This window comes from Leopardus geoffroyi, chromosome E2 (assembly GCF_018350155.1).
Source record: "Leopardus geoffroyi isolate Oge1 chromosome E2, O.geoffroyi_Oge1_pat1.0, whole genome shotgun sequence".
In the NCBI taxonomy this organism is placed as follows: Eukaryota; Metazoa; Chordata; class Mammalia; order Carnivora; family Felidae; genus Leopardus; species Leopardus geoffroyi.
Genome location: NC_059335.1, coordinates 7,141,694 through 7,263,021, shown reverse-complemented (window position 1 = coordinate 7,263,021; position 121,328 = coordinate 7,141,694). Strand labels below are relative to the sequence as shown.

At 48.0% G+C, this 121,328-nt stretch overlaps 7 protein-coding genes, 2 long non-coding RNA genes, 1 other non-coding gene and 1 pseudogene across 18 annotated transcripts in view; 8 read left to right on the top strand and 3 right to left on the bottom strand.

The window, feature by feature from the left end:
* LOC123578665 (cytoplasmic tRNA 2-thiolation protein 1) overlaps positions 1–4,358 on the bottom strand; it is a 5,822-nt gene extending 1,464 nt beyond the window's left edge. The window contains exons 1-2 of the mRNA XM_045441672.1: positions 4,192–4,358; positions 707–1,255 (exon numbers count right to left, since the gene is read on the bottom strand). Coding sequence (XP_045297628.1) covers positions 707–1,214 — 508 coding nt within the window. The 5' untranslated portion in view covers positions 1,215–1,255; positions 4,192–4,358. The remainder of the gene's footprint in view (positions 1–706; positions 1,256–4,191) is intronic.
* Positions 4,359–12,454: 8,096 nt separating this feature from the next.
* LOC123578662 (sialic acid-binding Ig-like lectin 12) lies at positions 12,455–23,632 on the top strand. Of its 2 annotated transcripts, none has more exons than XM_045441668.1 (6): positions 12,455–14,659; positions 14,885–14,932; positions 15,787–16,035; positions 16,872–16,968; positions 17,525–17,621; positions 22,650–23,632. In XM_045441668.1, exons 1-6 carry the CDS (start codon positions 13,756–13,758, stop codon positions 22,824–22,826), a joined length of 1,572 nt encoding a protein of 523 aa, XP_045297624.1. In that variant the 5' UTR covers positions 12,455–13,755; the 3' UTR covers positions 22,827–23,632. The 2 variants fall into 2 exon arrangements, with proteins under 2 accessions (XP_045297624.1, XP_045297625.1); XM_045441669.1 differs by having other exon boundaries at positions 17,525–17,608; positions 22,650–22,767.
* On the bottom strand, positions 21,590–33,448 carry CEACAM18 (CEA cell adhesion molecule 18). Of its 2 annotated transcripts, XM_045441670.1 has the most exons (6): positions 33,276–33,448; positions 31,326–31,682; positions 29,900–30,172; positions 27,625–27,906; positions 26,199–26,334; positions 21,590–21,827 (listed from the first exon to the last, which is right to left on the bottom strand). In XM_045441670.1, exons 1-6 carry the CDS (start codon positions 33,325–33,327, stop codon positions 21,809–21,811), a joined length of 1,119 nt encoding a protein of 372 aa, XP_045297626.1. In that variant the 5' UTR covers positions 33,328–33,448; the 3' UTR covers positions 21,590–21,808. The 2 variants fall into 2 exon arrangements, with proteins under 2 accessions (XP_045297626.1, XP_045297627.1); XM_045441671.1 differs by lacking the exon at positions 31,326–31,682.
* A 12,942-nt stretch (positions 33,449–46,390) lies between these two features.
* On the top strand, positions 46,391–47,844 carry LOC123578498 (annotated as a pseudogene).
* Positions 47,845–50,681: 2,837 nt separating this feature from the next.
* LOC123578661 lies at positions 50,682–53,121 on the top strand. Its single transcript, XR_006702448.1, has 2 exons — positions 50,682–51,232; positions 51,551–53,121. It is a non-coding gene; the product is annotated as an uncharacterized LOC123578661 (long non-coding RNA).
* Positions 53,122–57,935: 4,814 nt separating this feature from the next.
* Positions 57,936–67,666, top strand: LOC123578659 (myeloid cell surface antigen CD33-like). The gene is given in 5 exon segments (XM_045441667.1): positions 57,936–59,634; positions 59,773–60,051; positions 61,564–61,660; positions 61,949–62,030; positions 67,185–67,666. Coding segments are annotated over 5 exon segments (1,101 nt in total). The 5' UTR covers positions 57,936–59,156; the 3' UTR covers positions 67,350–67,666.
* A 9,988-nt stretch (positions 67,667–77,654) lies between these two features.
* Positions 77,655–85,863, top strand: LOC123578658 (sialic acid-binding Ig-like lectin 13). Of its 3 annotated transcripts, none has more exons than XM_045441665.1 (9): positions 77,655–77,774; positions 77,860–78,264; positions 78,438–78,716; positions 78,911–78,958; positions 82,464–82,685; positions 82,766–83,050; positions 83,356–83,455; positions 83,747–83,828; positions 85,528–85,863. In XM_045441665.1, the coding sequence occupies exons 1-9, from the start codon at positions 77,711–77,713 to the stop codon at positions 85,699–85,701; spliced, it is 1,659 nt and encodes a 552-aa protein (XP_045297621.1). In that variant the 5' UTR covers positions 77,655–77,710; the 3' UTR covers positions 85,702–85,863. The 3 variants fall into 3 exon arrangements, with proteins under 3 accessions (XP_045297621.1, XP_045297620.1, XP_045297622.1); XM_045441664.1 differs by having other exon boundaries at positions 82,428–82,685; XM_045441666.1 differs by lacking the exon at positions 78,438–78,716 and having other exon boundaries at positions 82,428–82,685.
* Positions 81,370–81,822, bottom strand: LOC123578660. Its single transcript, XR_006702447.1, has 2 exons — positions 81,694–81,822; positions 81,370–81,450 (listed from the first exon to the last, which is right to left on the bottom strand). It is a non-coding gene; the product is annotated as an uncharacterized LOC123578660 (long non-coding RNA).
* A 1,747-nt stretch (positions 85,864–87,610) lies between the features above and the next one.
* On the top strand, positions 87,611–87,717 carry LOC123579529. Its single transcript, XR_006702830.1, has one exon. It is a non-coding gene; the product is annotated as a U6 spliceosomal RNA (small nuclear RNA).
* Positions 87,718–94,978: 7,261 nt separating this feature from the next.
* On the top strand, positions 94,979–111,657 carry SIGLECL1 (SIGLEC family like 1). Of its 4 annotated transcripts, XM_045441660.1 has the most exons (8): positions 94,981–95,383; positions 95,687–95,856; positions 99,329–99,447; positions 106,481–106,589; positions 108,039–108,320; positions 108,440–108,545; positions 109,676–109,826; positions 110,892–111,657. In XM_045441660.1, exons 4-8 carry the CDS (start codon positions 106,586–106,588, stop codon positions 110,904–110,906), a joined length of 558 nt encoding a protein of 185 aa, XP_045297616.1. In that variant the 5' UTR covers positions 94,981–95,383; positions 95,687–95,856; positions 99,329–99,447; positions 106,481–106,585; the 3' UTR covers positions 110,907–111,657. The 4 variants fall into 4 exon arrangements, with proteins under 4 accessions (XP_045297618.1, XP_045297616.1, XP_045297617.1 ...); XM_045441662.1 differs by lacking the exon at positions 99,329–99,447 and having other exon boundaries at positions 94,979–95,383; positions 109,676–109,832; XM_045441661.1 differs by lacking the exon at positions 99,329–99,447 and having other exon boundaries at positions 94,981–95,371.
* Positions 111,658–113,132: 1,475 nt separating this feature from the next.
* LOC123578655 (SIGLEC family-like protein 1) overlaps positions 113,133–121,328 on the top strand; it is a 14,525-nt gene continuing 6,329 nt past the window's right edge. For both annotated transcript variants that reach the window (XM_045441657.1, XM_045441658.1), the window contains exons 1-4: positions 113,133–113,265; positions 119,369–119,654; positions 120,003–120,284; positions 120,431–120,533. In XM_045441657.1, the coding sequence (XP_045297613.1) occupies positions 119,633–119,654; positions 120,003–120,284; positions 120,431–120,533 (407 nt within the window). In that variant the 5' untranslated portion in view covers positions 113,133–113,265; positions 119,369–119,632. The remainder of the gene's footprint in view (positions 113,266–119,368; positions 119,655–120,002; positions 120,285–120,430; positions 120,534–121,328) is intronic.

The following is a 121,328-nucleotide window of genomic DNA, read 5'->3' as shown; positions in this document are numbered from 1 at the left end:
CTTAGCAGCACTTACCGGGTTATAATTATGGACATGTCGGGAGGGCAGGGGCAGAGGCTGTCTTGGGCAGCATCAGGACGCAAACATCTCTGTAAGGTCTGCTGTCTGCCAGTCTCTGCTCTAAGTGCCTCACACAGAACTCACTTTATTCCCAACGACCCTGGGACCTCGATATTATTAATAACCCCGTTTTACAGATGAGGTAAGCGAGGTTAGGTATTGCTCGAGGCTACAAAGCGTCTGGCACAGAGGAGATGGTCAACAATCACGTGTTGAAGCAATGGTTGGGAGAGAGGAAGTTCTCAAGTTCTCAGAGAGAAGAGGCCGACAGAGAAGGGGGGTCTAAAGAGTTGCGTTTCAGACTACAGATGGCTTCTGATGGGTGGTGTCACTTCACTCGCCTCCTTTTGTGAAAGGTCACAGAGAATGTCATTTTGAAAACTGCAGGGAACACAGCCCCAGCCCCCGGAGAGCACCCCTGCACCCCTCCACGGCCGAAGCGAAGGCAGTGACTCAAGGCTTGCCGCGCCCAGCCCCGGCGCGCACACACTCTGCCCACGCACCCTCAGCGGGCGTGCGCACCCCCTTCTCGTGGAGATCCCCCACTTCGGGCACCCCCGGCGTCTCCTTCACCCCTTGCTGGGCACGCGTCCAGCCCCCTTGCAGCGCCCGCCCCGCGCCCCTCGGCTGCGGCGCCCGCGCTCACCCGTCACGATGTGCGTGGCTCCCACGAGGCGCGCCCCTTCCTCCAGCGCGCGGCGCCGCAGGACCCCGCAGAAGGTGCAGCAGGCGCGGCTGCGGCCGGAGCCGGCCGTGCTGCGGGCCACGGCGTCCATCGTCCAGCCCCCGAAGAGGTCGGCGTAGGCCACGACGGTGAGCGGGAGGTCCCAGCGCGCCGCCTGGCGCCGCACGGCCGCCAGCGCCGCGTCCCGGTAGCCGCCGATGCCCTCGTCCACGGCCACCAGGCGCAGCGAGACGCCCAGGCGCGGCGCCAGCTCGCGCAGCACGTGCGCCAGCACCGTGGAGTCCTTGCCGCCGGAGGCGCCCACGGCCACCACGGCGCCGGGCGGCAGCAGGCGGCCCGCCAGCACCGTGTGCAGCACCTCGGCCTCGAAGGCGGCGCAGAAGCAGGCGCCGCACAGCGCTTGGCCGGAGCGCGGGCGGCGGAGGGCGGCGCGCGCCGCGTGGCAGGAGGCGCACTGCGGCGCGGGCATCGCGGGTTCCGGGCGGGCGGGCGGGGAGGAGTCGGCTGCCCCTGGACAGGGAGAGAGGGGAGGCAGGTTACGTGCGGATTCCGGATTGCGGGGTCGATGCCTCCGGGAAGGCTGCTGGATCACATCTCCAAGGAGACTATCTGGGGTTGCTTTTGTTTTCCAGGTGGGGTGTTTGGGCCTCCAGGGCTGGGCTCAACTCTGCCCTGGTGTCAGAATCTCCCACAAGCTTCTACGGATGTATCAAAACATGGATAAGCCCATCCCTGACCCCTTTCCGTCCCTCTCCTCCAACCTCCTCCATCCCCAGCCAAAACCAATCCTCTAGCTACACCCTCCTTGGTCCCACACGCCTGGTAAACCCAGTATCCCCTCCCCAAGCTACCATCGCCTCCAGTCTGGCCTAGTGCAGGAGCCTCCCAGCAGCTTATCTGCTTCTAGGATTTGCCACCATATGTGGAATGACCTCATGTGACCTATTGTTTACCGTCTGTGACTTTCTGAGGCAAGGGACCAGTGCCACTCAAGATGTCTAACAGGCATCTCAAAACCCAGATTCCCGAGTCTTCTTCCCACGCCTGCTTCTCCTGCAGTAAAGAGCACTTCCATCCTTTCAGCTGCCCAGGCAAGATGCCTTGGGCTCCGGGACGCTGACCTGCTCTCGCCACTCTTCTTCCTCTCCCTGCCGGTGACTCCAAATTGCAATGTCGAGTCCTGACCATTTCTCCACATCCTCAGACCTCAAACCCCAAATGCCCAAATGGCATACAGCAAGTCCTGTTTGACGGCAGCTTTAACCCAGAAGGCGATGCGTCTCCCCGTCTCCACGGCTGCCACCCCCATGTGAGCAATACTGCAGGAGGCTCCTCACCAGAGTCCCTGCCTCCACCCTGCCCACCCTCCTCTCCTCTCCACAGGACAGCCAGCGGACCCTGCCCGGTATGTTCTATACATCGTCCCATGCAACCCTTCTCACTTTAGGAAAAGCCAGTGGCTCCGAGGCTCTCTGTGATCTGGCTCCCTTTTTCTCTGACCTCATGTCCCACTGTCCTTAGTCATGCTGGTCTCTACTCTCAAACACTCCATGATGCACCTCACCTACTGGAAGGTGTTTGCACCAGCTCTTGCCTCTGCTCAGAGAACTCCTCCCTGTCACGGGGCCAGCAAGTAACGCTTAGGAGCCATCAATGGTGGCCATCAGGCGCATCTGTCAGCGCTGAGCAACAGCCCTTTGAAACTTTTTTCTCCTTTGACTTTTGACTTGATCCTCTCTCTGCTGCCCTGGTTTCTCTTCTGCTGAATCTCAGTCTCTTTTGGAGAGTCCTCATCATGGTCCTCAGGTCCCACCCAGCCCATTCTCCTTGTAGGTGACTCTGAATTGTGATGTCCATCCAGCTGGTCCTCCAAATGCCCCACTGAGGATTCTGGCTAGGCCTTCTCCCAGATCCCAAGTGCCCACACTGGCCAGGCTCCATTCCACGAGGCAGAAACCTGCTCCAGCCCAGCTGTTTCCTGTCTCCTGAGAGCATCACCACCTTCCACCTAGCCCCTTCGCAGGACAGGACATAAAGTCGCCTTGGACTCATCCCTCCTCTTGCCCTAAATCTACAGTCACCCAGTTTTGAGGTCTGCCTCCTGAAGGAGGAAGACCCTGGCAGGTGTTGAGTCTGTGCAGATTGTCAGAGGCTCATAGGCCATGATATGGAGTTTGAATTTTATTCATAGGGAGATATGAGCCACAGGAGGATTCTGAGCAGGAAAGGGATATGAACTGACATGGGTTTTGTTTGGGAGAGAGAGAGAGAGAGAGAGAGAGAGAGAGAGAGAGAGAGAGAGAAGGGGAGGGACAAATGGAGAGGGAGAGAGAATCCCAAGCAGGCACCATGCCCAGCATGGAGCCCAACACAGGGCTCGCTCGACATCACTAATCAACCCTGAGATCAGGACCCGAGCGGAAATCAAAATCAAGAGTCAGATGTTTAACTGACTGGACCAGCCAGGTGCCCCTGATTTATATTTTAAAACGATCCCATTCCATTGACTGCTGTGTGAGGAACATCCTTTAGGGGGCAAGAGCAAAGGCAGGGAGGCCAGTGAGGAGGCTATGGCAATAGCCAGTGACAGATGCAAGTGGCCTGGGTGGGGGTGGTGGCAGTGGAGGTGGGAAGGGTGGGATTCTAGATCTGTTCCGAAGGCAGAGTCCATAGGACTTGCACAAGACTTGGATTGTGGTGGAGGCGGGGCTGATGAGAAAAGGTGAATGCAAAGTGACTTGGAGGTTTTGGCCAGAGCACCGGGGAGGAAGATGGGGCCATTTTGTCAGGAGGGTCCCCAGGAATTCCATTTGGACACATCAGGTTTGAAATGCCTGTTAAGTGTCTTCCCCTTGAAGACTATGAATCCAGCCTGGGTCAGGCACCCCCTCTAGGCTCACAGAGCCGCCAAGATGCCTCCATCCCAGCCTGACCAAGGCTCTACCTGTCATGGTGGCCGACCTGTCTCCTTCGGGGTACTAATGTCAGGGACTGGGTCTGCCTGGTCCACCAGCCTCACATTGGGCTTGGAACAGTGTCGGCGCTCGGTAAAGAACTGTAGAATGAGGTAATAACAGATGCCCCCAGAAGAGACGCGGACCCCGGGGATGCCTCCGGATTACAGCCTTGGCAGGATGATAGTGTGTGAACCCTCTTTCAGAACAGAAGCTCGAGGACACACTAGGGGCCTCTTTGATGTGCCTAATGGCATGGGGGTTGGGGAGGGAGATCGTGGAATCCCCACCTGGCGGAAGGGGTGGACGGGCAAGAGACAGGATGGACCACAATGCCCAGAGTGGGGATCCTGGCCAGAAGGCCTCTGGGACACAGGCGTTAGGGAATCACAGGGGCTAGTGTCACCACTCCCCGAGGCTCTCGACCTCACATGGCACCGCAATAACGAGCGGGGGCCCATGGGCCCACACGCTCCAGGAGCAACCACTCACCTGGACAGAACGCGGTACTAGGACGTCCCAACAGCCCCACACGCGGAAGTCTGGCACGGAAGTGGCTCCGGAGACTACAACTCCCACAAGGCTTTGGGGCTGTCTTGCCTACTGCTCCTAGAACCCCATGCGGCAACTCCAAAATTCCTGCGGCTACTAGGCCTCCCAGTCCTACAACTCCCAGCAACCCTTGCGGCCCCTTCTACCGATTGCTAAAGTGTACTGCCCGATTTCCTTTATGCGCCTGCGCCCGGTCTTAGGACGCGGCAGAGCTGAGAGAGAGAGAGAGAGAGAGAGAGAGAGAGAGAGGGTTTCTATGACGGTGAGAGAAAGAGAGAGAAAGAATTTCTGTCGCAGTGCGTTGTCACCGTCACCGTGCCGGACACTTAAAAGGCGAAGTAGATGTATTCGGATTATCTGTTTTCGTGGGATTATTACTGGCTTTTAAAGACACTGTAGAGCATTGATTTCTACCCTTTGAGGGTGGCGTTGCAGCTGGGAATTGAGGATGGGAGTGCTGCGGCGGCTCAAGAGTGCGAAAGGTGGAGGTGACGCATGCGCAGGGCAGGAAGTCCGAGGGTCGGGGCTGGGAGTGGACCCATGCGTGCACGTGCGGGTGGTATTGGTGCGCATAAGCGTGTCGGATAGGGAGAGGTAGCAGTATGTGTGAGCTGAGGTCTCTGCGCGTGCCTCAGCTGTTAGTGGTTAGGGGGGTGGGGGGTGGTTTCTGGACGTGTGCCTGGCTCTGGGTAGTGGGTGAGATTGAGGTCCCAGCCAGCGAACCGGGTAGTACACACTTCCCTTCACCAGGAGGTGGAGCTCCGGGATGGCAAGCCGGTGAGAGAGGGCTTGACCCCTCCAGACCCCGACTTCTGAGACTGAGGGATCCAAAGGCCCAGACCCCTGAGACTCAGTAGTCTTTAGGCTCGGGGTCCTGGAGCTTCAGAGGTCCAGTAACCCAGGGGCCTGGGGACCCAGACCCTCTCGATTATTACTGAGAAATCCCACTCTAAAAAATACACCAAACATGGGGCGTCTGGGTGGCGCAGTCGGTTAAGCGTCCGACTTCAGCCAGGTCACGATCTCGCGGTCCGTGAGTTCGAGCCCCGCGTCAGGCTCTGGGCTGATGGCTCAGAGCCTGGAGCCTGTTTCCGATTCTGTGTCTCCCTCTCTCTCTGCCCCTCCCCCGTTCATGCTCTGTCTCTCTCTGTCCCAAAAATAAATAAACGTTGAAAAAAAAAATTAAAAAAAAAATACACCAAACAAAAGTGCATATTCACATCAAAGCCATGTCTGTATGAGCACTCTTCCTAATTGTTCCAGACTAGAAACAACCCAAATATCCTATTGTATAGTGTATGGCATATGCACACAATGAAACTCTTTCAGCAGTGAGAATGAATGGATAGCTGTTGTGTGGGTAACTCTCACAATAAAATATTAAGCACAAGAAGCCAGACACTAAGATCCCAACTACATCGAAGTCAAAAACAGAGAAAACTAATCAATGATGATAGAAGTTATTTATAGTGGTTACTTTTTTAGAGGGGAGTAACTGAGAACGAGTGCTGGTGGGGTTTCTTGATCTAGGTGGTTATTCCAGGAATGTCATCATCGTACGAAAATTGATCAAGCTTATCTTTATAAACTGAACTGTTTTCTCCGTGTATGTTTTGCTTCAATGTCTTTTGCTTTAAGAACAATATAAGGGGATGTTTCACTCAAATATATGCTATTTCATTTTAAAATTCAGATGACGTGTAAAAATTATAAGAAAAATTTCATTTACCGAAACGGTCTCAAGAAGAAACAAAACCCCCAAATAGCCATGTGTCCATAAAGGAATTGATTCAGTAGGAAACATCTTTGTCCAGGGGATAAAAATTCACTGGCAAGTTCTGAATGGCAGAAATCATACCGATTTTCTATGAAGCTTTCCAAGTATGAAAGATACATCAGCCAGTATGACTTTTGGAGGTCTTTTGCTTTCTCCAGACTTCATTGAGTCCTGCAGAGTAGGACCAAGAACCTCTTCATCTCTGGCGACTGGGGGTGTGAAGTTGCACTAATGCATACAATGACTATCCTTTTCCTATCCACTGGCTTCCTCTTGTGTTTTTTTTTTTTTTTTTTTTTTTTTTTTTTTTTAACCACTTTTCCCATACTGAGACCGTGGTGACCAGACTGTCCCAAGACAGTGCCTGGCATTTATGGTTCAAGAGATGTTTCTGCTGCTGGTAGTGCTGCTATAATCCATGCTGTAGGAAGGTGAGTGGGCCAGGAGCAGAATAGTCTAGGGTGCGAAATGAGGGTGGAGTCTGGGTCTCTAACAGCTTTGGTGCAGGGTCCAAATATGACTTTGAAGTGCAGAAACTGGGGACACGGGTCTCCATCCCCCCAGTTACTTGGGTCAGGACTCCTGACTAACTCCACATGCCTCCTTTTCTCTCCCACCCCCATGAATCAATGGGTCCTGTAAGCTTTATCTCCAGAAAATGTCCCAAATTGCTCCCTTCCTCATCCCCTCTTTGTCCTGCCTCCTCCCCTTCACCCATATGGCCTTGACCATTGCTCCTTCCTCCTGCCCAGCCTCCTGGTCTCTGGTGTCTCCCGTCAAGTCTGTGTCCCACATAGAACAGGCCCAGAAAGGTTTCCCTACCCCCATAGCCTACCCTGCCCCTTCCCCGCTCAGAGCCCTCTGGTGGCTCCCCTGCACCCCAGGGTGACTTCCTCAGCTTATCAGGTGCAGAAACTTCCCTGTCCTCTCTAGTAGGTCCCAGAGATATTTGCATTTCCTTTCATCTATCAGGCTCATAGCCTCGTGTCCATAAAGGAATTGATTCAGTAGGAAACGTCTTTTTCCAGGGGATAAAAGGCTCAGTGCCTTTGCTTGTCACTCCTCTACCTGAGGTGCCTTCCTCCATATGTTAATATGAGCAGTTCCTCTCCTCCTTCTAGTCTCAGCGAAGCCTCTCTCCCTCCAGGATCTTTCAGCCACTCTAGACTCCTGGAGTCTATACATGGGCTTGGGTCAAATAGTTGTGCACCCTCTGTGTCTGTTTGGGAAGTGGGAGAGGCACACCTCTCAGCTCCACCATCCCTGTACACCCCCCACTGGATCCTGGCCCAATAGCACCCCCCTGCCATGCTGAGCTGATCCCAGGAAGGAAAAGCCCTAACAAGCCGCCCCCCGCCCCCAACCCTAAGCACCTGATTTCCTGGAGCTGCCCCACGTAGGGGCTGGAGATGAAGGAGAATTCGCCTGCCAGGCTTAGCACCCGCTGGGCTCCCAAAACATTTCCTTCAGCCTCTCTGTGCAAAGTGAGTTGCAACACAGATTCCGGGGGTGGACAGCCTGGCCAGGTGTTTAGGATGTGGAAGGGCCTAGGGCCAGAACTTCATCCCCTGCCCACCCCCCCCCCCCACTTCCCCAGAAAGCCCCTCTTCCGGCAACTGTGTGACTGAGGAGTAGGAGGGCTCATGCCCCTGGTCCTCACCCTGCTCAGAGGGGCCCTCATGGGGTCTGGCTTCCTCCTCACCTATGGCCTCACCTGGATCTACTACACAAGGTGAGCGGGCCTATCCCTCTCCAGGGAAGTCTCCAGGAAGTCCCTGAGTTCCAGGTGGGGCTGAGCTGTCCCACCCCACCTGTAGTTAGAATTAAAGGGGTGACCCTCTAATCTGAGAGCTATGTTGTCCCTGCAGGTGTGGGGGCCCCCAGGGAGCAGAGCTGAGAGGCCTGACCGAGTTTCCACCCTTCTTGAGATGGGACTAAGGTGTGGATCTGGAGTCCAGAGGGACAGATACGGGGACATCATGGTCAGCTTCTTCCTGGAAACACCTGGCCCACACACTCTGTGACTGCTCCTTTGTGTTCTACCTGCCCCTACCCCCATCTATGCACCTCCTCTCCCCTCCCTGTTCCCTCCTGTCCCACCCAGTCTCAGCCCTCTGATGCAGGGACTAGCCTTTGTCATCTTGTTAACACTATACAGTTTTTAACTCAAAATTTGGTTCCTATTGTATACCACATTTGTCACCTTTCCCCCCTAAATTTGTACTTTTAATGGTCTGCATTCCGCAAGCATTTACTTATCACACACTATGGGCAGAGTAAAGCCCAGCATTCTTAGGGGTCACAACTGTGCAAGAGGGCCATGCTGCATTTAGTGACAGGAGTCTTTGTCAATAGAAATACTGGATGGTCAGTGGCCCCAGACTGTTGACTCCACTCCAGATGCCCCTCCAGCCCGCCCCCTCCTCCAGGGCAGCTGGAGAGAACACCTGAAAACACAAATCTGGACGTTTCACTCTCTGGTTCTCTAGCTTTCCACTTTCAGTGGCTTCTATTTCTCATGGAAATAATGAGAAGGTAGGAAATATGGCCCATGAGGTCTTGCTTTCATCTGTTTGTCCCCCTTTTGACTGTACTAGACAGGGTTCCCCAAAGGAACAGAACCAAACAGAGATTTACTATGAAGAACTGGTTCAATAATGGAGGCTGAGGGGACCCACAACCTGCCACCTGAAAGCTGGGGACCCAGGAAAGCCAGAGGTGTAATTCCAGTCTGAGTCCCAAAGCCTGAGAACCAGGGGGAACTGATGCTGCAGATCCCAGTGCACGGGCAGGAAAACACCCATGCCACAACTCAGGAAGGGAATGAGTCTGCTCTTACCCTGCTTTTTGTTCTTTTCAGACCTTGGATGATGCCCACTGGCACCCGGAAGGGGTTATCTACTTTGCTGAGTCAACCAAGTCAACCGATTCAAATGCTAATCTCATCTGGAAACACCCCCACAGTCACACCCGGAAATAATGTTTAATTTGGGCATTTAATCAGCATAGACAGACACACACACACACACACACACACACACACACACACACACACAAAACTGGGCATTGGTCATTCTGACTACTGAGACCGTTGGCCATATCCTGTCCTTTGCTCAGGGAAGATGGGGCTCCTGTGAAGAGGCAAATGGCCCTAGTTGTCAGGTTAAAGAGATCCTGGGACAATGTCTTAGAAGGAGAGAAACAGGCACACTGTTTTCCTGGGTCCTTTGCATGTCACTGTGAACTTCTCTCTGGGCCACCTGTGTCCCCCTGGATTGGTGGACCCATCAATGTACCAGGGCTCAATGGCTCTTGCTCCCGGAAATTCAGCCACTTTCCCCCAACACCTTCTTCGTTCCCAGCAATTGAGCAGCTGGAATGTCAAGCCAACAAAGGTAAGCCACCAGAGCAGCCACAGGGTGTGAGAGCTGCAGTAGTTCCTGCTCCTCCACTGACCCTCGGAGACCCATGGCTGCTGCTTCAACTTCTCCCTTCTCCTGTAGCCAACTTTAACCTGGATGCACACGTGGAAGGGGATTCTGGGAAATGTAGTCCCAGCCTGGCAAAGCTCCACAGGCATCTTCACTGAAGGCTTTAGATCCCCATTTAAGAGCCATCCTTTAAATACAGTACGTACAAGGGGTGCCTGGGTGGCTCAGTTGGTTAAGTCTCTGACTCATGATGTTGGCTCAGGCCATGATCTCACAGTCCATGGGTTTGAGCCCTGTATTGGGCTCTGCTCTGACAGCACAGACCCTGCTTGGGATTCTCTCCACCACCGCCGCTTCCCACTCCTCCTCCACTTGCTCTCTCTTGCTCTCTCAAAATAAGTAAAGAAACAGTTTTTAAAAATTTTTAAAGAAATACAGTATGTAGAAAAATTCATCAGGCCTGTAAACCTCCAGAACGTTACCTTTTACCTACTAGCTATGATTTGTGCAAGCTAGTGTTTCAGTTACCTGTTGCTGCACATCAAGCCACCCTACAAATCAGGAGCCTGAACAATCATTGTATTTTGTCTCACAGTGCTGTAAATTGGTCAGAGCCCAGCTGGACAGTTTCACTCTTTGTCTTGCTCTGGGCTCTTCTGGGCAGTTATGTTGTGATGGTGGCCGGGGCTGGGCCTGGATGTCTGAGGCTCAGGGTTCCTCTATGTAGCCTCTCTCTCCATCAGAGTCCCCTGGGTTGCTTACACAGACGCCCAGGACTCTACGAGGCAGGAGCGGAAGCTACCAAGCCTTCTTAATATCTGAGCTGTATGAGTCTTAGAACATCTTGTCCTCCACATTCTATTAATCAAAGTACTCATGGACCCGACCTTGATTCAAGCGGAGGAGATAATAATAACAACTTTATCTCATAATGAGAGGAGCTCCATGTTTGCATAAGGAAGGGCAGGGTTGTTTGGGGTGGTCTTTGGAAGCTAGTTCCTACAGCTGCCCATTTGTCTTGAGTTTTGGCTGCCTGCTCTTTGTGATGAGGGGATTACCCCTCTCTGTCAGAGATGTTCAGAAAATGAAATGGAACCGGATATGTAAAAGGGCAACACAGAACCTTCACTTTCCCTGCTCTTGAACTAGTGGCAACAGCCTGGCATTGTCCATGGGACATTTCTGAGGGTGGATAGAAGGATAAGGAGGAGAGACTGACACATTCCCTTCCCCTGAGGGAGTTCCCTTCCCCTGGAGTTTCCCTTCCAGGTAGACCTAAGCCCTCTCCAGCACATCTGACATGCTGATTATACTGACTCCAGACCTAGGATCCCTGTTCTGTGTGATCAGGCCCCTCCACAGAGCTGTGGACATGCCCAAAGCCAGCACCCCCCTCTGATTCAGAACCACGGACAGCACCACCACCCTTTCCCAGGGCCCACCCCCCACCCCCAGCCAGGTAAGTCCTGTTTGGAGATAGCGCCCCCCTGTGGGTGGTGGCCCTCCTCTGCTGGGGCAGAGGTGATGTTGGTCACAAACAGAGCACAAAACTTGGTAGCTGGAGGAGGATTTCCAGCACATTAGGAGACTGAGTAGGATTGAGAACACAATACCTGAGAGTCCAGGAATTCTCAGGGTACCAAGATCACCTGTGGAATTCACATCCCTTGAGATTGCCTGAGAGTCCCTACCATGTCAACTTGTCTCTGAGGACCCACTTTGCAGTTCAGAAGGGCAAGAGCCCCCGCCGTCCCCCCCACCCATCCCCCTCAGCCATCCCTAGACTTCACCTCCCCCATCCCAGCCACCTACCCTGTGACATTGGAATTGTCAGGAATCTGTCTCCCAGCCAGATGCTACTCCCCTCAAAGACAAGAGCTACATCTCTCATATTCACCCCTTTACTGGAAACCTGAAGGCATAAGGTAAATGGTTGTTGAATGAATGAGTGAATGAATGAATGAAATTTTCTCTCCATCTCGTGGGAAAAGTTGATAATTCTTCCCTCTCAGATTAACGTAAACTACCCATCTCCCAGCTCAATGAATTCTGTTCTGACAAAGATTGGTTAAGTAGTTCCCTGTGTAGACAGTGGTGTATGGGACAGGGCACCCATATATGAGTTGTGCAATTCATTAGCCCACTCTGGACCTCAGTGTCTTCTTCTGAAAATCAGAGAAGTGGGGCTAGAAGGCCTCCTAGCTCTGATGGCCTGTGGGTTATAAGTTCCTCCTTTGCACACAGCTAGATTCTCTGTGGTTTCCCCGTATCTCTCCTTCTCATTCTTCTGCTTTTCTTTCTTTTTTAAAAAATTTTTTAATGTTTATTTATTTTTGACAGAGTGAGAGAGACAGAGCATGAACGGGGGAGGGGCAGAGAAAGAGGGAGACAAAGAATCCAAAGCAGGCTCCAGGCTCTGAGCTGTCAGCACAGAGCCCGACGCGGGGCTCGAACTCACAAAACGTGAGATCATGACCCGAGCCGAAGTTGGACACTTAACCGACTGAGCCACCCAGGCGCCCCTCATTCTTCTGCTTTTCTTTGCAAACTGGGGACCATGGGAAACAGATTGGACATGGCCCAACCCTTCTGACTATAGAGATGCTGCAATTGACCCTGCTGTGTGTAGTCCAGCACAGGGGGATGGGGCTGCAGGGTGACACGTGGCAGCATTGCAGGAATTATGATGGTGCAGGAGTGCCTATGCATGCCGAAATCCTGCCCCTTCCCTTCTCAGTGACCCCAGTGCTGACTGTGCCCCTGGTTATGGGTAAGGATTCAGGGCAGGGGTAACGTGGGAGGGGCAGATTCATGAAGTTGCATGGAAGAAAACAGACTAATGTTCTCTGTGCATACACAGTCTTAAGAAAAACATGAGCATAGTACTACATAGTACAAGCAGCATGCTCGGGTGATGAAACCATGAAGAAAAAAGCAAGGGAACAATCAGCATTAAAGTGAGTCTAGGGACTCCTTTGGGAGGAGTGGGGTGTGCAATAGGGATGGGGATCGAAGGGATGGTCCTGGGTGCCTGCAATGCCCTGTTTCTATTTTGTGATGAATCACTGAGTTGTTCTTGTTGGAGCCTATTCTTTGTATCTTATGTTCCCCCCACCCAAATGTGTTAAGAGAACCAACATAGGTGGAAGGAGGCACCAGAACCTCCCAGAACCTCCTCCCAGCCCCCAGGCACACAGTTAAACATAACCTTCTGTGAATTCGGGTGCACGTCTCTTCTCTCACCAAATCATCCCCACCTGGAGAGTGGATGACACCCAGCTGGCATTCCTCACTCCCTGTCTCCTGCACACCTGACTCCTGGGACCAGAGCCGTCACGGGCAAAGCTCCAGAGGTTGGCAGACCCCACCACCCTCTGGAGCAATGGAAAAAAGGGTGAGATACCAGCGGTGAAGAAATCGTCCTGGCACCCAGACAGCTGCAACGAAGGGGAAGTTTCTACCCCTTTCAAAATTGGTCCCTTTTCCTCTGCCCTTCCCCCCATACCAACCCTGTGTACAGCCACAGCTTCAGTTTCCCATGTGTCCTTTGTGACAGTCTCCCCTCAATGTCCTTGGAATCTTCGTCTCCCCTGCTTGAGTGTCCCCTGTGCCCAGTCTTCCTAGGACACAACCTCCAACCTCCAACCTTCCTATGAACAGCACCTCCCTCTGCCTGTGTGTCCCCTGTCACAGGGAGCTCTGGGTACCGACACCTACTGTTTCCTTGCTGGACAGTGACTCCAGGGGCCGTGCCTGGGGCTAGTGTGTGGTCTCATGAGCAGGGAGGGGAGGCCTACCATGTGGATTCCAAGGGAGGGAGGACAGTTGACCTCCTCACACCTCCACCCCTGGCCTCCCCCATCTCTCAGGTCCCTATGTCCCCACATGAGTTCCACAGACATGTACAGCCTGTGATTCAGGTGGTCTGGCCCAAAGGAACCCTTTTTCACTTTGCAAAAAAAATGACCCCAGAAGGGGAGGGGCATTGGCAGGAAGGAAGGAGATGGGGCTCGAGCCCTGCACAGGGTGTGAATTTGGGCGAGGCTCTCACCCTCTCTGGCCTCTAGGCCCAGGGTCCCCAGCAGTGGAGATGCGGTGGTGGATGGCTGATTCCCAAGGGCTGCCCCGGCCCTGACAGCGTCTGCGTGCGAGGTTCCTTCTCTGACGAGGGCCACTGTTCTGACATCACTGTCACCTTCCTGTCGGGGCCTCCTCTCAGTCTTGCAGCTCTTAGCTTCTGAGAGACAAACCCGGAGAAACAGGCTCCCCGGGGACCCGGCACCTCCAAGCCCAGACATGCTTCTGCTGCTGTTGGCCCTGCTCTGGGGGAGGGAGGGGGCCGAGGGCCAGAGGGGGGCCGAGAGGGGCCCACAGGGGGATTACAGGCTGCAAGTGCAGGACGCAAAGGGGCAGGAGGGCCTGTGTGTGCGAGTTCCCTGCAAATGCTTGTATCCCCGGAAAGGCTGGTCTGAGTCTACCCCAGCTCTCGGCTACTGGTTCCGGAAAGGGGCCGGTGTACAACAGGATGTTCTAGTGGCCACAAACAACCCAGATGGAAAAGTGTGGCAGGAGTCCCAGGGCCGATTCCGCCTCTTCGGAAACCCCCAGGACTACGACTGCTCCCTGGACATCAGAGATGTACGGAGAGGGGACTCGGGGACATACGTCTTCAGGGTGGAGAGAGGGCCTTCTGTGAGATATACTTACACACATGACCAGCTCTCCGTGCGTGTGACAGGTAAGGAGCAGATTGTGGGAGAAGCCACAGGGGAAGGTTGGGGGTCCCAGGACAACCCGGGAGGGGCTGGGGGTGATGCATGTTGGGGCTCAGAGGCAGGGGCTGGACCAAAGCTTGAGGCTTCTCTCAAGGCTGCACCTCGGACCCTCCTCCTGATCCCCGTGTCTCCCCATCTCCCCCCAGCCCTGACCCAGACACCTGACATCCTTATCTCGGGGACCCTGGAGTCTGGACGCCCCAGTAACCTGACCTGCTCTGTGCCCTGGGCCTGTGTGTGGGGCACGCCCCCCATCTTCTCCTGGACATCAGCAGCCCTCACCGCCCTGGGCCCCAAGACCCACTTCTCCTCTGTGCTCACCCTCACCCCACGGCTGCAAGACCATGGCACCGACCTCACCTGTCAGGTGACCTTGCCTGGGACCGGAGTGACCACAATGAGGACCATTCACCTCAACGTGTCCTGTGAGAACTGGGCCAGGGCCACCCGGATCCCTGATGGGGTCCTGAGGGCAGTTGGCTGGGGGGTCAGGGCCTGGGACCTTGGGTGTCGGGTCCTGGAATGTGGGCTGGGAGGGGGTCAGGAGGATCTCCACCCTCTTCCCATTTCGGCAGCTCCCTTGGGGACTGAGGGCCAATGTCCACCAGCCCTCTCCGTTGACGCCAATCTGCCATGTCTTTCTGTCCCAGATTCTCCGTGGAACTTGACCGTCACTGTCTTCCAAGAAAATGGCACAGGTAGGATAGGGGCTCCTCCTAGGGTGCAGGGAGCAAGGGCAGGGCCGGGTCCCTCTTGTGGGTCCCCCAGGGGCCCTCCCCCTCCCCGGCCCCCATGGCCCTCTGAGCAGCTGTCCCCTTCGGCCCCTCCCTCCCCCACTTCTGCCCTCCCCCCTGTTATCAGGAGAGCAAGAACAGGGCGACACTCGCCCGGCAGAACTGCCCCTTATCATGCACCTCCGGACGCCCTCACCTTTCATTTTCCTGCCAACCGTTTCTCTGAGTACTTTTGAACAGCTCATCTATTCACACGGACACGCATTCATAACGCACAGCAAGGTCGGCCTCAGATGTCCAGTTCCCTCCCGGAAAGTGTCTCGTGTCCAGAGGCTGCTCTGAGCCTCAGTGTGTTTGCTAAGGATCTGAGGGGCCCTTTGCCGTCAGTAGCACAGACTGTCCTCCTTCTGCTCTGTGACTGCGCAGTGTTCCTTCACGTGGGCGGGTTCCGCTTCTGCGTGCGCCTTCCACTAACGGAACATCACGGCGTTCGTTTTACTGTATTAACCAAAATGCTATGATGAGTAAGTAACCTTGTGTCACCTTTCACAGCAAAGTGTATGTATGTATGTCTGTGGGGGTAAGTTCCTAAAAGCAAAATGTAGCTTTTATGTTCTTTCCAAGTTGAGAAATGCGGCCAAGTTATCCTGCATGGAGGGCGGACAGGTGCACATTCCCACCGTCAAGGGGAGAAAGTGTGCCTTTTCCTGCACTTCAATTGACCTCTGTTCCCCGTCCCCTCCTCTGGTCTCTTTTCATATCCTTCTGCTTTCTCTCTATCTTTTTGTCTCTCTGACCCTCAGTCTCTTTTTCTCCAGCACCCACAGCCCTGGAGAATGGCTCATCTCTTTCAGTCCTGGAGAGCCAGTCCTTGCGCCTGGTCTGTGTCGTCAACAGCAACCCCCCCGCCAGGCTGAGCTGGGCCCGGGGGCACCTGACCCTGTGCAGCCCGAACCCAGGGGTGCTGGAGCTGCCTCGGGTACAGGAGAGAGATGAAGGGGAATATACATGCCGAGCTCAGAACGCGGTGGGCTCCCAGCACATCTCCCTGAGCCTCTTGCTGCAGAGTGAGTGCATCTGTGGGGGTGGCTGGAGGAGAGCAACAGCACCTGCCCCCCCCCCCACCCCGGGGCTCCCCAGCTGAGCCCCCTGGCCCTTAAAGGGGATCTCAGCTCTGGTCTGTGCTCCCCTGTGAGGCCTGGATTTTCCCTGCTCCCTCCAGTATCACTGTCCTCTTCCAGCCAGACCCCAGCTGTAGGGTGGGGTGAAGGCTGAGAGGGGAAGCCAGGGGAAAGGGGTGGGTCTTGGAGGAGAGGGGCTGGGGCCTGCACAGGTGTGTCTGAGAACACAAGATCCTCGATTTGTGGGGCAGGGAGGAGGTCACCATGTGCCCAAACTTTAAGAAGAAGCCAGGGTGCCTGCGTGGCTCAGTCAGTTAAGTGTCTGACTTGGGCTCAGGTCATAATCTCATGGTCCCTGGGTTTGAGCCCTGTGTCAGACTCTGTGCTGACACCTCAGAGCCTGGAGCCCACTTCGAACTCTGTGTCTCCCTCTCTCTTTGCCCCTCCCCACCTCGAAAATAAACATTAATTTTTTTAATTTAAGGAGAAGCCAAAAAAACCTCAGTAATAGAAGTAATACTGCAACGCAGTATTTTTTAAAAAAATATACATGAACATAAAATAAATATCTCGATGAACAAAGTAACTGCATTTTAAATAAAGACAGGCTGCAATCCAGCCCCTGTATGCCTCACTCACCTGGCCCTAATCCCCTCCCCCAGCCCCAGGTCCCTGTGTTTTGAGGCTGGCAGGGGGGCTGGAAAAATCTAGGGTCCCACAGGGAGTGGGAGAAGATACCGAGTCCTTGGAGAGGAATCACCAATAATTCAATCTGTGTGCAGGAAAAGCGTGGCCTTTATCAGAAAGGCTGCTGGGGGCAGTCGGGGGAGCAGGTGTAACGGCTCTGATCCTCCTGGTTCTCTGCATCATCATCATCCTGTGAGCATTGACCCTGGGGAGGGAGGGATAACCCTGGGCGGGAAGGGCAGGCGAGCACAGGATGGAGGGACCTGGGTGGGTGAAGAAGCTGAAGCAAGGGCAGGAAGGAGGTCAATGGCACCTGGGTGAGTCTGTCACGGAACTCTTGGGGCACCCGGGTGGCTCAGTCGGTTAAGCGTCCGACTTCGGCTCAGGTCACGATCTCATGGTCCGTGGGTTTGAGCCCCGTGTCGGGCTCTGTGCTGACAGCTGGGAGCCTGGAGCCTGCTTCCGATTCTGTGTCTCCCTCTCTCTCTGCTCCTCCCCTGCTCACACTCTGTCTCTCTCTCAAAAATAAATAAAGATTAAGAAAAAAATTAAAAAAAAAAGAGCTCTGTCCCCATTGGCCAAGATAGGAAGGCCTGCATTCTCAACACTAGGGTCTCTAAAATGGGATCACCACTCTCCCACCTCCATCACCCTCCCAGCCCCTTAAGAGAGAGTGGAGGAGGGGGTCAGTCTGCTCACCGCATGCTGAGCTGGCCAGACTGAAAGGCTTTCTGGTCTCTTCTTTCAGAGTGAGATCCCACAGGAAAAAAGTGACAAAGCCTTCAGTGGGCACCAAGAATACAGGCATGGAGAGTGCAAACGTTGTCACGAGGTCAGGGTCTCAGGTGAGTGACCTGGGCATCTTGCCATCAAGCATCCTGCCTGGATACTTATCCCAGGATGGCATTTAGAATTTCTCTACTGAGCATGGCCAAAGTTCCTCTCCTTATCTCCTCCTCCTCCTCCTTGGGGATTCCCCATCTTTGGGACAGCACAACCACTCCCTCCTCTTTCTTTCCTGTCAGGCATGCAGGAGTCACCTTCTGTCTCTCCTCCTTGTCTTTCCTACAGCCCCAAATTCACCACATCTTGTCCATTTTTCCTCTTAAGGACAGCTAGCTTCGCCCCCTCTCTCTATCTTGACCCCCATCATTGCCAAGGATTCAGAATCTTTTTTCCTGGACCTCCTCATCTCCTTGCCTCTCACCTTCCTTGTCCTACACCAAGCAGTCATCTAAAAGCCATCATTATCCAGTTTCTCTGCATTTAAACACCTGTTTGCCCCCATTGTCTAAAGCAGAGGCTGGCAACTTTTTCTATCAAGGGCCAGATAGATACTTTTGGCTTTGCACACTTTACAGTCTGTTGTAAGCACTCATCTCTGCTGTTGTAGAGTGAGAACAGCCATAGACCATATGCAGATGAATGAGCACAGCTGCGTTCCAATAAAACTTTATTTACGAGATTGAGCCCCATGTTGGACTCTGTACTGGTTTCATGGGCCTGCTTGGGATTCTCTCTTTCTCCCTCTGCCCCTCTCCCCTGCTCATGCACTCTCTCTCTTCAAAAGAAAAATTAAAAAATTATCTAAGATCATAACTGAACCCAGAGAAATTGTCAAACATGGCAGTATTCTCAATTGAAAATGAAAGGAGCGGAGACGTTGATTTTGAAAATGTCCTCTCTGCGTTTGCTTGCAGTAAAACCAGGAAAGCAAAATTATCATAAATTCTGGTTCGGGTATAAATAAAATCTTTAAACTGAAAGTAATGTTTTATTACATGCGTTCTTCAAGTTTGCAATAATATTTTAATTATTTTAATGTGGGTGAAAAACTGTTAGAAACACAAAAACATATATATATATATATATATATATATATGTATGCTTGTGCTTATATATATATATATATATATATACATATATACGTGTGCTTATATATATATAAGCACACGTGTTTTCTTCTGCCTTAGGCTCTAGTTGGCTCAGAAAGTCACTCTTACTTTCCACTCCATCCACACTGGACTCCTCTGAACAAGGTTATTTGTGCCTCTGGTGTTTACATGGACTGTTATTCTCTCCTCAAATGCTCTTCCTTCCCATTTCCACTTCTTCATTCCTGTTCAGCCTTCAGGCTCTGATGTAAATGTCATGCTTTTCATTCATTTGTATTCAGACTGGAAGTCTTTGGAGGGTTTTGAGCAGAGTACCATGTATCTTTTATTTACTAATTCATTTGGGAAGTGCTACTGAGCCCCTCCCAAGTGACAGGGGAGGGGTTGCAGGTGCCGGGGATTCATCTCTGAAAAAAAATTGCTCATCTTGGGCTCCGTGAAGTATTAGTCTAGACAGAGGGATACAACCAAACCAAATAAGCAACCAATCATACAACAAATAAGTGACTACAATGTGAAAGGCAGACGTGTACTTGGGGGAAAGTGGAGGGCACAGAGACCAGGGGTGCTGGGGAGATGGCTTGTGTTTTTTCTGTGTTTTATTTTTTTGTGGTAACTTTACCATCTTAGCCATTTTTTTAAATTTTTTTTAACGTTTTATTTATTTTTGGGAAGAGAGAGACAGAGCATGAATGGGGGAGGGGCAGAGAGAGAGGGAGACACAGAATCGGAAACAGGCTCCAGGCTCTGAGCCATCAGCCCAGAGCCCGACGCGGGGCTCGAACTCACGGACCACGAGATCGTGACCTGGCTGAAGTCGGATGCTCAACCTATTGAGCCACCCAGGCGCCCCCCATCTTAGCCATTTTTAAGTGAATAGTTGTGCAACAGATTTCTAGAACATTTTCGTCTTGCAAAACAAACTCTGTATGTGTCCATCGGACAGCGAGTACCCACTTCCCCTGACACTCCTGCCCTTGAAACCACCATTCTGCTTTCTGCTTCTGTAGGTTTGATGGCTTTCGTAGATACATCACAGAAGTGGAATCATGCAGTTTTTGTATTTTTGTGACTGGCTTATTTCACTTAGCATAATGTGCTCAAGGTTTATCCATGTTGTAGCCTGTAACAGGATGCCCTTCTTTCCAAGGACTGAATAATATCCTGTTGTATATAATAATGTATATAGCACATTTTCTTTATCCATTCTTCTGCAGATGGATACTGAGTTTGCTTCCACCCCCAGCTATTGTGAATAATGCTGCAATGTACATGGGCATGCAAATATCTTTTTGAGATCCTGCTTTCAATTTGGGGGGGATAAACACTCACAAGTGGAATTGCTGGGTCATGGGCGTTTCCATTTTAAATTTTGAGAAACTGCCATACTGTCTTCCACAGTGGCTGCACCATCTTTCTTTCCCACCAACAGTGGACAAGGGCTCATTTTTTCCATATTCTTGCCAACACTTGCTATTTTTTATTTTTCATGTTTTTTTTTTTGCTTGTTATAGTGGGCATCACCTCACTCCTCATGGATGTGAGATGATAGCTCACTGTACTTTTGATTTGCATCTCTCTAATGATTAGTAGTGGTGAGTGTCTTTGCATAGGCTTGTTAGCCATTGTATATCTTCTTTGGAGAAATGTCTAATTCAAGGTGGGTTTTTTTTTCCCATTTAAAAAACTGAATTATTTGGGGTTTTTTGTTATTGAATTGTAGGAGTTCTTTATATATCCTGGATATTATCCTGGGTATTTTCAGATATATGATTTGCAAATATTCTCTCCCATTCCATAGGTTTGGCCTGTGGTTTGTGTTAGAGATGATTAAGCAAAGATATGAAGGAGGTTCAAGAGTTTGCGATCTATTGTGATCAAAGAGCATGCTGGGCAGAAGAAACAGCAGGTGCAAATGCTCAGAAATGGGAGGCAGACCAGTGAATGGAGGACCAGCAGGAAGTCTGTGTAATTAGACAGAGAGAGGCAAGTGCCAAGAAATGGGACATGAGTTTGAAGAAGTCAGGGTGTTTGTAAATCATGTCTGCACACATAGTCCACTGTGGGCGTCTGAAGGCGTTGAAGCAGAAGAAGGACACAATCCAGCTTTCATGTTCACAGATCCCTCTGGCCACTAAGTGCAAAAGAGACTGTGTGTGGCAGGGAAGTTAAAAAGGAGGCTAGAGGAACATTCCCGGCTGGAAATGATGGTGGCTGGAACCAAGAGGTCATGAGGGTGGGGCTTGATTGCATTCCGGATGAAGTCTGAGGTTAAGGCTAAATGGAGTTTGCTAATGGACTGAGGGTGGGATATGAGTGACAGAGGGGGGGTCCGGGATGACTCCTAGATTTTTCCTGTGGGCAGCCAGAAGAACAGAGGCACCAATCATCGTGCTTGAGAAGGTTGTAGGAGGAAGAGATTTGGGGGAGTAAAGGAGAAGTTCCGTTTGAATATGTTCTGTGTGAATTTTGGACGAGGGAATGGGGATTTCAAGTACACCACTGGATCAAAGTCTACAGTTCAAGGGAGAGAATGGGCTGGAGGTATCCGGGGCCCCTCTAATACTTAGGGGTCAGGGAAATGCAAAGCAAGCAGCAAAGAGACTGCTGATGGACACCTTGCAGTCCAGAAAAGAAGCACTTTTGTTTAGGGAAGACAAGCAGTTGGATGACCTTTCTGTTGTTGCAAAGTCCAGAAAGGCAGGGACTGAAAGGGGCCCATGTGGCTTTCACGAAGCAGAGGCCTTGGTAACGGTGTCAGGAAGTGGTTGTGTGTGTGTGTGTGTGTGTGTGTGTGTGTGTGTGTGTGTGTAACTCTTACTCTGAACAATCAACAAAAACAGGAATCGTTCCGTTGAAGTGTTCTCTCATCAAGGGCGGGGACAGCATGCTGCTGTCATGAACCAGCACACATTTAGTGGCTTCCAACAGCATACATTTATCATCTTACAGTTCCAGAGGTCACAATCCAAGTCCACAAGTTTTCACTGGGTTAAAACCAAGGCGTTGGCAGGCAGGACTGAGTTCCTTCTGGAGGCTCCAGGGGAGAAAGGCATTTTCTTGCTTTTTCCAGGAGCATCTGTATCCCTTCGTTCGTGACCCAGGTCTCTGTCTTCAAGGCCATGAGTATAACATCTTCAAGTCCCTCTCTGCCTCCTTTTAATTGTAAAGATAAAGACCCCTGTGATTACATTGGTCACACCCCAATAATCCAGGGCAAACTCCCCATCTCAATATCCCTAATCTAACTTCATCCTTAAAATCCCTTTTTCCATGTAAGGTAACACATTCATAGGTCCTAGGGGATTAGGGTGTGGGCATCTTTGGGGGGCTATTTTTCTGCCTATGTCGTAGGGACATAATTTCTTTGACTGATTGTCCGTCCACGAAACTGTGAGCTCCCTAAGAACAGGTGCTGCGCTCAAATTGAGGCTTTGTAATTCTCTCTCTCTTATCCAGTTGCTGTCCATTATATCATAATTCACCATTAGATACTTACTTGTTTAACTCGCTTCTTGCCTCCTCCCTCGATTAAAGAGTCAGCTGCAAGAGGTCAGTGCCTACATCTCTTGTACTCATTACAGTATATGCAGCACCCAGCTCAGGGCCTCATACGCAGTGGGCCTCAGTAGGACACCAGGCTTTGGGGTCAGAAAGGACTTGGGCTGGATCCTGGTTTCACCGGGGACTTTGAGCACGCTGTTTTCTTGGTTCACCCTCAGTTTTCGTATTGATAAAATGAGGACAATAATAATAGCTTCCTTATGGGGTTGTTGTGGCAAATTAATGAGATTCACAAGCATCAAATAAAGTGCTATGTATTAAATATTTGAGGAAGGTATGAATGGAGGGAATTCCACAAAAATGTATGTGAGATGAATGGATGAGGGAATTTATGGACCTCTCTCCTGGGTATTCTCTGCCTCACTCTATCCCCCACTGTTTGGTTCTGACTCCCTTTTCTCTTCCTTCACGCAGGGTCTCCTGATTGAAGCCTGGGCAGGCAGCCTTCCCCCAGATGCCGCCACCCCCTCCTTACGGGAGGAAGAAGAGCTCCATTACGCAACACTCAACTTTCACCAGACAGAGCCTTGCTGCCCACAGGAACAGGTGGCCCCTAGTATTGAGTACTCAGAGATCAGGATTCACAAATGAGAGACGGCTGAGACCCCGCCCTGGCTTGAGAGATCTTGGCCCCTGAAGGGCAAAGAAAAAGTCAGGGGCCAATTCCTGTAGACTTAGAAGCCCTCCAGTTGATGAGCTGTGAGTACGACAGAAAGAACACAAGCTTTGTAAACAGAGTATTTCAAGTGCAAAGTCATATGCTGTGCCTTTACCAAGTAAGCGACAGACCAATCCCTGCCTTTCTGTGCCTCAGTTTCCTACTCTGTGAAATAGGGATGAGAAGCCTACCTGTAAGCTCATGGTGAGAAATTTATATAGAAATGCAAGGGACCTAGAATAGCAAAACAATCTAGTGAAGGAAGAACACGGTTGGAGAAATCCGACTTTACTATAAAGCTAGAGTAATCAAGACACTGTGGTGTAGAACGGAATCAAGTCCGTAAACAGAGTGTGTGTATATGGTCACTTGAACAGCACCAAGTCAATTCAGTTGGGAGAGGAGGGACTTTTCAACAAGTAGTGGGAGAACAAGTAGGTCAAGGTTTAGAAACAATGAAACTTGACCCCTTTTTCACATCACATGCAAAAAATTAGTTTGAAATGAATCGTAAACCTAAAAGTAAAAGGGAAAACTATAAATATTTTATTATTGTGCTGCCCAATATGGTAACCACCAGCCACACATGGCCCTGGAGAGGTGCTACACATAGTATGCAAAAAAAAAAAAAAGATAAAAGATCCCATTAACAATTTTTTGTATTGATTACCTGTTGGAATGATAATACTTTGGATATACTGGTTCTTTTAGACTATTATTAAAAGTAATTTCATTTGTATTTCTCTGATGATGAGTGATGTTGAGCATTTTTTCATGGCAGTTTCTTTTTAGTTTTTTTTATTATAGCTACTAGAATTTTGAAATTACGTGTTTGCTTTGCATTATATTTCTATTGGACAGCATTGCTCCAGAAGAAAATTTAGGAGTATATTTATGCATGTGCATAGATTTCTTATAGGACATCCAAAATAGTAAGCATTGTGTGTGTGTGTGTGTGTGTGTGTGTGTATAATAGTAAGCATTATATATATGCTAATAGTAAGTAATATATATATAATAGTAAGTAATAGTAAGTAGTAAGTAATAGTAAGTAATATATATACATAATAGTAAGCATTATGTGTGTGTGTATATATATATATATATATATATATAAAATAGTAAGCATTGTATATATGCTAATAGTAAGTAAGTAATATATATATATATATAATAGTAAGTAATAGTAATATATATACATAATAGTAAGCATTAAGTGTGTGTGTATATATATATATATATATATAAAATAGTAAGCATTATATATGCTAATAGTAATAGTAAGTAATATATATACATAATAGTAAGCATATATATATGTAAATATACACATAATGCTTACTATTTTGAATGTCCTATAAGAAATCTATGCATAGGGGTGCCTGGGTGGCGCAGTCGGTTAAGCGTCCGACTTCAGCCAGGTCACGATCTCGCGGTCTGTGAGTTCGAGCCCCGCATCAGGCTCTGGGCTGATGGCTCAGAGCCTGGAGCCTGTTTCCGATTCTGTGTCTCCCTCTCTCTCTGCCCCTCCCCCGTTCATGCTCTGTCTCTCTCTGTCCCAAAAATAAATAAACGTTGAAAAAAAAAATTAAAAAAAAAGAAATCTATGCATATGCATAAATATTCTCCTAAATTTTCTTCTGGAGCAATGCTGTCCGACAGAAATATAATATATATATATATATTATTAAACACTTCTGTTCATCAAAAGGCATGATTAAGAAAATGAAAAGACAAGCCATATATTTCACAAGAGATCCAAATGGCCAGCAAGTACAGGAAAGCTGGTCAACGCTACTGGACATCAGGGAGACGAAAATCCATCACAATGAGGTGCCCTATCACATCGGCTAGAATAGCTAAAATCAAAAAGCCTGAGCACAGATATCCCTATGGGGTCAATGCCAGTATTACACCCATTTTACACATGGCCAACTAAAGCACAAATGGGCTGTCACACTGATGGCCGATACTGCAAGCTTCGTGATACAGAGACCACGTAATGATCACAGAGAGGTTCCATATCGAAAAAGTAAATGATTTGAAAAAAGAATGTGTCTTCTAAAATCTTCATCATCACCTCGGTCGATACCACCACAGTCATCTTCACTGTGGTCACGGCCACCACTGCCACCATCATTACCATCAAAACCATTGTCACCGTGGCATTAACATCACCATCATCTCCATCATGCCTCAATGGTTCTCAATCAAGATAATTTTGCTCTCCTTAAGACCTTTTCTTTTTTAAAGGTTTTTCTTTTCTTTTTTTTTTATTTAAAAATTTTTTTAATGTTTATTCATTTTAGAGACAGAGAGAGACAGAACATGAATGGGGGAAGGTCAGAGAGAGAGGGAGACACAGAATCTGAAACAGGCTCCAGGCTCTGAGCTGTCAGCACAGAGCCCGACGTGGGGCTCAAACCCACGGACCACAAGATCATGACCTGAGCCAAAGTCGGATGCTTAGCCTACTGAGCCACCCAGGCACCTCCTTGGGGCTTTTCTAATGCCTAGAGTCATTTTTGGTTGTCTACGCTTAGAGTGATGGAGGTAATTGCTACAGATACCAAGTGGGTAGAGGCCAGCGATGTTGCTAAACATGGTACAGTGTGCAGGATAGCCATATACCCCATCCCCACCTGAAATAATTATCTGGCTCCAAATATTGATAGTGCTGAGGTTGACAAATTCTGGTCTACTCTGTACTGAGAATGCTGCTGACTGCTTCATCCTCCCAGGTAAGTTCTAGCCCCCACATTACCCTTCAGGGCAGGCGTTCCCCTTCACATGCTCCAGGTGGGCTAAGAGGACCTGAGGGGAATGTGATCTACTCATGGCCACCCAGCAGGCTAGAGGCAGAGCTGGGATTTGAACCCAGATCATAACCTCCCCTCTGCCCAGTCTCCTCCTCTGCATAGTTTACTATCTGTTTCCCCAGCTTCACTTGCTAACTAGTGACTACCATGTACCAGACTCATGCTGGATGCTCGGCACCCACCCCGCTCGTTCTCACAGCTGCCCCTCTAGGTGGGCCTCCATATCCACATCGTAAACACAAAGGAAATGGGCTGAAGTCATTGGGTGAAACCCCATTGGTCTTTGGAGGCATGGCCACCTCTACGCTCTCCCTCTTTGCTACTGGCTTCTGGTCCTCGACCTCTCTGTCTGCCCCAGATGATTCCTGACAACCAGTTCCTGGCCTGTCCCTTCTCCCTTCTGGCTCTGCCTCCCCCACTTAGGGCAGTGCTCTTGAGACCCAGTCCCCAGCCAGCACCCCACCCTTGACCCAGGGCAACAGGCACCTGGTGGAGAAATGGCTGATCAAGATGTAGATGAGGATTCCGCAGAGGTAGACGCTGCTAAGGACTGTTATCACGATGAGCCACACCACTTTGGCTCCTGAGATGTAGAAGCCTCTGTCCACAACATGACTGTGCTCTGGAGGAGAGGATACATGGGGGTTAGGAACACCATCACTCAACCCTTCGCTCACTCACACATTCGTTCTTCAGAAATTTATCAACATTTGTTGTGTACAAGGCACTGTTCTAGGTGCTAGGGATTCAGCAGTGCACAACAACAACAACAACAAAAACCCTTCCTGCCCTCATGGGGCTAACATTCCAGCTGGCAAGTGGACAGTTGACAATTAAGCAAAGAGATGTCTAATATCATCGCAGGTGGCAGGAAGTGCTGTGGAAAAGAATAAACCCACTCAACGTGGTAGAGAGTGACAGGGTCAGAGGTGCTGGTTACACAGGGTCATTAACTCATTGCACAGATATTCACTGAACACCAACTACGTGCCAGGCACCATGTTAAGCAATGGAGGCAAATGGTGAGCAAAGAGTTCTCCCAGGCTCTGTCCTCCTAAAGCTCATGGTCCAGCGGAGTAGAAAGCTATGAATCAGTGCATAATTGTGCACGTTTGTCAGTCATGTCTGGTGCATAGCAGGTGATTAGTAAATAGTGTGGAGAGACCAGAATAAATATCTCCAGCTCACGTTGAGTTGTGCTTGTGGCTCGCTCTCTGGGATGAGCCAGACTGATTGCTTCTCATGCACTGTCTGATTTAATTCTGCCAGAATTCTGCCAGAAGCCCTGTCATACAGGGACCTTTATTATCTTGACACTACAGATGGGGACGCTGAGGCTCAGAGAGGTGCTCTTCCCATTTACAGATTGATTCCCAAGCCAAGTTCCAGACACCACGTCCACAACAGATGTCTGTTTCCCCTACACCACCACCGCTCCCCCACCCCGCCTCATTTGAAGGCAGTCCAGCAAGACAGGGCACAGGCTGTAAGGTCAGACTGCCAGAATTTGAACTCTGCCTCCTCTGCTGATTGGAGCTGGAACCTTGACTAAAGCACTTAAACTTCCCATAGCTCAGTTTTCTCACCTGTACAATGGAGGTGGTGTTAACAACAGTCACTTCCTCTGAAGGGAGACTGTGAGGGTCACATAGCTAGTAGGGTGCTCAGTAAATGTTGGCTGGCCATATCTCCCTGGAGTTCACCCTTGCTCTGATCTGAGGTCCCTGAGGGCTTCAGAGAGGGGGTAGCTTCAGACTTAGAACTCAGAGGATGGGGGTTTTACCCAACCGTCGTGGGCATGGCATTGTAAGGTAGAGATGGCATTTCTGATGACGGGCACTACGGAGGCAAAAGCACGGAAGTGGGAGTTATTTGTGGGGCATGAGCCCCAGAGGGGGACTGCTGTACTCACCCGATCTATGCACCTGAATCTGAAATTCCCTGTACATGGTCAGCTGAGTCATGGGGTTCTCTACGATGCATCTGTATCTGCCCATCTGCTCCCAGGCCAGACTTGGGAGGATGATTTTTGCCCCTGAGAGGCTCAGGAGGGAGCCGTTGTGGGTCCAGTGGTACTTGGGACTGGGTCGGGAAATGGCGTTACACTCCATGTGCACTTCGGAGCCGATCTTAGCAGACAAGATGCCATTTAAGATGCTGTGACTGGTTCTCAGCTGCACTTTGTCTGGCCCATCTGCAGAGACAAGGCAAGAGTCTCAGAACCGTGTGTCTGACCCCTCGGGATCCTGTCTCCTTCCCTCAACCCGCATGCAGCCCCCCCCTCCCCCGCCGACCAGCAGATGCCCCCACTCTGCACCCCAAACATCCCCTAGAGCCAACACATGCAAGGCGGCTGTGCCAAAAACAACTATAATTATAATGTTTTCCGTTACCTGCACCTACTATGAGCCAGCCCTGTGATTGCCCTTCACATCACAGTAAAACAGGGATAGAGTAGAAACAGTACAACAGGCCCCCTGCAAGCCAGACTCTTTACAGGCTGACACATTGGCTTCATTCCCATAACAACCCTTGTGATCAATTTTGCAGATGAAAAGAGAGGACTAGGGATTCCGTAGTCCCCTACTGACCCACGAAGGGACAAAGCCAATTCCCCCTACGGCCCGGGAGGAATCTCCCCGAGCAGCTACAGGCCAAGGGTCCTGGCTCTTGGTTGCAAGCCTCTGACCAGTAAGCCATGTACAGAGGTCAGAAGCTATCTGTTCTGTGACCAGATCTGTTCTTCACATGATTGCCACAGCATGCTTGTTAGGACATCTGACAGACTCCACGTGGTTCCGGAATTAGATGTGAAAACTGTTCAAGATTTGTGCTTTTTCGCAGCTGAGAGATGTGAAACAGTTTGGTCAATGTGAAAGGTCCCAGGCTCATTGTAAGACCCAAGGCTCGTTGTATTTATAAGTCAATGTCTTAGGTTTTACAAGACCTGTTTGAGATTTTCGGGAGGTCTGGCTGGGCTGAGTACTTGCCCTAGTGGACGACCAAAGAGGGTCATGCAGAAAAGAGAATGTATGAAATGTGTCATTTAGCTTTAAAATCAAACTGTTTAAGAGAGCAGTTCAATGTGAGTAAAAGGAAAAGTGAAGGCAATTTTGCTAAATTTAGAAAACCGGAATAAAAAGATCATTGGATGTAAAAGGCTCAAGGGAACCTGGGATCTGAAAATTTTATAAATTGAATGTTTTTAACATTTATTTATTTTTGAGAGACAGAGAGAGACAGCGTGAGCAGGGGAGGGACAGAGAGAGAGGGAGACACAGAATCAGAAGCAGGGTCCAGGCTCTGAGCTGTCAGCACAGAGCCCGATGCTGGGCTTGAACTCATGAACTGCGAGATCATGACCGAGCCGAAGTCAGATACTCAACTAACTGAACCACCCAGGCACCCCATTGAATGTCATTTTCTTTTCTTTTCTTTTTTATTTTTTTTAACGTTTATTTATTTTTGAGACAGAGAGAGACAGAGTATGAACGGGGGAGGGGCAGAGAGAGAGGGAGACACAGAATCGGAAGCAGGCTCCAGGCTCTGAGCCATCAGCCCAGAGCCGGACACGGGGCTCGAACTCACGGACCGCGAGATCGTGACCTGAGCCGAAGTCGGACGCTCATCCGACTGAGCCACCCAGGCGCCCCTTGAATGTCATTTTCAAGAAACTATTAGTTGTGGGGCACCTGGGTGGCTCAGCCTGTTGGGCATCGGACTTCAGCTCAGGTCATGATCTCACAGCTTGTGAGTTTGAGCCCTGCATTGGGCTCTGTGCTGACAGCTTAGAGCCTGGAGCCTGCTTTGGATTCTGTGTCTCCCTCTCTCACTGCCCCTCCTCCCTCGTGCTCTGTCTCTCTGTCTCAAAAATAAATAAAACGTTAAAAAAAAAAAAAAAAAGAAACTATTAGTTGTAATCAGGCCCCTCTTTACAAAAGCCAGATCTGAACAAAGTCATACTATTTCTAATCTGGGGAGTGGGGGTTGGGTTCCCATCTTGAATAGCAGGTCCTTCTGTGCAGTGAAGGTGATTCTGAGTCCAAAGAGCTGAGATTCAAACCCAGATCCAGCTGGCTACAGGCTGGCTTATGGTGCTCCCGCTTTTCAGTTCTGTTTCATTGCTACATCTCTGGGAGGCCCTGGGCCTACCCCTGGCATCACTCCTGTGACCCCAGACCACTCACAGTCCACGGAGAGAGAGAGAGGTTCACTTCTCCGAGGAAACTCTGGAATGCTTTCTGTTTCACACTGAAGTGTTCTGTCATAGCGGCTGACCCTGTGGATGATGAGGGTCTTGAGGTCCGGGGAGATTGTCATCCGGTCATTGCTGGATACCCGTGTGTACTCCACATACCAGTTGACATTGGTGGCGTTGGTGTAGCAAATGGCGGCCACAGGGTCCATATATTCCACCACAGAGCTGGCGTTAGCCCAGATGTCTGGCTTCTTTTCCAACTCTGGGGGAAGCAGAAAGGAGACATTAAGGGTGGGGTCTGCCTCCCCAAGCTCTGCTTCTCTCCAAGGGGAATTTTAGGTTTGGGGAGAAGCCATAAGTTGTAAGGTGGGACCTGGGGTCTTGGCAGGAGAGCAGCCCTGGAACTGAGAGGGACAGAGAAGTAAGGTGTAGGCATGAGTGGTTGATGTGTGGGCACTAGCCTGAGCCCACTGTCCTATGCACTGAGCCATCCCTGGGGCATGCACTGCAATAATGGTGAGTTCTTGGCATGGGCACGTGACCTAATGGTTGTTTCTGAACTCTGGCCCTAAAACCAGAACACCTCCATCTGAGGAGCCATGGGTAGAATTCAGAGTGACAGCTAGCATTTGGACTCTCCATAATAACTTTTCTCATTATCTGAGTCCCATTCACTTGACGAATATTCCATTCAATTTTACAACAGACAATGGTAGATACTAGCCCCATTCTACAGATGAGGAAACTGAGGACACCACAGAGGGAAGACAAAGGCTCAGGGCCATGCAACATATACACAGTCAGAGATAAACACAGGACTTCCTGTCTTCAAATCCACGCCCTCCCCTCCAGCCCTGTGGTGCCCCCAGGAACTGTCTGTGGTAGACAGAATTCCAAGATGGCCCCATGATCTCCAGCCTGTATAATCCCCTTTCTTCAGATTTGGGTGAAACCTGTGACTTTCTTCTAACCTAGGTAATAAAGCAAAAGTGATGGGCTGTCAGTCTGAACATTACCTTTTGTTATTTAAGACTCCTGCTTAGCAGACCATGGGGAGAGAATTTGGCTGACCCTGAAGAAGCAAACAGCCATGATGCGAAATGCCAGTGGACAGAGCCATACATGAGAACACAGCCCCGGGTCAACACCTTGTGCGTCTCAGAGCGCAGCGCTCGCCTGGACTTCTGACCCACAGGAGAGCATGATAATGAATGGATGCTGTTTGAAGCTGCTGTTTGTTACACAGCAGTAGATAACTGACACCCTGACTGTGAAACAGGACCCTTGACGGGAATGAGTGACCCATCTCTGCAGGAGAAGCTAGGCTACCATCTGCCAAGCCTTCCAGTGTCACCTAGGGGTGGAGACACTTGGACACTATGATCTTCAAGGAACCTCACCACCTGCCAACTCACCTTGAATACTGAGGCAGCCTGTTGCTTTCTCGGTCCTGTTGCCAAAGTCCACCCTCGCGGTATAATTCCCTGTGTCATTTAATGCAGACCTCCTGATCACCAGGCTCCCTGTCCTGGTCACGTTCTCCCGTCCACTGAACATGGGCCCAGACTGCCAGGTATCGGAGGGAGGTTTGTAGCTGACAATCATATTTTCCGCAGTGTCATTTGCGCCTCGGTGCCAGCTGTATTCTTGAACATCCTGGGTGACATTCTGGAGGACCAGGACGGTCCGAAATCCCTTGATTCCTAAGAGTGATTCTGGGTCTATGGAGATTTGACTGTAGGCTTGGCGGGTCCCACAGGCCAGTAGACTGGCTGAAGAAGACAAACAAAACACACATACATGAGAGAGAGAGAAAGATAGAGAGAGAGAGAGAGAGAGAGAGAGGAGAGAGAGAGAAGAGAGAGAGAAGAGAGAAAGAGAGAGAAAGAGAGAGAGAGAAGAGAGAAAGAGAGAGCAAAAGAGAGAAAGAGAAAGAGAGAGAGAAAGAGAGAGACAAGATTGATTTACACTGTCCAGGCAATGATCACCAGGGACGCTGGTGAGCACACCAAGGGTTTCTAACTCCCCAGCCTGTCTCCTCTTTCCCATCCCCTCAGCCCCTTTCTTCCCCACCCTCTTCCAGCCTGGCTTCCTCCATGGATACTCAGTCTCCAACCCATCCTCAAATGACAGTTACGTGGATCTTTATAAAGTCTCAGATGTGACCCTGCTCTCTCCATGCTCAGGTACCTTCCATGACTCCCCAGCACTCTACAGATAAATTTCACACTCAGCATGGTTTATGAGACACTCTTAGAGACAGCTGGTCTGTATGATTCATCTAGCTTCTTTTCGGATCACACCCACCCTGCCCCACTTCCCCCATGAACCCCCTTATTCAGTCAGTCATTCCTTCATGCATGCATTCGTGCATTCATTTATCAGAAGACGCAGTATCGACACTGTGTGCCCCAGACATAGAGAGCTTTCTTGATACACCACATTCTTTCCTGACTTCAGGCTTTCACACCTGCTGTTCCCCATTTCTGGCACACTGCTCCCTGCTCCCTCCTCTTCATGTTCGCCCCCCCCCCACTTGTCTGTCACTTCTACTCATCCTTCTGTTCTCAGCTTTGATGTCCCCTCCTTGTCAGTCTGGGTCAGGCAGCCCCTTGGGGCTCCCCCAGCCTCCTGGACCCCCTCATCCCTGTCCCCATCACTCTGGGTCATCAGAATCTGGAGATAGATCTACATCTCACACTGGACTCTGGGCTCCAGGGGGGCTGTCTCAGCCACCGCCACATCACAGCATCCCTTATCATGAGGCAGAACCCAGTGTATGAGCTCGGGTGATATCTGGGCACATCAAGTCCCCCAAGACTGTCTACACACGTCTTTGACTTAGCATCTAAGTTCAGTGGAGTGCATTCGTGTGGGTGGGGATCTGTCATCACCTAAGACACGGAGATCCACTCTCTGTGTACCCTAAACCTTGATTCCATGGAGGGGGCAAAGACACCTGAGACCCCGGCTTCAGGCCTCCAGGTGAGGACACTGGTGGTGTTTGAGGACAGGACCCAGGGTGGCCAGTGACACATGATAGTTGTCCCTGTCAGGGGGGCTCAGAGGGTCCTGGGGGGAAAGAGTGGGTTGGGAAGAGGTCCAGCTGGAGAGGTGGGGAAAGGGGTCAGGACAGGTTGGCACACAGAGGAGGTCATTTCTAGCAAGTGCGTGTGGGGGTCCAAGTTCATCACTCCTGGGTACAGATGGGGATGAACACTGTGTGTGTGTGAGAGAGAAAGAGAGACAAAGAGAGCGTCTATGGGCGCGATATGCCCAGGTGTGTGAGCTCATGAAAGTCCTGGTGTCACTCCTGCCCACCTCTCCTCTACCCCTCCCCTGTCCTGTGGGTTCAGCTTTCTTACCTAGGAGAACCAGCTCCCTCCAATGTCTGCATCGGGGTCTGGAAAGGTCCATGGGTTGCTCAGGTTCTCCTGGGCTAGGTGTCTCTCCAGGGATCGGGCAGCCTCCTCTGCCCCTTCATGGACCTGTGTCTCCAGCCCTGGGCTGCTGGTCCCCATCCCCCTCTGCGTCCCAGGATGGACTCTGAACCACAGCACAGGCGGGGCTGGGGAGTTGGATGTTATCTTAATGACTTTATGGTGGCTGTAGCTTATTATTTATCCACCTTAGTTTTAAAAAAATTTTTAATACTATTCTACCCTGGTTACAACAACAACAACAAAAAACACCTTATGCTACGTTTAGGAAAACTGGAAAATACCAAAAAGCACAATAAATAGAAGACATCAGACTTTCTTTTGTAATTTTTTTCAATGTTTATTCACTTTTGAGAGACAGTGAGACACAGAGCATGACTGGGGGAGGTGCAGACAGAGAGGGAGACACAGAATCTGAAGCAGACTCCAGGCTCTGATCTGTCAGCACAGAGCCCGACGGGGCGGGGGGTTGGGGGGGGGGGCTTGAACTCAAAAACCGCGAGATCATGACCTGAGCCGAAGTCAGATGCTTAACCGACTGAGCTACCCAGGAGCCCCTCTAAATATACCTTTGTAAATATATTCATATTTGTGATAAATAAACAGATAATTAGTTATCTAAATATACATATAAATATTTATACAAGCATACATGTTTACATTTGTACATAAATATAAATAAAAATATAAGTAAATAAAAAATCTTTATAAATAAAATACATAACTATTTAGCCTAATTTGATTAATACTATTAAAAAACCACCTGTAATGGTTTGACCACCTGGAGAGATATCCAGGGTTTTTGTCTGAAACTTTTCAGTTTTGATATGTTACATGTTATATGATATGTCATACGTACTCATGCACACATGTATATTTTTACCTAGGTGGTATCACACCATTAAATATCCTTTATTCGGGCTTCTCCAATGTTAAACCCAACTTTAGTCAGAGACAGGTGAATATACACCTTAGGGTATCTAGTGATCCATTCAATATCTCTGAAGTCTCCTACTGTTTTCTAAAAAGCCATATGAATATTTGCAGCCTACTGCAAAATACATCTGTGTTTGTTTTAATAGGAAAATAATATATTACTCACCGTTGAAATTCTTCAATTGGTCCCTCTTGGTATTTGATTGTAAGTGATGCCCCCAGAAAACACATGAAGTTGTTTTTCTGCCCTTAGCTCATGAAACCCTTCCTTCTGTATCTTCATTGTTCATTGTTCATGACCACGTACTATTCCACTGAATTGGCCATGAATTGATTTGTTCAACCCATACCCCATTTGTGAGTATTTCGCTTCTTTCAACATTTTCTCTCTCTCTCTCTCTCTCTCTGTATATATATATATATATATATATATATATATATATATATAGTAGGTGTTTATATTATATACATTATATTCTCCCTCAGAGAAGTAATACTTTATTTTTATGTTTATTTATTATTTTTGAGAGAGAGAGAGAGAGCACACAAGCAGGCGAGGGGCAGAGAAAGAGGGAGACACAGAATCCGAAGCTGACTCCAGGTTCTGAGCTGTCAGCGCAGGGCTCGAACCCACAAACCTTGAGATCATGACCTGAGCTGAAGTCAGATGCTTAGCTGACTGAGCCACCCCAGCAACCCAAATATTTTCTTTCTATACAAACAGCAGTATAACAACTTTTGGCCAGTCCCATTTGTGGAGCTAGATGAGTTCCAGAGACAGACTTCTGTAATAATGAATTTAGCCTTAGTCAAAGACAAATCTGGTTTTGTCCTCAGCTCCTAGAAGGCATCTCTAAGTCTTCAGAATGTCCTGTCTGATAAGAGTGTCTATTTACCTGGGGGCTTTGGGACACACTAGATAGTCTACAGTGGACATTATGATGAAGGCTTTGAGTCACATGGCATCAGCTCTGCCCTTGGAGGGGCTGGAGACTAAGTTCAGCTATGTGAGCAGTGGAACATATCTATGTGACAGAGCCCTAATAAAAACTCTGACGTCAAGGCTTAGGCAATCTTCCCTAATCAGCACACTGTCACAAAGTCATGCTGGGAGGAGCTAATGCTGTCCATGACTCCACTGGAGACAAGTGGAAACCCCACACTTGGGATTCCCCTGGACCCCGACCCATGCCCTTCCCCCCTTCAGTGACATCAATCTGTATCCTCATGCTGTAATGATCCCTAACCACAAGGATAACAGCTTTCAGTGTGTTATGTGAGTCCTTCCAGTGAGTGATAGAAACTGAGGTTTGACTTGGTTACCCTGAACTTGCAATGGTGTCACAAGCAAAGGGGGTCATATGGATGCCCTCTGGGACAGAGACCCTGGGGTTAAAAGACAGAATCCCAGAGGCTCCTGGGTGGCTCAGTCGGTTAAGCATCCAACTCCTGATTTCAGATCAGGTCATGATCTCATAGTTTCATAGGTTCGAGCCCCACATTGGGCTGTGTGCTGACCTTGTAGAGCCTGCTTGGGATTCTCACTCTCCCTCCCTCTCTGCCCCTCTCTCGCTCATGCTCTCTCTGGCTCTCTCAAAATAAATAATAAAAAAACAATTAAAAAGAGAGAGAGAATCCCAGACTACACTGCCCAGGCTCAAATCCAAGTCTAGCACTCCTGCCAGGTCATCTCAGGAATGTGACTTTCTTCACTAAGCCTCACTATCTCCACCTGTAAAGTGGGGATATGCAATGTTTCCTCTCCATAGGGCTGTTTCAAGCTTTAAATGAGGTAATATGTGAAAATGTCTGCGACCAATGCCTCCCACACAATTTCAGGAAATGTTAATCCCTATGAGCATACGTAAGCCTTTTTATGTTTTACAACTTTTTGGGGAAAATTTTTTTAACTGCATTTATAGATTAAAAAAATTTTAATGTTTATTTATTTTTGAGAGAGAGAGAGAGAGAGAGAGAGAGCGTGAGCAGAGGAGGGGCACAGAGAGAGAGGGAGACACAGAATCCAAAGCAGGCTCCAGGCTCTGAGCTGTCAGCACAGAGCCCAACGCAGGGCTGGAACTCACGAACCACAAGATCATGACCTGAGCTGAAGCTGGTGCCATGCAGGCACCCAGATTTTTAAAAAACACTTCAATTGTATGACCTAACAACAAAAATCTTCACAGGTACTTAAATTACCCATTACTTAAGGGCTTGTGCCCTTATTACCTCTTTTGTCCTTATGAAGGAAAAGGGGAGGATGGTTAATAGTATGAGACCAGCAATCTCTGCCCACAGAGACCTTCCGATTGTATCTATTTGATATCACTCAGCACGAAGCGTCCTTATCCAACAGAGCTTTGTGTGAAATCATTGCAGGAGAATGTCCCTTCCTTGTATGCAGACTATACGTAGCAAGTGATGCTTGGTCCAGTCAATTGGGACCAATATGGCAGAACTGCTTTCCTTCAGAGCCCACAGTGAGATTCCAAGCATTTAATGCAGTGAGACCCTCAGGAGGCCCCTACCTTCAAGAGGAGACTGTAGGCTTGGCTACACCTCAGGCTTCAGAGACTCACTCTCATTCCCTCAAGGTGACCCCAGACTTGGACCTTGCTCACTCCACCCTGGATCCCCTATAACTTTAAGTATCTCATCTGAAACCCTGTCTCTTTATTCGGGAATTGGGGGCTTCCTACATTGTCAGCCCCTGAACATTCCTAAAGTGTGAAGTCTGACAGATGTTGGGGCATTGGCTCCCTCCAGAAAGGCGTACCAATACCGGGTGTAGCTCCCCTTAGTGAGCTCCAGTGCTCACCTGGGGGCAGGTGGCAGCCTGCGAAGCAGTCCCAAGGAGCCCTTAATCTCTTTCTGGAGCCCATCTTTGTTGCCTTCTTATCAAGACGGCAAAACATGACTGCCCCTCCCAGGGCAAGGTTCTGCCTGGTACAGCCAGACTGGACACTAGGAAACATCCACTGTCAGAGAGATTGGTCTCTGAGTGGCAGGGTGGGAGCCAGGTGCCAGGGAGGAGCTGGTGGGAAAGCAGACGGCTTGAAAGAGAGGGATGGAGGGAGGAGGTGGCTGGTGCAGCGATCCGGGTAACTCTCTGGGTGAGCAGCAGAGGGCGCCCTAACCGGGCAGGGAACGTTGGGAGAGATGCGCCGCCGCCAGGGGGCGCCGTGAGGCTGAGGGGGAAGTGCACAGACCCCCGTCTCTGCAGGAAACTGCAGCGTGGACCTTACAGCTACCACCTTTACGGATTTGAGAACAAAAGCCAGGCGGAGTAAAATCAAGCAACACCACCAAACAACAGCAACAACAGCAAACCAAAGCAAGGAGGGTAATAGGGCCCCCATCATATGAACCCTGGAATCCGCCTCATCTACAGCCAGTTCAAATTATGTCCTGAATTCCAAAGGGGACTCAAAGGCAGAGACATATAAAGACAGGTGCCCCAGACCTGGTGGCCAAGTCAATAATTACTCCCCATTAAATAACCACATTGTGTCCCTTACTATATATTTTCTAAATTTCTGGAGTTTGGGGATTTGGAGAGTACAGTTAAAAACAGATGCTCCTTGGGGCGACCGGGTGGCTCAGTTAAGCCTCTGACTTTGGCTCAGGTCATGATCTCACAGTTGATGAGTTCGAGCCCCACGTCAGACTCTGCGCTGACAACTCAGAGCCTGGAGCCTGCTTCGGATTCTGTGTCTCTCTCTACCCCTCCCCCACTGGGAGGAGAGAGCTCACTCTCTCAAAAATAAATAAACATTAAAAAAAAAAAAAACAAAAAAAACAGATGCTCCAGAGACAGGAAGATGGGGTTCAAATCCTGGCTCCAGCAGGAGCTCAATCTGCTCTCCAGAAAAGGAGATCATGAAATATCTCAGGGTTGTAACGGTCTGTTGTAACCTGATAGCAACTTAACTTAATCACATACAAAACTACATGTCAACCCCTCCAACACTATATTTTTTAAAAATTTGTTTGATGTTTTATTTAATTTTGAGAGAGAGACACCAGGTATGAGTGGGGGAGGGGCAGAGAGCTAGGGAGACACAGACTCAGAAGCAGGTTCCAGGCTCTGAGCTGTCAGCACAGAGCCCAACGTGGGATTGGAACTCACGAACTGTGAGATCATGACCTGAGCCAAAGTCGGACAACCAACTGAGCTACCCAGGTGCCCCAACACTTTATTTTTTTTTTTTTCAACGTTTATTTATTTTTTTTGGGACAGAGAGAGACAGAGCATGAACGGGGGAGGGGCAGAGAGAGAGGGAGACACAGAATCGGAAACAGGCTCCAGGCTCTGAGCCATCAGCCCAGAGCCCGACGCGGGGCTCGAACTCCCGGACCGCGAGATCGTGACCTGGCTGAAGTCGGACGCTTAACCGACTGTGCCACCCAGGCGCCCCGACACTTTATATTTTTGATGTCACAATTTACATCTTTTCATATTAGGTACCCATTAACAAATTGTTTTAGTCATAGTTATTCTTTTCTTAAAATACTTTTTAAAGTTTTATTTATTTTTGAAAGACAGAGTGAACAGGAGAGGAGCAGAGAAAGAGGGAGAGAGAGAGAATCCCAAGCAGGTTCCACGTTGTCAGCACGGAGCCCAATGAGAGGCTTGAACTCACAAACTAATCATGACCTGGGCCGAAATCAAGAGTCAGATGCTCATGTTAAGTTTTATTCTGTTGTTGTTGTTTTTGTTTTTTTTACAACAACAACAACAAACAGACAAAACCAAAACCAAAAAAAAAAAAAAGCATAGAGGCACAGGGGAACTTGAGAGGTGGTAGGCATGTTTGTAACCAGGATCGTCAGGATCATGGTCATGATTTTACGGGTGTATGCAGAAGTTCAAATAGCACGTTAAATATGTGCCATTTTTTCATATAGCAATCGTACCTCAATAGGTACACTAGGTACTGTCTTTAAAAAAAAAAAAAAAAGGGGGGGGCACCAGGGTGGCTCAGTAGGTTAAGCATCCGACTTCGACTCAGGTCACGATCTCGCGGTCCGTGAGTTCGAGCCCCGCGTCGGGCTCTGTGCTGACGGCTCGGAGCCTGGATCCAGCTTCGGATTCTGGGTCTCCCTCTCTCTCTGCCCCTCCCCCGTTCATGCTCTGTCTCTCTCTGTCTCAAAAATAAATAAACGTTAAAAAAAATTTTAAAAAAAGAAGTTGTAATTTCTACAATAGTCTTTAAGTTCATAGTCATCCACGATTTCTTCTTTTTTTTGTGTTTATTTTTGGAACCTAAAACTGTGGCTCTTGGGTACCTGGGTGGCTCAGTCGGTTGAGCGTCTGACTTTGGCTCAGGTCATGATCTCACAGTCCGTGAGTTCGAGCCCAGTGTCGGGCCCTGTGCTGACAGCTAAGAGCCTGGAATCTGCCTCAAATTCTGTGTCTCCCTCTCTCTCTTCCCCTCCACCACTCATGCTCTGTCTCTCTCTGTGTCAAAAATAAATAAACATTAAAAAAAAAAAGAATATGACAGCTGTGAACCTCATCATTGCTGTTAAAATGGAGAGGGATCATTACTACCTCAAGAATTTGAGGGATCACGACTATCCTCTGGTAGCCACAACTTGTATTTCTGCCTCTGCAGATTCCCCCAGGAAGAAGATCTCAACAGTCAAGGACACACTCATTTGTCCTCTGTTGGCTGTGCTGAGGTTTCACCCTCTGTTTTGACTTGCTCAGCGTTAGAGGGGAGGTTGCTTAAAAGTAACATTCCAGGGCGCCTGGGTGGCTTGGTCCCTTAAGCGTCCGACTTCGGCTCAGGTCATGATCTCACGGTCATGAGCCCCACGTCGGGCTCTGTGCTGACAGCTGGGAGCCTGGAGCCTGTTTCGGATTCTGTGTCTCCCTCTCTCTCTGCCCCCTCCCCCGTTCATGCTCTGTCTCTGTCTCAAAAATAAATAAACGTTAAAAAAAATTTTTTTTTTTAAATAAAAGTAACATTCCAGACACAACCGCAAAGAGAGAGGATGGCTTTTTATCCTGGGCTGCACAGGATATTTTGTAACAAAACCCCATTGCACACTGGTACAAGTCTATTTTCTAGGACACAAATTGTTCTTCCAACCACAGAATACACAGCGCTGGGTGATGTCAGGCAGCTCTGGGGCGCAGACGCACACAGGCTGCTCAGAGTGTGCAAAAAACAAGAGAAACAGCCCCACGTGTGAACCAAGAGAAACAGCCCCACGTGTGAACCGTGACAAGAGGAGGTACTGTCTGAAGCGAAAACATCCGTAAGGAAAAGCCTGCCTTGGGAAGCCGGATCAGGAGCAGTCTGGCGCTGTGCATCGGGAGAAGCGTTTGGAACAGCCTTCATTCATTCATTCATTCATTCAAGCATTCGCTGAGTCCTGTTGATGAGCCCTGCCCTTATGCGGTCATGGAGCATGGCCAGCAACATGACCAAGGAGACGGGCGGGTCCTGTCCTCTCAAAACACAGATGTTGGGATCCAGTGCCTGGTGAACCAGGCCAAAACCTGGAAGGAAAGCCCCACCTCACCTGGTCTTCCTGGTTCTTGCTCGGGTCATGAAATTCCGGAATCGCCTAGGGACCACCCCACTAAGCAGGGAGGAGTGAGGCCAGGTCTTAGCTGCAGCCCCGACACAGTGAATGTGTTCACTCTGTTTGTTAAATCAATGAATGCGTGGAAATCTCCCTTCAGCTCACTCGGGGTTCTTCCTAGCCTTCTGCCTTTAACTCCACCTTGGGCCACTCCAGAACTAATCCTCAGCAAACATCACATGACTCACTGATACCTGCCCGTTAGAGCAGGTACCAAAGGTCAGGACATGGGCAGGCAGCCTGGAGACGGGGAGCCAGACGTGCCTTACCAGGTGCCTTAGGGCAGCATGTCTGTTGCCCTCTCTGAATTTCAGCAGCCCCCTCTGAAAAATGGGGAGAGAGCACCATCTCCTAAGACAGTCTAGCTCTGATAGAGAACGGGTTTGAGGTTCCGTTTCTGCGCACATACATCAATGTCACTTCGCCTTCCTGTCGGAACTTCCTCTTGGTCCCACAGCTCATGATTCCTTGAGAGAGAAAATCCCGGCAAAGCGTTTGGCCCATCGCTTCCCAGAGCTGCAGCTGTCCCTGCCATCCAGGGGTGAGCAGGTATGGCAGGGGGGGCTGAGGCAGAGACCCTCGCCCCCCCCCCCACCCCACCGGGGTCGCAGGCTGAGCATCAGGATTTCAAGCTGGAAGCGGACCAGCAAGTTTGTGATGATACAAGAAAGCCATGCGCCCCCACGTCTTGAAACATCTCCTACCCTCAGGATGGCTTCTGGGTCCAGAGCAGGGACAAGCCTGGTCAGGATGCTCCAGTGGCCACGACCCACTTGGACACATCGTGACTCCAGGATGCTTCTGCCTCCTTGGAGACCCTGGGAAATATAACTGTGCCTTGAGCATCATTGACCACAGGATGATGGAGGATGCGACAGAAGTCTTTCGAGTGAAAAGAGGAAATGCAGAATATAATTACTTATATGGCTTGCTTTCCTTGCATGTGACAGATATGAAACTGCCTACAGAGAGGACAAGGATGGAATGTGGGGTCCCCATGGAACCTGAATGACGTAGACTGAATTGTGCCCCCCCCCAATTCATACGATGGAGCCCCAACCCCCAATGTGATTGTATTTTCAGAGATAATTAAGATTAAATGAGATCGTAGGAGGGGAGTCCTAAGATTGGTGACCTTGTAAAAAGAGGAAGAGAGAGTGATCCCTCCTCCTCCCTCCCTCCCCCCTTTCTTTCCTCTGTCACCGCATCTTTGTAAAGAGGAAAGGTCATGTGAGGACACTGTGAGAAGGTGGCTGCCTACAGGCCAGAAAGTATGTACTCACCAGGAACCCAATCTGCTGACTCTGTAATCTCAGACTTCCCACCGTCCAGACCTGTGAGGAATAAATTTCTGTTGTTCAAGCACCTCCAGTCTATGGTATTTATTTTGTTCTATTTTATTTTAGAATGTTTATTTATTTATTTTGAGATAGAAAGAGAGAGAGAGGAGGAGGGGCAGAGAGAGAGAGAGAGAGAGAGAGAGGAGGGGAGGCAGAGAGAGGGAGAATCCCAAGCAGGCTCTGTGCTGACAGTGTGGAGACTGACGTGGGGCTGGAACCCACAAACCATGAGATATGACCTGAGCCAAAAGCGGACGCTTAACCAACCGAGCCACCCTGGCGCCCCTATGGTGTTTTATTACGGAAGCCTGAGCGGACTAAGACGAGTTCCCTTTCAGCCCGTGGAATTATTCAAACAAGCCCTTCGAATCCGCCAGCAGGAACCATGAGTCACCACTTACTCTTGTCGCTACAGAGCCAGCCTCCCACGTGCCCTGGTTGTCCACTGTGTTCCTGGGTGCAGCCCCCATGGGGTCTGCGTTGTGTGCGTCCTCGTCCCCAAGGCAGTGAATACATGTGACTGATAAACTGCTATTGACGTCATTTGTCCAACAGTGGGTGTCACACGTTCAGTGTCCCCATCACCCTCGGGTAGGAAGCCCTCCCTCACCGATGCGGCGAGCATGACATTGGACTCACAGATGTCCAATGAATGGGGTGGAACGGACAAGCCAGTCTGCCCACAGAGGAGGTCAGAGAGCTGATGGCAAGGAGCCAGCAGCGTCTGGAAGGCACTTAGACACCTGCACTGCCTGAAGCTAACACCTTCGGTGGGTGCAGGCGTGGCCTCCAGCTGGGCTGGCAGGGTGACTATGTGGGAGGGCAGGAGCAAGGGGGCGGGAAACAAGGCCCACATGAGACCCGGAGGCCCTGGAGGGCCATGTGAGCAGGGGGACCACAGCGTGAGGTGCAAACAGCTCTTGCCCTGCTCGGCCCAATTTTGCCTCTGCATTGACCTTGGGTCCACAGCAGGGTCCTATAGCAGGGAACCTTCCTTCCTGTCCCTTGAGAGTCCAGGCCATGTCCACTCTGGTCATTCGTGCCCCCGAAGCACCTGACGACAGAGTCTGCAGCCCCGTGGCCCTCATGGCCTCTACCAGGCAGGTGCCTGTGGACCGTGTGTCTCTGCCCCCGATGGGGCGCATCTCAAGGGCAGGAGCTGGGTTTGCTGTGCCTCCAGCCCTAACACAGAGCAGATGTTCACCCTGGACCTGTTGAGTGAGTGAATGAGCAGCTGTCTTCTTCACTTCACCCAAGACCCTTATTCATCTCTCACAGGCTGGACACTCATGCAGAACCTCCAAGACCCCACTCCTGGAAGATGTCTCTCAAGTCTAGACCAGGAATTTTTTTTTTTACATTTTTAGAAATGTTTTAAGAGATAGACAGAGTGCTGGCAGGGGAAGGGCAGAGAGAAGAAAACAGAATCTGAACCAGGCTCCAGGCTCCCAGCTGTCAGCAACAGAGCCAAACGCAGGTCTTGAACTCATGAATCGTGAGATCATGACCTGAGCTGAAGTCAGATGCTTAACTGACAGAGCCACCCAGGCACCTCTAGACCATGCTTTCTGAACCTCGGGACTACTGAACCTTGGAGCCGAAGGATTTTTTGCAGTGGGAGCCATCCTGCACATCAGAGGTATATTTAAATGCATCCTTAGGGGCGCCTGGGTGGCGCAGTCGGTTAAGCGTCCGACTTCAGCCAGGTCACGATCTCGCAGTCCGTGAGTTCGAGCCCCGCGTCGGGCTCTGGGCTGATGGCTCAGAGCCTGGAGCCTGTTTCCGATTCTGTGTCTCCCTCTCTCTCTGCCCCTCCCCCATTCATGCTCTGTCTCTCTGTCCCCAAAATAAATAAACGTTGAAAAAAAAAAAAATAAATGCATCCCTAGTCTCAACCCACTAATTGCCAGACACACCCTCGTCCTAAGCTATGACCATCAAATGTGTCAAGACACTGCCAATGGTCCCCTGGCTGGGGGGTGGGGTGGGGTGCAGGCAACGCCCCTGCTTAAGAATGATAGGTCTACGTTTGTGCTATTTGTTTAGTCTTAAAAATACAGCCTTTCTGGGAAACATGCACCCCAATGCTTATAGCAGCACTATGAACAATAGCCAAAGTATGGAAAGACCCCAAATGTCCATCGATGGATGAATGGATAAAGATGTGATATATATATATATATATATATATATATATATATATATATATATACATACATATATATATATGTGTGTGTGTGTGTGTGTGTGTGTGTGCGCACAATGGAGTATTACTCGGCAATCAAAAAGAATGAAATCTTGCCATTTGCAACTATGTGGATGGAACTCGAGGGTATCATGCTAAGCGAAATTAGAGAAAGACAAATATCATAAGACTTCACTCAGAGGAGGACTTTAAGAGACAAAACAGATGAACATAAGGGAAGGGAAACAAAAATAATGTAAAAACAGGGAGGGGGACAAAACAGAAGAGACTCATAAATATGGAGAACAAACTGAGGGTTACTGGAGGGCTTGTGGGAGGAGGGATAGGCTAAATGGGTAAGGGGCACTAAGGAATCTACTCCTGAGGTCATTGTTGCACTGTATGCTAACTAACTTGGATGTAAATTAAATTAGAAAGAAAGAGAGAAAGAGAGAGAGAAAGAGAGAGAGAAAGAGAGAGAGAAAGAGAGAGAGAAAGAGAGAGAGAAAGAGAGAGAGAGAAAGAGAGGAAGAAAGAAAGAGAGGAAGAAAGAAAGAAAGAAAGAAAGAAAGAAAGAAAGAGAAAGAAAGAAAGAGAAAGAAAGAAAGAAAGAAAGAGAAAAAGAAAAAAGCCTTTCCTATTTTGGAAAGAAAACAAAAAAAGAATGACAGGTATAGACACCATAGAGGCTATAAATCGAGCCAGGCCAAGAAGTGACTGCTTCCCCAGAGCAAATGGGCCCACAGCAGCAGGACTTAGGACACCCACTCTCCAGCACTCGTGCTGAGGAGATCTCAGACATCACTGCTGCGCTTTTCCCCATCAGGATAGGCCTCCAGCAAAGTCAAGGCCGCCCCCACATGCAGGACCCACATCCCTGTGAACCAGGCTCCGGTGACAGAGGGAAGTGCCCGGAGGTCTGCTCCTGGTCTCTCCTCCCTGCGTGGGTCTCCCGGGTCTCAGGCCGAGGGGTTGTCATGCCCAGAATTCGTGATCCCCAAAGACCACCAGGGAGCCAGGTCTGATGCAAAAGCAAAGAGCCTTTATTCGAGCTAGCTCGAGCTCAATCCCCTACCTGCACCGACGCAGTGATGAGATACCGGAGAGAGAGCGAGAGCGAGTTTCAAAAGCACAAAGGTTTAATAGTGATCATAGCCTTAGCCGATTGGCTGGGGAAGGGTCGTGGCCTCAGCCAATTGGCTGCCAAAGTGTGGTCCCAGATCAGCAATTATCAGAGTCACCTGGAACTTGTTAAAAATGCAAATGTTGGGCCTGGTGGTCGCAGACCCACTGAATCAGAAACTCTGGGGGTGGGGCTCAGCAATCTGTGTTTGAACAAGTCTTCCGGGAGATTCTGATGCACCTGAAGTTTAAGAACCACTGTGTCTGAGGTTGTTTAACAAGTTTGGCCTCAGTGTATACAGAACGTTTCTCACTGGTCACCTATTAACCATTGGCTGTCAGCCTTGCTGTGCTATATAAATACCTAGCACCAAATACCATCCCCCGAGACTCTGATTTAACTGGTTTGGGGAGGGGTCAGTTATTAAAATGCTCCCAGGTCATTCTAAGCCTGGACAGGGTTGAGGGCTCCTGCCTCTGGCCCCTGAGAGAAGCCCTGCCTCTTCAACTCACACTTGCCATGCCTCTCACACTCCCCTTCCTCCCACCTCAGACTTCGGAAGAATGCATCAATCAGTAGCCTGATGAAACCCCTATGTTTCATCTTAGAAAACATAATTTACTCAAGGGGAGGATGCGCGGTCTGAGGTTAGAGCGGGAACTTCTTTCTGCGGCCATGTCGGGGACATAGTCACTAATCGGCCGGCCTGGGTCTGCTCTTTCAGGGCGTCACAGGCTCTGTGCAGAGAGGGGGTGAGCTCCGCAGCGGCAGTTCCCCTTTTGCGAAATCGTGAGGCCTCGTGCTCCTCCCCAGCTTCCCGTGGGTCCTCCTCAGCCTCCCTCTGCCTTCCCTTCTCCTTCACCCACAGGAAGCCCAGACATCTGTCTCTAAGATGTTGTTGCCTCTGCTGCTGCCCCTGTTGTGGGCAGGTGAGTGGGCGGAGGGGAGAGGGCCAGGCGGGCGGGGGCCGCTACTGACCCTCGATTCCCTGCAGGGTCCCAGGCTCAGGAGAGGAGATACTGGCTGCAGGTTCTGGAGTCACTGGTGGTGCAGGAGGGTCTGTGCGTCTCTGTGCCCTGCAATTTCCTCTATCCCCTGAATAGTTGGAATGACTCTTACCCTGTGCATGGCTACTGGTTCCGGGAAGGGGCCAATGTAGCACAGGATGCTCCAGTGGCCACAAACAACCCCCGTCAACAATTGCAGCGGGAGACCCAGGGCCGATTCCACCTCCTTGGAAACCCCCGGGACTACAACTGCTTCCTGGATATCAGAGATGCACGGAGAAGTGACTTGGGGACATATGTCTTTAGGGTGGAGAGAGGGCCTTATTTGAGATATAGTTACACACAGACCCAGCGCTCTGTGCAAGTGATGGGTAAGGTCCCAGGACAACCTGGGACGGGTTGGGGGTAACATATGTCAGGCCTCAGAGTCAGGAGCTGGACCAAATCCTGAGGCTTCTCTCAGGGCCACACTGTGGACCCACCTTCTGATCCCCATGTCTCCCCATTTCCCCCCAGCCCTGACCCACACACCTGACATCCTCATCCCTAAGACCCTGGAGTCTGGACACCCCCCAGTAACCTGACCCACTCTGTGCCCTGAGCCTGTGAGCGGGGCACACCCCCCATCTTCTCTTGGACGTCAGCCTCCCTCACCTGCCTGGACCCCAGGACTCACCTCTCCTCAGTGCTCACTCTTACCCCACGGCTCCAGGACCACGGCACCAACGTCACCTGTCAGGTGAAGTTCCCTACAATTGGTGTGATGGTGGAAAGGGCCGTCCAGCTCCATGTCACCTGTGAGTGTGGGGCCAGGACCACCTGGGTGCCTGAGGGGATGGGGGGCAGGAGGTCCAGGTCTGGGTGCTGATGCTGATGCTTTAGTCCTGGAGCCCTGGCTGAGTAGGGGACCGAGAAGGATTCAAGCCCTGTCTCTCCCGTGTTTCTGGGGCTTCTGGCGGTGGGGGGATGTCTACATGTATCTCACATCACCCCACCCCATTGAAGAGGGAAATCCCGTCCTTGCATCCTAGGTGCCACACAGAACCCATCATTCAGGGTCTGCCTGGGACACAGCACAGGTAGGAAGCAGCCTTCTCCCAGGCTGTAGGGACTTGGGCCTCTTCCAAGCTCAGGAAAGAGCTGGGTCCCTGCCTCATTTTGACTGACTCTGGGGACCAGGCACCCCTGTGGGTGAACCCAGTGGTCCCTCCTCCTCTCCAGCTCCCATGCCCTGTGAGCAGCTGTCCCCAACGGCCCCTCCCTCCCCCATTTCTGCTCTCCCCCCTGTTACCAGGAGAACCAGTAGAACAGGGCCACCTGGCCATCTGCCTCTCCAGGCACCTTATCATGCGTCTCCTGATGACTCTTCCTGCTCTTTTATTTTCCCTAACAAGTACTTATTTAATACTTCTGTACAGGTAATATGTTCACATGGACAAGTATTCAGAATGCACAGCAGAATCTGTCCTCAGATACCCAGTCCCTTCCTGGCAAATGACCAGGGTCCGTGGGCTGCTCTGAGCATTGCTGTGTTTGCACTTAGGATATAGGGGCCCTTTGCTATCAGTGGCACAGGCTGTCCTCCTTCTTATCCGTGACTGTGCAGTATTCCTTCACATGGATGGGTTCTGCTGCATGCATCTTCTACTAATGGAAAATCACGGTGTCCATTTTATTCCACCAACAGAAAAATTGCAGTTGATCATCTTGTATCTCATTCCATGTGTGTGTGTCTAGGTCTATGGGATAAATTCCTAGAACCAGAAGAGCAGGATCTTACGTGTTTTTTTTTTTTTTTTGAGAGAGAGAGAGAGAGAGAGAGAGAGACAAAGTGCGAGCAGGGGAGGGGCAGAGAGACATAGAAAGACACGCAGAATCCGAAGCAGGCTCCAGGCTCTGAGCTGTCAACACAGAGCCCAACGTGGGGCTTGAGCTCACGGACTGCAAGATCATGACCTGAGCCGAAGTCGGATGCCCAACTGACCGAGCCACCCAGGTGCCCCTTACGTTCTTTCTACTTTTGAGAGACGTGGCCAAGTTTTCTCCACAGAGGGTGGACAAGGTTATATTCCCAACAGCCAGAGTGAAAAGTATGTGTTTCCACCAACTCTGAATGGGGTGAAACTTTTTGATCTTTGCCAGAACCAGGTGGGAACCAATCTCTCCATATGGTATTTTTATGGATATGCGTTATTATTTTTCTGAGGAAAAATTCACCTAAAAGGTCATTCTCCATTGCAGCCATTTTTAAGTGCACAATAGATGGCTTTTAGGATGTCCCAATGTTGTGCGACTATCACCACTGCATGATTCCATCCACCCTGCATTGTCATCACCCCAAAGGGACACCCATACCTGTTAGGCAATGACCCCTGCATTCTCCCTCCTCCTGACCCCGGGAAACCACTAATCTGACTTCTGTCTCTGGTGATTTGCCTACTGTGGAATATGTCAACTAAATGAAATCCCCCAAAGCGTGGCCTTCGGTGTCTGGTTTCTTTCATTTTACAAAACCTTTCCGAGGATCACACGTAGAACATGTATGAGTACTAATTCTCTTTTGTCGTTCTATTGTATGGATGTACTACATTTTGTTCTTCCATTTATGAGCTGATGGACATTTGGGTGGCTTCTTCTTGGGGCTATTAGAATGCTACTATGAACATCAGAGGACATGTTGTTGTTGAACACTGTTTTCCATTTCAGGAGTGTAAATGCTAGGTCAAATGCGTATGTTCAGGAGTGTAAATGCTAGGTCAAAAGGTGGTTTCTATGTCTTAACTTTCTGAGGATAATACCAGACTGTTTGCCACAGTGACACCACCATTTTACATTCCCACCAGCAGTGTGTGAGGCTTCCAGTTTCTAAATATTTTCACCAGTATTGTTATTTTCCTTTAAAAAATAATGATAGCCTACCAGTGGGTGTGAAGGAGTACATCAGTGCAGTCTGATTTGCATTTACGTAATGACTAATGATGTTCTTTTTTTTGTTTTGTTTTTGGACATATTTGTCATATGTATATCTTCTGTGCAGAACTTATTTAAGTCCTGTTCCTATTTTTATTTTATGTTATTATTTTTCAGTGTATTTTTGAGTTTGCTACTATAAAATGTTACATGTTATTTAAGAGAGTGATTATCCAACGCTGTTGTGGAGGAAAATCTCCTGGAAAATCTGTAAAATGTAGGTTGCTGGACCCCATTCCAGACATTTATTTATTTATTTATTTATTTATTTATTTATTATTTAAATTTATTTTATTTTTTTTAAACTTTTTTTTTCAATGTTTCTTTATTTTTGAGAGATAGAGCACAAGCAGGGGGCAGAGAGAGGGGGAGACACAGAATCCGAAGTGGGCTCCAGGCTCCGAGCCTGACGCGGGGCTCAAACTCACGGAGCGCGAGGTCATGACCTGAGCTGAAGTCCGACGCTTAACCGACTGGGCCACCCAGGCGCCCCTTATTATTTAAATTTAAATCCAAGTTAGTTAACATATGGTGTAATAATTGTGTCAGGAGTATATTTTGGGGTTCATCACTTGCATATAACACCCAGTGCTCATCCTAACAAGTGCCCTTCTTAATGCCCATCACCCATCTAGTCCATCCCCCAGCCACCTCCCCTCCAGCACCCTCAGTATATTCTCTGTTTTTAAGAGTGTCTTATGGTTTTCCTCCCTCTCTGTTTTTGTTTTCTTTTTCCTTTCCTTCCCCTATGTTCATCTGTTGTGTTTCTTAAATTCCACATATGAGTGAAATAATACGATATCTCTCTTTCTCTGATTATTTTGCTTGGCATAATACACTCTAGTTCCACCCACGTTGTTGCAAACGTCCGGTTTTAAATTCGGTTGTTTGTCTTTTTGTTGTTGAGTTGTAAGTGTTCTTTTTATGTGCTGGATACTACTCCCTTATCAGATCTATCATTGGTAATTTTTTTCTCCCACTCAATAGGTTGGCTTTTTACTTTCTCAATAGGGCTAATAGATGAATAAAAGGATTCATTTCAATGAAGTCCCACTTATGCATATTTTTCCCATCCTACTGCTGGAAAGCCAGGGCACAGGGTGGGGTGAGGCCCAGGCACAGGTGGTCCCCCATCCAATGGTGCAGGAAGGACTTGAGAGCCAATGCCAACAATACCGCAGGGAGCAGAGGACTCAGGGTTGCAATCAAGCACATGAATTTGTCCTCATCCCATGTTCCTACAGGACAGTCAGGGTCCCTGACACGGTGGCTCTGGTAGCCACTGGGGAAGTGACTGTCAAGACCCTGTTCTTCCTCTTCTGCTTCATCATCCTCACGTAAGCACTGCCCCAGGGGGAGGGGAAGCATGGGGAGGGTGGGGACATGTGGCTGAGTCTCAGACCCAGTGCAGGAGGGACTGAACAGGTCAGAGGGCAGGGCAGGGGGGAGGGCAACCAGGTGTGAGGATTCCACAGTGTCCAGGACAGGACGGGCTGTACCTGCTGTGCTCATGGCTGTCTATGGGGCCATACCTGCACTCTCCCACCTCGTCTGCCCTCCAGCCCCTTCACTGGGAACCGGAGTGAATCAGTTGGCCCTGCATTCCCAGGACCAGACCGAAAGGCCCCGGTGTCTTCTCTCAGACTGAAATTCCTCAGGAAGGAGACAGCCAGGCCTGCAGGGGGCGTGGAGGAGGCCAACACCACCCCCAGTTAATCCCTCAGGTGAGTGATGTGGGCAGCCCACCACCCAACATCCCACCATCACCTCCTCCAGGATGGCCCCAGGATTGCTTCACTTAGCATGGCCGAGGTTGAGCTGCCACATTCCTCTTGAACCTTCATCTCCACTGGGATTCCCTCACATGGCTGGCATGGCCTCATCTTTAAGGCCAGAACTGGGGTGTGGTTCTCCACTGTGACCTCCCTCCCTTCTGCCTGATCCAACACATCACTCAGTCTTGTCCATCCTTCCTCCTGCTCATCCTCATGCTCGTCTCCTCCCCATCCTAACCCTGCTTGTTCCTGTTGTCTCTTCTCTAGGCCTCTAACCCACCTGCTTCCTGAACACAGGCCTCCAGAAGGAGTCTCAGGACGCCATTATTGTCCACTTCCTCCACAGTATGAAGAGCTACAATTCCTCTCCATGGCCAAGACCAAGGTGCAAACAGGCTAGATTCGAAGACCTGGCATGGTCTATTCCCTTCTGGGCTCCCCACCCAGATCCCTACCTCTCCCTGCATCTTGCAACTTCTCCACACCCAGCCATGTTAGAGATCTTTTGACTATAAGACTTTGCATGAGACTTTCCCCATTCCTACATCTCCAAGTCCTGGTTACCTTCAGGCTCAATAGTAAATGCCACCCAACTGTGTGTATGCACAAGTGTGTGTGTGAGAGTGAGAGTCTCATATGGTTTTGAGTGAAGTAATATTCAGCTATTTACAGACTCCTTCAACAAGTACTATTGACACACCACCTTGTAGGTGTCAGGGTGCATCTGTGAACATAGCAAAAAAAAAATCATTATAATCAAGAAGATATCATTCTGTAGACAAGAAGGATAGAAATCAAAAGAAACAAAGAGGAAATAATACAGAACACACTGGGTAGAAAATGTTTTTGGAGAGAAACCATGTAGACTGAGCGGCATGTGACATATTGGGGAGCATGTTCTACAACCAAGAGTAGGAGGAGGTGACATTTGAGCAAAGACTTGAGGCAGTGACAAGGCAGGTTCTGTGTTTGCTTAAGAGAAAATTACTCCAAGAAAATGGAAAAGAAGGCACAGTGAGTGTAAGAGCTCTGACATGGGAGCTGGCTTGGTGTTTCACTGGAAACAAGTGGCCAAGATTGAGAGCACAGGAGTGTCAGGTGGGGATGCTGGGAGGATGGTGCAGACCTCGTGGGTGTGCAGACCTCATAAGGGAAGAGACCCAGAGGGGGTGGACACCCAGTGGGGGTGTAGACCATGTGAGCCTTGCTGAAAATGCAACAATCTGAAGCCTTTGAGGAGAGCAGAGATATGATAGAACTTTCCTTTCAATAGGATCCCTGTGGCTGCTCTGCTCAGGACTGGCCTGAATGGGTCCATGACAGCACAACAGAGATGGGGAAGGGAAATGATGCCTACTGCAGACAGGAAGTGATGTTGGCTCAAACCAAAGAGAGTGGGCATTTATTTTGGACACATTATAAGGATAAAACAAACAGGATTTTGTTTCCGAGATAATGGGTGTGGTGTGTGGGGGAAAAAGAGAGAGCCAAGAAGGGTCTGGAGAGGGAGGGTTGCTCTCTGTGTTTCTCTGCATTGATCCTGGAGAGGCCATCTCCGACTTCCCTCCTGTATCAGCTTCTGAGGGCCGTTGTCACAAAGGACACACTCTCAGTGTCTTAAAACAAAGGAAATGTAGTCAATCCCTCACAAGGAGGCCAGAAAGCTGTGTAAGGAATGAAGCACATTTCTTCCCTCTGCCCTGCTAAGTTCTCCCCTGGGACCTGTAACACAGGACAGGTGAAGGACAGGAAAGCATGAAAGTGTATTTAATATGAGATTTATGTGGCACAGGAGCCCTCATAAGGAAACAAAGACCCAAATAAATGGTTAAATCTCAGTGGTTTTTTTTTAAATTTTTTTTTCAACGTTTTTATTTATTTTTGGGACAGAGAGAGACAGAGCATGAACGGGGGAGGGGCAGAGAGAGAGGGAGACACAGAATCGGAAACAGGCTCCAGGCTCTGAGCCATCAGCCCAGAGCCCGAAGCGGGGCTCGAACTCACGGACCGCGAGATCGTGACCTGGCTGAAGTCGGACGCTTAACCGACTGCACCACCCAGGCGCCCCAATCTCAGTGGTTTTTTAAAGATAGATCTGATGAAGAGTGGAAACTCAGGGCCACACCCAGAAGAACAGAGTTTGAGCTGTGGGTAGTAACAGAGGGCTTGGCAAGGCCATCTTTTCATCTGTCTTTTGTCCATCTGTCTTCAGAGATATGATGCTCCTTTCCTCCGGGTAGAGGGAGGGCACCTCTCAGTGAGACCCACTGCAGGGGAAGGTCACAAAGTCCTTCCTCAACTGCCATTTTTTTTTTTTTTAGCTTTTTGGGGTCATTTTATTTTATTTTATTTTATTTATTTTATTTTTTTTCAATATATGAAGTTTATTGTCAATTTGGTTTCCATACTCAACTGCCATTTTTAAAATTCTTTCAGTCTGAAAGGGTCATTATGCCCAAGGGACACAACCTGGGGTACTGTATTCTGAACCCCAGAATCCCAATTCAGTTTTGCTGAACAGAAATCAGGACCGGTTGGGCTCCACACCCTCCTGAGGCTCAAGGAGAGACTCCTCCTGCTTCTTCTGGGCGATGGTGGCTGCTGGCTCCCTTAATCTGTGGTGTCACTGTTCCACTCAGGGTTTCTCTGGTCATGTCGCCTCATGCTACTCTGTGTGTAGCAGGTCACCCTCTGCTTCCCCTTTAGAAGGACACTGTGATAGGTTTAGGACCCAACCCAGATAATCTAGGATGATCTCCAGGTCCATATCTCTAACTTCATCACATCTGCAAAGACCCTGTTTCCTTGTAAGGTAACATCTACAGGTTTCAGGGATTAAGACAGAGGTTAGTTTGGGGACATTGTTCAGTCCACAGCACTGATCAAGTGATTTTTGCACCCCTAAATGCCTCCATTGGTCCCCAGACTTCCTTTACTTTGTTCCTCCATGACCTGATACACTAGTGGGTCACCACAGGCATGCCACACATCTTGGGGACCAGGCACCTGCTGTTCTGTAAAAGCCAGTCTTAACAGAGCTAAAAGAGAAGTGACAGAGAGAAAATATCTACAAACATATATCTGATGAGTGAGTTGTATCCAGTATATACCAAGGACTCTCAAAACCAAACAATGAGTAAACAAACGAAACCTAACTGTGTAAAAAAATAGAGAGAAACGAAACAACCCTGTTTACAAATTGACAAAGGATTTGAATAGATTTTTTTCACAAAGTATACAAATGACCACTAAGTGCATGAAAAGATGGTTAAAATCTAATATCAGCCAAATGCAGATTACAACCACACAGTGATGGTATCATAAAAAACAACGCAAAACAAAACCCAGGAAATCACAAGTGTTGGCAAGGATGCAGAGAATGTAGAAGTCCTGTGTTTTGCTCTTGAGATAATAAAGGGTGCATTGGCTGTGGAATTCAGTATGGCAGTTCCTCAAAAAATTAAAAATTGAGGGGCGCCTGGGTGGCTCAGTCGGTTAAGTGTCCAACTTCAGCTCAGGTCACGATCTCGTGGTCCATGAGTTTGAGCCCTGCGTCGGGCTCTGGGCTGATGGTTCAGAGCCTGGAGCCTGCTTCCGATTCTGTGTCTCCCTCTCTCTCTGCCCCTCCCCCGTTCATGCTCTGTCTCTCTCTGTCTCAAAAATAAATAAACGTTAAAAAAAATTTAAAAAAAAATTAAAAATTGAATTACCGTAGGAGATAGGAACCTCATGTCTGAGTATATACACAAAAGCTCAAAATCAGGAACTTGAATAGATATTTCTACAACCATGTTCATAGAAACATGATTCATGACAGTGAAAATGGCAGAAACAACCCAAGGGTCTAACAACAGATAAACACAAAAACAAAAGGTGGAATATTACACAGTCTTAAAAAGAATGAACATTTGACACATTCTACAATGTGGATTGAAGACATTACTGTGAGTGAAATAAGCCAGTCACAAAAGGACAAATACTGTGTGATTCCATTACCCCAAGTATCTAGAGAGCTCAAGTTTACAGACAGAAAATACAGTGATGGCTGTGAAGGTCAGGAGATGGGTGGGGGAATGGAGGCTTATTAATTTAACAGGCACAAAATGTCACATTGGGGTGATGAAAAAGGTTGCAGAGATGGATGGGGGTGGTGGTGGTCGCCCTACAATGCCCCTGACCTAAACAATTAAAATGGTTAAAAGGGTAGAGGTTCTGTTATGCATATTTTGCTTCAGTAAAAACAAAGCAGCCAAAGATTCAATCAACCACTTCACCAAAGAAGGAAAATGGATGGAGAATGAGCACATGAAAACATGCCCAGCATCACCTGTCCTTAGGAAATCACAGATTAGAACCAGGATGAGATACCAGTGCACTCCTCTTACAAAGGCTAAAGAATCCAAATGAAAATAAGAGAAAAATCCTGGTAATATCCAATACGAAAGAGAGTGTGGAGCAACCAGGACCCACCACACACATTGCTGGTGGAAACACCAAATGGTACAGCCACTGTGGAGAACAGTTTGGCAATTGTGTCTCAGTCAAACCTACACCAAATGTGGGACTGAGGACCTAATGCCTAATATTTACCCAGGAGAAACAAAAACACGTTCCCACAAAACCTGCATGTGAATGTTGACAGTTATTTTATTCATAGTCACCCCAAAACAGGAAACAACCCCAATGGTCTCCCAGGGGTTAGTGTATACAAGATTGTACAAATTATTAGCATACATACTCAACAATATGGAGGACCTTCTAATGCATTAGGCCAAATGAATGAAGCCAGACTCTTGCATGATTCTGTTTCGATGACATTCTGTAAACAGCAAAATAAGAGGGATGGAGAACAGACCAGCATTTTTGCAGAGGTTATGGGAGGAGGGAGGACTTGGCCACCAAGCGACAGGAGGAAAGAAGATCTTGGGGAATGGCACTCTTCAGTACCTTGACTGTGGTTATGATTACATAATTCTATATATCAGTCAAATTTCACAGAATTGTACATGTTAACAGGTGAATCTCACTATGTCTAAAATTAAAATGCATTGAGAATTAAAGAGGCCCCTGGGTAGCCAGTTGGTTAAGTGTTCAAATCTCGATTTCGACTCAGGTCATGATCTCACAGTTACTGGGTTCGAGGCCCCCATCAGGTTCTTCGCCGACCTGGTAGAGCCTGCTTGAGATTCTCTCTCTCTCTCTCTCTCTCTCTCTCTTTTTCTCTCTGCCCTTTCCCTGCACACACACTCTCTCTCTTAAAAATAAATAAACAAAAAAAGAATTAAAAAACACAAGATACCACTAAACTTCTGCAAAATTGCTAAAATTTTTAAAAGGCTGACAATACCAAATATTAACAAGAGTGTGGAGGTACCAGAATTCTGAAATATTGTGGATAGGAGTAGTAAAGGTTAAAACCATTATGGAGAGTAGTGTAGCCATTCCTGCTAGTGTGAGACACACAGTTATTCTTTGACCTAATAATGACATTTTGGGGAGGGACTCTTTTTTCTCTTTTAGCAGTTTTTATGTCTATTTTGTTATTGAAGTATAGTTGACACACATTGTTATGTCAGTCTCACAAATATCCTTCTTTTATATACTCATGGGGGTGTTTTATATATATATACATATATATGTATATATATGTATATATACATATATATGTGTATATATGTATATATACATATATATGTGTATATATGTATATACATATATATGTGTGTATATACATATATATATATAGTTTATATAGTATATAAACATGTCCATAAAAAGGTTTTACCTTCCTATTCATAGCCCAAACTTGAAAATCTCAAATGTCTATCAATAGGTGAATAAATAAAAGATTACAATATACCCATGAATGGCATAATACATAGTAATAAATGCATTATGAACTATAAATACGACTTGGATCAATTTCAAAATTATTGTGCTGAGTGAGAGAATACAGAAGACACAAAGTGTACATTTCTAGGAAATTCTCAAATTGGCATGAAGGGAACAGATCAATGGTTACCTGGGGCTGGAGATGGCTTGATGAGCTGCACAGAGGTGCCAGAAACCCAGTTGAGATGGTGGTTACCTTCACGTCCGGATTGTGGAGGTATACATTTGTCAGGATTCATAGAAAAGCGCACTTCAAGTAGTTATATTCCGTCTTATAAAAAGTACAAAGTTCATTAAAGAAACATAATGAGAACTCACAGATCTTCCCAGTCCATGAAAATGGTATAACTTTCTTTACTGTAAAACCAACTGCATTGGCTTCTCCATTATGTGCCACAATCGTACTTTTTTTTTTTAATTTTTTTTTCAACGTTTATTTATTTTTGGGACAGAGAGAGACAGAGCATGAACAGGGGAGGGGCAGAGAGAGAGGGAGACACAGAATCGGAAACAGGCTCCAGGCTCTGAGCCATCAGCCCAGAGCCCAACGCGGGGCTCGAACTCACGGACCGCGAGATCGTGACCTGGCTGAAGTCGGACGCTTAACCAACTGCGCCACCCAGGCGCCCCGACAATCGTACATTTTTAATAATCCAGAATAAGGTATGATTTCACTTATTGGAGACTCAATTCCTCACTTATCAGATGAGGTGCAAAAGTGTCTCTATGGTAGTAATGTTTATGGAACATATATTTAGATACTATTGTGTTTTGAAGATTTTACAAATGGTTGACGGCAAATGCTATTATATATGCATATTGTAAATAGAGACATCAAGGATTTGCCAGATGTATACTCCACAGAGTGAGATGGAAAAATACATGAGCAGAACCTAAAATTTTAATTGCAGCCGTATATTCATGCCACTCATGTTTTCTGGAATATTATGTGCTTTGAGCCAATTTCACCTTGAGAATCAGATTTTTGACATGACAGGAAATGCTAATCTGTATGATGAACAATCAAACATATTTCTTCAGTCCACAAATGACTGTATAGACAGCATTCATGGAAAAGAATATCCACTGGCTCATGAACTTGTGTTCTCCCTTTTGTTTGACGTGAAGATGCTACATGGTTTTCCATTTGGAGATGCCACTGAAACTTCATGAATCAGCATAATAGAAGCAAAAAAAAAAAAAATGGACTCATCCTTGAATATTTAGAAAATAGCCGGCAGTAGGCCAGCAGAGACGTTGCGAAGTCACACATGCCTGCAGCTGTGAACCTAACAGGGACAAAGTGAAACCACAGCGTATCTGCAGAGGAAGTGGCGCCTTGGGTGGGGTCCCTGTTGCAGGATGGACCAGGTCAGCCCCATGTGTCTTGTCTTCAGGTCCCCCAACACAGATGTTCACCAAGTATTTGGAGAATCAATCAGTGAATCAATGAAGGAATCCTGCCTTCACCTCACCGTGGCCCCCTTCTTTTCTTATGCCCCAGATGCTCACACACCTAAAGAATCCTGCACTTTGCAGGACTGACCACTCGGTCCAGACGAGGCTGTGACCCTCCAGCTGTAGACAAGAGTTGATTAGCTCCTTCGTGTAGACCATGCTGCTCAGACAAGCACCTCAGATGGGAGGATCTTAGGAGACTCACTGTGTCCCATGCCTCATATGCTCTCAGAGGTCCTGGTCCAGGCTCCAGTGGTGGAGGGAAGAGTGGAGATGGGGGGCAGGATACAGGGTCTGTTCTTGGTCTCTCCTCCCTGGGTGGGTCTCCCGGGTCTTGGACTGGGAATCCGGGGGTCACAGGCTCTGTGCAGAGAGGGGGTGAGCTCCGCAGCGCAGTTCCCCTTTTGTGAAATCGTGAGACCTCATGCTCCTCCCCAGCTTCCCGTGGGTCCTCCTCAGCTTCCCTCCCTCTGCCTTCCCTTCTCCTTCACCCACAGGAAGCCCAGACACCCTCTGTCTCTAGATGCTGCTGCCACCGCTGCTGCTGCTCCTGCTATGGGCAGGTGAGTGGGCTGAGGGGAGAGGGAAGCTGGGGACTGCCGCTGACCCTGCCTTCTCCACAGGGTCCCAGGCTCAGGATGAGAGATACTGGCTGTAAGTGCAGGAGTCGCTGACAGTGCAGGAGGGCCTGTGTGTATACGTGCCCTGCAAATTCTCCAACCCCACGAGCTACTTGACTAACCCTGTTCATGGCTACTGGTTCCGGGGAAGGGCCCACATATATTTGGATGCTCCAGTGGCCACAAACAACCCAGATCGAAAAGTACAGAAGGAGACCCAGGACCGATTCCGCCTCCTTGGAGACCCTCGGGACCACGACTGCTCCCTGGACATCAAAGATGCACAGAGAAGGGACTCGGGGACGTATGTCTTTAGGGTGGAGACAGGGATTAATATAAGATATAGTTACAGACAGAATCAGCTCTCTGTGCGTGTGACAGGTAAGGAGCACACTGCAGGGGAGGCCACAGGGGAAGGATAGGGGTCCCGGGACAACCTTGACCGAAGCCTGAGGCTTCTTTCAGGGCGGCACCTCAGACCCTCTTTCTGATACCTGTGTCTCCCCCTCTCCTCACCAGCCCTCACCCACACACCTGACATCCTCATCCCTGAGACCTTGGAGTGTGGACGCCCCACGAACCTGACCTGCTCTGTGCCCTGGGCCTGTGAGCGGGGCACGCCCCCCATCTTCTCCTGGATGTCAGCGGCCCTCACCTCCCTGGGCCCCAGGACCCACCTCTCCTCAGTGCTCACCCTCCCCCCACGGCCCCAAGACCATGGTACCAACCTCACCTGTCAGGTGAAGTTCCCTGCAGCTGGTGTGATGGTGGAAAGGACCGTCCAGCTCAATGTCACCTGTGAGTGTAGGGCCAGGATGACCTGAGTGCCTGAGGGGGTGACGGGCATGAAGTCCAGGTTCTGGATGCTGGTGCTTTAGTCCTGGAGGCCTGGCTGAGGAGGGGACCTCGAATGACTTAAGTCCTGTCCCTCCTGTGTTTCTGTGGCTTCTGGGGGTGGGAGGATGTCCACATGCATCTCACATCACCCTTCCTCACTAAAGAGGGAAATCCTGTCCTCCCATCCTGGGTGCCACACAGAACTCGACAGGTGATGTCTGCCTAGTGGATGACAAAGGTGGGAAGAAGCCTCCTGTCCATGGAGCACTGACTAGCAGTTTCTTTCAGAGCGGGACTTTCAGAGTCAGTGGGTAGATGTGTGGTGGGCTGTAGTTAGACATGAGAAACCCCCTCAGCCCTCCTCTCTCATGCCTCCCACTCTGGTCTTGCCAGGGTGACCTGCTATTTTCTCCCCACCATCTTGAGTATACTCTTTATCTTCCTCCAGCCATTGAAGGCCTTGGGGCATTTTTAGGAGACTTTATTTTTAGAGGGGGGGGGGGAGTTTTAGGTTCATAACAAAATTGAGCTGAAGGTAGAGAGATTTCCCCCAAGCCCCTGCTTTTGTATGCATAGCCTCTCCACTCTCTGTGTCCCCCACCAGAGAACACCTTTGTCACAAACCTACATGTAATTGCCTTTATCACCGAAAGTCCATAGTTGACATTAGGGTTCATTCTTGGTGTTGTGCATTCTATGGGTTGGACAATTTATAATGACATGTATCCATCTAGTGGTATCATGCAGAGTAGTTTCACTGTCCCCAAATGTCTCCGAGACATTTTTTGACTGTGAATCCTCAGCTCTCACCTTGACCTCTCTCTGAGCCCAGTCTTTCCCTCACTGTTCTATTCCCATTGGCAGTGACATCTGGTTCCCACCTGGACAGTGAGTTCCTTTTGGACTCTTTCAGTGCCCACCAAATGGTTGACAGGTGGTGCCCAGAGACACATCCCTCACCCTGATTGTGTTGGGCTCACAGTATATATACTTGGCTGCTTCCGCCCACTTCTGGAAGCATAAGAGACCACCTTTGGCCCTGAGACAGGGTCAGTGGAGGCCAGGAGAGGAGATTCAAACAGCTTCCCTGGAGAGAAGGAAGGACAAGATCTTTCCACATCCCACAGAGACATATGCTGTGTGCCTATGTCTCTCTCTCTGGCATGCCCACAGGGCCCAGAGCCCCACGATCCTGCTGCAGACAGATCTGGGATCTGTTGCAGAGAAGAACCTGGGTCCTAGAAAAAAATGGTAGTAGCTGAACAGGAGTGTGAGGGCTACATGATGTCCCACAGACCATGTCCTTCTGGTGGAGGCTGAGGTCCTACAGTGGGTGGGAGACCCTCAGGGCTGAACCCTGGATGGGAGGGGACGAGTACCCCTCTCCATATGCTGGAGTTGTCAAGATTGGAGTTGACTCCAAGTGTCTTGCTTGTCAAGATTGGAGTTGACCCCAAGTGCCTCTGTCTACAGGGAACCTGGAGACCAGGGCAGGAGTGACTAAAGGTGCCATTTGGGGAGCTGGTGTCACCACACTGCTTGCTCTCTGCCTCTGCCTCATCTTCTTTGGGTGAGCTGTGTTGATGTGGGCGAGAGAGGAAGAAGTGGGACCTGCAGGGGTTGTGAGGCCCTACAGCAAGGGCGAAAGGTGCAGTCATGGTAAGAATTCAGCTGATACCATTGGGCCAAGCATGAGTGTGTTCCCAGCCTTGGTCCCAGAAGTCCAGGAGCCAGGGCACCTTGTTACAAAGTCTTGATATGAAGGCTTCTGGGCTCACTCCACCATTGACCTGCCATAGTAGCTCACTCCAGCCTCAAGAGAGTGACCCTATGTCAGAGACCCTGGTTCTCTCATCAGAGTGAAGACCTGTAGGAAAACAGCATCCCGGAGAGCAGCGGGCGTGGACAGCATCCACTCAGTTGTAGGGCCAGCTCCCCTGGTGAGTGATGTGGGCATCCTGGTGTGCAGATTCTCCTCTACATCTCCTGGGGTGGCGCACAGCCATGCTCCATTCAGCACATCCAGAAATGAACTCATCACCCTCCTGCTTAGTTGAAAATGTAGGTTTTATTATTATTCAGTGTCTGAGGCCAACAGATCAAGGGGTGATTGCCACTGAAAAGGCACTCTGTTACTCAAGTTCCCAGGAAGAAGGACACATGATCACACATAAGACCACATGGACAGGGTTGAGGTCGACCAAGAGGCAGAGGGGGCATAGAGAGACACAGATGGGAGCCTTTATTGGAGTTTCCACAGGAAAGGCATGCTGAGAAAGGGTAAGTAAGTTTAGGATTGGCTAGTTTGAATCATTTCATCAAGCTCTGGGGTGTTGGGGCCATCCCTAGTTGCTTGGTACTTGGCCCTGGGGTGATTAGGCAGAAGAATAGTGACCTAGAATGTAAGAGCTGGATAAAGGAGGGTTTGGGTGTGAGATTTGGATGGGTTGGTTTGCATATGAAAGAGATGCTTGCAAGGCAAGTCCTTTAACATCTCTAGAGATTGGCTAGTCCTGGCAGGGGCAGTTCCTCTAGGATTAGCAAGGCCCCAGATGCCAAAGCATCACAAACATATGGTTAATACGCTCCTAAACATACTCTTCCTGCTGATCACTCACCTCCCTGATGGCACTTGTGTCCCTAATACCCTGCCAGCGACCCAACCCTGTCCCGCCCCAGCCCTGCACTTCTCACACCAATGTGCTGCAGGGTGTGCAGGCCTGTGCTTCTCCTCAGTACAGCATAATGCATCCACTCCCTTTGAGCTGAGCTCCCCTCTTAGTCCTTACCCTGCTGCAGCCCTCCCCGCTTCTCCTCCCTGGCATGTTAGCATCACCTCCAGGCAGAACCCTTGTCCCACATGACCAAGTTTGAAAAGCACTGCTTCTCCACACTGCTGCAAGTCGGGTGCCCACACAACTTGGTATGAGATTTGGGGCAGGAAACCCAAGGTCCCCTTCAATGCTTCTGTCTCTCCGACACCAGTCTGCTCACTCGCCTCAAGCATAGCGAGCGTTTTGCATCTCAGAATCATTGCTCCGCTGTGCTCACCTTCTCATGTGTCTATGTCAATCTGCCCTAGTCCTGCTCATCTCCAAGCTCTAATTTTCATTTATTCATTTAAAACTCTAAGGTGGACACCACTGAGGTTTCTGAGTACATGATCTGCAATCACTTTGCCTTCATTCATTCCTTTTGCAAATATCTTCCACTTGTCGATTGTTCTGCATACTTGGGAAATATCTCTGTTTTTACAAATACGTATGTTACAAATATAAAATGTCCCTGCTGTCAAGGACTTACATTTATTGAGGGGTGTGTGTGTGGAGAAAACACTGAACATATAGGTAGTGAAAATATGCAAGAAATTGTCAGGAAATAGTGCTATGGAGGGGCATTAGATGGAAAAATCAGAGGTGTCAGTCCTGGCACTGGAGTCTTTGAGAAGACACCCACAGGAAGTGAGGGAGCACAGCGTGAACCCTGAGAGAATCACTATGGCTCTAAACAAGGTTTGGGGGTCCTGAGGTTGGGGCATGCCTGGTGTGTGGGGAAAACAGCAAGTTGGACAGTGTGTTTGAATAGAGCTGTGTGGGAGGGAGGCAGTGGGTAACGATGGGTAGGAAATGAAGATGGAGAGAGGCATGGAGGCTGCAGATATTACAAGGCCCTGCAGTTCACCATAATTACCTTTGTATTTTGAGAAGGGTGATAACGTAAAGGAAAACCACACAGAACTACTACGCATCCAAAATACCTAGCTTTTTACTCTTTTGGTCTCTAAATGTGTGTGTGGTTTTCACCACACCAAATAATTCTCTCTGACACCATCTGGAGGTCCTACTGTACAACTCAACTCAATTCTGACACTATCTATCTGGAGCTAGCATCACATCCCACAGATAAGGGCTCAGCCCATAAGACAGCCCCACCACCCTTAAGACACCAACCACAAGCTCGAGTTGTCACTTGTGCTACTAACCAACCGGCCATAAATCGGGTGTTCCCACGACCCCCTTCCTCGGTTTCAATTACTTTGTCAGAGAGGCCCACAGAACTCAGGAAAGCATTTTATTTACTCTGTACCAGTTTATTATAAAAGCATATGATGAAGGATACAGATGAACATCCAGATAGAAGAGATGTGTGAAGCTCCCAAGTTATTTCCAGGTATGCCACCCTCCACATATTCACCAACCCAGAAGCTCCCTAACCACCACCTCCATACTATTGGGATTTTTATGGACATAGACATGATTGATCATTACCTCTATTTCCCACCCCTGGGGGATGAGAATATGGGGCTGGAAGTTCCAAGCTTCTAACCGCAGCTTTGTATTTCTGTGACCAGCCTCCATCCAGGAGCCAACCAAGATTTGCATCATTAGAATAAAAGACACTGCTGTTGTCCAGGAAATCCCAAGGGAGTTAGGAACTCTGTGTCAAGAACCAGGGTCAAAGACCAAACATTAGACCAGAAGATGCTCCTAGCACTCTTATCACTTAGGAAATTTAAAAGGGTCTTAGGAAATCTGTGCAGGAACCAAGGGCAGATCTCTCTCTCTCTCTCTCTCTCTCTCTCTCTCTGTCTGTCTTCTGATACATATTTATCTTTTATTATTTCACAGACATGAACTGATGCTCATTTTAATGGGATCGCTCTGTCTGCTGTGCTGAGAATACCTATATCAGGCTAGGAAAAGAGGACACCAAATAAGGAAGAAACCCAAGTAATCCAGGAAAGAGATAATGTAGGCTCCCATAACAAGATACTGTAGACTGAGTGTCTTAAACTACAGAAACATATATTTTGTTATGCTGGAAGTCTAAGACCAAGGTGATAGCAGGGTTAGTTTCTCCTGAAAACTCTCCCCTTGGCTTGCAGATTACTACCTTCTCTCTATGTCCTCACGTGGCCTTTTCTCTATGCACACACATCTCCACGGTCTCTTCTTCTTATGAGGACATAAGTCATTTTGGGCCCTATCTTAATGACCTCACTTAAACCTAATTACTTTTTTAAAAGCCCCATCCCCAAATACAGCACACTGGGTGTTAGAGCTTCAACATATAAATCCAAGGAGACACAATTCAGTCCATAAGACATAGTCCCATGGGTAACAATGATGAATCAGGATTTGCTAATGGAATGGTAGAGTATGTGTGTGATGTGAGCAGAGATAGTTCACTGCCTCCGCCACATGGATGTGATAAATGTCAAAGATGACTCCACAGATGCCATAAATATCCACAGGTGTCCATGCATGTCCAGACATGTTAATAGATGTCATAAATACCCATAGATGCCCATACATGTCCATAGATACCAAAGATGACTCCGATGTGGTTGCCTTGAGCAACATAAATAATTGAACCACCAATTCCTGAAATTGCCCTCTCTGCGGGAGTATATTTCTCAGGGGGGTTCAAACTTTATTTTGGTTACTATAAGCTTCAGGTGCCTCTGAGATGTCCAAATGAAGAAGACAAGTTAGATGGCAAGGGTCTGGAGCTCAGGAGAGGGGTCCAGGTAGGAGGCACAGAGATTTGGGGAGCATACACATCAAGGTCTGATAGGGGATGAAGCCACAAGGAAGAGAAGAGGTCCACAGACAGAGCCCCGGGAGAGACAGGGATACAAGGTGAAAACAACAAGAAGACCACTGAGAAAAAAAAAGAAATGACAAAAAGAGTGTAGATTTGGGTCCTGGTAGCCAAAGGGAGATGAAGTTTCAAGGAGAAGAGAACGCTTATTTGTTTCAAATGGTAGTAATCCCAGTAAGATCAGTTCTGAGAAATGACCGTTTAAATTTAGCACATGGTGTCACAGTTAATCTTGAGAAAAGCAGATCTGGTTGCCCAGTGGAGGGAGTTTTCTTGATTGGAATGAGTTCAAGAGAAAATGGGAGGAGAGGAAGTGCAAATGCTCTTGAGAAATGTTGCCATAAATCTTGAGAAATTAATCTGCAACAGAAAATGGTCATACTTCTACATCCCTTGGAACCTTCTGGGTGATAGGAGCATCTTTTGTTCTAACAAGGTGACTCTGGGTGGGCTTCTGGATGAGAAGATCACAAGAAAGACCAAGCCATGATTAGAAGCTCAGTATTTTCATCCCCACTCCCCATTATCCAGAGAGGGAAGAGATGCTAGAAATGAAATTAGTGATCCATCATGTCTATATGATGAAGTCTCCATTAACATCCCAAAAGTATGGAGTTCAAGGAACTTCCAAGTTGGAATCTTCCAACATGGAGATGCTAGGAGTACATCTGGAGAGGGTGTGGAAGCTCCTGCCACTCCCCACCTCCCCCCACCTCACCCTAGGCACCTCTTCCATTTGGATGTTCATCTGTGTCTTTTATCACACCCTTTTATAATGAGCTGGTAAACAGCAAACTGCTTTCCTGAGGTCTATGAGCCACTCTAGCAAATTAATGAAACCTGAGATAGGTGTCATGGCAACCACGAATTTATAGCCAGTTGGTCAGAAGCACGGGTTACAACCTTGACTTCCTATTGGCAGGTGAATTGGGGGTGAGGTTAGCCTTGTAAGACTGAGCCCTTAATGTGTGGGATCCGGCATTATCTCTGGGTAGGGAGTGTCAGAATTGAAGTGAACTGCAGGCCACTCAGCTGGTGTTGGAGAATTGCTTGCTGTGGGGAAAACCCCACAAATCTGCTGTCAGAAGTGTTGTGGATGTAGGTAACAGTGTGAGAAAAAAGGAGACATACCCAGAAGAAAAGTCAACTTTTCATAAACATCCTCCTGCGCGAACGGTGCCAGAGTGACCAGGGTTGAGTTCATGATCAACAGATGTGTGGTCTTGGGTAGCACCTAACCTCTCTGACAATTAGTTTCTCTCTATGTAAACTATTTTCCGCCTAGGTCTGAGTGAGTGCTCAGTAAAATTTGAAAGCAATCAATAGTGTTATATTTGCTAAATAAGAAATGTTTGATAAAAGAGTGGAAGAAAGCAATGTCCTATCGAATCAAATTCACTTCATGGACCCTCTCTGCCTTCTCACCTTACCCCCCCCCCCACCACCACCCCAAGAGCCCTGCTCTGAGCCCTTCTTTGCTCTCCACACAGGGTTACCATCAGGAGTCTGAGCCAGAACTCCCTGCTGAGCCCACAAGCTCTGCAGGGGTGCTCCCCACCTTGGAAATGGAGGAGGAGCTGCATTATGCCTCCATCAGCTTTCACAAGATGAAGGAGAACACCTGCACAGAATATTCAGAGGTCAATACAAAGTGACGAACCACCTGGAGCAAACAGCCTCAGAGGGAGCGTCCATACCCTCTAGGAAGGGGGACCCAAAGGCTGGTTCTTGGAGACTTAACATCCCCATAGGCAATGGACTTATAAACTACTATATGTGATTTTCTTGCTGTATTGGAACTAAGGCTTTGCAATCAGAGAGGCCTGGCATGGATTCAAGGCTCTTTCATTTATTAGCACTATGATGTCAGGCAAGCCACCTTACTCCTCCATGTCTCAGTTTTCTGCTGTACAAAATGGATGTAAGGGCTTCCATGAGGATTAAAGTGCATATGGAAAACACACAGCACAAATCCTGCTGCGTTGTGAGACTTTGGTGCACATTGGTTCTTTCCCCCTTGGACAGAAAGGTGTCAGTGACATTTCACTTAGAGGCTGAGTATGTTCTGTCCCGGACACCACATCAGCAATGAGTCAGCCTCACTCTGTACTCGAAACCCTCCCATGTGGCAATCATTTTGCAATGTATGCATATATCAAATCATTACATTGTACACTTTAAATTTACACAATGTAGGGGCACCTGGGTGGTTCAGTCGGTTAAGTGTCTGACTTCGGCTCAGGTCATGATCTCACAGATCATGAGTTTGAGCCCCACATCGGGCTCTGTGCTGACAGCTCAGAGCCTGGAGCCTGTTTCGGATTGGGACTGTTTCAGATTGTGTGTGTGTGTGTGTGTGTGTGTGTGTGTGTGTGTGTCTGCCCCTCCATGGCTTGCACTGTCTCTCTCAAAAATAAGTAAACATTAAAAAATAAATAAATAAAATTACACAATGTTATGTGTCAATCATATCTTAATAAAGCTGGAAAAAATAAACTCTAGGTGCATACATAGTACTTAATGGTAAATATTACTGAATATTTATCAGACGAAGAAAACACTCCCCACCGTTCTCTTCCCTGACTTGGCCTCCAGCATCATCCCTCTCCCCTTCTGAGTTCTCCCTTTCCATCCTGCCTGCTTCCTACTAGTCCTGTTAGAGGCAAGATCACATATTAACATTTACAGAACCTCCTAAAAATCAGGGCTGACCACAGTCAAAATACCTCTCCATCTCCTCAGCCCCAAAGACTAATTTACAAGCCTTTAATTTGACTTTCCAGATCAGGGGGCAGAGAGCATATATTTTAGGCTTTGCAAGCTGTATGGTCTCTGTAGCAACTATCCAACTCTGTGTTTATAGTGCAAATGCAGCCATAGACATTCTAGAAATGAATTAAAGTGGATGTGTTCCAACAAAATTTTATTTACAAAAGTAGGCAGCCCACTAGCTATAGTTTTCTGCCCTCTATTACAGGTTGTTTTTTTTTTTAACTTTTATTTATTTTTGACAGAGTCCTATACAGAGACAGAGCTTGAGCAGGGGAGGGGCAGAGAGAGAAGGAGACACAGAATCCGAAGCAGGCTCCAGGCTCTGAGCTGTCAGCAGAGAGCCCAATGTGGGGCTTGAACTCACAAACCATGAGATCGTGACCTGAGCCGAAGTTGGACATTTAACCGACTGAGCCACCCAGGCGCCCCAATTCCAAGTTGTTTTTAATCTTTCCCAGTCTATTTGTGCATCTCCATATCCTAGCTCAGCGATCCTTCATATCATTCTCTAAGTGTCCCCATGCTTGCACATTCCTCACCATCTTCTTGCATCCACATTTCTCCTCCAGGAAGACCCATCACTAGGTCATCATCTATTTGGCACCTTCTTATCCTCAAAATAAACTTAAAAAAAATAGATGTCAGGGTTGAGATGGTGAAGGCAAGCAGGAAGTTTTAATCTTCCTCCTAAAAAAAATGAATATTTTACTTAAAATAAAAATCATCTTGAATAAAACAGTCCCAAACCCCCCCAGTAGCACCGAAACCATGTCAAGGATAAAGCATAATGCCATAAAATCATAAAGTAACACCTAAAAACAAATGGAGGATTTTGGTGTGGTGTGAAAAAAATGTCTGTGGCCTAACTCTCTCTGCCTTACATCCAGGAGGGACAGCTAAGTCAGACTTCTGTTTATGTTAATGTCAAGCTGGGTGACATGAGCCAACCATCTGTTGAAAACATTAAAAGTTAATGGTTAGATTTCCAACTCAGACAAGTTATCATCAACCCATCATTCCTCCCTCCACTCACAACTAAAAATCCTGTAAGTTGTGCAAGAACCAAAAAAGGATTGTGAAACATTGTGAGTACAAGGTGAATTGGCTTGGGACCCCAGGACTAGGGGAACAACACAGAGGCAGAACATCTCAGTCCCCACCCAGCCACCCCCACCTATCAGAGGAAAGACACTCAGACCCATTGTTTCCCAAGTCCTGACCGAGAAACAGGAGGCAGCCAGGTAGGCTCATTTCTCTCCTGGATGGAAGGGGAGCTCTTCTGACAATCAGGCAGGACCACCACTACAAGGGGAATCAGTTAGAGCTGGAAACAAGTGTCCAGAAAATGCTTACCTTCCTCATCAGACTTGAGATATCTCCTGCTTAGAAACACTGAGGCAGATGGACAAAAAGGGACAAAGAGATCCAAGCATGCTGTCTAATACTTCTGACCCTGACGCTAAGTTCTCCTTTGTCAAATGTGAAGACTAGCCTCCTCACTTTCAGAAGGTGTGTGTGTGTGTGTGTGTGTGTGTGTGTGTGTGTGATGAAGTAAGCTATATTAAAGGAGCAGTACAGAGGCCAGTAAGCAGAGGGCCTTAGCAAGAAGGCTCAACCAAATGGGGCAGACAGACGTCATCCACAGGAGCAACAATGCCTGAAAGTGAACAGGAGAGGTCGCAGATGAAGGAGAGAGAGGCCAGCACCACTCACTCTTGACTGTCTGCTCCTCTGGCTCCACCCAACTCCACCCACTTGACCTTCTGGCCTTAAAGTGGAACATAAGCATCTGGGTCAAGCCCTTCTGCTGAGCTGAGAGGTACCGGAGCTCAAAGTGCGACCCTGTTTCAGCACCACGGACAGCACCAGCTCCCCTGCCTAGGGCTGTCCAGGCGTCAGCGTCTCCTGGTGGACGGAGAGCGCCCTCCCGGAGAGCCATTTATCAGCCCCCAGTGCAGAGTGGGAGGAGCCCAGGGAAGGGTCTGGTGACATCCTAGGTCAATGATGTTGGTCAGGTATGTCTGGGACCTCGTAGTGTGTGCTTCCCTCATCAGACTCGGGCGCTTTGTCCCAAAAAGGTGTCAATCGGGGATTAGGTGCTGTCCTGAGGTGAGGTTTAGGCATGGGTGTCTCCAGTAATTAGATGGAATAATAAAGCCAGTCTTGGGAATTTCTGGCAAGAAAGTATTAATCACTCAAAGAGGAGGTCCTTATGGTATTTAGACCTGTTGTAAGACCTTGGGAGAAATAAGGTTTCTGTTTAATTTTGTAGCTGTCTTCCTACCAAGCCTGAATAACTTCAGAGATGCTTTTTTTTTTTTTCTTTCTCCATTTAAATTGTTTTCACTCTTTCAGTCTGGGGTTGGTTTTTCTTTTTTCCGTGTTTCCTCACATTTCTGTCTGGGAGCCTCCTTGTCCCTCTTACGTGGTCTCAACCACTCCAAGGCTCGCACCTCAACTACTGCCCAGGCAACTCTTACAGTTACTAGCCCAGGATGTCTTGAGCCCCAGAGCTGGGAAGTGGCAGGAAGCCTGGGTCTTGTTGATAAGGTTGGAAACAGGAACTTCATGCCTGCCCAAATCCCCTCATATGTTCCTCTTTCTGGTCCTCACCTTGCTCAGGAGTGCCCACATGGGAGCTGGCTTCCTCCCCTGTGGCCCCTCCAGGGTCTACTACACCAGGCAATCAGGCTCCTACCCAGGCAACCCCTTATCTGAGTCCCCCAAACACCAGAGCAGGGTTCACCACTATTCACCCACACAGCCAGCATTCTACAGGACACTCAGGTTTTCACAGGCAGAGTTGGAAACTTCTAGAAAAGAAAAGATGAGAAGAACTGGAGATTATTTGCCTCTTAGGATAAGGTAAAGTCCTGGACATGGGAGTCCAAAGGAGGGGCCAGACATGGGGGCACTGTAATCATTGTCTCCCAAACCTTTCTCTCCACCCCTCACCCACCTTTGCACAATAAGGAGGCACTTTGCTGATTTCTCTCTGCCCCTGAACACACACAAATGAATAAACTTTTGTTCACCTGTCACTTCTGGTCTCCCAAACTATTCCCTATGGTTGTGAAAATTTGGGGCACCTGAGTGGCTCAGTCGGTTAAGTGTCCGACTTCAGCTCAGGTCATGATCTCACGGTTTTTTAGTTCGAGCACCATGTCGGGCTCTGTGCTGAGTAGATGCAAGGAGAGGAAAGTCATTTTTTATGTCATCTTCTTCACCAAAATTGAAGCTATCCTTTATGCAAGATTCTACTACTTGTGTGTTTACCTTTATATAAATATTGTCACTTGACACATATTTATCACCTCCTATAGAATTTGTCATTACTGGGTGCAAACCAAGTCTACAATTGCTTGTGAGAAATGCACATTCTTGCTCCCAAGGGCAAGGATTCACTTTCTATCTTGGGAACAGAAATACACAGTCAAGGAAATTCATCTTCTCACCTGCTTCCTGCCCACCTCCAATCTGTTCTCCACAGAGAAGCCGGAGAGAATTCTAAAAGCCCAAGTGTCATTTCCAGCTTCTAACCCTCCATTGGCTCCCAGTTGCCCAAGTGGAAATAGCAAAATCCTTTAAGATGAGCTCAAGCTGTTACATGGACCACCTTACTTGGCTCAGGGCAGGCAGGGACCAGTTTCTAATGCCTACAGCACACCATAAGCCAACAGCCAACACATGCACAGAAGCACAGACTAATTTATTTATTCTATCAAAGAATAAAAAATTTTTAAAAATATTTATTTTGGGGAAAATGCAAGCCAGGGGAGGGGTGAAGAGAGGGGAACAGAGGATCTGAAGTGGGCCCCACACTGACAGGCTGACAGCAGGCAGCCTGATGTGGGGCTTGAACCCACGAACTGTGAGATCATGCCCTGAGCTGAAGTTGGACACTCAAACGACTGAGCCACCCAGGCACCCCAAAGAATAACATTTTTAAAGGCAACATCATGACCCTCACATAGATATAAAATAAACATGTGTTAAAGATTTTTTTTAGCACTTGGTGTTGTATGTAAGTGATGAATCACTAAATTCTACGCCTGAAACCCATATTGCACTGTGTGTTAACTAACTAAAATTTAAATTTAAAAAAAGAGATTTTTTTATTTTGGCAAAAAAAAAAACCCACACAATCAGATCTAACCTCTTAACAAAATTTTAAGTGTACATTAGTGTTAAGTGTAGTCACTATGTTGTAGAACTTTTTCACCTTGCATGATTGAAACTTTATACCCACTGAACAGCATTTTATTTAATTCATTATGAACTAGGGGACCAGGCAGAAATTAAAGATGCACAAATTTATATGGGGTAAAGGAATATTGAAATGAATTTGTGAAGCATGTAAAACTTGCTTGGTAGGAAGATTCAGGTCCCCCACCCCCACCCCAGCCAGACAGAATGTATATGCATGTCTGTGGACAAGAACTATTTGCATTGTTATTAGTTATCTATAAATCATAGCATTTAAAATAGTTCAGAGAGTGGTGCCTTGGTGGCTCAGTTGGTTAAGCATCCAACTTATGGCTCCCATGAGTTGGAGCCCAGTGTCGGGCTCTGTCCTGACAGCTGAGCCTGGAGCTTACTTTGGATTCTGCGTCTCCCTCTCTGTCTGCCCCTCCCCTGCTTGCTGTCTGCCTCTCTCTCTCTCAAAAATAAACAAACATTAAAAATAAAATAAAATTTGGGGCACCTGAGTGGCTCAGTCGGTTAAGTGTCCGACTTCAGCTCAGGTCATGATCTCATGGTTTTTTAGTTCGAGCACCATGTCAGGCTCTGTGCTGACGGGTCATGAGCCTGGAGCCTGCTTCGGATTCTGTGTCTCCCTCTCTCTCTCTGCCTCTTCCCCGCTCATGCTCTCACTCTCTCTCTCTCTCATGCTCTCTGTATCCCTCTCAAAAATGAATAAACATTAAAAAATTTTAATTAAAATTAAATTAAATTAAATTAAAATAGTTCAAAGGCAATAAAATGCTAGAATCAGATAACCCCAAAAGGGTATGCTCTAAAGAATACATACTTTTCGGGGCACCTGGGTGGCTCAGACGGTTAAGTGTTGGCTTTGGCTCAGGTCATGATCTCCCGGTTTGAGAGTTTGAGCCCCGCATTGGACGCTGTGCTGATGGCTTGGAGCCTGGAGCCTGCTTCAGATTCTGTGTCTCCCTCTCTTTCTGCCCCCCCCCCCAACTTGCACTGTCTCTCTCTCTCTCTCTCAAAAATAAACATTAAAAAATAAAAAAAAAAAGAATACATACTTTTTCATTGGAGACAGCCAGCAATCTTATTTCACTTATTCTAAATATTCTTACAATTCTTTTTTTTAATGTTTATTTATTTTTGAGAGAAAGAGACAGAGAGGAAGCAGGGGAGGGGCAGAGAGAGGGAGACAGAATCGGAACCAGGCTCTGGAGCTGTCAGCACAGAGCCCAACGCTGGGCTAGAACCCACGAACTGCAAGATCATGACCTGAGCCAAAGTCAGACGCTCGACCAACCAAGCCACCGAGGTGCCTCAATTCTTTTTTTAAGATTTTATTTTTTTAAGTAATTTCTACACTCAACATGGAGCTTGAACCCACAACCCCAAGATGAAAATTCATGGGGTCCACCAACCGAGCCAGCCAGGCACCCCAACATCCTTACAATTCTCAAAGCAAGTATTCATTGATCCCCTAATGTTATGCCAACCATCTTTATAGTCAGAGTGGATTCAGCAGTAGATGGGAGATACAAGTTCCTTTGTGAAGCTTACATTTTAATGACAAGAGAGACAGACAATAATTAAGCAGACTATGTGTTATATTGATTCATGATAAGGAGTTTGAAGAAAAACAAAAGAGAAAGATATATAGGGGATATGAAATGGATTATACTCTTCAATATGTTGTCCGTGGATGTTATCATTGAGAAACTGACATTTGAGTGCACACACATATACACACACACACCACAAGCCTTTATATAGACACATACACACAACTTAAATATGCACACACAGAGGACACAGACACACATACACACAAATACAGACACGCATGTACTTCAAAGATACATATATAGAGATCACAGACACAGCTCAAAATACACACACAGAAATCACACACACATATATACAGACACAATACAGAAATACACACAAAAACCACAGACACACATAGATACACAGACACATACACACTTCAAATATACACAGACACACATACCTCAGACATACACACACAGCAAGCACAGACACACACATATATATATACACAAACCAAAGAAACACACACACACAACAGAGGCACACACAGAGACTACAGACACAAGTACACATGCATATACACAGACACATACACTACAGATACACAAACACCACAACCACACAAGATGAGGCATTAGCCACTGACTCCTCACGCAGGGAGCTTTGCTCTGGGAAGGCTGGGGTCCTAGTTCTCAGACCAGACAGATCCAATGTCCCAGCAGAAGAGAAAGGTCGAAGTGCCCTGTGACTCTGTGCCACTTTCTGCCATGTGGGCCACCTTTTTGTTCTCGTACACACCCCCCCAGCCCACCAACATCACCATCCACCTGTCCCTGCTGTCCTTGAATCAGCAGATCCAGAGACCTCACCAGCCCAGCTGCTGGTCTGTGTCTGGAAGAACTGAGGCCAATCACCAGGGAATGGACAGGGAAGATGGAAACATCTCTTGGCCTTTGGAAGATGGACACGAAGCCAGGACCAGTGAGAAGCAAAGTGAAGTCACCTAAGGGGAGCGGGGAGTGAAGGAGCAGGGGGCAAAAATGGCTGGGCTGTGGGGTCACGGGCCAATGTGGGAGGCCGAGGTGCACTACAAAGTGTCTCTGTTCCTGGAGTTCCCTCTCAATCCTTCTCTGAGGGCCCCATGGGGGTGTGAGAGGAGTTCATGGGACATACTAGGAGCCCCCCAAGGGTGCTTGGAAAGATCTTCCCATGGTCCTGGGCCCATCCCAACCCAATAGAACATCTTTTTGGATACTCCAGCGCCTTCTACCCTGACTCTAGGCTCCCTGAGGAAGCCCTTGGGGTGTCTTCCTGATAACTTGGGTGTTGATGAAGAGACCTGGTCAGAGGAACCAGGGTCCCCTGCTTGGGACACCTATGAGCTTCGTTGGCTGCAAAGCTCATCGGGTGGTTCAGTTACCATTCTCTTTCCCAAAACAGAAGGAGGAGGAGGAGGAGGAGGAAGATGGGGAGGAGAAGGGGAGGAGGGAAGGGAGTTAGGAGGAGGGGGAAGATGGGAAGAGGAAGGGGAAGGAAGTTAGGGAGGAGGAGTAAGATGGGGAGGAGGGGAAGGAATATGGAGAGAAGGGGAGGAGGGGGAAGAAGATGGGAGGAGGAGAAGGAGGAAGATGGGGAAGGATGGGAGGGGGGAAAGAAGGAGGGGGCGAGGGGAGGAGGAGAAGGAGAGGAGGGGGAGGAGCGGAGGAGGGGGAGGAGAGGGAGGAAGATGGGAGGCGGAGGAGGGGGTGGGGGAACGTGGTGGTTCAGATCAGACTGGATTTCTTTGGCCCCTGGAGCAGACAGCCTGATGACTGACATGCACAGGGGCTGACCAGAACACAGCCAGAGCTGCAGGCAGACCCCCCGTCTGCTCACACCACCTGCTCTCTGGAATAAGATAAGCCTGCCTCCCAGAAAACCCTTCTCACCCTCCAGCTCTGGCTCAGCTGTCCCATCATCCAGGCACATCCTCACCCCCTCCTCCGGGCTCCGACAGCCCCATCCTCCCTCCTGGGTCAGCCCTGTCCACCCCAGGCTGTGACTGTGTCTCTGATTCCCCCATCCTGGCCCTGGCTGTTGCTCCTCCAAGGTCAGCCTTAACTCAGCCCAGCCTCCAGGACTCCCTGCTCAGAAGACGGGAGCAGCTCAGCCAGCAGAGGGACCAGCTGGAACAGAGGCCCACAGAGCCTGTCCTGTCCTGGGGAGAGAAGGGGAAGTGTGGCCGGGGTTAAGTAAGAGTGAGGCAGAGATCCGAGCACAGAGAGACCGTTACCAAATCTGTCCCTTCCCTTTTCCTCCGTCTTCAGATCAGCCCTCTCCTACAGGCCTGCCACTGGCCACTGTGCAGACTTTGCCCAGGGTGGGCCAGACCAGCCTGCTGGGAGCACTTTTCTTGTATGAACACATCCGTCTTCTCCAAAACCCCATGCACTGGTTTGCTAGGGTTATCACAACACAGTACCACCAAGAAGCTTTAGGGCAGGGCTGACCACCAGGAGCTTCTTACTAAAGGCAGGACTCAGAATGACCACTGAGGAATGGACAGGACCAGGCATTTGACATGCAAGATGGCCACACCCGCATCTGCCGAAAATGCCCACCCCTGTCCTCCTGTGGGATTCTCCCCCAGACAAAGTATTGACTGTGATCCTTCCATGGGACTCCTGAGGAAACTGAGGCTTGGAGGCTGGGAGGGCCAGGCACACCTGGGCATTCTCCCTCAACATCATGCTGTGCTATCATCTTGCAGCAAATGCCCAATTCCCAGGCATGGCCTGGTGTATGCAACCCCAGGGAAGCCTGGGGCAGGGGGCTATGAGCTGATCAAGAAGCTCAAGATCCCCCTCAGAGTCCTGGTCCTGCCCACTCTGGCCATTCAGACCTGGGAACTCACCCCCTAGCTGCACAGAGCAATGGGGTTTCCTACAAACCCTGCCAACAGGAGCTCGGGTGGCCTGGAGTGTCTCTGTCTTTTTGGGTGTTAGGGAAGTTTTCAAGACCAGACACAAAGTCTGACACTCTCCCCTTTGACTCCACTCCCCTGAAAGGAGATGGTGATGATGCAGTTGTCATGTTCATTCATTCATTAATCATCATCTCCCTCACCTGGGGTGTGTGTGTGGGGGGGGATCTGTCCCCGTCTTTCTTGCCTCAAGCTTCCCCTGCGCAGAGTGGTTAAACCCCTTCCTGAGCCCCACAACTGGCAGGACTGATCCTCTGGGCTTCTAGAAGCTGTCATTGGCCGGGTAGTGCCTGCCCTCCTGGTGGGGACAGAGGGGCAGGAGGGACAGGCCACGGACAGGGACCAGGGCGGGGGGCAGTGGATTGCTGGAACCCCATCTGGAAAGTAGGAGTGGTTAATCTTTAAGGGTCACGCCACCTCCGAAAGCATGCTGGAGACAAGTTCCTCTTCTATGGGCAGTCACTTTTCAGACATCAGCCCTGGGCTTCCTATCGGGGCTTCCTCCCCGTCCTGTAACACCAAGGCACCATGACTCTTACCCCACAGATGCCACCATTGCTGCTGCTGCTGCTGCTGCTGCTGCTGTGTGCAGGTGAGTGGGCCAAGGCGAGAGGACAGGGCCAGAGGCGAGAGGACCGGGCGGGCAGGGGCTGCCACTGACCCTTGATTCCCCACAGGGTCCCAGTCTCAGGATTCCAGATTTCAGCTGCAAGTGCAGACACCCATGATGGTGCAGGAGGGTCTATGCGCATTCGTGCCCTGCAGTTTCTCTTACCCCCCAGTCCAATACACTGAGGAGGACCCAACTCATGGCTACTGGTTCCGGGAAGGGACCAATACAGAGCAGGGTGCTCCAGTGGCCACAAACAACCCCAATCGTGAAGTGCGGCAGGAGACCCAAGGCCGTTTCCACCTCCCTGAAGACCTCAGGGACTACAACTGCTCCCTGGACATCAGAGACGCACAGAAAAGGGACTCGGGGACATACTTCTTTAGGGTGGAGAGAGGGTCTTATGTGAAATACAATTACATAAGGAAGAAATATCATTTCAGGAACTACCGGCTCTTCCTGTATGTGACAAGTAAGGAGTGGGGTCAAAGAGAGGACCTGCATGGGTCCTGAGGGCCCCGGGGCAGGTCCGGGAGGGGACTCCCTGATTTCCATCCTGGCTGGGAGGAAACGGCTGGCCTGGTGTAGAGGCTGCTTCTGGGGGCACACGCAGGGCCTGGGTCTCTGTCTCTCTTTCTCCCTCAGCTCTCACACGGACACCTGACATCCACATCCAGGGGCCCCTAGAATCTGGCCAGCCCAAGAACATTACCTGTAGCGTGCCCTGGGCCTGTGAGAGGGGGACACCCCCCATCTTCTCTTGGATCGGGGATGCCCTCACCTCCCTGGGCCATGGGACACACTTCTCCTCGGTGCTCACCCTCATCCCGGGGCCCCAGGACCATGGCACCAACCTCACCTGTCAAGTGACCTTCCCTGGAGCTAACGTGAGCACAGAGAGGACCATCCAGCTCAACGTGTCCTGTGAGTGCCAGGCCAGGACGCCAGGGTCCCTGAGGACAGTGGGTGCTGGGGGTGGGGGAGGCAGGGTCTAGAATTCTGGGGAGGAAGGAAAGGAAACACGCAACTCCACCCTTTTCCTATTTCTGTAGTTTCTGGAAGAATAGGGCCAACCCTCATCTTCCTGTCTCTGAAAACAATTATGTCTATCTGTCCAGATGCGCCCCAGAACCTGACCATCAGCGTTTTCCCAAGAGAAGGCACAGGTAGGAGTCAACCTCTTCTCTCAGGCTTTGGCGGAAGGGGCGTCTGTCTCCACCCCTCAGAGCAGAGCTGGGGTTTTAGAACTCAGGTGGGAGAAAAGCTCAGGCCAGGTGTGGGGTAGCGGAGGTGGGACAGCCCCCCCCCCCACTGGATCCTCAGCTTACAAACTGGCTTCCTCCCACTCCTGACCCTGTTCCCAAGGGGTTTTGCACAACCTCCATGCCTGATGGGTGTGCAGCTCCCTGGTGCGAGGGCTGTGTCCTCCTCCCAAATCTCGTCCTGTTCCCTTAGGATCTGGACCCTGCCTATTCCTGCAGTTTCCTTCAACATTCACATGATATTCTTTAAAATAGTAAGCGTAAAGTGTGTTGGTCTGCTCAGGCAGCCAGAACAAAACACCACAGACTGAGGGACTTCAGCATCAGACATTTATTCCTCACATTTCTGGAGACTGGCAAATATAAGGTCAAGCTTCCAAGGTTCCAGCCAATATGGTTCCAGGGGAGAGCTCACTCTGGGTGAGAGGGGTTGCTTTTCGGCCGTGTTTTCTCTAGCGCACCTGAGAGAAAGAATGCTTTCTGGGGCACCCGGGTGGTTCAGTCGGTTAAGCATCTGAGTTTGGCTTGGGTCATGATCTCGTGGTTCGTGGGTTCAAGTCCTGCATCAGGATCTGTACTGACAGCTCAGAGCCCGGAGCCTGCTTCAGAGTCTATGTCTTCCTCTCCCTCTCTCTCTCTGCCCTTTCCCTGCTCATTCTCTCTCTCTCCCTTTCTCTCTCAGAAATAAATAAACATTAAAAAATTATTTAAAAAAAAAAAAAGCAAGAAAGAAAGCTGTCTGCTGTCTCTTCTTATAACAGCACTAACCCCATCCTGAGTGCCCTACTCTCATGACCTCATCTGACCCTATCACCTCCCAAAGACCCATCCAAAGGGCTCCAAATACCACCGTATTGGGGGTTAGGGCTTGGACATTGAGCTTGAAGGGAACCCATTCCAGTCCCTGGCAAAACTGAATAAGAATAAAATACTGTTCAGCACCTGTGCATCTCCCCTCTTGGTTATCTTTCTAAACGTAATCTACGCATCTCCATTTAAAAACACACACATACCTACACACCATATTGTATACGCTGCTCTACGTCTTTATTATTTTTTTAAGGTTTTTATTCAAATTCCAGTTAGTTAACGTATAGCGTAATATTAGTTTCAAGTGTATGAAATAGTGATTCAACACTTGCATACATCGCCTGGTGCTCACAAGTGCCCTCCTTAATCTCCATCACCTATTTCGCCATTGCCCACCTCCTCCCCTCCAGTAACCATCAGTTTGTTCTCTATAGTTAAGAATCTGTTTCTTGGTTTGTCTTTCTCTCTCTTTTTTTCCCCTTAGCTCGTTTGTTTTGCTTCTGAAATTCCACATATGAGTGAAATCACATGGTATTTGTCTTTCTCAAACTGACTTATTTCACTTGGCTATTATTTTTTATAGACTTTCACCATGGCATAATTTTAGGTTTATATAGTACACAGAGTTTCCATAAAGCCCTCACCTAGCTTTGCTTGTTATTAAAAGTCTTACATCGCCATGATGCATTTGTCCCAACTAAGTGACGTTAGTCCATGACTGTCTACGAGTACATAGGAAACCTTCTTCATGCTTACTGACGACTCCATGGTCTTCTAATTCGAAGTATATTACAATGTAAAGTACTTCATTAGTCCCCATTGGTGGAAAGCCACGGTGTTTCCAGACTTTTGATAAGACAAATAATACTGCAACAAATAACTCGTACAAACATTCCCCATATGTGTACATGTGTCTATAAGATAATTGTCTCAAGAAGAAAAGTCCCAGATCAAAGCGTGTGTTTGTAATTTCTACAGAGACTGCCAAATCATGTGGTATGGAAGTTGTTCTGTTTATAATCCCAAACTGCTGAACATTTTCATTTCATCCTTGCTGATATCTTACGTGAACTCACTGCCATTTTAATTTGAATGATCATTTTGTAAACAACGTTGTGTATGTTTCGTTACATTTAAGAATCATTTGTATTTCTTTGTGGACTTTTTCTTAGTGATTTGAAGAAGCTCTTTTTATATGAAGGAAATCAGTTGTACGTTAGTTGAAAGGATTTATTTGCAGCCTAATAATGGCCTCTTTGACTTAGCATGTGGTGACTTTGTTAGGCAAAAACATGTTTTTTTTTTTTTTCTTTTGAGGGGAAGTGTTGCATTCATTGGTTTCCTGGAGTTGGCTTTCACTGGTAGGCGGGAGCCAATTGTGTCCATGCTTCCTCAACTCTGGGTTCAGTGACATCTAGTTGGGTGCTAGAAATTGGCCGGGAGGGATGTGTTTACACTAAGGAAATTGGCAAATGTCACAAGTCAGGGTTGGTTTTTTTTTTTTCCCCTCCCCTCCTCCCTCCCCAATGAGCTGGTTGTTAACCATTTACCAGTAATGTTGTGTGTACCAATATTTCCTTTCAAACCTCTGCCTTTCTTTTTTTTTTTTTTTATTTTTTTTCAACGTTTATTTATTTTTGGGACAGAGAGAGACAGAGCATGAACGGGGGAGGGGCAGAGAGAGAGGGAGACACAGAATCGGAAACAGGCTCCAGGCTCTGAGCCATCAGCCCAGAGCCCGACGCGGGGCTCGAACTCACGGACCGCGAGATCGTGACCTGGCTGAAGTCGGACGCTTAACCGACTGCGCCACCCAGGCGCCCCCAAACCTCTGCCTTTCTGTCGTCTAATATTACTTTTTTAACCTCCAGAAGCCTCATATGTAAACACTCCCAAGCATACACATTCACTCAAGCCTTACAGAACTATTTGATTTTCCCTGACGTGCAGGGTCTTCTCACACCCCAGCCGTAGCTGCATTTTCTGTGTCTGCCTCCCTCAATTGCTCTTCCTTACCAGCATCATCCTCCAGCCAGCTCCCAGCCCCTCTCCTGCTGTGCTGTAGGCTCTCCTCCTCAAGGAAGCCCTCCCTGCCCTGACAGTGTCACTGAACTCCCATCCTCAGGGCTCCCTCCGCACAACGGACCCCTGTCACAAAACACATCACAGTGATTTGGGGGCATCTCGCTCACAAGACTGTGAACTCTCAGACCCGGCTAAATGAGACGGGTCTTTGTGAACTTAGTGAAAGACAGAATGGCCAGGTTCTTAGAGGCAAATCGGGGATCTGCGTTGGCACAGATGGCTGAGGTAGGTGGGTGAGAAACAAGGCAATTCAGACGAATACAAGAGGGATTCTTAGAAAGGCTGTAGTGCCCGCTCCCAGCTCTGTCCCCTTGGGCTGACCCCAAACGTAAGAGCCCATCATGCTGTGGAAGAGAAGAAACAGACTTAAATGATGTGAGGAAAAGAAAGAGACAGAGAGAGACACAGACACAGACAGAGAGGGAGACAGAATACCCCTGGTGAGGGCCGGGGCTTAACTTGTTCTCTGTCTTGTCAGCACCTGAGGCTCTGGGCAACGGTTCATCTCTCCCAGTCCAAGAGGGCCAGTCCCTACACCTGGTCTGTGACCACAACAGTAACCCTCCTGCCAAGTTGAGCTGGACCCGGGGCAGCCTGACCCTGAAGCCCTCACAACCCTCAAATCCCGGGATCCTGCAACTGCCCCGGGTGGAACTGGGGGACCATGGGATATACGTCTGCCGAGCTCAGCACCCGCTGGGCTCCTTGGAAGCATCCCTGAGCCTCCTTGTGAAGAGTGAGTTGGAACACACCTGGGAAGGATGCCTGGGTCCTGGGAGGTGGGGCTCCTCTGATCCCTCTCCTGTCGTCCTGCAGAACCCCCGAAGCTGTTTGGTCCCTCCTGCTCCTGGGAGGGTGAGGGGTTGCACTGCACCTGCTCTGCTCAATCCCAGCTGCCCCCCTCTCTGCACTGGCGGCTGGGGGAGGGGCTGCTGGAGGGGAACCACAGCGATGCCTCCTTGACCGTCACCTCCAGCTCCGAGGGGCCCTGGGCAAACAGCAACCTGAGCTTCATGGAGCCGCTGGGCTCCAGCCTCAGACTCAGCTGCGAGGCCAGGAATGTGCATGGGGAACAGAGCGCCACCGTCCTGCTGTTGCCAGGTCAGGGGGCTGTGTCGGGGTGAGGGGAGGGTGATGCCTGGAGGAAGGAGGTGCACGAGGCAGGATCGAGCAGAGAAGTGCTTCTGACTCTGGGCCAAGGGGCGCCAGAGGTCCAAGTCACCGGAAGGTTGGTGGGGGAGGGGCTGGGGGAACAGGCGGCTGGGATCCCATAGAGGGACGGGGGACAGAGGAGCCAGTCCTGGATAGAAGTGGGCACAACCGGGGGTCATGGATTCCAGAAGGCTGGAGGCTTAGGTGCCTGCTTCATGGTGCTGGAGTTCACCCCGGGTGCCTCTTACCTGCAGGGAGACCAGGGCCCAGGACAGGTGTGCTTCAGGGGGCGATCGGGGGAGCTGGTGTCACGGCCCTGCTTGCTCTGTGTCTCTGCCTCATCATCTTCTTCGCGTGAGTGGTGGCCCCGGTTTGGGCGAGGGCCTCGCGAGTTTGGGTCAGGGAGGGGACTCAGAAAAATCTCCCAGACTCAAAGCCCAGAGCTGGAGGAGCGCAGTGGGTTGAAGCTGCATCAGGAATTCAGCCTCCTGACCCCTGGGCCAGTAGTCTGTTCCCCATATGGGGTGGGTGGTTGCCGTCTGCAAGGAGGGAAGATGTGTTCTCATTATGGTCCCTGCAGCCAGACAGTTCCGGGGTCCCAGCAGTGAGCCAGCCAGGCTGAAAGGCCTTGATCTCTCTCCTCAGAGTGAAGACCTACAGGCAGAAATCAACCGGGAAAGCAGTGCATAGGAATGACGTCCATCCCACATTGAACACAGTCTCCCAGGTGAGTGGCGTGGGCATCTTTCTATCCAGGGTCCTGGGCTGGGCCATGAGGTGGCTCACTCGGCATGCCAAAAGATGAGTCCCTCCCTGACCACCCCTCCCCCCACCAAATTTGGTCCTCTCTTGGGATTTCTGGCTGCTCTCATCTCAAAGGCTGGAGAGACACCTTTTCCTCTCCCCTCTCCTCCATTTAGACCCTTCCCTGCCGAGCCCCCACTGTCTCCCTCTTGGGGCACTGGCCTTACTCTCCACAACTCCACCTCTCCTCCCAAGCTTTGGGCAAGAAATTCCCAAACAGCTGTCACCCCTGTGCCTGTCCCCCCCCCCCACCGTCTAGATCAGCACAGTCCAACAAAAATATAATGTGAACCATGTGCGTAGCTTAAAAGTTACTAATGGCCACATTTAAAAGGTAGAGAGGGGCACCTGGCTGGCTCAGTCGTTTAGGCATCCGACTTTGGCTCAGGCCACGATCTCACAGGTCCTGCGTTCGAGTCCCATGTCGGGCTCTGTGCTGACAGCTCAGAGCCTGGATCCTGCTTCAGATTCTGTGTCTCCCTCTCCCTCTGACCCTCCCTCCTCATGCTCTGTTTCTCTCTCTCTCTCTCTCTCTCTCAAAAATAAATAAACACTAAAAAATTTTAAATAGAGAGAAGCATGAGATCTATTTTAATATGTTTATTTAACCCAGTATATTCAAAATATTACTTCACCATCACATCATCAATAATCAATGTATAGGTTATTAATGAGATAGTTTGCATTCTTCTTTCTTCTTCTTCTTCTTCTTCTTCTTCTTCTTCTTCTTCTTCTAATTCTTCTCCTTCCTTTGGTACCAAGTCTTTGAAATCCAAGATTTATTTCACACTCATGGCACACCTCCATGAGGAATCGCCATGATTCACGTACTCAGTAACCACACGTGGCTAGGAGCGACCGTATTTTACACAATTTCCTTGGGCTGGTGTTCTGTGATCTGTCCCATGCCCTCAAAAGGAGCTCCCTATCCCCAGGCAGGACTCATTCTCTGTGACTTTGTGCGTTTGCATGCATGATTTCCTCTGTCCCTCCCCATTTGTACCAGCCAGACCCCTAATTGCCTTTCACACTCCAGTTTCAATATTCCCCTGCCTTATGCAGGGAAACTGTCATCATGCCTCCCTGTAATAACCACGGGCCTGTCCCCAGCACCCTGTGAGCCTCTGGGTGGGGGCAGGGGGTGAGGTAGAGCTCCTACACACCTCAGTGATTCTCACCCACACCCTTAGCACCCTTCTTCTGCCCACCAAATCACAATGTGCAATTAGATAATTTGCATGTGTGTGTGAGAGAGACAATGTGACACTGTCTCCTTGCCCTGATAGGCAAGGTCCTCTCTTGGGATTGTCTGTCTGAGGTCAGATAGGCTGTCTGAGGTCAGAGATGGTGTGTCCTAAAGAGTTTCTTGACCTTGCACACTCTGTCTATAAAATGGAATGACAACAGTTATATCATCCGTAGGGGAGTGGTGGGGGGATTTGCAAGGAATCAATGCCATTATGATGAAAATTTGTTAAAGCTACAAATGAATGAGTGAGTGAGTGAGTGAATGCTCAGGAAATGGGCATGAAGTGGATAAATGGTTAAGTGTTCCCCAAGCCCCTACTTCCCCTTTCCAGACCCAAAGGCCAGCTCAAATGCCTTTCTTTCCTCCCACTCAGGATCACAGCCAGTCAGACAGCCGGTCAGACCCCCTTTCCCCAGCCACAGCTGCCTTCCCCTCAGAGAAAGAGGGGAAGCTCCACTACGCCTCCCTCACATTCCACGGGCTGAGGCCACACAACTTTCAGGACCGGGAGACCACCGAGTATGCAGAGATCAAGACCCAGAAATGACGACCCCACCCACGGCCCCCCTCAGGAGCCCAGACAGGGCATCTCTGAGGAAATGCGTGTCAGACACTGATGTTTTTTATTTTTATTTTAAATTTTTTTAATGTTTATTTATTTATTGAGAGACAGAGAGAGAGAGAGAGAGAGCACAGATGAGCGGGGGAAGGGAATAGAGAGAGGGAGACACAGAATCTGAATCAGGTTCCAGGGTCTGAGCTGTCAGCACAGAGCCCGACGCGGGGCTCAAACCCATGAACCACAAGATCATGACCAGAGCCAAAGTCAGATGCTCAACCGATTGAGCCACCCAAGTGCACCTAAATTTTTTTAATGTTTAATAATTTTGAAGGAGAGAGAGAGAAAGAGCGTGAGCAGCAGAGGGGCAGAGAGAGAGGGAGACACAGAATTCAAAGCAGGGTCCAGGTTCTGAGCTGTCAGCACAGAGCCCGACATGGGGCTTGAACCCACAAACGGTGAGATCATGATCTGAGCTGAAGTTAATTTTAACTGACAGAGCCACCCAGGCGCCTTGTAAATCTCTTTCTGCATGTAACTAACAGGAGAAGATATTTCCCAATACATGTATCTAACGAAGGATCCATCCACAGTATAAAAAGAATATATAGGGATCTTCCAAAAGTCAGTAAGAAAAAAGCAGACAACTAATAAAAAAGAAAGAAAGTCAAAGGGCCAATTAGCAGATAGAAAGATGTTTAACTTCAGTAGCTGCCAAGGAAATGCAAATAAAACCCCCAATGCTGTGCCACAACACAATGACCACATTGGCTAAAATAATAACAATATCAAGAATATCAAGTGTTGGAGACATTACATTAAGCGAAATAAACCACCATCAAAAGACAAATACTGCATGATTCCAGTTATACAAAGTATCTAAAGTAATCAAATTCTTAGAAATTTGGGGAACCCCCAGGGAGGGGGAAATAGGAAGCTGCTATGTAATAGGTAGAGTTTTAGTTCTGCAAGATGAAGATTTTCTAGAGATCAATGATGTGCATGCAGCTAGTACACTTAAAAATGTTTAAGAGTGGGGCGCCTGGGTGGCTCAGACGGTTAAGTGTCTGACTTTTGATTTCAGCTCAGGTCATGACCTCACAGATGTGGGATGGGGCCCCAGCTCCTAGCTGGGCATGGAGCCTCCTTAACATTCTCTCCCTCTCTCCCTCTCTCCCTCTCTCCGTCTTTCTCTCTCTCTCTCTCTCTGCCCCTCCCCCTCTTGCATGTGTGTGCTTTCTCTCTCTCTCTCTAAAAAAATGTTGAAGATGGTAGACATTTATGTTGTTTTGTTTTGGTTTGGTTTTTTACCGCAATACAAATAAGTGATGTACATAGTGGTTACCAAAGAGCTGAGAGGTTGGGAGAGTGGGTGGACAGTTAGTATTTAATAGGCACAGAATTTCACTTTAAACAGTTCTAGGGATGGATGGTGGGGATGGTTGCACAATGTGAATGTACTTAATGCCACTAATTGTACCTTTAAAACAGTATACTTTACCACAATAAACATTTTTTTTTTCCTTGGGGCACCTGGCTGGCTCAGTCGGAAGAGCACGTGGCTCTTGATCTCGGGATCGTGAGTTTGAGCTCTACGTTGGGTGTAGAGCTTACTAAATAAATAAATAAACTTAAAAAAAATTTTTTTCTAGGGGCGCCTGGGTGGCGCAGTCGGTTAAGCGTCCGACTTCAGCCAGGTCACGATCTCGCGGTCCGTGAGTTCGAGCCCCGCGTCGGGCTCTGGGCTGATGGCTCAGAGCCTGGAGCCTGTTTCCGATTCTGTGTCTCCCTCTCTCTCTGCCCCTCCCCCGTTCATGCTCTGTCTCTCTCTGTCCCAAAAATAAATAAACGTTGAAAAAAAAATTAAAAAAAAATTTTTTTTTGAAGAATACCAAGTGTGCTTCAGCAGCACATATACTAAAATTGGGAAGATCCAGAGAAGATTATTAGCATGGCCCCTGGGCAAGAATAGCAAGTGTCGGTGAGGATGTGGAGAGGGTTACTGAAACTCTCATGTATCGCTGGGCCAGGGTGGGGAGTGAGAATTGGTACAACCATTTGGAAAAATGTTTGTCACTCTCTACTAACACTGAGCACAGGAGCCAGCAATTTCACTGCAACGTGTGTATCTGACAGAGGGGCGCACAAACATTTCACCAAATGCGTGTGAGAAAGTTCATGGCAGCTGTGGTTGTAATGGCTGAAAAATGGAACCTGTCCAAATGCCCACCAGCACTAAGACAGGTAGATAGTTGACAGAGTATCCATGCAGTGGAAGAAGGAAACGAGCAACCCACACAACAAGGGAGAATCTTAGAAACATAATGTGGAGTGGAAGAACCCAGACACAAGAGTCCCCACTATGTGACAGCCTTGTTATAAGGTTCAGAAACAGACAAAACTAATCTTTGTTGTTAGAAGTCAAGATACTGGCTACTGTTGGGGGGCAGGGGTGGGTAGTGACTGGAAGGGGGCAGTGGGGGTGTCGTGAGTGCTCCAGGTAAGATCTGTGTCTTGATCTGGGTCCTAACTGCTCAGATGTGGTCACTCTGTGCAACATTTTTGAGTAACACACTGTGATTTGTGTCCTTTTCTATGTGAATAGTACTCTTTAACAAAATTTGCATTCATCGTTCTTTCTTTCTTTCTTGAGAGGTAGAGACACGTGAGTGGGGGAGGGAGGGAGGAAGGGAGAGAGAGAGAGAGAAAGAGAGAGAGAGAGAGAGAGAGAGAGAATCCCAAGCAGGTGCTGTGCTGCTAGCCCAGAACCCAACGTGGGGCTTGATCTCATGAAACCAAGAGATCATGACCTGAGCTGAAACCAAGAGTCAGATGTTTAACTGACTGAGCCACCCAGGTGCCCGTACGTTCACATTTTTTAAAAAGATTATCCTTGCAAATATCTAACTCTGATTTCTCCGGACTATAACCTCCCCCAAGGCAAGGACAGCACTATGTCTGGCCCTATGTTTTCAGAGCCCAGCCTTGGACACAGCACATGCACTGGGCTCAGGAAAGCTCTGAAATGCTTTGCACTTGAGTGCAAGGGGATGATGTGCATAGGGCCTTCAACTTGTATTTCCAGCCCAAGGAAACTAGACTCTAAATCCCTATGTTTTCCTGGACATCTCTCCCTGAAGGACCACAGGCTCCTCACTTTCAATGCATCCCAAACTGGCTCCGTGCCTTCCCTCAAGTCGGCTTCTCCCTTCAATTCTCCACCCAGGATGTGGGAATGCCCATCCACTGGCATGGTGCCTGCTATCTCTTCAAGGAGAGCCTCATACCCCTGTGCCTGTATTGGCTGCAACCTCCCACCAGGGCACAACTTCTGATCTGGCCCTCAGTGGGATCTTGAAAAACAGACCTCTTCCCCTTCTCCACACTCACAGGCCCCAATCTAGGGTCTTCTCTGCCTGTTCCTTTAAGAGGCCACTGTCTGAACCACTTCTTGAATCTGGTGAGTCCACATCCTCTCCTCCCCCATTGGAGGCTATGAGGTCCCCTTGGCCAGGGTATAAAGTGTCCCTAAGGCCCACTAGTACTCAAGGCCCAACTTCCAGCATGAAACCTTCTTACACCCCTTCCTGCTATCTTGGAGAAGATTCTGGAACCCCCTCCTCTGGAACCCCAGAAACCCTGTTCATCTCTCCACCATAGTTTAATCATAGGATCTAGAGACCGTCTCAGTGGTCTTTATGAAGGTGGTAGGGGAAAGCAGTTGAATGTTTAAGGCCCTTCATAATAGCCAAAAGGTAGAAGCAACCCAAATGTCCATCAATGGATGAATGGTTGAACAAAATGTGGTCTATCCATGTAATGGAATTTTATTCAGCCATAAAAAGGACCGAAGCCCTGATACATACAACATGCACGAACCTCAAAAATACATTAAATGAAATACACCAGACACAAAGGTCACATATTATATTATTCCATTTATATGAAATATACAAAATAGGTAAATTCATAGAGACAGAGAGCAGATGAGGGACTGCCAGGGGCTGTGGAAAGGGGGGAAGGGAGAATGACTGCTTTAATGGGTGTAAGGGTTTCTTTTTGGGGTGATAAAAATGTTCTGGAATCAGATAGAGGCAGAGGTTACACAACATTGTGAATGTACCAAACGCCACTGAATCATTCACTTTAAAATCATTAATTTTGGGGTTCCTGGGTGGCTCTGTCGGTAAAGTGTCCAAATTCAGCTCAGGTCATGATTTCACGGTTCGTGAGATCAAGCCCCACATTGGGCTCTCTGCTGTCACAGAGTCCACTTTGGATCCTCTGCCCCCCTCTTTGTCTGCCCCTCCCCTGATCTCTCTCTGTCTCTCTCAAAAGAGATATTTTTTAAATGAATTAATTTTAAATTTTGTTAATTTTATGTTACATAAATTTCCCCTTGACTAAAAAAAATAGTTTATGTTCTTCAGTCATTTTGCTGGGATTCGAATGCCCACTTCACCATTTGACCTCTTGCTGTTTCCCCTTGCTCCTCCATCAAGTGAGGATAACAATACTCCCTAGCTCACTCATTTGAGAATGCAGGCAATTAATGGGCACAGAGTGGCATTGTGCCCAGTGTGTGGTGAGCAGCCTCGGGAGCCTGGTCAAAGTCCACTCAGCCAAGGGCCAAACGCTGCCCAGTAATCATTCCACTGGCTACACATCTCTAGGCTTCAACCTGTGTAGACATGTGATGTCAGATTCTCCGCCCACACCCGGATCCAGCAGGCAACCCCGTGGTTCCAGGAAAGGCAAGGGAGCAAAGAAGAAGTGTAAGGCTTATTTCAAGTCTTCATTGCCAGGATTTAGTTTCACTTCCACCTCTCTCAGTGACCATTTCCATGAGTCACCAAGTTCCCAGTTTGTCCCCTCCTCTGCATGCCCAGATCAGATCTCACTTGACTTCTCTCCCCAACCCCCGGACCATTGAAACAGCCAGTTCCCCAGCCTCTGGGTTCCCCATCAGCACATCTGTCTCTAACTTGCTAACTTCCTTGCCCCTTTCCCTCCAGATGAGGTGTCCACTCCAATGAGGGCTGCTCAAGAATTTCCACAATCCCACAGTCACCTGCCTCACCCTTTTCCCTCAGCCACCACCCCTCACACATATTGGCCACATCCTTGCCACTTCCTGAACATCCCCAGCCCCTTGTGCTCTCCGTGCTTTATTCACACGGTTCCACCTCACTGTGATGTTGTCCCCTTTCTCCATCTTCACAGTGTGCACTTACCCTTTGAGATCTGGCTCAAATACCACTTCCTCAGACAAGCTGCATTTCCTACCTGAGCCCCACCCCCAACCCTGCATTCTCCCATGGGTTGGGTTAGGGCATTGCTAACCAACCTCAGCACTATTGATATGTGGGCATTAGGAGATGAATCATTCTTCGTTGTGTGGGAGGGCGGGGGGCTGTCCTGTGCATTGTAGGATGTTAAGCAGCAGCCCTAGTCTCTACCCACATGATGCCAGGGGGCTTCCCACACCTATTTTTGACAACCAAAAATGTCTCCAGACATTTCAAAATGTCCATGGCGAGGGTGCACAAATGTGCTCACTTGAGAACCACTGGGTTAGGGTTGAGCTCCTATGCACTCACACATGCAGAATGACCGACAACTTTCCCCAGTTCTTCTTTTCAAGGTGACTGCAGACACCGCTTGACTCCTGGCCAGTTACAAAGCAATTAAGTACATTTCCGCAGCTTTACATCACATTCACAAGGGGAACCTTGGGAAATCCTTGCTTTTCTCTCCATTTCCTTGTTCTCTACACTTTTGCTGCATGCCCATTATATGATGGGAACACTTCTTCCAAGAGGAAGAAGATACATACAGTTCCTGCCTCAGAAAAGCTCAAGTTCAGGGTTTGGGGAAGAGACAGAAATATGCAACCTATTAAAACGCAGTGTGGGGGCTCCTGGGTGGCTCAGGGTTTCAGTGTCCAACTTTGACTTAGGTCATGATCTTGTGAGTTTGAGCACCACATCAGGATCTGCAATGACAGAGTGGAGCTTGCTTGGGACTCTGTCTGTCTGTCCGTCTGTGTGTGTGTGTGTGTGTGTGTGTGTGTGTGTGTGCCTCTCTCCCACTTATAGGCACACACACTCTCTCTCAAAATGAATAAATAAACTTAAAAAAAAAAAACCACAGTGTGATGAGGCTTGTATAAAGATGCGCGTGGGATATTAAACAGATAAGCAGAGCCCATGGTCTGAGGACCCAAGGGCAAAAGCTCTGACCTCTGCCTCACGGGTGGGAAAAGGGTTAGAAAAAGCTTTCCAAGTGTGGGTGGGTGGCTCAGTCAGTTAAATGTCCAACTCTCAATTTTGGCTCAGGTCATAATCTCACAGTTCATGGGTTCAAGCCCTGTATCGGGCTCTGCGCTGATGGTGCAGAGCCTACTTGGGATTCTCTCTCTCTCTCTCTCTCTCTCTCTCTCTCTCTCTCTCTCCCCTCCCCCACTCATGCTGTTTTTCTCTCTCTCCCAAAATAAATAAACTTTATTTATTTAAGAAAAGAAGAAAAAGAAAAAAAGAGAAAGCTTTTCAGAGGAAACCACTTTTAAGCCACACCTTGAGGGGCAAGCAGGAGTTGGCCAAGCAGAGAAGAGGAAAAGCAGCCCGGGGAGTGATAACATCAGGCACAAGGAAGTGGGAGATGACCTGGTAGCTTTTGGGCAAGAGCAGATAGTCTGCACTAGCTGTAACCTGGGGTGAAAGAGACAAGATTAATTTCCTCCCCAAAACTCTGGCTGGAGTCTGCTCTCCAAGGGCCCTGTCTCCAGGCTGAGGAGGCTGCACTTCATCCTTCAGTCTGCCACATTAAAAAAAAAAAAAATGAACCTGGACTTAGACAAAGCAAGACTTTGTTCAAAAGGATTATTGCCATAAGAAAATGAGACTGTTGCAAAAGGGGAAGGACTCCTCTTGCTACAAAACTAGTCTGAATGAATCTGAAAAGATGGAAATGATGCAAAGCATCTTTTCTGATCACTGTGGAGCAAAACTAGAAATTGATGATAAGAAGGAAAATTGGAAAACTCACAAATATGTGGAAATCAAAACAACATGCTCCTAAGCAACCATTTGATCAATGAAGAAATCACAAGGAAAACCAGAAAATACTGCAGACAAATGAAAACTAAAATACAGCCTGCCAAAATTCATGGGATGCAGTGAAAGCAGTGCTCAGAGAGAAATATAAAGCTGTAAATGCTTATGTTAAAAAGGAAGAAGGATTTCAAATAAACTGCCTAACTTCACATATTAAGGAAGACAAAGAAAAATGGACTAAGCCCCAAGCTAGCAGAAGGAACGAAATAATAAAAATTATAATGGAGATGATGAAATAGAATAACAATAAAAAAAATCAACAAGACCAAAAGTTGGTTCTTTGAAGAGATCAACAAAATTGGCCAACTTTTAGCTAGATCAACTAAGAAATATTTTAAAAAGATTATAAGAGAGTACTATGATCAATTGTACGCCAACAAATTGGGTAACCTAGGTAAATGAACACGTTCCTAGAAACACACAATCTAGCAGGACTCAATCAGAAAGAAAAAATCTGATAGACCTATAACTAGTAAGATTGAATCAGGAATCAAAAACCTTCCAACAAAGAAAATCTCAGGACCACATGGTTTCATGGGTGAGTTCTAACAAACATTTAAAGAAGAATTAGGGGCACCTGGCTTGCTCAGTTGGTAGAGCGTGTGGCTCTTGATCTCAGGATTGCAAGCTCAAGCCCTACATTGGCTGTAGAGATTACTGAAAAATAAAATCTTTAGAAAAATATAATAAATAAAGAATTAATACCACCCCTTCTCAAACTCTTCCAAAAAATCAAAGAGGAGGGAACACTTCCTAACTCATTCTATGAGATGAACTTTATCTTGATACCAAAGCCAGACAAAGACACTACAAGAAAATGAAACTACAGACCAATATCCTTTAGATATGGCACCAAAACTCAGGCAACAAAGTAGATAAATTGGACTTCATGAGAATTGAAAATTTTCGTGCATCTAATGACACTTTTGACATTGTGAAAAAGCAATCCACAGAATGGAAAAAAACATTTGCAAGTCAGATATCTGATAAAGGATTAACAGATAATAAAAGAAGGTCCTGCAACTCAACAACAAATATGATAACTCTATTTATTTACTTTTATTTATTTTTAATTTTACATTTATGTATTTTTGAAAGACAGAGTGAGACAGAGCATGAGTGGAGGAGGGGCAGAGAGAGGAGACACATAATCTGAAGCAGGCCCCAGGCTCTGAGCAAGCGTTCAGCACAGAGCTGGATGGGGGCTCCAACCCATGCACTGTGAGATCATGACCTGAGCCAAAGTCGGACACTTAACGGACTGAGCCACCCAGGCGCCCCAGTTTTTTAAAAAAAAATTTTAATGTTTTTATTTATTTTTGAGAGACAGAGACAGCACGAAAGCAGGTGAGGGGCAGAGAGACAGGGAGAGAGAGAATCCCAGGCAGGCTCCCCTTGCCAACACAGAGCCACGGACAGGGCTCTAACCCACCCACTAACCGTGAGATCATGACCAGTAGAAATCAAGAGTAGGAGGCTCAACAAGCTGAGCCACCCAGGCAGTCCTGAAAAAAAAAAAAAAAAAAAAAAAAAAGATTTTATTTTTAGGTAATATCTACCCCCAGCGTGGGGCTCCAACTCACACCCTCTAGATCAAGAGTGGATGCTCCACCTGTCTGAGCCAATCAGGCGACCCGTGAAAATGTTTAATGGCTAAGAAAGGGTTTCATGAGTGCAACAAGGAGCTTGAGCCAGCAGAATCAGGCAGGGTAGAAGAGTTTTCATTAGCATCATGAAGAAAGGCCTCTCTAAAAGGAAAACGGGGGGCGCCTGGGTGGCGCAGTCGGTTAAGCGTCCGACTTCAGCCAGGTCACGATCTCGCGGTCCGTGAGTTCGAGCCCCGCGTCAGGCTCTGGGCTGATGGCTCAGAGCCTGGAGCCTGTTTCCGATTCTGTGTCTCCCTCTCTCTCTGCCCCTCCCCTGTTCATGCTCTGTCTCTCTCTGTCCCAAAAATAAATAAACGTTGAAAAAAAAAATTTAAATAAAATAAAATAAATAAAATAAAAGGAAAACGGGCACCCACATTCCCACCACAACCGGTTCAAGTCCTCAAGACTATTTCTGGGGGTTGCCAAGCTTCAGCGGCCTCCTTGATTGGCTGCGGCGGAAAGGCACGTGCAGCCGCTGATTGGCTGCGGGATACGCCCATGCAGCCGGTGACTGGCTGCAGGGTAGACACGCCCCATGCAAGGCTGGAAGGCGGGATCAGGGGACTCCTGTTGCCCTCCGACCTTCCCCGCGCCATCGACGGAAGCCGGCTGGCGTCGGGCGCCCTCTCCTGGCCTCTTCTCTTTGCTGGCTACCGTGGAATGCGCGGCCTGGCGCGTTGGAACCGCCAACTGGGCTTCCATAACGCAGGGCTTCTCTGGCAGTCAGACGGCCCTGGGCTTGGCAGTCACTGCGGGGGTCGGTTGGGTGCCAGGACGGCTCTCCAACCTGAGAGGCCCCCTGGAGCCTGTCGGTGGGACAGAGACTACTTCTGGGTTGCTCGTCTGGGGAGGCTCAGTTCACCAGGAGCCTGTGTGCATTCAGCCCGCCACCAAGTCGGTTACCGGGTCGGCCTCAAGGGCAGCCAGGGGGGGTCACCAGTCTAATAAGCCCACCAAGCGGTCTGTTGATTAAGGATCAGATTAGCGTCCTTATGAGTCAAAAAGGTAGTCCCCTTGCAAACCAATTAATCAGTGAATCTGATAATCCACCCACTTGGTAGACTGCCCTGCTCATCTGTTAATTATGCTCCCTCTGAATCCGTCTCTTAATAAATTAATCCCCCTGTGAGGCGTTCAGTCATTAGTCCCACGGTTATCCCGAGTGTAAGCAGGTTAATCAGTTTCACTGTTTGTCCTTGGTGTCCCTAGAAAATCAGCTTTCCAGTCAGCATAAGTAGGCCAGTCGTCCAAAAGTGGGGTGCTTCCCGCAGCGAGTCGGAAAAGCCGTTGGTAGCATTTAGACTCTGCCAAGGTCATACACGGTCGGAAGCGTGCTGAGGAGGAAAAATATCCTGGAGCCCTTGCAACGAGAGCCAAAGGTAAAATGAAGAGGAGAAAAGATGGGCAAAGGGAAGTATAAGGGGGAGGAAAAAAGAGGGTGCATGAAGAGCCATCCCTGTATCTCTAAAGCCTTGCAGGAGAAAAGCAAGGAGAAATCAGAATTTTAGAGCTAGATGGATCACTACACCTCAAATCAGAAAATGCACTCATGTTACAGATGAGGAAATCAAAGGAAAACTAGAGAGGAGAAAATATTTGACCAAGGTTATTCAGTGATTTACTAGCAAAGCCTGGGCCTGGACCCAGACAGGGCTCATTCCAACATCCAAATGTGGTTTGTTTGTTTTTTAATGTTTATTTATTTTTGAGAGACAGAAACAGAGTGTGTGTGTGGGGGGGGGGGTAGGGGCAGAGAGGGAGGGAGACACAGATTCGGAAGCAGGTTCCAGGCTGAGCTGTCAGCACAGAGCCCGTCACATGCTCGAGCTCACGAATCCCGAGATCATGACCTGAGCCGAAGTCAGACACTTAACTGACTGAGCCACCCAGGCGCCCCCAAATGTGGTTTTAAATCAGAGAAGGGGAGAATATATTGGCAATGCAAAAAGGGAGCAGATATGGATTTCCTCCCTCTGGGTATCTGCTCAAATGTCACTTCCTCAAAGAGGCTTTCTCTGACCACTCTACCTAAGCTGTTTCTCCATTGCCCCCCCCCCATCCCATAACCCGCTATCCTATTATCCTACGTTATTTTTCTTCATGGTACTTCCTAGCTATCAAATTATCTTTTTTTTTTTTTAATTTTTTTTTCAACGTTTATTTATTTTTGGGACAGAGAGAGACAGAGCATGAACGGGGGAGGGGCAGAGAGAGAGGGAGACACAGAATCGGAAACAGGCTCCAGGCTCTGAGCCATCAGCCCAGAGCCTGACGCGGGGCTCGAACTCACAGACCGCGAGATCGTGACCTGGCTGAAGTCGGACGCTTAACCGACTGCGCCACCCAGGCGCCCCTCAAATTATCTTGATTGCCAACTCATTCATTGTCTGCCTTCCCTCCCTACTAGAATGAAGACAGGGATTCTTATTCTTATTTAATTCCCTTTCCCTAAAACAGTGCCTGGCGTAAACAAGGTGCTCATAATGTTGGTTGCTAGAGAGAATGAGTGAGCGTGCCACCACTAAGGAATGTGCTTCTTGAGACTCATTAGAGGAAGCAGACTGTACTTTTATTTTTAGTTTATTTATTTGTTTAAAAAAATTTTTTTAACGTTTTATTTGTTTTTGAGACAGAGAGAGACAGAGCATGAATGGGGGAGGGGCAGAGAGAGAGGGAGACACAGAATCGGAAACAGGCTCCAGGCTCTGAGCCATCAGCCCAGAGCCCGACGTGGGGCTCGAACTCACGGACCGCGAGATCGTGACCTGAGCTGAACCGACTGAGCTCAACCGACTGAGCCACCCAGGCGCCCCTATTTATTTGTTTTTAGAGAGAGAGAGAAAGAGAGAGAGAGAGAAGGGGAGGGGCAGAGAGAGAATCCCAAACAGGCTCCAAGCTGTCAGCGCAGAGCCTGACGCAGGGCTCGATCTCACAAACTGTGAGATTGTGGGATCGTGACCTCAGCTGAAACCAAGAGTCAGGTGCTTAACCGACTGAGCCACCCAGGCGCCCCCAGACTGTGCTTTGAAGTAGAGAGCAGAGCCTCCGTAGAGTGGCAGGAGGTGAGGTCAGAGAGGTAAAGGGAGAGGGGCTACCTCGTGCAGAACTTTGGCTTATACTTGGAGGGAGATGAGAGGCACTGGAGAATTTTGAGCAGAAAAGGGGCAGGATCTTACTGAAGTGTTGATAGGTTCCCTCTGGCCACAGCACGGGGAATAAAATGGACAGGGACTAAGGTCGGGCAGCAAGGCCAGTGAGTTGGTTCCTGCAGCCATCTGGGTGAGTGAGCCTGGTGTCTTGGGCCAGGGTGACAGCAGTGGAGGTGACTGGAAGTGTATTTTGAAATCAGTGCCCACAGGATTTTCTGACATGGCTGCAGGCCATGAGAGAAAAGAGGGTAGTCACAAAGGACTCTGAGCTTTCAACTCTTGATTTCTTCCTAGGTGCTAGTTCATTTGATTTAGAGACATGTTTCCTAAGTTTTAGGTGATTGGTTTTTATTTTTATTTTTCTGAGATGAGAGCAAGGATGTTTAAACTTTTAATATTACTTTCTACCCTTGCTCTGTTGCCTGTTGGCCAAAGAATGTAGGTAGTTTATAAACACTTTTCTGCTCCTTGGGAGGTTGGTGTGGAGCAAGAGGAACTTGAATTTTATTTTATTTTATTTTTTAAAAATGTTTTATTTATTTTTGAGACAGAGAGAGCCAGAGCATGAGCAGAGGAGGGGCAGAGAGAGAGGGAGACACAGAACCCAAAGCAGAACCCAGGCTCTGAGCTGTCAGCACACAGCCCAACGCGGGGCCCAAACTCGCAAACCTTGAGATCATGACCTGAGCTGAAGTCAGACGCTTAACCGACTGAGCCACCCAGGCGCCCCGGAACTTGACTTTTAGATCCATCTCTAACTTATTTAAGGAAATCACTTACTACCTTGCGCTTCAGTTTCCTCCTCCATAAGGAGGCCTTTGTAAGACTTAATTCCTCAGGGTTCCTGGAAATAAACGAAGACCACCCAAGTGAGAACAAACAAGTTGCTTATTCAGAGCTGTAACAGGAGAGTCAAGCCACCATCACTTGCATGTGGCAACAACTCAAAGGGAGGCAGCATAGTGGGAAAAAGAGTTTCAGATAGGGTCTGACAGGAGAGTGTTATCATGGGGAAGCTGGAGGTTAGCTAATTCGAAGTGGAGGCAATTGAGGGGCACTTGGGTGGCTCAGTCAGTTGAGCGTCTGACTCTTGGTTTCAGCTCTGGTCACGATCCCAGAGTTATGGAATCAAGCCCCATGTCAGGCTCCACACCTGCTTAAGATTAAGATTCTCTCCCTCTCTCTCTCTTCCTCTGCCCCTCTTGCTCTCAAAAAAGAAAGAAAGAAAGAAAGAAAGAAAGAAAGAAAGAAAGAAAGACAAAGAAATAAATAAAGGAAGAATAAATAAAGAAAGTGGGGGTATCTTATGTGGTTGAATTGGGGAGCAGAGTCTACTTTCTTTGGTTGGTTCTGAGCTGGAAGCAGGGGCAAAAAACAGGGAAGCTAACATTCATTGACCAAGTTCTGACTGTACTGGGTCGATTGCCACAGAGGTTGTGGTTTGGCTTCTTGTATTTGTTGCTGCAAAGTGAGGATCAGAGTCATGTTCATACAGTTGAGGCTTGAGGGCCATATATGGTATGGACATTGTATATTCAGTGTCTTAGGTTCTTGGGAGTAGTAAATGAGATGATGTACAGGTGGAATTGACAGGTATTAGTACATAAATAAATATTTATGTCAAAGGTTTTCAACATTTCATTATGGTCTAATTATGCAATCCTGTCTTTGTTTTCATTTACTAATTCATCTTTATGAAAAGAATTTGTTCCCCAATGTAATACATGAATGCAAACTTACGTGTCAAACAATGCCAACGTGTATAGAATAAAAACTGAAAATCCTACTTCACCTTTCCTCTTATCACTGCTCTACCCATAGGTAAGTACTGGTACCAGCTTATTATGTATCTTTCCAGACCTTTGTTTCATTTATGTTTGTGCATTTATGAATGTGCTATATATGAACATAATTATTATATGTGAACATACATATTTTCATGTAATACACATATATAAAGCTTTTACATAAATGACAAACGATCAGATTTTCATTTAAATATTGTGAAATATTTCAGACATATTGAAAGGTGTGAAAATGGTATAAAAGGAATGTGTGTTATACCTCTTATATATCCTTTCCCCAGAAACATTTCCCACTCAAACCTAGAAATTACTGCTACCCTGGATTTGGCATTTATCATTCTTTGTGGTAAGGTATTTAACCCAGCTTGAAGAAAGATCTGGCCTTCGCCCTTGTGGCCTTCTGGGAAGTAATATCTAAGCCCCTAGGATGCCATGCCTGACAGGAGTGTCTTTGTTTGCCTGGGGGCCTTGCATCACACTGAATAGTCTGAAAATGTGATTCAAGGCAGGGGACGGCCACACCAGATCATGTAACCATGTGATTTAAGGTCTTTGGATCATGTGGTACCAGCTCAACTTCAGAAGGACCTAGAGACGGAGACCCAAGCCCATGTGATGGGACTGACTGGGAGCAGTCAGTCGGGCCCGTGTGATGAAGGCCCAATAAAAACTGTGGACACAAGGCTTGGGTGAACTTCTCAGGTCGTCATATTCCATGCATATTGTCGCACATCATTACCAGGAAATATGAGTTATACTGTCCATGACTCCACAGGGAGAGGACAGCTGGAAACTCTGGTTGGAACTTTCCTGGACTCTGCCCTATGTGCTTCTTCCCTGGCTAGATTTTAATTTTTTTTTTCAACGTTTATTTATTTTTGGGACAGAGAGAGACAGAGCATGAACGGGGGAGGGGCAGAGAGAGAGGGAGACACAGAATCGGAAACAGGCTCCAGGCTCTGAGCCATCAGCCCAGAGCCCGACGCGGGGCTCGAACTCACGGACGGCGAGATCGTGACCTGGCTGAAGTCGGACGCTTAACCAACTGCGCCACCCAGGCGCCCCTTCCCTGGCTAGATTTTAATACGAATCCTTCAGTTGTAATAAATAATAACCATGAGTATAACAGCTTTCCGGAATTCTGTGAATATTTCTAGTGAATTATCGAACCTATGAGTAGTCATGAGGACCCTAACACTTGCAATTGGTGTTAGAAGTGAGGGTGGTTTTAGAGACCTCTGAAATCTGCAGTTGGTGTCAGAAGTGAGGCCATCTTTTTGGAACTGTTCCCTAACTTTGCAGTTGGCCTCAGAAATGAGATTTGCGAGAACCTGACTCAGTGAAACATATGGTTTGGGAAGAACAAAGATGTGAAATCAGGGGATGAGGAACCCTTGATTCCTACATGTCTGCAAAGTCACTCATGGGCATGAAAATGCAACTGTTCTGCAATTAGTTACAGGAAGTTAAAGTTACCAATGTTTCTTTTTTTTTTAAATTATGGATCCAACTCTGAAGGAATTGACTTACTAGGTGCATAAGGAAATTCAAAATCTCAAGAAACCAGCCAAATGTAACAATCCCTTGGTTGCTTTTATCTGTAAGAGCTAGAATGAAAGAAAACAGCTGGAGTGGATCCTAACGCTGGTCCAAGCTTGGGTTCTGTTCAGTCTGAGCTATGGCTGCTGGCCTCAGGGCTGCTACTAAAGGGAAAAGTCATGTTGGAACAATGGGTAGCAAAGAACATTAGAGTGAATGATTTACAAGAGAACGGAGAAAGATGAAGGGAGTGTCAAAGGGACTCATCCCAACACAGAGAAAAATCTTTAAATAGTTATGAATCAGGGCGCCTGGATGGCTCAGTCAGTTAAGTGTCCAACTTCGGCTCAGGTCAATATTTCGCAGTTTGTGGGTTTGAGCCCCACATCAGGCTCTGTGCTGACAGCCCAGAGCCTGGAACCTGCTTCAGATTCTGTCTCTCTCTCTCTGTCTCTCTCTCTCTCTCTCTCTCTCTCTCTCTGCCCCTCCGCCACTAGCGCTCTGTCTCTGTCTCTTTCTCTCTCAAAAATAAACATTAAAAAAATAAAATAAATGAATAAAATGGAAATTGATGGGATCAAAACAAAGGTCTGAGTGCAGTGCTTTTGGAGTTTGGGTAGACCAGGGGGAGCCTCAGATACCTCCCCCCCCCCAACTTTGAAGGATCCTAATAAAATCTGTTCTAGTTACCCTAGTTTCGAGGAATTTCAAAAGTCCAAAGGCAAATATGACAATGGGACCTGAACTTCAAATGGCTTGAGGTGATGGTCCCATGACCTAATCAAGGTAATGATTGGTCAGGGGTTCTTGGATGGCCCCTCCCCAACTCGTGCTCGCTCTCTCAAAATAAATAAGTATTCTTTTAAAAAAAGATGATGCTTGGGGCACCTGGGTGGTTTAATCGGTTAAGCGTCTGATTTCAGGTCACAATATCACAGTTCACGAGCTTGAGCCCCGCATCAGGCTCTGTGCCGACAGCTTGGAGCTTGGAGCCTGCTTTGGATTCTGTGTCTCCCTCTCTCTCTGCCCCTCCCCTGCTTGTGCTCTCTCTCTCTCTCAAAAATAAATAAAAACACTTTTTTTTTAATTTTTAAAAAAGTAAATAAAAGGGCCTCAGTTCTTTGGCTCCATGCCTAGCTGGAGACTCAAAGCCACATGCACATTAGTGGTAAAATGGTCAGGAGAAGAGATGTTTCTGGGACTCCTTAAGCTGGAGGCTAGTGGGAGTTATAGTTAGATTGGGAAGATATGGGAATAGAGGGATTGAAGGAGTTAAAGTGAGGGTTTGTTTAGATGAAAAATAGAATACTTGAACAGATTTTATGTAAAGCCATTGTGTCTCCTCCTTTATCTGAATGTAAGTACATACCGCGTCTGACTGGGAAACACCTCCCTTACCTAGTAGTATGAAATAGGAGGCATGTAAATCCTCCCTTCAGCCAGTATACGCTAAATGGGAACCAATAAAATTGCCCAGGCCCACACAGGTTGTTAATTTGAAGAATATAGGCTATCTGGTGAGGAAAAAGAAAAAAACATGTCAGAAGCCCAGCGTTTGATTGATTTGGATTTTGGATGGCACACATTCTACATTTGGGAATATGGCCAGCTCCTAACCATAAAACCACTAGAGTGAAGTCCTGGGAGTCTATGCAGACTGCAGTTTATGGCAAAAGCCAGCCAGCACCACCCAGTGGCAACCACTGGGATTGTTTTTTTTTAATCAGGAAATTTCCATTTGAGACAGACAACTAGCTGGCTATTGAGCTTTGATTGAAAATGCCCACAGGACAGAGGGAAGTACAATAATCCTGAAACCTGAAATATCTATGATATCTTTGGTAATTTGGGTAAACACGATAATAAGGAAGACCGTGCCCAGAAGAGTTCTGTAATAAAATGGAAATGGTTTATAGGGGAACCTGGTACCATGGGAATGTGAGGAGGTAGTCATCATATTAGGGAGCAGATGGCCTCTTTCCCCTCCTTTTACCACCCGAGGAGCTGCCAGATCCTATTGCCACTTGGGTGGTGACAGTGAATAGCTCTCAGTTGACCAACAAAGAGCTGCTTGGTTTATGGAAGGCTGTTCCAAATGAAGGGGTTCCTTTGAGTGGGAAATACTAGCAATGGAATGCTAGTAAATATTTACTAGCCGGATCTCCAAAGGGAAAAAGAAGCCCTGAATTGTAGTATTACCAACCTCTGCTGTGTAGACACTCTCACTGGAGGTAGTTTCAAGCTACCACCATCACATAGAGTTAGGAAGAGATACAATAGCACACCGTTATGTGGTATTTCCATCAAACAGGTACAATAGATGCAAATAATCTCAAGGACACAGATAACAGTAAAATGCACTAGAAAAATTAGGGAGTAATCAGTTTCGAGTGATTATCATCTTTGCTTTTAATATAATTTGTTTATAAGTTTATGTAATTTAATTTTTAGTAATGGCCGTGTTTGACAACCAGCTTGTAACATTTTTGAAAATTTAATAATCAGCTTTTTAAAGCTGGTTTATGCAGGCTCCAGCCCAATGATGGATATTGTTTAGAAACCAAGATATAGGTGCTAGGCGTGTTTATCACTAGGGATATGTCGTTGCTTCTAGGCTCTTTCAATGAACAGAATATGGAAATAGCATTTGTTCTTTAAAGCCAAGGGTTTGTATTGATAACTCTCTTTGTCTCCCTCAAGACAGTAGAGTCAGAGCACTGTGTTCAAAGGTTACTTGAAATAGACATTCTTCCAGAATGGTTCTGTTATCATTGTTTTCATTTGTTTACTAGATCTCGTTTGTGTTCAATTTTAGGGTTTTGCTTTCTTTTTCCCTTCTAGGTTTAAGTGACCTTTCTGAACAGTAAAATATCAATATGGTTGGAAAGGTTTTTTTCTTTCCTTGACCAAAACTGTGTCACCTGACTACCAGGACATTCATGTAAGGAAACCTGGGAACATTAATATTTGTTATTTTAAGGCTCTGTAGTGGAGGCAACAGGGAAAATGGTGCTGGGATACCTGTTGGGTCCGAAGCCAGAAGTGTCTGCCACAAGGTATTATAGACTGGGGACACATCCCCTCATCCTGCCTTTTCCAGGAATTTGTGCAGAAATGGAGGACTCGTGGCCCAAAGAGGGAAAGGACTTGTCTGTGGTCCTCCAGTGAATCAGTGACATAGCTTATATAATCAGTACTCAAATCCAGGGCCCCTGCTCTTAAGTCAATGCTTTATTTTTAAAAAAGGTGGGGGGGGGGATAATTTCACAAAAGATAACACTGACAGTTGAACATGTTGTCAGTGACTACCAAACAAGGTCACTTTCTTTCTTTTTTAATGTTTACTTATTTATTTTGAGTGGGGAGGAGCAGATAGAGAGGGAGAGAGAGAATCCCAAGTAGCCTCTGCACTGTCAGCACAGAGCCTGACACAGGGCTCGCTCTCACAAACTGTGAGATCATGACCTGAGCCAAGATCAAAAGTCAGACCCTTGGGGTGCCTGGGGGGCTCAGTTTAAGTGTCCATCTCTTGATTTCAGCTCAGGTCACGATCTCACAGTTTGTGAGAGCAAGCCCCACATTGGGCTCCGAGCTGCCCACGTGCAGCCTCCTTGGGATTCTCTCTCTCTCTCTCTCTCTCTCTCTCTCTGTGCCCCTCCCTCTCTCTCCCTTTCAAAATAAACAAACTTAAAAAACAGAAAAAGAGTCAGATGCTTAACAAACTGAGCCACCCAGGCACCCTAAGCAAGGTCATTTTCTAAGCTCTTCTGAGGTCACAAAGGTCTGTTTGATGTAGGGCCTTCCCTTACAGGGCTCAGTCTCAGGTAGATTCTCTACTAAGATATTGTGTTAGTTTCCCAACTAGAATGACCTAACCAAATAAAAATTTGTCTTCCTCATCCAAAGAGATGAACAGAGATAGGCTGTGCAGAGCTGGTGTAGCAGTAACACAAGGCCATCAGGGACCGGGCTCCTCAAACTATTCTGCTAGAATATCCTTCATGCGTGGCGTTCATCCTCGTGGTTACCTCATGGCTGCCAAATGGCTGCTCTACCTCCAGGATCACATCCATATTCTAGGGAGGAAGGAGAAGAAAGTGACAAGGAGGAAAGAAATGACAATATCAGGAAAGGAAGACTTTCCCGGGAATCCTCAGCCCACTTCCAATAAAACAATGTCACGTGCCCCAAGTTACCTGCAAAGGAGGACAAAGTAGTACTTTTTTTTTTTCAATTTTTTTTTCAACGTTTATTTATTTTTGGGACAGAGAGAGACAGAGCATGAACGGGGGAGGGGCAGAGAGAGAGGGAGACACAGAATCAGAAACAGGCTCCAGGCTCTGAGCCATCAGCCCAGAGCCTGACGCGGGGCTCGAACTCACGGACCGCGAGATCGTGACCTGGCTGAAGTCGGACGCTCAACCGACTGCGCCACCCAGGCGCCCCCAAAGTAGTACTTTAACTTGCAACAACGCACCGCTAAACAAAGTTGGGTTTGTTAGTAATGAAGAGCAGGATAAGGAGTTGTTGTTTGGCTGCATAAAAACAAATAACTCTACTAGGAGGGAAAAACTGACTCTTTCCTCAAGAAACAACAAAGGAAATAACTGGGTCCTTCTGGAAAGGGGAGAGATTTCTGCACTTTTGACCGGGCAGGGAGATCAGGAGAGGCTGCATGCAGGAAGTGGCACTCAACTCAGCTTTGAAACTGGAGTAGGATTTGAAGGTGGGCGGAGCAGAGTTGCCAGAGGAAAAGCTGTGAAAGGGGGAAAGATGTGTAAGATGAACATTGGAGAAGGCAGCACTTTCCCTTTGGTGTGGAAAATGTTGGGAAAGGCGCAGGGGGGAACAGCAAAGGTGAGGCAAAATTGTGGAGAATCTCATTTGCAAAGCAAGGAAGTTTGGAACTTCTCCTATCAGAGGTAGGAATTCTTGTCCATTCCCATTTTCCCAAAGGATCTGTTAACGTTGTCCCATCCTTGGGGTGCCTAGTGGCTCAGTCAGTTGAATGACTTCAGCTCAGGTCGTGATCTCACGGTTCGTGAGTTAGAGCCCTGCATCCGGCTCTCTGCTGTTGATGCAGAGCCTGTCCTTCTGGACCATCACTCCTCCCTGGCCACCTGGCCTGAGTCGCTCCTGCTCTAGGCAATTCCTCTCATGGTTCCTGTGGGTTATGCCAAACACCCGGACTGGTCCTGTGCCTCTGAGGCGCACAGCCCTTCCATGAAACCCCATTTGCTTTGAGAGAGAACCCAAGGGACATGGTAACTGAGTTTCTCCCAAGTGGGCTGGGTCTGGGAGGGAAAGACCAAGGGAGAAAGAAGGAGATGCAGCATTGGGAACCCCCCCCCCCGGAAGTCATCGGGGTGCTTCCTGTCCCTAGATGCTCTTGAACGTCTCACCCCATGTAATTCCTGCTTCTGAGGATGAACAGACCTCCAGGATGACCAGAAACAGAAGCCCCTGGCTTGCTAAGAATACTTTCTGCTCTCCCACCCACACCCTTTCAGTTACTTGCCATCTCGTCCCTTCTGAACCACATGGCTCTGATGTGAGAGTCAGCTGAGGCAAAGACCCCGGGCCCCTCCTCTTCCTGAGGACCACTGCTGCTGCAGATGGGTGAGTGGGGTGAGGGGCAGTGCTGGAGGTGTCTGAGGTGCCAGGACCAGGGGGGGATAGGCTGCAGAGGTCTGAGAAGAGGACATAAGGGTTAGGGTACCAAATAACCAACATGGATTAGACATCTGTGTGTCGGGTCCCGGCAGGGCTGGGGATGTCTGGGGCAAAGAGCAGATTGGGTCAGGGAGCAGAGTTAGGGGTGAGGGTGGGCGCTCAGCCAAGGAGGTTGAAGGTACGAGAAGCACAAAATGCTGGAAAACCCAGGGGTAGTCAGTTTTCCCATGTCTGTCAGTCACTGTCCACAGGCACGCTTTCCCAGATGGTAAAAATACATAATCCAGAGGACAGCAGTCGGGAAGAGTCCCTGAAACTTCCTCATCCCCCTGCCTCCATGTGACCCAGATGAAAAGTCCAAGATCAAGGGGTACTCTTTAAGAGAAAATTACCCCTTTCTTCCAGTAATCTCAAACGACTCCCGGTGACAACGTATGCTTTGTCAGTAATGCTAAGAACTGATTCCTTGTTGAAGACCCTGAAGAGGGTGACTGTTCCTTATTTATCAACCAATGAAAGTCACCAAGTGGATAACATGTCCCACCCATTCTGTGTAGAGTGAAGCAGGCTCGAATGTTCTTACTCAGAAAACACCATGCAATCTCTGCTTAGGATGAGTGCTCAAAGGCCACTTGGGACTGGGAAGAAGAAAATCTAGAAAGGTGCTCTATTTATTGAATGGGGAACATTTTACCATGTACTCAGCTAGGAACACTGCCAACCATAGGGCATTCATTCTTTTTTTTTTTTTTTTTAAGTTTATTTACTTACTGGGGGGAGAGAGAGAAAGAGGGAGTGAGAGAATCCCAAGCAGGCTCCACACCGTCAGCACAGAGCTCAGTGTAGGGCTCAAACTCAGGAACCATGAGATCATGACCTGAGCCAAAATCAACAGTCAGATGCTTAACCGACTGATTCACCCAGGTGCTCCAGGGCATTTATTCTTACATCGATGACAGCATGATACAGTTCAGCAAATACCCCTATTTTCCAAACTGAGAAAGCATAAAGAAAGGGAAGTGACTTGCCCAACAGCATCTGGACAGTAAGAGAGAGAGAGGAAGAAATTGATCACAGATGGAACTGGGAAGGAGCAGAGCCTGAGGGATGGCAGGAAGAGCCTGGGGGTGGAGGTGGGGGTCAGGTAACGGCTCAGAGGCAATGTAGATCCTCAGAAAGTTCCCTTGCCATTAGTCAGGTCCAGCGTTCACTTTGAGGCCAGATGAGGAGAAAGGATGAAGGGGAACTTGTCTGTGAAGCCCAGCTCCTCTGGGCTTCCAGAAAGTCTTTTGGAAGCTCCTTTGGGAGTCACAAATAAGGAGAAGGCTGGGTCCTGGAGGAAGTGGAGAAAGGAAGTCAGGATGCTTGCTGATTGCTGATCCTCCCTCCCCACAGCACCTGCCAGGCTGCTCTATTCTTCTTGTTCCTTGGAGAAGACTCTTCTGTGCAGCTGTTCCTTCTATGGCATCCCCACACCCTCCGTGCAGTGGTGGATGGGAGGGGCTCCCGTGGGTGCGAACAGTGTGGATAGCAGTGTCCACGTGACTTCCACCATAATCGCCCCCTGGGCCAACAGCACCATCAGCCTGACAGAGCAGCCAAAAATGAGCACAAGCCTTCTCTGTGAGGGGAAGAACCAAAATGGAACCCATGCTTTGAGCATCCTACTGATGCCAAGTGAGGGTAGAGGGGGCCTGGTATCTGGGTGAGGGAGTGAGCTGGGGAGGGAGCAGAGCTCGGACTCCAACTCCAAGCTTTCAGGACAGAAGACTTTCTCACATGCTCTCTCCTTCCAGGAAAGAGTTCTTTTCTTCCCCAGACTTTCATGAAAGGGCTGATCCAGGGTGTTGTCTATGGAGCCATTGCAGCCTCCCTGCTGTTTTTCTGCCTCATCCCACTCATGTGAGTACCAGGGCTAAAACCGTACCCAGCAGGCCCTGGCCTGGGTGCTGGCGGGGACAGGGAAAGACAGAACGCCTGCCCCCAAGGAGCTCAGGGTCTGGTAAGGGAAGGAGGCACCAAACATGGTCACCACAGTCCAGGGCCCTCAGGACTATGCTCAGCCACAAACAAGGCCCAAGGGACAGAGGCTTTCAGTGAATTTCATAAAGGAGAAAGCAAAGGAGGAAGTGGCAGCCACGGAGAAGCCAGTGGAGCTCCCCGGGGTGCTGTCTAAAGCGGCCCTGAGGGGCTGAGTGCTCATTTGCTGGGTGGAAAGTAGCATATGCAGACCCCAGAGACACATTTGAGGAATTGCCGGTGTCTGTGTGCAATGTCAGATGCATTGACAGTGATGGGAAATGGCTGAACATGAAGTTGAGAAAGCTTCTTGGTGTTAGTTCATAAAGACTCTCGAAACTTGGCTAAATGTATTGGCTAGAAGCCCAGAGTGAGAAGGGCAGAGCTGCCAGAGGTCAGGCCAGAGACTTCAGCGGGGGGAGAGGGGGTGGGGGGGGGGGAAGGGGGGCTCTGGCCAGTCCAAGTGTCTTGGACTTGATCCTCAGTTGGGAGCCGAGGAACAGTGTTAAGCAGGGAAGAAAAGCTCCTAGTGCAAGGTGTCTGTACACAGACCAGAGGGCAGGAGCCAGAGGCATGAGGCCAGGCAGGAAGACTACGTAATAAAGAGCCCAGTTTGAGCTGGGTTTAAGTGATGAAGGGCAGTCAGAGAGATGATGGGACACTTGGGATCGACTGGCTATCAGGAGTGAGAAAGAGGAGCCACAAGGTGGCAGGGCAAACCGGGGAGCTATTTTTAAAGTATAATCAGCTGCACCTAAAGACCAGTAACAATCCTTTACAGTTTGCAAAGCCCTTTCATGGCTGACCTCAGCTGAGCCCCACAGCCCAATAAGCAAGGTTTCCCAATTGTACAGAGGATGGAACCGATTCCCAGAGAGGCTGTGTGGCTTGCCCCAGATAACACAGCAAGCCAGTGGTGTCGTTGAAGCTCTAAACCAGAACTTCTGGTGAAGACCAGAGCCCAGTGGGGGACAGAGAGCCGGAACTGATGGGGGGGGGGGTCATTTCCTTAGGGTGAAACATATCAGAATGAAGCTGGCAAAGAAAATTGCAGCGGTCAAAGCAGAAAAGAGCCCAAAAGTCAGAGCATGCCAAGAACCCAAGCTGTCTCTGAAGCCTAAGGAGCCAGAAAAATCCACAATCACTCCATCTTCAGAGAGTGAGATATAGGTGGGTACCCACTGCGTCTGGAGTCTAGACTATCAGCATAATGGCAGTAAGACTCACAAGGAGAGGCACATACAGTGTTTAAAGGAATTACCATCATCAGTCCTATGGGGCACCTAGAATGCCAGAATGTGCTTGCAGATCATCTTATAGATGGTGAAGCCAAGGCCCAGACAGGGGAAGAAGGATGAAAATTAAGACAAATAACTTAAAGCGCATTAGAATCAGCAATGTACACACACACACACACACACACACACACACACACACACCCCTTCACACCGAGTCCCCATTGAGAACGGGGTTGAAAGAATCCCTAACAGTGTTTGTGGCATCAGAGTGGAAGCCAAAGGCTTTGGTCTCTGAGTGTTTGGCAGATTGTAGAAAACACGGTCTGTAGATACCACAGGCCCAAGTTAGCCTGAAGTGCTTGGAGACCAGACCAAAGCCAAGGTCTTCATTTACCTTGCACCCCATATCCTCAGCAGGGCTTGGAAGAGACAGGCCTCAGTGTTATGTACCATTTACAATCCTCAAGGACTGGAAATGCTCTGCTGCCCTCCTTAAACCCTGCACTGGAGCTGGTGTCCCTTTGTGGATAAACCAAGCAGCTGTTAAATTCCACCAAGATATCCTGCAGTATCTCCCAACCTCCATGCTGGGCAATGCTGGGGTCTCAGAAATGGGTCAGACCCAGGCCCCTGTCCTCAGAGAGCAAGCAGGCTGGTGGGAAGGTAGCCTTGCAGCAACAGGGCTGGGACAGGGGTTATAGTTGAGGAGGGAGGGATTGATCCTCCCTGGGGAAGTCAGGCAGAACTCCCCAGAAGAGTCTGGGGAACATTGGGTGGCTCCCAGTGCTAGGAATGCACAGGGAGGGGCACTGAGAGAAGACGGGTTGCAGGCTCCAGTCATGGGGTTCTGAGAAAAGGTGAAGCCAATGTCTGCTCCACATTGCTGTAATTCTGTGCTCATAGGGAGAGACAGGATTCTGTCCATTTAAGAACTGGATACCTCACCTCTCGACTTATTCCAATATTCTTCTTTCTTTGCCCTGCTCTGTAGCACCGCTTACCTTAAACTTCCAGAAAAAGCAAGATAAAGTGGAGCTCATGAAGCCTATGAAAACTACGTGCCTACCTGGAGTCCCCAATATCTGTGGGATTACCAAAGTCCACGGAATCCTTAGGCACCCCAGAAGCCCTGGAGTCTATAACAAACCCGGATCCCTGGAGCCTCCTCAGCTCACAAAGCCCTCTCAAACCCCACCTGTCCCTCACACTGACTGGTTCTCCATTGAGTAGGGTTACTCTGGGACCTGGTCTTAGAATCTTTGCAAGCGAACTCTATGATCTGTTGTTCGGGTTAACCAGAAGAAGTATGCTCTGGCCTAGGATGGTATCAACGAAAGGAAAAATAAATGTGAGACTATAGTCCAGAAGTAGCTTTGGAGCCCCTACTGTATGCCCAGAACCTGGAATATACATACAAGAGCACCAGGCTTTGGAGCCATCATATATGGATTGAATCCCAACTTTAATGCTTAGTGGCTATATGTCTTTGGATGAAACCTTTCACCACTGCACCCTTTGAACTTCGGTATCCTGACCTGAGGCATATGTAGGTAGATAGTGAGTAAAAAGTGGTATCCAGAGGTCCAGGTGGAGAAAAGACACAAAGACCATCCCTGAATGCCAAGACAAGGCATTGGAGCCTTAATCTTGACTCCCTTAGAATGTAAGTTCCACAAGAACAGGTATCTTGCCTGTCTTGGTTTCTACTTGAACCACCAGCACCTAGAATGGTTCCTAAAATATAAGACTCTCAAAGATGTTTGTCGAATAACTGAATGGATGAATGAATCAATGAATGAGTGATAAGCTGTTGCAAGGTTTGAAGCAAAGAATGATACACAGTGAAATCATGCTAGGAGTAGTTATGGAACTCAGAAGATAGAAGACCGGAGGCAACGAGCCTAGTTAAGAGGTTAGTGCAGTATTTCTTGGCTGAAAGACAGACATACAAGAAATGAGAACAGGGATCTGGCAAGAGGATGGACAATGACTGTGTATTGTTCCCCTCTGAATGGATGACATCCTCCCTTCTGGAGCCAGATGCTGGTAATTTTCAGAGGTTGCAAAAAGGGGTCATCTCTTCCCTGAAGCATTATTTGTGCATAAATCCAATGGTTCTCCATCCAGCACCAATGTGATGGTCATCCCGTACTCAAGAGCAGATGTTTATATAAGCCCCCCTGCATGGGCACTCCTTTGGCATGCAGTTCACACATTCCACAAAAATATAAGCATCCACCTTGTGCCGGGTAGTGGAGTGAACCAGACAGACACTGGCCCTGCCTCCGTGGAGCTCGTGGTCTACACAGGTACACAAACAACAATGCAATAAACACAAAACTGCAGCTTACAATGTTGACAAGTGCTAGGAAGAAAAAGGATATAATACTATGAGAAAGTAGGAGGGACAAGGGGAAGAACCCAGTTTGGATTAGAGAATCCGAGAAGGCCTCTCTGAGAAAGTGACATTTGGGCTGAGAGACCAAAAGGATTATCAAGGGCTACTCGGAGGGACAGCAGATTCTAGGCTCTGTGATGGGAGAAGTTTAGTGAGTCTAAGAGCCCAGGTCTATGCCCCGGAGCTCAGGTGGAAGGGTGAGCTCCGGACGTGCCAGATCTTTCAGGGCCTCAAAGGCTCTGGTGAGAAGTTTTAAGTTCTATCCTCACTCACAGAGGGTTGTTTCCTCATGTGCTCTGTAACTTCGGAACGTGTGGTCCTAAGGAGCGGAGAATGCCATCTAGACGAGAAATGGGAGAGAGGATGGGAACTGGGCTGGGAACAGGTCAGGGATGGGTTTGGACAAGAGAATGAAGAGCTGGGTCTTCCTCACGTGTCTCACTTTGTTCGTGATAGGGATCTTGCTTGCAGGAAGGGAAATGGGGCACAAGATGCCTTCTCATCGTCCCTGAGGGTCGAGCACATGGCATTTTGTTCCTTGGTCGATGGCTTTCAATTCACCGCCCATCACCTGCTTGCCCACAGTACTGGCTTGAGGAAGGAGTGTCTCTTAAAGGCTGATTAGGCCTGCAGTTCACAGGGCTGGTAGGGTTTTAGAACCTTCTGCTCAAGATAAACGAACTGCCGCTTGCTCCACACTGCCTTAGGCGTGGGAGACTCAAGGGTTCTACTGCACAGTCCCTCCCCATCCCAGCAGCACCCGCGTGCATCATTAGGCCCTGATTGGCTCCGGACGGATTCACGTGTGCTAACGGCATGCCTGAGGGGCGGGACTTCGCAGGGCGGCTTCCCCACGTGACTTCTGGCTGGTCGGACGTTGGTGAGGCTGGGGACTCCCAGGCCGCCTACGGAACGTGTTATGAGTCAGCCTGATGCGTTAGCCTTCCTCTCCCTTCGTCCCTTCACGGTGAGTCATCCAGTAGTTGTACACATGCTTATTCCACGCATCAGTGGGTGGACCCGGCGGGTCAGGAGGCTTTAAATCAGCCAATCAGTTCGTTCCTTATGGGAACAGGAAGTTCCCGTAGATAGTGAGTCGGCCAATCGATCACGTGATGCACTCGGCCAAACTCGAGGAGGATGTTCAGTTGTCTGGAAAATAGCCTAGCAGAGACCTGCTGAGGCGGGCCCTGGTTGGCGCTGTGGGAACCCAAGACAAGGGGTAAGTCTGGAAAAGGAAATGATCATTTAGCGGGAGGGGAAAGAGGTTTCCTGTGGAGACAACCCGTGGCTGCACCAGGCCCTGGAGAAGGGAATGAGAAATTGGGAGAGATTGGAATTTTAAAGTCAGAAGGACAGTTACACACTGGGCTATAACACCTTCTCATTTTATAGTTGGGAGAAATGGGAGGGAAACCAGAAAGGGAACAGCACTTGCCTAAAACTTCCAGCAAGTAACCTGCAAAGCCCAGTGTGGAACCACCACAGAGCTCTCCTCAGTCTTCGACCTGAGGTTGTAAATAAATCACTATATTCAATTAGATTCTGAGAAGTAATTTATAACTAGAATTTTTAATTTCAAAAATTAAAAAAAAAAATCTAACCGAAGAAAGAACTAGACAATGCAAATCTCCCCTTTCAGTAACTGAGCAAGCAGATGAAAAAATTAGTAAGGATATAGATACCATCAACCAAATTGACTTAAGTGACATTTATAGAATATTCCATCCAATAATAATAGAATACATATTCTAGTCAAGGGCTCATGGAACACTTAGACTATGTTCTGAGCTATAAAACAAGCCTCAACAAATGTAAATGAATTGAAGTCGTATAAAGTATGTTTTCTAACCACAGTGGAATTAAACTAGAAACAAATAGTTGGAAAATCATTACGATTTGTGCTTGTACATTTTTCTTCAGTGAATATTTATCAGACAAGAACCTTTCTAAGCTCTGTGGAGGACACAAAGATCTGTTTGATGTAGGGCTTTCTCTCAAGGATCTCACTCTTGGATAGTTCCCCTGGTAGGATATTTCATCAACTTCCCAACTAGACAAACAACCAAATGAAGAGGAAGCATGACAGTAGGCTGTGTGTGGTGAATGTAGCGGCTCCATCAGGCTGGCAGGGAACCAGAACCCTCATGCTGTTGTCAACAACATCCTCAGTCTGTGGTTTTGATCCTTATGGCTATCTCATGGTTGCCAGATGGCTGCTCCACCTCCAGCATCACATCCATATTCCAGGGAAAGAGAAGGAGGAGGAGGAGGAGCAAGAGGGGAAGGGGAAGGAGAAGAAAGCAACAAGCAGAAAGTGGTGTTAGTATCAGAAAAGCAGAACTACCCAAAGTCTTCAGCATGGTTGATATTTTAAGAAAACAAGTCTCTCAACGTATTTCCTTAATAATAAATCTAGCAGAGTCCAAGGTTTTTATTTTGCATCGTACATTTGGGAGAAGAGAAGAGTACAATCCTAACAGATAGGTATACAATTTAAGAAAACAGAGTTGTCAGTTATAATGTTATTGTTACCAGAGCAAGAAATTATCAAGTAAGACAACTGGTCAGAATTCCATTTTATTTGGATATCATTTTCATAAGACATGGAATAATTTCTAATGTCTTTAGAGTCTCATAAGACCACTTTGTTTAAATTGTTCTTCCAAGGGCGGATTTGTATCAACAGAGAACAGAACAAGTCAGTAACAGTCATGAATATTCATACAAAACTGTATATTGCAAAGGAGAACATAAATTATATTCTTATAAACATTCTCGGTTTTGTACAATATCAAATCAGATTCCTTGAGCCCTTTATAACACAGAACAATATCTTTTGATTTATAGCTGCAGGGGAAGTGAACATCTTTTTCAATTCTTTCTGAGACTTGTTTCCTTTATTATGAAAACTTATTTTTTTAAAACCAGGCTCTGGAATTCCATTAGCTAGGATTATATGTAGAAAACAGTTCTTCAGAGCTCAGTTGTGACGGTAAAGAAAATGTGGTAAAGGCTGGATAGGCTTTTATTTGCTGTCGATATTTTAATAGCCTTTTTCTTGTACTTGGCCCACTGGCCACAGCTTTGTCATAGAGCCACCTCTGGATATACAGGAGGCAGAAATATAGTTGTTGGGTTTTTTTAAACTGGGGAATTAATCACCTGAACAAATTTGAAATAAAGGGATACACAGGAGAGTGGTTATCAGGGAAGACAGTTCTCAGAGTTTGTCTGAGACATTGCCGTAAAAGAGATAGACATATAGGGGTGCTTAAGAGAGTCTGGGAAGGGAGACTTCTTTGTGGTTCTGGAGATCCGAGAAAGCTACTTGAAAGAAGTTAAATTTGACCTGGACTTAGAAATTCTGAGAGACAGGATTTGAATGTGGGCAGAAGGGAGAGTTGCAGAAGGATGCCATGAAAAGGGGAGTGGCCTGAGTAAATATACAGAGACAGGAATGTATGGACCATATGTGAAAAGATACTTTTCTCTTTGTCAGGCAAAGAATGGCAGAGCGTAGGGAAGGGAGCAGTGGAGATAGGCCAAGTGTGGGGCAAAATCATGGACAGCCTCAAATGCAAGGCAAAGGGGTTTGGAATTTATCCTGTCAGCCATAGAAATGTCTTTTATTGCTCAAATACCTTTTTTTTTTTAGTTTATTATTTATTTTGAGAGAGAGAGAGAGAAAGAGAGTCGGGTGGAGGCAGAGAGAGAGGAAGAGAAAGAGAATCCCAAGCAGGCTCTGTGCTATTAGCATAGAGCCCAATGTGGGACTCCATCTCATGAACATTGAGATCACGACCTGAGCTGAAATCAAAATGCTTAACCAACTAAGCCACCCTAGTGCCCCATTGTTCAAATACCTCTTAAATATATCCTGTCCTCTCCACCTCCATAGCCACGGTTCCAGCTCAGGATGCATTATCTTTCTCTTAAACGATTTCTTTCTCCTTGATGCAGATCCATAGTGATCTTTATGACACCCCATGGTTCAAACCTGTTCCCCCATGGTTCAAAAACTTTCTGTGGTTCCCATGATTTCCTAATCAACTTGGGAGAGAGGCCAAGCTTCTCAGCCTGGCATTTGAGGTCCTTCAAAGGGGGAGGACCCAGAGGTGACAGCTGGAGGGGAAAGAAGAAAGACATGGTATTGGGACTCTAGAGAGAGTCATGGAGATACTGCTCTATCCTTGAAGCTCCTCAGCCTCTGTTTCCATGAGACTCCTGATTCTCTAGGCAAATGGAACATAAGAGTGATTGAAGAGACAAAAACCCCTAGTGGGCTATGAATTTACCTCCACCTCCACCTCATGCCTCTTCCTGCTGACTCTCTCCTCATCCATTCCAAATCTTGCCCTCCACAACATACAGATCTGAGGCCAGAGTTAGCAGCAGGCTAGGACCTGGCCCTCTCTTTTCACTGAGACCGTTAGTGCTGATGGCATTGCCACTGTCATGGTTCAGTAAGTGGAATGAGAGGTAGGGTGGGAAGTGTCTGAGGAAGCCAAGAAAGGGTAGGGGTGAGGTGGGTATGGGTGGGGGGTGGAAGACAGGCAGGGCTGAAGTAAGGTGAAGAGGTTAGACATAGAGAATTAAGTACTTTATAAATAACAAATAATAGACATCTTCCATGTGCATATTCTGTGACCCACTGTGGGTCCCATTTCATCTACCCAATAAATCCATGAGGAATTATTGTCCTCATTTCACAGATGAGGAAGCAGGCTCTGGGAGATTCAGCAACTTGCCTAGAAATTTCTCTGTTGGAGTACCCAAGTGTTCTGACTCCTAGTGCCATTTTAGTGCCACACCACTCTAGAACTTTAGTGATAATAAATGTATACACATCTTCTCTCTCAACACCATCATCTGTGTGGTGGGTGTCATTAAGTCACATCTTAGAGCAGAGAAATAGCATGGTGAATAACATGTGAAAAGCCAGTCCCAGGCCTGATGCTGTTACTCCTTTCTCTGTAACCTGGACCAATGCCTTTAACCTCTCTGAGCCCCAGTTACCCAATGTGTCTAAGGGACTATAATAAAATCATCATGAGGATGGCTTAAGCTGATTTCTATGAAGGTATTGAGAAATCTGTCAACACTTACACAAGTCAGTATTACTACCGTGATTTTAAGATGGCATTGCTAGAAGTGGCCTCAAGAACCATGAAGTTCACCACCCATCCATTTTGTACAAGAGAGAGCTGTCATCTGGTAAATGAAGAAGGGAAGAGAATAATTGTTCACCTAAGAGCCAACAGCTAAGTTCCAATCTAAAATTATTATAAGGCACCATGTGCATCTGGTTAATGTATCTCATTCTCACAACATTGCAGCACTGGTAATGTTGTGCCTGTTTTTCTGATTGAGAAACCGAGATTCAGAAGTGGGGCTACGTGGCAAACTTCACAAGATACAATTACTACCAACAATAAGAACAACAAAAAACCCAGAAGACTAAATTGGGGTGGTGCAGTTAGGGGTCCACAAGACCACCCTCAGGTTCAGTGATTCAGAAGAAAGATTCCCAGAACTCAGCAAAAACTGTTATATTTAGTTACGGTTTATTATAGCAAACAAATGAAATCAGCAAGGGAAAAGGCATGTAGGGCAGTATCTAGGAGAGACCAAGAATGAGCTTTCAGTTGTCTTTTCCCCGTAGAGTTGTGCATACAGTATTTACTTCTCTTGGCAGTAATGCTTGGCGATATGCATAGTATTGCCAAGCAGAGAAACTCACCGAGCTTTAGTGTCCAGGGTTTTTATTGGGAGCCTGGTCCCACAGGCATGGGTGACCTTAGTCTCCAGCTACTTCAGAGGTCAAGCTGATACCACATGTGACCCAAGGTCCCCACCAAAAATCACACTGTTCACGTAGACTATCTGGCATGGTCCATTCCCCTAAGTAAATAGACACTCTTATCAGGTAAGACATCCCAAGGGCTTAGAGGTTACCTCCCTGGAGCTGGGCAAGGGCCAAACCTTTCTAGGGTAAGGTTAATCCTTTAATGTACACATAGGATATTGGAGGGCACTAGCGTCAGTTTTTCAACTTGAATCTCTCTCCTACGGGGTTACATTCTGTGTTTTGGTGGAAGTCAAGAAGGTACCAGTGGAAGAAGTATAATCTTTTGAATATTTGAACTTCCCAAGGAATCCCCAAGCAATTCTGTGCCTGTGGCCTACTGGCTTAATAAAAATATCATGTCCCCCATAGCTATAAATCAACTCAGTGCTACCATAGATGATAACACCAAAGGCACATTCCACACTATTTGGAATCTTGAAGCACAAGAGTGTACCCTGCTGATCCATAATGTACTTAAAAGGGACATCATGACACACTTATTCTGTACAGATATAGAACACAAAGGTTTTCCTGTGAGAGGATATTGAACTCTCCATATCAGGTGATATTCAGTCTCATGCAGTGGGTGGTTTGTAAAGGAAGAACTCCAAGAAGACATTTTGGTAATTGTGTGGTTTTTACCTCACAGGGCACTGGGCTTTTTAAACCTTAGGTATTTCATTTTTACAACAATAATACAATGACATAGGTATAATTGATAACTTATGTTTCCAAGTAGAAATAGCAAAGAGAAAGGAAGTGACTTAGCCAACAACATCCAGCAGATAAGAGGTGGAGGCGGGAAATGATCACAGATCTGCTGGGAAGGGGCAGAGCTTGAGGGGAGAGTTGGATTGGGAAGGAAGACAGCATAGGAGCTGGCCCTAGGAGGTCTGGATGGGGGGACAGGTAAGGAATCATAGGCAATGTAGATCCTCAGAAAATGCACTCACCCTCAGTCTTCAGAGTGCAGTGTCCAGGTTCAAGCTCTTCCTCCTTCAGCAAGTCTCCTCCATTTGCTCACCTACAAAGTGCAGAGAAGGGAAATGCACTTGTGAAAATCCAACAATCCCGGGTTCCAGGAGGTTATTGGGGTGGAGGGGAGGAGTACCAAGTAAGCTAATGGGTGAGAAACCACTTTGTAACTTGGAAATACTGTGTATCAGTTAAATGTCCATGAGGATCCCTTGTTTCAGTCCCAGTCTGTCTTTCCCTTCAGACCAGACCCAGAAACCAGAGCTCCACGACCTAGAGATTCTTGTGGCTGGAGATCCTGTGACCTTGACCTGTACCATCAAAGGCACCTGTGCAGAGAAACCAGAGCCTTTTTCCTTTCCTGGAATTGGCCCACTCTGTCCTCCAACACAGACGGCTCCAGCAACTCCTCCTCCTGGTGCCGCACTTCACCCCAAAGCCTCAGGATTATGGCACCACTCTCAGATGTTATTTGAACTTCTCCCTGGCTAAGTTGACCAGAAGTAGCATGGTCATGTTCCAGGCGGTCTGTAAGTGCTGGTGGGCAAAGGAAGACGCAGAGTCTGAGAGAACTGGTGGGCTCAAGAGAAATTCCTGAGTCCTGGGGTGGGGCTGGGTGGGAGGAGTCTGGGAAGCTGTCACATCTTCTCAGGGTTTCTATGGCTGGAAGGCCAGAGGTAAGAGCTGAGCCAGAGTCAGAGATAGATGAGGAAAGAGGATGTAGGGTAACTGGTCTGTGAAGTCCTACTCCTCTGGGCTTCCAGAAAGTCTTTCCAAAGCTCCTTGAGAATCATGAATAAGGAAAAGGCTGGGTCCTGAAGGACGTAGAAAAGGGAAGTCAGGATACCTTGCTGATTGTTGACCTTCCCTTCCCGTAGCACCCACTAGGCTGCTCTATTCATCTTGCTCCTTGGAGAAGACTCTACAGTGCAACTGTTCCTTCCATGGGATCCCTACACCCTCTGTGCAGTGGTTGATGGAAGGTGTTCCTGTGGATGTGAACAGCACAGACAACATCTTCCAGGTGACTTCCACCATAATTGGCCCCTGGACCAACAGCACCATCAGCCTCATAGGGGAGCCAGAAATAGTCATGAGTCTCCGCTGTGAGGGGAAGAACCAGTATGGAACCCATACTTCAAGCATCTTCCTCCTACCAGGTAAGTACACAGGGGACTACTGACTGAGCTAGAATGACAGCACCTGGGGACCAAGATGAGGCTGGGCACAGGGCCAGAGGGAAGAGGAGTAGCTCAGACTTCACAGCCTTAGAAGAAAAAACACTCTCACTTCCCTCTGATTCCAGATAAACGTTCAGTTTACAGTGTGTTCATGAAGGGGCTGATCCAGGGCACTGTGTATGGATCCATTGCATCGGCACTGTTCTTCTTCTTCCTTGTCCTCCTTGCGTGAGTATCAGGTTGAAATTCATCACCAAGCCTTTTCCAACACCTACCACATTTATTTATGTCCTTTATTCCCTTCCATTCTTCTCCAGTATTTGCCTTAAGGCTATAAATTTCCCTCTAAGCACAACTATAGCTGCATCTCACAAATTTTAATATAAAGTATTTTAGTATCACTTGGTTAAAATATTTCTAATTTCCATTACGATTTTTTGACCCATGGGTTTTTTCCTCAGGCACAACAGCATTCTCTAATAATTCTCTTTTCTTTATTTCTACCTTAAATCCAGTAAGTGGAAAGAATATACTATGCATGATTTCAATTCTTTATTTTCTTTGTGGCACAATTTTTGTGTAGTTTTTATAAATATTCCACATAGGCTTAAGAAATGTATATTCTATATTTGTTGAAGGAAGTGTTCCATTGATATATAGCCTTTAAATCAGGTTTACTGATCATGTTTACATCTTCTCTAGTTGTACTGTGACCTCTACTCGGTGCCCTTCTCTGCACATCACCTCGCATCCCTGCCCCTTTCTCTCACCTGACTGAAATTTAGTCATCATTTAGGGCTCAGCTCACAGCCCTCCCATCATGCACTCCAGGAAACTTTCCCTGGCACCTGGACTGGGTGCGTTTTCAAGCCCCCCCCCCCCCAGGCAACTGGGCTTTCAGATATTGTCAGTGCTAATGGTTCTACTCTATTGTGACTAAGTGTGGATATCTTTTTTTGTTTGTTTGTTTGTTATTGTGTACATTTGGCCTTTTTCATCTGTGATTTGGTGTATTTTATCAAT

Coding starts and splice junctions, on each gene's coding strand:
- LOC123578662 (XM_045441668.1), top strand. CDS start 13,756: ATGCTTCTGCTGCTGTTGGCCCTGCTCTGGGGGAGGGAGGGGGCCGAG. Junction 14,660..14,884: donor CATTCACCTCAACGTGTCCT/GTGAGAACTGGG, acceptor TTTCTGTCCCAG/ATTCTCCGTGGAACTTGACC. Junction 14,933..15,786: donor CTTCCAAGAAAATGGCACAG/GTAGGATAGGGG, acceptor CTTTTTCTCCAG/CACCCACAGCCCTGGAGAAT.
- CEACAM18 (XM_045441670.1), bottom strand. CDS start 33,327: ATGGACCTTTCCAGACCCCGATGCAGACATTGGAGGGAGCTGGTTCTC. Junction 30,173..31,325: donor AGGCTGCCTCAGTATTCAAG/GTGAGTTGGCAG, acceptor TGCTTCCCCCAG/AGTTGGAAAAGAAGCCAGAC. Junction 27,907..29,899: donor TCTCTCTCTCTCCGTGGACT/GTGAGTGGTCTG, acceptor TTGTCTCTGCAG/ATGGGCCAGACAAAGTGCAG.
- LOC123578658 (XM_045441664.1), top strand. CDS start 77,711: ATGACTCTTACCCCACAGATGCCACCATTGCTGCTGCTGCTGCTGCTG. Junction 77,775..77,859: donor GCTGCTGCTGCTGTGTGCAG/GTGAGTGGGCCA, acceptor GATTCCCCACAG/GGTCCCAGTCTCAGGATTCC. Junction 82,686..82,765: donor CCTGAGCCTCCTTGTGAAGA/GTGAGTTGGAAC, acceptor GTCGTCCTGCAG/AACCCCCGAAGCTGTTTGGT.
- SIGLECL1 (XM_045441661.1), top strand. Junction 108,321..108,439: donor GAGCATCCTACTGATGCCAA/GTGAGGGTAGAG, acceptor CTCTCCTTCCAG/GAAAGAGTTCTTTTCTTCCC. Junction 108,546..109,675: donor TTCTGCCTCATCCCACTCAT/GTGAGTACCAGG, acceptor TCATTTCCTTAG/GGTGAAACATATCAGAATGA.